We start from the raw sequence: 144,179 nt of genomic DNA, 5'->3' as shown, positions 1-144,179 counted from the left end.
GTCGCTGTCCACTAGTCACATGTCTGACATGGCTATGGTGAAGTGGAGTGACTTTGTTACCTGGATATCATTTGTACACACATGTCCCTGTGCAATTGGACAATTTCAGACTGGCAGCTCCAGGTGAAAAATCGGACCTGTTAGTATTAGAAAAGCAATTACATGCGGGAACTGGACTGAATGAATAGGTGCTGCCCTCCTCTCCATCTTCACTCAATAGCAATGGTACATGCCATCTGTGTGATGGCATGTGTGTTTCACCTGGCAATCACAGGCCAATGTGTGATGCCACTGCCAGGCAGCATGCACAAAATGTGTTCATTTACCATCTTGGTGTCATCAGTGTGTGCCATTTGCCTGCACTTCATACGCAGTGAGGGTGCATGCATGGGAGGGTTTTAGTCATGTGGGACATGTGTCAATCAAGTACTGGTTCTCTTGCTTCTCAGCCCTCATTGTGTGCCATGGTGTTAATGCCTGTTTCCATTTCTTTGTTTTCATGTCTTTGCAGGGGAAGACGCACCTGATACTGCTGGGGTTGTGGAGATGGTGCAGACCCAGGAGGGATCCGAGGGCCGACCAACCACCAGTGAGGGACGTGGTGTGGTGGTGGGGGAGAACCCACAAGTGCTGCAGGTCGTGCTCTCAAGGGGTGTCTCTGGCTGCACCTCCCCCGAGCTGTACTCAGGTGTTGATTCGGATGAGACCTACGTGCCGTCGCAGGTGAGTGTTCCAGGGAGGGATTCTGTTCTGTCTCACCCACCTGCACCAGGGTCAGAACCCTCCATGGGGATGTCAGTGTTGGCAGCTACGCCTTCGGTGGTTACGGATGCAGGGTCACACTCCGCGACATCTGATCCTGTTCCTGGGCCAGCAGATCAGAGGGGGAATGCAGTCCTGCAGCCTCAGGCAGTGCCGGCACAGCAAGGCGCAGTTCGCCTTGCCCCAGACAGGTGTGGTGCCCGCCGACGTGGTGGCCGTACGCCACCTGGCAATACCGCATGGGAGCAATCCATTTACGGTATGGCAACCCAACAGGCTGCATCATCCAAGATGATGGCTCAGGCCATGGATAGGGTGGCCACTTCCATTGTCCCCCCAGAAAGGCTGATGGAGCGACTAGAGCAGGCAACCGACTCCATCTGCCAGTCACACAGGGAGGACATGTTGGGGTCCAACAGGGACAGGCGGGCGGCACTGGCGACTCTGCAGGAGGCCATCTCCATTGAGTCCCAGGGCCACAGGGAAGCCCTGAGGCAGGAGCTCCTTCACCTCAGGACGACTCTTGTTGAGCTTGAGGCTTCAACACACCAAAGGACAGAACAGCAGCTGGAGCGTCTCACGCGTACGCTCTCAGCTGAGATGCAGGCAACGAGGGCAGAGGTCCGGGCATCCCGTGAGTTGTTGCATGGGGACCTCCGCACACTCATCCTCCAGAACCAGACCTACCACACCCGCATGCTTGCAGCCATGGAGGAGCAGACTAGGGCCTTGCGTGGGTTGCCTCCCATAGTGCAACCACCTCCGGATGCAGCTGCACAGGGTGATAATAGCGACAGCAGTGATACTCCCACAACAGGGTAGCCGTGTGGGCCATGAGCCCATGGAGGTGTTTTATTTTCCCAGGATCCACGCAGGTGGGTTCTGGTGTGCATCCTGTCCTCGGACCTCCTGGGTGGCCTCCCCAACCCCCCCGGGCCCATCAATGGCCATTTTTGATTGTTTCTTATTTTTATTTTTATTGTTATTTATTTTATTCCCTATTTTTTTGGGACGATTTGTTGGCTTCCGTGGTTCCTGTGGGCATACGCTGCATTGTGGCTGGGCACATGCAGGCTTGTAATGTATTTGGTTCAGATGCTTGGGTTTGAGTCACACACACCCCTCCTGCTTCCCGTTTCCATGGGCTTGCAAAGGGTGTGCCCAAGTGACAGTGAATTACACAGTGACGTTGGACTCCCATGAGCTGTGTGGGCAGTCTGTAGTCAATACTGTGTATACATTCCTAGTGCATATTGCTGTTGTGTTGTACACTGCATGTTGCATTGATGTGTAACTCATCTTCTGTGTCTACCTCCCAATTTGCAGGTCCCTTCCTCATGTCTACACAAGGACCTCTAGTCTGGAGATGGGGTCCATGTTGGCAGCAGTGCACCTACAACTCTACATGGCGCCAACACTGCACAGTTGGTGGTGGTGGGAGTGCAGGCATTTCCAGGTGGTGAGACTACTAATATGTAAAATTTGTGATGTCATGTTAATGGTAGTACGTGCTCAAGTATGTTGTTGGTCCGGCATTGCTGTGAGCATTTCAGGTGTTGCAGGTTTCTAATAGGGACACTGTACATAGTGACACTAGTGTCATGTTGTGGGGATTACTTTGTTTACCTGCAAATAGCATGACATGGTACGGTGTGTCGTGTGGCGGTGCTGGGGTTGGGTTGGCTGACATGGCACTGTCCTCTTGTTGCATTTTGCAAGTGGGTATTCTTTTTAGCTGCTTGAATGTGTAACTCCACAAAACTGCATTGGTGGTGTCTGTGTGGGTAGGGATGCACACATTGTGACACTTCCAGGTGAACAATCTCAGGCTGATATGGTATTCACGGTTCATTCTCCAGACATTCAGGATCAGTGTCAGGTTGAGTCATCATTGATTGTCAGATGGAATGTGCCAGGGCAGTGTGCACTCCACAGGGGTGTGATTTCTATGTGAAGTAATTAGCCACTAGCTGTGTACGGGCTGCCTCCCCACGTGCCCTTTCCCCTCCCATGCGCAGCGGCTGTGCATGTGGTTGGGGATGTGGGGCCACCACCATGTCCACGGGCAGGCCCCGGCGTGTTGCAACGTTGTGCAGGACACATGCTGCTACTATGATCCTGCACACTACTGGGGGAGCGTATAACAGCTGCCCGCCAGAACGGTCAAGGGAGCGAAAGCGTGACTTTAGCACTCCGAATGTGCGCTCCACTATGCCCCGGGTTGTAATGTGGGCTGTGTTATATCTTACCTCGGGTGGCGTGGTGGGGTTCCGAATTGGCGTCATCATGTGGGGGCTGAGAGGGTAGGCACTGTCCCCTGTGGAGGTGGTGATTGGTATCATTGGTGGGGTTGTGACCTTGCTCAGTATCCAACATGCATGCATGTGCAGTGGCATACATACTCACCAAGCAGCCATGTATCGCCATGCCGCCCAGCATCTAGGTCCCGGCATAGGGTGGACATTCGGTAAATGAAGCTGTCGTGGGTGGAGCCGGGATAGTTGGCATATACTGAGGTGATGATTCCCTTGGCATTACATACTACCTGCACGTTGATGGAATGCCAGTGCTTGCGGTTCCAATAGATGTGCTCAGATGCCCTGGGGGGACGTAGAGCCACATGGGTGCAGTCGATGGCACCTAGCACTTTGGGGAATCGTGCCACACCGTAAAAATCCAGGGCGGCAGCATGCCTTTCTGCAGGTGTTCTGGGCAGGTATATGTGCCTGCGGACTGATGGGCGTGCAGTGATGATGTTCAAGACCTGGTGTAGGCAGCGGGACTGGGTGGCCTGTGACACCCCACCCACTATGGCACTTGTCCGCTGAAATGATCCAGTGGCTAAGAAGTGCAGTACATTGAGGACCTTCTCCAGGGGGCTGAGTGCTTGGGAGCACAGGGTGGGTGATGTGAGGTCATCCTCCCACTCACTCACCAGGTCCAGTATTATGTGTGGTGGAAACCTGTACCTTCCATACACCTGGTCATCAGGCATCCCGAAAAGGCTGGTTCTGGGTGTGAATATTCTGGCCCTGACTATCCTCCTCCTCCTCCTTTGGTAGCCCACTGCCACTGCTGCTAGGAACGGTATGTTCATCCTGGCGTCTGGCTTGTTATTGTTAAAGTGCGCAAAATCATGCTTTGCGCGTGTTCTAGGCGAGCGTGTGACCCGCGCACCCCTGGAATCCAGTTCCCAGTCCAATAGCGTGTGGAAATTCACACGCACCACGGGATACAGGTTCGCTGACGTACTTGCGTGTGTAAGTGCCCGCGCACCCATGAAATACACGTACATAGGCCAATCGCGTGTACGCGCACTTTTGTCCAATTACACGCGATGACACTCTGACGTGCAGTATTTCCACGTGTGCCCCGTCATCACGTGCTGAGTGGGGAACACCCGTGCGGGTCACGTCACAGACGCGCTGAGGGACTCTGGTCCAATAGAATCGCGTATGCGTGCTGACGCGCTTACGCGCTAAGGGCCTTTCCTCGGATTTCACGCTGACGTGCAGGATTTTCACGTGCCAAATCACTCTGTATCAAGCTGGCCACGCGAAAACACACGGAAGACCACGCTCCTGCCCAGAAGGCCGAGTTACTGCCCCCCAGTGCCCCGAGCAGCCTCCCACGTGCCATCTGCTGCTGCCTGCCTGCCTGCTGCCACCGTGCCCTGCCATTTGGTGCCTGCACATCAGCCATCTGCAGGGGTCCAGTTGCTGTGTCCACCCCTGCTGGAACTGAAGACTCCCGACTGGGATTACATCGCTCCACAGCCCAGCCCCAGGACCCAGTTGCCCACCCACACCTGCCTCTGGGGTTGCCATGTCGGGCACTTCCACATCTGGCACCAGTGGCAACCCCAGGCCAGAGGGGCAGAGGGGCACCAGCTTCACTGACACCGAAGTTGGTGTCCTGGTGGAGCATGTCCTGGGGCAGTATGATGCCCTCTTTGGATCGTCCCGCGCCAGCAAGGAAGGACGGCAGAGGATCTGGGCCGACTGTGTGGTTGCCATCAACGCGGAGGGGGTGGCAACCCGCGACGTCCTGAAGATCAAGAAGCGCTGGGAGGACTTGAGGTCCAGGACCCTTGTGAAGGCCCGGCGCCTCGTGGAGGGGGGCCGGGGCCGCATGAGTTCCATCCAGATGAGGGTCCTGGAACGCGTACGCCCAGCGCTCCACGCCCAGATCCTTGAGAGGGAGGCCCGTCTGGAGTTGAGCGGTAAGTGTCCAAGCATTACTGTGTGAGACAGGGCATGTTGCGGTGTGCTGGTTCTATGATACTTGCCTGTATGTGTGCCATAGGCCATGTATGCATGTATGTGTGCAGGGACATCATGGTAATGCATGTGCGACCAGTGATGTGTGACCCACATGTTTGTTGCATGTGTCCAAATGCCGCATGGGGAGCCCTATGCAGATTTTGAACATGAGAGCATGCCAGTCTCTGTACCTGGACATGGGTGGGGGTGAGGGATGGGTGCTGATGCCAGGTACATATATGGTAGCCATGTCTGTGTGCCTGACCTGCGTGTCTGTGACTTGTGCATGCCATGGATGCATGACACATGTGTGTGACAATGCACAGATTCAGTGAAGCAGCCAAATTACCCTTGTATCCGCTGTGTTTGGTGTGTTTGGGGCCAGATGGATGTGACTGAGGTGAAGTGTGTGCATGTGATAGGCATGAGCCATGATGCATGTGAGTTACATATCATTGAATGTTTCAAGAGTCCATTGGACATGCATGGAAATGTCCATGGCATGCACCATGCCTGTTACTGTGTGTGTTTTGCCTGGACTGACCCATGTGTTGTGGAGGGACATGATGGAAGTGTACTTTGACAGTGGTGCTCATCTGCTATTGCTTCCTGTCTAGGGGACCATTGTACAGTGCCCTGATGCTTGTGTTCTTTGTCTCCCTCTACGCAGCGGCTAGTGAAGAAAAGGGCGGAGACGGCGCTGTGGAGCAAGACGGCGGGGATGCCCCCACGGCTGCAGCGGAAGGGGTGGGTGAGCCCCCACAGGGGCCTGCTACGGTGGGGGACGGTGAGGAGCCATCCAGGTTGGTGGTTTGCACAGAGGAGGAGGAGGCCGCCACTGGGGCACACATGGGGCCTGGTGGGGGCATCCCTGCTGGTGCAAGTGGTGCAGTCCAGGGCCAGGGGCAGGAGGCAGCACAGGTCACCGTGGAGGGGCCTGTGCATGTCGCTCTCCCTGACCCTGTGAGTGCACCACCATGCACCAGCAGGGATGCCCCGTCCCAGGCCCGTCCGCAGGTAGAGGGGATGTCCATGTCACCTGACTCCCCTCCACCTGCGGACGTGGGAACCCCTGGCCGTGTGGAGAAGGTCCTGATTGGGGTCGCGATGCGCACGGCTGTGATTCGTGATGCCGTGCGTGCTTCCCGGGTGGACGACGCACGTCATCACGAAGTGCACCGTGCCGACGTGGCCCAATTGGGATCGGCCATGTTCGGGGGTTTTCTGCATGTGTTGTCCAATCTGGCGGCCCTCTCCTCCTCTGTGCAGGCTATACACCAGTCGTTCTCCTTGCCGTCTTCCGGCCCAGATGCCACCAGGGCCCCCTGTGGACCTGCCCCGACCAATGCAGCCAGCTCGGTGGGGATCCCATCCCTGCCACAGTTGGGAGTCGGAGGTCCAGCAGGGGTGGACAACACAGCAACTGGACCCCAGCAGGTGGAAGATGTGACAGCATCATCAGGCAGGGCACGTGCACGACGGCGTCGGTGGTTTCCATCAGCCTGGATGCCGTCGTGCTGGCAGAGGCAGTGGCGTCGGAGGCAGCAGCAGGCTCGACGTGGGAGGCATCATGGCTCGGGGCCTTCAAGATCAGAGGGGCAGGTATCGGCCGGAGGGCAGGGCAACCCTGGGATGGTGGTGTCTTCCGTGTGGGAGCAGTTGGTCCAGCGGATAGGTGCGGAGCGGCAGCGGGCGGAAGAGGAGCGGCTCACCATGGTCAGGGCGGAGTTCTCCTTTTCATTAGGTAGTAGTAGGTTTCATTTATGGTGTTGGGCTCATGGACCCTGGAATTTACGTGTATATAGTTTGCTTTTTGAAGAAACATTTTTTTCATTAATTATTGTGTTCACCATGAGGAAATGGTTTTTCATTATTTTACTTCCACATGATTTTGCTTTGGACAACATTTGTTTTTGGATTTTTTTATTTTTTTATTTTTACATTTTTTCTCGGACATGGACCATTTATTTTGTTATCCCCATTGTTGTATGTTTGATTTTTTTACTTATTTTTCATCTTTAATACATGTTCTTTTTAACTTTCACTTGTGGTATTTTCTCATTGGTTTCATACATGTCATGATATGGGTTTTGACATTGACTTGCACCCATTGTGTATGTGTGTGTGACAGACATGTGTTCATTTACAGACTTGCCATTGGGGTTGTATCATGTTATTGCATTCACTATGTGGGTGGATGCAATCCTTGCCTGGGTGTTTGTGCTGGTTATGCTGCCCATTACTGCCATGATTGAGTATCGTCAGGACCTGGGGGCAGGGGGACATGTGTGGGTGCCTGGTGGAGGGTGCCCCTGCACTGCTGGGGTGTGGGGGTGGTGGGAGACATGAGTGGGGGCCTGGTGGAGGGTGCCCCTGCACTGCTGGGGTGTGGGGGTGGTGGGAGACATGAGTGGGGGCCTGGTGGAGGGTGCCCCTGGTGGCTGGAGGGTGGGGGTGGTGGGAGACATGGGTGGGGGCCTGGTGGAGGGTGCCCCTGGTGGCTGGGGTGTGGGGGTGGTGGTAGACATGAGTGGGGGCCTGGTGGAGGGTGCCCCTGGTGGCTGGGGGGGTGGGGGTGGTGGGAGACATGGGTGGGGGCCTGGTGGAGGCTGCCCCTGGTGGCTGGGGGGGTGGGGGTGGTGGTAGACATGAGTGGGGGCCTGGTGGAGGGTGCCCCTGCACTGCTGGGGTGTGGGGGTGGTGGGAGACATGAGTGGGGGCCTGGTGGAGGGTGCCCCTGGTGGCTGGGGTGTGGGGGTGGTGGTAGACATGAGTGGGGGCCTGGTGGAGGGTGCCCCTGCACTGCTGGGGTGTGGGGGTGGTGGGAGACATGAGTGGGGGCCTGGTGGAGGGTGCCCCTGGTGGCTGGGGTGTGGGGGTGGTGGTAGACATGAGTGGGGGCCTGGTGGAGGGTGCCCCTGGTGGCTGGGGGTGTGGGGGTGGTGGTAGACATGAGTGGGGGCCTGGTGGAGGGTGCCCCTGCACTGCTGGGGTGTGGGGGTGGTGGGAGACATGAGTGGGGGCCTGGTGGAGGGTGCCCCTGGTGGCTGGGGTGTGGGGGTGGTGGGAGACATGGGTGGGGGCCTGGTGGAGGCTGCCCCTGGTGGCTGGGGGGGTGGGGGTGGTGGTAGACATGAGTGGGGGCCTGGTGGAGGGTGCCCCTGCACTGCTGGGGTGTGGGGGTGGTGGGAGACATGAGTGGGGGCCTGGTGGAGGGTGCCCCTGGTGGCTGGGGTGTGGGGGTGGTGGTAGACATGAGTGGGGGCCTGGTGGAGGGTGCCCCTGCACTGCTGGGATGTGGGGGTGGTGGGAGACATGAGTGGGGGCCTGGTGGAGGGTGCCCCTGGTGGCTGGGGTGTGGGGGTGGTGGGACACATGGGTGGGGGCCTGGTGGAGGCTGCCCCTGGTGGCTGGGGGGGTGGGGGTGGTGGTAGACATGAGTGGGGGCCTGGTGGAGGGTGCCCCTGCACTGCTGGGGTGTGGGGGTGGTGGGAGACATGAGTGGGGGCCTGGTGGAGGGTGCCCCTGCACTGCTGGGGTGTGGGGGTGGTGGGAGACATGAGTGGGGGCCTGGTGGAGGGTGCCCCTGCACTGCTGGGGTGTGGGGGTGGTGGGAGACAAGAGTGGTGGCATGGCGGAGGGTGCCCCTGGTGGCTGGGGTGTGGGGGTGGTGGGAGACATGGGTGGGGGCCCGGTGGAGGCTGCCCCTGGTGGCTGGGGGGGTGGGGGTGGTGGTAGACATGAGTGGGGGCCTGGTGGAGGGTGCCCCTGCACTGCTGGGGTGTGGGGGTGGTGGGAGACATGAGTGGGGGCCTGGTGGAGGGTGCCCCTGCACTGCTGGGGTGTGGGGGTGGTGGGAGACATGAGTGGGGGCCTGGTGGAGGGTGCCCCTGCACTGCTGGGGTGTGGGGGTGGTGTGAGACATGAGTGGGGGCCTGGTGGAGGGTGCCCCTGGTGGCTGGGGTGTGGGGGTGGTGGGAGACATGGGTGGGGGCCTGGTGGAGGCTGCCCCTGGTGGCTGGGGGGGTGGGGGTGGTGGTAGACATGAGTGGGGGCCTGGTGGAGGGTGCCCCTGCACTGCTGGGGTGTGGGGGTGGTGGGAGACATGAGTGGGGGCCTGGTGGAGGGTGACCCTGGTGGCTGGGGGGTGGGGGTGGTGGGAGACATGGGTGGGGGCCTGGTGGAGGGTGACCCTGGTGGCTGGGGGGTGGATGTGGTGGGTGACATGAGTGGGGGCCTGGTGGAGGGTGACCCTGGTGGCTGGGGGGTGGGGGTGGTGGGAGACATGAGTTGGACATGGGTGGGGGCCTGCTGGCAGGTGCCCCACAGTGCTGGGGGGTGGGGGTGCAAGGGGACATAAGTTGGTGTTCATTAGTTCAAGGAGACATGTGCCTTTGCTGGGGAGCATGCCCATGTTGGGTGGGCTGCCTGCGGGACATTACCAGGGATGCAGGTTAGTCCCCTGTGGTGTGGGCTGCCTGCAGGGGCCGTGGAGGGTGTACAGGGTACACCTGGGAGGACCCACACTGTCAAATCACATGTGGGACTCCCCGGCACCCCTGAAATACACGTACCGTGTAGAAATCGTGTGTAAAACTTCCCGCGCACCCCTGAAATACACGCGCCCAGGCTATTCGCGTGTGGAACTTCCCGCGCACCCCTGAAATACACGCGCCCAGGCTATTCGCGTGTAAAACTTCCCGCGCACCCCTGTAATACACGCGCCCAGGCTATTCGCGTGTGGAACTTCCCGCGCACCCCTGAAATACACGCACCCAGGCTATTCGCGTGTGGAACTCCCCGCGCACCCCTGAAATACACGCGCCCAGGCTATTCGCGTGTGGAACTTCCCGCGCGCCCCTGAAATACACGCGCCCAGGCTATTCGCGTGTGGAACTTCCCGCGCGCCCCTCAAATACACGCGCCCAGGCTATTCGCGTGTGGAACTTCCCGCGCACCCCTGGAATACACGTAGCCCGCTCCCCCAGGCCCGATCGCGTGAGGAACTTCACGTGAACCCCTGTAATACACGTAGCCCGCTCCCCCAGGCCCGATCGCGTGAGGAACTTCACGCGAACCCCTGTAATACACGTAGCCCGCTCCCCCAGGCCCGATCGCGTGTGAAACTTCACGCGAACCCCTGAAATACACGTAGCACGCTCCCCCAGGCCCGATCGCGTGAGGAACTTCACGCGTACCCCTGTAATACACGTAGCCCGCTCCCCCAGGCCCGATCGCGTGAGAAACTTCACGCGAACCCCTGAAATACACGTAGCCCGCTCCCCAAGGCCCGATCGCGTGAATAACTTCACGCGAACCCCTGTGATGCACGTACCCTGCAAATCGCGTGTGAGACTTCCCGTGCACCCCGGTATACACGCACACGTATTTTTTGTCAGCGGGTGTCCGTGTTTGTGAGTACCCCTTTGCACGTCATTTTTCCTGGAGGGCCACAGTATGGGACATTCATCATGGCAGTATATAGGTGCTATTTGTTGGCGCACCTTTTGGCGCACATTTTTTACAGCCGCAGAGACGCTACCGCCTGCTTTCTTGTGGCGGTCGTGTTTGTGCCTGTGCGCTGGTTTGAGCGTGCGCTTTTTTCCCCTATTCTATTCCATGAATACGTGTTGTAGGCGAGTGTGTGGGCGTTCCGCGCACTTGTGCCCTGTACTTCCCCCGTGACGCCCACGTTTTGGCAAGTTGTTCCCCATTCCGAGTGTTACGCCCGTGTTCCGCCTACTTTTGTTGCGTGCGCCGCGCTATGTGCGAATTTCGCTGTGGCCTGTGCGATTTTCGCTGTGACCTGGTGCACGCTGTTAGATGGCCTGTGCGCCAACGTGCGCCGTGCACTTTTTTATCGCACATCCGCTGGTTTTCTCGCGCACGGCCTTCCATGAATCGACGTGCGCTGCTTTTCGTGCGATTTTCGCACTTGCACTGCGATTTTCGCTATTCCACTGCGATTCGCACGTTTTTGCCCACTTGCGCCGCGCTAATTATTCCATGAATCGGCCTGACAATGTTGTATTAAAAAAAAAAAAGAAAGTGCGCAAAGAAAGCTTTCCGTCCAGACTTTTAAGCACATAGGAGTGGCACTCATGGAAGTCACAAACACAGTTCTGGCCCTCAATTGGCAAAACATAGATTTGCAACACCATCTTGTGAGCTGATTGGCAAAATATTGATTTGTCGAAAAATAGGGGAATGCAGCCAATGTCACCAAATGTTGATGCACTTCTCAAAATGGAGTCGCCAGGGTAGGGTTTGTGAATAGAGCAATGCATTCTGGATGCTGATCGAGCATAAGGTGGGTTTTCATTCCAATGTGGTAATCTAAAAGGCAGTGCTTCACTCAAAGGTGGAGAGCTTTATTCCGAAGTCAGGAAGGCCACCTAACCTAGTATAATGATTATGAACTCTGTGCACTAAACTCTAGGCAAATTCAAATAACATGCATGCATTTTGTAATTTTGATGAAATCCGTGACGCCCACTGCATTTTTAATATAAAAGATTTTAGAGCAATATGCAACACTTCTATGTAAGCCTTCGTATTTGGAGAAATAGTCGTGGCAAACGGCTGTGAACCTCATTTTCAAAATTGTGTCTTTGCACATATGGCAGACAATTGTGTCGTGAACAGATTATGTCAACACATTATTTTAACAATATAAAATATGTATATAACATAGAGTTTAGAAAATTCCAGGGCGTTCAGAGCAGGCATGAAGCCTAGACAAAAAACCTTTTCCATCAACGCAGCATTAAATGACAATAATGTGTTCAAATTGTCTTTTCTTGCTAGGTGTGAACGATTTATTTTGGAAAAGATGTATTTTGACAACTCTACGTTGTCTAAAAATACTACTGAAGGCCCCATGACTTATTTTATGGAAATTGTGAATGCGTCATAACGTTTAATGCCACCTACTGTTTGGGATGTGTGCGATGAGAAAGTGACAGAAAACAAATACTAACGGTTTCTAAACACATTTAACCTGTGACTTTAGAGAATTAGCAGCTGAGCCGTGTACGTTTGTGTTCTCTGTCACGTAATGCGAGTAAAAGCCCTGTCAATCCAGATGCTAAGGACTGGGGAAGGCATTCGTCTCATCCTGAGAACCCTTTGCTGTTCGTTCTCAGCAAAACAATGCATTGGCAGAATGTTCCATGTTTCCGCCGGAGGGCGGGCGGGGGAGCGTAATCTTGCAGCCAACCCACGCAATTCTTACAGATTCATATGAGCAATACGTTTTTGTTTCTAACCTTCACACAGTTTTGAATCATTACCTCGAAATGTTCCCAGCAATGAAGGATACCGCTCACGACCCTGAAAAGTGGCTTTCACAGTAGACATGCTCTAATAGAAATAGGTTTTACCATGCATGCAAATGAATGACATTTATTTTTTTAAGCTAGTTTTCAATAGAATCCGTATTTTAATCGGTTATGGAACATCTATCCGTGCAAAAAATGAACATTGTTGGTTTTAATCGTAGCTGCACTGAAGTCCACTACATGATCTATGGATCTCCCATTGTATGCATTGGTAAGCAGGGCAAACCTGCAGACCTAGCTGGGCAGCACGGGAACACTGCACCAGAAGTGGCGAAAGCAATATGACACTGCAGTATGGTTACAGTTAGTAGGCTAAAATAATAAGGGTACTTTCTGAGGTATCTGGTAATTTGGTCTACATACATATGGTTGCCATGCATAATGTCGCAGGGAAAAGGTCATGGCATGGTGACCATATATATGGGGACAAGAGAAGCAGGGGATTGCAAGGGTGTCTCCCGCTTCCCTTGGAAAAGAAAATGTTCCATGTAATAATTTCTCAGCAAAAACAGCCCATTTTTCTACGACTTTTTTTGCCAGGTGACATTTCCACAGGGACATTATCACATGGAACCGCTCATCTTTGAGAAAATACACATCAAGGCACTTCTTTTGACTTCGCAAATGATGCGTATTGATAACAAATGTGGGAGATTTTCAATAATATAGACCTTCAATTTATGAAAAGCTACCGGTTGAACCTGTTAGCAAAGGGTGAAATCATTACTGTCCACTCGCAGCTAAAAGAAGAACATTTTAAAAGTGTTAGATGACTATTAGAGAATCGTTTGATCATCTACTAATTTCTTTTTATGAATGTGAGGAGTGTGGTATTTGGAAATATCTGCACTGTATTAATTTGATCAATTTAAGATGGTGAATGTGTGAATAAGCGTGTCTATTTTTTATTTTTTTAAATATTGTATGCAATTTTAAATGAACTCTTAGATGTTATAGGTAATGATGGATGAATTTATGACTAATATAAACATGATGTTTTATAATGATATTAGAATGTGCTGTTTGTCTGCAAATATATTTTTATCCTTAGTTTTGTACTTGTGCAAGGTCGTATCTAAATGAATCAATTCACAATAAAAAAAAATACATAATCTATGAGTAGACAAATCCCTCTCTTTCCTGTAGGTTATTTCACATATGTTATGTTATGTTGATTTATACCACACACCTCTACCCTTTGCATGATCTCCAGGCACTTGTGTGGCTATGTAAGAAAGATGGCCGGGTAGGTTAGTGAGGCAAGAGAGATAGGATAGAGGTTGTGCTCTTCTGTTGATGCTTCCAGAACCATGAGAAACTGGCATCTGTGTATGTCGGCTTTCTAAGTGTGCTTTGATTGTGTACATTGGAGTGTGCTGTCCAGAGGGCTATGGCCCAGTGTCTCAGTTGTGTTTTATTTACGGGTGTTTGTTGTGGCAGATGTGTGACTAGTTTGTTTAGTGTTTAGGTTGGCTGATCTTTTAGGTCGTGCGTGGTACTTGGGAGGTATGCGGGAGAGGAGCAGGAGCCGAGGTGGTTAGTACAGTGGCAAACTTCAGAGCATGCAGCATGCTTTCATCACAGAGGCAGGATTCAAAGGGCATCAGTACCCTATTCATTTTGGTGGCTATACTCTGAAATACAGCTGGGGTGGTTAGTACAGTGGCAAACTTCAGAGCATGCAGCACGCTTTCATCACAGAGGCAGGATTCAAAGGGCATCAGTACCCTATTCATTTTGGTGGCTATACTCTGAAATACAGCTGGGTTAAAGCACAGTGGCTACACTCAAAGGTCCACCTATATTCAGCACAGTGGACACACTCAAACATTCTGCTAAATACAATTGAGTGTCTACACTCAAAAATTCGGCTAAGAGCAACACAGTGTCTACACTGAAAAATTCAGCTAAGTGCAATACAGTGGCTAAATTAAAAAATGCAGCTAACTGCAAAACAGAGATTACACTCAAACATTTGGCTAAATGCAATACCGTTTTTACACTAACAAAATAAGTTAAGTGCAATATAGTGTCTACACTCAAAAATACAGCTAAATGTAATACAGTGGCTGGCTTGGGAGCACAGTAAGAATCAACACATTGGCAAGAATACATGATAGTAATAGAGTAATAAAGTATATGACTATATTTTGTAGGGAATGTTCTCAGTAACTTGGTTCCATCTAAACCCTAACCGCTGGATGGACACAGGCAGACACTGTACTACTACTGACCTGTTTGTATGATTTAAACAGACATTCTATAGATACAAAAGATAATTATTCTAAACAATGTGTATACATGTTCAGTAGTGCATAGTGTACTTGTTAGTATAGAATGTGGGTTTTCCATGTGTGTATCTTTGTTTATTATTAAAGCAACTACGCTGCTGTAGCTTGGGCCCTGACCAGTATATCACCGAAAACTAAATTAACTATCTGGTACAGCTCTAAAATAAATGTATTCTTAATTATCAACAAACACAATGATTAAAACAATTGTAAGCCATCCATGCATGTGAACATCTCAGGAAATTCAGGGTGGATGTATTTGATGGTATGGCATCTGAATACGTGGGAGTTGCAGGAGGCACGACTAGGCAAATGGTTTAAAAGTACAAAAAAACGTCCTTCTTTGCAATGTCCTTTAATAAGTGTTGGGAGTGAGGGGCCAGCAGGCCCCCCTATCCACCCTTTCCTTTAGTACAACTTGGACCATGTGCCTCCAATGGTGGGGAATGCCCTCATCGCCCTTATGTAATACCAGCGTCAGCTGGCATTTGCGTATATGGGGCTCTTGGGTAGGACACATGGCATCCAATTTGTGCCCCCTTGACTCCATCTTGGTAACCAGGCCTCACTGCGATAATACGATAAAGCCTCTCTCCTAGCAGCGCCATGCACACCGCAAACATAGCCCCCACCTTTTCTCTCACTGTGTCTGTAAAACATTGCGGCTCCATTCTCACGCTCGAGTCGGAGGTAATTGCAACAAAGAACAAATGTAGCATCTCACTCTTCCTCTGAGATCACTGTCCCGCGTGTGAACCGGCTTGAGCCAGGCCCTGTAGCTCATCTATCTCCACAAATCTGCTCATGCCCCCTCACCCTCACTATTGGAAAATTACTGCCAGTTTAACCCTGTGTCCTTCCATGGTATTCTCTTGATGTACCAGATTTGTGACCTCACCATGATGCCCACCCAGTATGCCCCCAGCTGACATCAGACCTCGGTCGCAGTATATTGTCTCCCACTACTAACAGCCGCCAACCTGCCTCAGCTTCTTTACGAGTCCAGACTCGGCACAGTCAATGTTATCATATTGGTCAAGACCATTAACCTAATACCCCATGCACATCTCAATAAGTAATGATGTAAATACATGAATGAAGTTTATAGGTTTATAATGATTTTCTCAAAGGACTTGTAATGACTATTATTTAGTACATGTTTTATCAGGTTGCATTATGTTAGCTTAGTTAGTGGCCACCCCGCTTCGCAGTGACCTGACCTTGACCTCTCCTGGACGCTGGCAGCCAGACCACGTGATGTTCACAGCCCTGCCAACGGAGCAACCAATCCAGACGAGACAGTGCCTCCATGAACCTATATCTCTATAATGTCTATCCAATCCTGCACTGATCTAGTACCCTAGGTTAGTTGTGTCATCTATGACGATTTTTCACTTTCTAATGTCGTGTAAATGCAATGTTTGCCAGAGCGCTCTCAGGCAGCAAAGTTCTCTGGATGCCAATCATATATAAAATCTTGAACTCTCGCAACCTGTCCTCTTAACCTCATTCCCCATCTGGGGTGTGTCTCATTTATTTGTATTGCACGCGGTAAGACGGGGAGGGCTCTCTTACATTTGGTGACCCCCGCAATGTGATTTGGGACAGGTGCCCCGAGGCCCCGTGCGGTGAGATCTGGGACGCCCCCCAGCAAAACCATCGCCTCTACGGTCGACCAGCCTGTGCGCACAATGAGAAGGGTCCAAGGGTTCCCGGTTAACGAATACCCAACTGAAAAAGCTGCTCGCAGAGGCGGGCCACGGCTTGGTTGGGGTGTGGACAAGATTGTGGATAGACCATGAACGGTGACTCTTGGACCACCCGACTGAACACGTGAGTACCGGTTGGGACAGTTCCCAAGAGGTAAGGGAAGGGGTAAGGAAGAAGGGGATCGGGTAACAGAGTGAGCAAGAAGAAAGTTAGGGTCTGTGTCAATGATACTGAGGCTTTTTCTGATCTATCCTTTATATGGCCATCAGGTTTTGTGGAGATAAAGAGGTAAAAGAAGAATAAGGGATCCTAGCCCAAACAGGGTAGAAGGCGGCGCCGCGTAGCATTGTCTCATCCAGTGCAGGTAAATAAGTGAAGATAAAGAGAAAATAGTAGAAGTCTCGTATATGTAGTAGACTTGGAGTATTAATTTAGAATATTCTTTTTCTGTATGAGCAGAATTCTTGGAGAGGGAGTACGAGGTGGGGAGTGCATGAGAAAGGTACAGCAGGGGGTAGTGAACTAAGCAAATTAAAGGGGGAGTAAAGCACGCAGGTAGTATATGTTATATGTTACATTCTTCATGTTCTCACATTTTCACATACTTTAAAGTGTTACACGTTGGTCTGTTAGTAACTTTTTATGTGTCTGAAAAGTTGAAAACAAAACTAAGGTTGATTAAGAAAACTGACAATGTAATGTGTACGTAAATGAAAATGTTTTGGATAACTGGTAAATGACAAATATTCATAGTTGAAATAATTTACGGTCTCAGCAAAGTGGTGAAAGTGGGAAGGTTGTTGAAAAAGTGTTGGTACCAAAAGGTAAACAAAAGGTTGCATAAAAAGATTGAAATACGAAGAGTGTTAATCAAGGGTTTGTGAGCCTGCACGCAGGAAACTACACTATTATGAGTTGGACAACACCATTATCACATATTTGCCAACATCTCCAATTGTATAGCGAAAAAATGCAGAGTACCACAGTCAGTGGGTGACGGAGATAAAAGGAGACAGCACAGCACCCATATGGCCAGAGGGAGGGTCTTTTGATAAGAGAGTATTGGATCTAGTGTCCACACACCTGCTGGCAAGATACAATGGGAAGCAGTTACAGAACAGTAGGGAAGTGTTGGATTTGTGACGAATGTTCGAGGAAATAATGCCCAAAGGTGAGGTAAGTATGGATAAGACAGCTGAGAAAGCGAATGCGCCGGAAGAGATAGGTGGGACCACAGATGGAGAATGTACAACAACTACAACAGAAAGTGACACTACTAAGATATACACGCTGATGTTGAGGCCTGCAGTAGGATATAGCGAGCCCCAGTATGTGCCCATGTGCCGCACCCCAATTACACCGGCAGCAGCCACTGCACCACCTCTGTATGACATAGGGGGACTCTATGGCCCAACTAGCGCCCCACCAGTAAATCTAGCATGACTAACTGGAGACTTAGACAGGCAACTTGCACATGCACAGCTGAAAATAACACAATTAAGAGTGCTATGTGATAGGGGCCAGATGTTGCCAGTGAGAGGGGAGGTGCCACAACTGGCGGCTGCAGACCTCACGCCCCCACCAAGTGTAGCAGGAGAATCAGCGCCAGCGACGCTAGCACCGTCACAGCCGGCGCCAATACCAAGAGGGCAAGAGCAGGAATGGCAGTCGGGAGAGTTTTTGTCCATTTAAATGGCAAGCCGGTGAGAATAATACGTCCAACAACCCCAGACGGTCAGCGCAGAGAGGGGCAAGAAGAGAGGAAACAAGAAGAGGAAATAGAAGAGGCATGGAGCGATTTGGATGACTATGAAGTAAGGGTAGTGTGGGCGGGGTCTCCACTGCCATTCCCATTTGACGAGGTAGATGAAAGGGCACCACCAAGGTGGCAAGGGAGATTAAGACAATGAGTAGGAAACATGCTGGTGAGTAAGACAAAGAAGGGAACAGTAAGTAAGACAGGAAGAAAACACAAGCTACACATGCTGCTAATACATAAAAGGGCAGGGAGGCTGCACTACATTCCGTGGGCCCAAATGGACAAGAACAACTTGTTGAAACTTCTCCCTCCACTTTCGGGTGGGGTGGGGAAATGAATATATGCTTTCGAAAAGAACACAGCAGGAGTTCAGGTAGCAATAGGGGATGTGAACAGTTTGTTTGTGTCTGCTGTTGGTGATCAAGCAGACTCAGTGTGGGTGAAGGTGGGGTTCCCAGGAGTGACAATGAGTTGTGACAGCCATGATGGATCGCCATTCAATAAAATTAGAGCACAGGTATGGGATGCATTGCAGAGAACGTTTCCAGACATTCCAGATTTACACTTAGTTATGCAGTGCACGATGGGAGAGGAGGAGGAGCCTACGCAGTTCATCCTCCGGGTGCAAGACCTGTAGAGAAGTGAAACAGGTACAGCGTGGGATCAATCCACTGCCTTGTTCTATTTTATAATTAAAAAAGGGCTCCCGAAGGAGGTACAGAAGGCCTTGGATAAAATAGCTGGGATAGAAGCCAAGGGCTGGCCTGAGATTCAAAGCATATTTGTACACCATTGTAGGAGGATCAAAGAAAGAGAAAAGGAGATAGCACAGAAAAGGTTGGCAGACAAAGCAAAATTAGTACAGAACAAGTTAGTGAAGGTCGCAGCGCTGAACGCGCCAACATCAACCGATAGGAGCAGTGAAGGGGATGATGGAGTGGGAAATGCACAAGCAGTTTATCTTCATGGTACACTCAGGAGCGGAAAAATCATGTCTCATGAAAGGGCGGTTTCCGCTTTCGGGAAGAAATTTGGAAATGCAGGGGTTCTCTGGGGCTATTTTAAAAGTTCCTTACACAAAAGACCTTCTGAGCAAATTGTACATGACGATCCCCTTTACTGAATGGGGGATAGTATGCTCAATGCTAGGAGTGTGCCCTGTGCGAGCAATGTTGATGATTAGCACCATGACAAATGAAGTTGCAGTAAGAGGGGTGCCCATTGACATGGACATGTTCATTTACGGCATCAGAGTGTTTGCGCGAGTAGTGCCAGAGATAACAAGAAAGGAATGGAAGGTACCGTCAGAATTTAATTTTCGTTCAATTGTAAATACAGATACTGTACCAGGAACCATTTTCTCTATTGATTTAGAAGGGGTTCAGGTCTCAAGAAAATGTATAGCGGTAATAGGACTGCACACGCATGGATGCGAGTGGAGAACAGTATTATGCATAGATCCAAACATAATGTTGCGCGATTCAAGTGATGAAGAATTGTTCACTGACAGTGTGAGTGATGGGGAGATCATAAAGGAAATAAGTATACCATGCGACATCATGATCCAGCACAGGGAAATACACAAACCTCTTATGGCTAGTCTCAATGCGCCACCCACAATATTCGAGAAAGACATGGAAAAGATCCTACCAGAGATTTGGACCTCAGGCCCCCACAATGTACGATTATTACACAAAGTGACACCAATAAAAATAAAATTGAAGCCAGGTGCCATACCCCTCGGAGTAAAGCAGTACCCACTATCAAAGGAAGCAGAGGAAGGAATTAGAGAGACAATAAACACACTACTAAAACAAGGGATAATAGTAGCTTCCAACTCTCCATGTAATACAGCGATTTTTCCAATCAAAAAAGTGAAGGGTGGGGTGTGGAGAATGATACAAGATTTATGCCCACTCAATGACGTCATCCATAAATAATTCCCATTAATGCCTAATCCGGCATCAATATTGTGCAGCATACCCAAAGAAGCCACATGCTTTACAGTAGTGGATTTGAAAAATGCTTTCTTTCAATCCCACTTGACCCAAGTTCTCAATACCTCACAGTGTTAACGCTAGGGGGGAACAGATACAAACACGGCAGGCTACCACAGGGGTATTGTGAAAGCCCCGGAATTTTCAATAGGATTTAACACGAAGATCTTGGAAACATTGATGTAGAGAGCACAATAATACAGTACATAGATGATTTGCTCGTCTGCAGCAAAAGCGAAGAACACCGTAGAGCAGATTCTGTCACCTTATTGAATTTGTTAGCCACAAAAGGATATAAAGTAGACAAATGAAAATTGCAATACTGCCTAGCAGAAATACTGTACCTAGGGCAACTGATCTCCAAAGACGGCAAAAGGATACTGCGTGACAGAGCAGCTGCCATATGCCATATGATAATACCAAAAACAGTGAAGGACATGCAAAAGTTTCTTGGTTTGGGTAATTACTACTGTGCATGGATACTCGATTACGTGGCATACACCCGCCCACTGCTGCAAGCACTAAAAGAATCCCAAAAGAATAATGCCCCGATAAAATGGACAAATGAGATGATGACACAGTACTTCAAGTTACAATATCTGATTGCAAACACAGCAGTTCTCACAAACCCAGATTATGACAGGTAATTTTATTTATTTTCACACTGCAATGGCACCCTAATGACTGCAGTACTGACACAGAAAACATCACTAGGCCACAAGCAACTGGCCTATTACAGCAGAACGCTGGACGCAGTGATGCAAGGGCACTTCGCATGCGAACAATCTCTCGCTGCAGCTGCCTTCGCCATTGAATAAAGTGCCACCATCGTGATAGGCTGCTCAGTAACACTGTGCGCAGAACATTCACTTTTTGCAATTCTAGAAAGATCAAAATCAACCTTAACAACACAGAGGGAAACAGCCTACAAAATAATAATCTCCATCCCAAATGTCCATGTGGTCAGATTTAAGACAGTAAATCCAGCCACATTCATTACCGAACCATGCACTATGGAAGACATGCAGGAACACGACAGTGCTACATACGAGGGAGAAGGAGATGATATTCCCAAAGCAAGTGAGAATGCCTTACAGGAAGGAGAGATATACTTCATAGATGGGTCAGCATCCATAGATACTGAAACAGGGGAAAAACATGTGGGGATGGCAGTAGTAAGAATGGAAGAAGAAAATTATGAAACAATTGTCCAAAAGCGCCTCCCGTCTCATTACTCCGCTCAATCGGTGCAATTGGTATTGTTAATTGAAGTGCTGCATACCGCTAAAGGATGCGCAGTAACGATATATTCAGATTCAGCATATGCCACAACAACAGTACATTCAGGATTGTCACGATGGCGACGAAGAGGGTTCAGAAAGGCAGATGGGTCACCAGTACAACATGCTGCATTGCTAAATGAACTAATAGAAGCATTAGCAGAACCATCAGTAGTGGCAGTGGTGAAATGCCAAGCCCCTACTAACAACACGGACGCGATCTCATTGGGAAACGCGGCAGCAGACGCGGCAGCGAAAGATGCTGCATATTTCAATGTGCCCCCAACAATTGAATGCATTGTCAAAACAACCAATGCGGAACCATCAGAAGAGGGGTATAGCAATACACCAATAACTCAAAGAATAGAGTTACAGTGAAGAGCACCAATAGAAGAGCAATTGTTGGTCAAATGAGGGTGCAAACAATCACCAAGAGATTTGATATGGCGACAGGAATTAACTGCGAAGGTAGTGATGCCAGTGGAGCTATTAGAGGTAGCGTTCTAGCAGCTGCATTTCCCGACCTATGTAGCAAAACAACATATTGCGGCAGACATACAAGAGCATTGGTTCGTTCCCAACCTGCAGGAACACCTGTTAAAATTCATCCGCGAGTATATCACATGCCAAACATTCAGTTCAGGGATGACCCTAAGAACATTGCGAGGAACACTGCTGCGCCCAGTAGGACCATTTAGAGAACTCCATATTGATTACGCGGACATGGGAGAAAGATATAATGGAGCAAGATACTTGATTGTGGTGGTATGCCCCTTCTCCAGGTGGGTGGAAGCTGGACCATGTCCCCACCTGGACGCGAAGTGTGCTGCAACATTTTTGGTGTGTGAGGTGTTCTCAAGGTGGGGAATTTGTGATGTAATAAGATCAGACAATGGCACACATTTTGTGAATGATCTCTTTAAGGAAGTAACATTGCTTCTAGGGGTTAAGCACAAACTGTGTTCTATTTATCATCCAATGGATAACGGGTAGGTGGAAAAGATCAACGGCCTGCTCAAAAGTAAATTGTCATAATTGTGCAACACACTCAATAAAAATTGGGTGTATTGCCTGCCCCTAGCACTGTTTCAACTCAGAACGCAGCCAAGCCAGGACCATCATTTGAGCCCACACAAAATAGTTATGGGCAGGCATATTCATACGCCACTCTCCCCAATAAGAAAAGCATCAGATGCGCCTAGAGCTGCCACAGTGCTGGAGGAAGAATTTAAAGAATACCTTACACAGCTAACAAGCGCAGTACGTTGCATAGCGTAACAAATTGCACCACCCTTTACCGAGAACGCTACGACTGATACTGCAATGCCCGCCCAAGACAGTCCAGAGGGCCCATTAATGCCAGGTGAAAATGTGTATGTACAGAGATTTGTTCGGAGATGGAACTCTCCATGATCCCATGGCCCGTACGAGGTCATTTATTGCATGCCTACAGCCGTAAAAGTAAAGGGACTGAAATATTGGATGCATCTCTCAGACGTGAGACGAGCATGCGATAGTGCACTCCCTTAATGTGAACAAACAAACAACACTGAAATTGCCAATTGAATGAAAAAGTTATTAGAAAAACAGCATAAAATTACAATGAATATGAATGTGTTTACATCTCTCTCTCTCTCTCCCTCATAATGTTAATTGCTCATTGTAAATAAAATGTAGGGTGAATAAGGAATAGTAATATTAAGATGTGCGTAGCAACTAAAAATAATTTAATAAGGGTGATATGACAAAAAGTAATAAACTAATTGATGAAGTGAATTGATGAATGCTTGTCACTTAACCATTTTATATCGCCCCTCCAGGTATCATAATGGCCAAAAGGAGCGCGCTCACAGATAATGGCCTAGTGTTAGTTAGCAACAGGGCTGTTAATAGAGCAAATAAGTAGTATAATGTCGAATGTGGCCTGAAGTATTCTGCTATCTTGTTTTCTGTAATGTTATTCTTTATGGCCTGGTATTACACTGTGCTATGCATTGTTCAGGATATGAAAAAAGGGGGGAGCGGGTGCAGCTAATACGAGAAGGGTCAGTACTCATATGGACAGGGGTAAAAACAATGTGGAGAGATAATTATTCTGCTAATGATTATACTGCTGATACAAACATCTCTATGGTGCACTTCAATGACACAACAATAGCCCCCCTCTTCCCACTTGCTGCTATAAACCAGAGTAATGATAATGTAACAAATGAGTATGATGGTGACTAATTTTGGGTGAATGAGCCTAATCAAATGAATGTTAATACACAGACAACCAGAGAACCAACCTCACTAGAATCGACAATGCACTTCAATATTGCTGCTACTCGCGAATCAGCAGACCTCTCAGCTAAGCACACTGTGAATGATGTAAATGACAAAGCATGGGCAGGGGTATTCCCTATACATTACCGAAAAGTTAGGAGCTACCAAAAAGGGGGAAGGAGGAGAGGAAAAAGGGGGGCAGGCGGGAAAAAGGTATGATATCTACCATGGCTTGGGATAAGATGAAATAGAAATCCCCCGCCACCCTGACCAGTCAAACAAATGGTACTCAGACATGAGTGCAACAGCAAAACAAGCCACACATGAGAGCTGCTATGCCTGCTCGCTCATACCGCACACCTCACTTAAAATGGTTAAGTGACAAGCATTCATTAATTCACTTCATCAATTAGATTATTACTTTTTGTCATATCACCCTTATTAAGTTATTTTTAGTTGCTAACGCACATCTTAATATTAATATTCCTTATTCACCCGACATTTTATTTAAAATGAGCAATTAACATTATGAGGGAGAGAGAGAGAGATGTAAACACATTCATATTCATTGTCATTTTATGCTGTTTTTGTGATAACTTTTCCATTCAATTGGCAATTTCAGTGTTGTTTGTTTGTTCACATTGAGGGAGTGCACTATCGCATGCTCGTCTCATGTCTGAGAGATGCATCCAATATTTCAGTCCCTTTACTTTTACGGCTGTAGTCATACAATAAATGACCTCGTACGGGCTATAGAATCGTGGAGAGCTCTATCTCCGAACAAAACTCTGTACATACACATTTTCACCTGGCATTAATGGGCCCTCTGCACTGTCTTGGGTGGGCATTGCAGTATCAGTCGTAACGTTCTCGGTAAAGGGTGGTGCAATTTGCTCCCAAGGTACTAGTGCCAAAAGAAATACCCTTGTCAGACGCCCAGTGTTTAATTCATCTTGTATTGTGTAGAATTCGGAGCACCTTCCAGGCACACACAGTTACAATAGAGCTGCTGCAGAATGAGAGAACATGCACAAGCAGGCGCCAAGGAGTAATTTGCATTAAAGAACCATTCTTCGTCATAAAAGGAACAAGATTTGCAGAAAATAAATGGCATGACGGAACGATCGAGTGCAAGGCTGAGGCACTCAGAGGACTCACTGAAGAGAACTTCCAATGGGTCAAAGAAACATGCGCCCCAGTTTAGTCCCAGCACATTGCAAAACTCACTTGGGTCACTGCACTAGAAAAGCCAATCAAGACGCAAAAAGAGATACCACATGAGCTATGCTTTCACGGAGAAGGAAAAGTGCCCATGTGTGCCAACAAGCAGTGTAGCAAGACAATAATAATTCCAGACATGAAGAAAGGCACAGCAGCGCTTATGGATATGTATTGAGTCTGCGGCAAACAAGCATACCCGCACCTCCCGGCGTCATGGAAGGGCACTTGCGCCTTAGCAACTCTACATTCATCTCTGATGATAATCCCAGAAAGCCATATCCAAGGGGGAAGAGGGAAATCGACTGGCATATCGGCAGCAGGGAGATTGGCTAACATATCGGCAGCAGGGCAGTCGGCTGTCACATCGGCAGCGCCCCAAGTAGTAATAACAGAGCCTCCAGCATAAGAACTTTTGTCAGAAAGTGACTTAAAAGAGAGACTCTCAAGCAAAAGTAGATCATCAAACTATATCTCCTCTGAATCATCTGCTCTTCTTGCCGAGATTCCGGCAAAATATAAACTGTTCAATTCCGCAGAGACATTCTTTGCTTCCCTCCTAACGCCAGGGGTCTAGGCTCGAACTAACTCCAAGTGGTTGCAAATCGTCCGCTGGGAGCTGATCCAATTAGCCAATGACACTGAAGAAGGGTTCAATGTGATCAAGGTGGAACTGCAGGCTTTGCGCCTAATGACAATGCAGAACCGGTACGTCCTAGATCTCCTCACAGCGATGGACGGCGGTGTTTGCCGAAAAATCGGGAGCGCATGTTGCATATTCGTGCTGTCTGAAGATGCAGACAATGTGACCCACTCCCACGTGATCTCAGCAGTACACAGCCTGGGAGAGAGAATGTCAAAAGAAGGAGGAATAGAACTGAGCAACTGGTTTGATACATGTTCAGCTGGATACCATCCTGGTTCAACACTGTGATGAAAATTTTCGTTCCTGTCATCGTCTTCATAATGCTATTTTTCTGTGTGTGCCAACTAGGTATCTGATGTTGTGCAAAATCTATGGCTAACTCAGCTGTGATGATGGTAACATTGGGCCGACAGGCAACGGTTACAACTATGATAGATGCACAAATGCAAACTGGGGAACCCAACCCACCAAAATATCACATGACAGCGGTGTAGCGCCAGAATGGGGACAGGGTTGACAACTTATATCACACCACTATAAAAGAACCAAAGGAGCTGCAATGGTACAAGGAAGTGTGGATGGACCTGGATGGGGATGGAGGAATATACATGACATGCACCCCTGATGAATATGCAAGGAGAGGGCACAGCTTGAAAAGTGTATGTAGGGCATGGATGCCCATAAAAGGTACACCTGACTGGGATGAAGCAGTAGCAGAAGCTGAGTATTATCGAAGCGAGAACAAACAAGCTAATAGTTTGTTACTTTAGATGTAACAAAAGGGGGACAACTTTAGTACAACTTGGACCATGTGCCTCCAATGGTGGGGAATGCCCCTATCGCCCTTATGTAATACCAGCATCAGCTGGCATGTGCGTAGATGCGGCTTTTGGGTAGGACACATGGCATCCATTTTGTGCCCCCTTGACTCCATCTTGGTAACCAGGCCTCACTGCGATAATACGAGAAAGCCTCTCTCTCAGCAGAGCCGCACACACCGCACACATGGCCTCCACCTTTTCTCTCACTATGTCTGGAAAACTTTGCGGCTCCATTCTCACGCTCGAGCCGGAGGTAATTGCAACAAAGAATAAATGTAGCATCTCACTCTTCTTCTGAGATCACTGACCTGCGTGTGAACCGGCTTGAGCCAGGCCCTGTAGCTCATCCATCTCCACAAATCTGCTCATGCCCCCTCACCCTCGCTATGGGAAAATGACTGCAAGTCTAACTCTATGTCCTTGCAAGGTATTCTCTTGATGTACCAGATACGTGACCTCGCCATGATGCCCACTCAGTATGCCCCCAGCTGACATCAGACCTCGGTCGCAGTATATTGTCTCCCACTAATAACAACCGCCAACCTGCCTCAGCTTCTTTACGAGTCCAGACCATCTGTGCAATCAATGTTATCATAGTGGTCAATACCCTTAACCTAATACCCCATACACTTCTCAATACATAATGATGTAAATACATGAATGAAGTTTATAGGTTTATAATGATTTGCTCAAAGGACTTGTAATGACTATTATTTAGTGCATGTTTTTATCAGGTTGCATTATGTTAGCGTAGTTAGTGGCCACCCCGCTTTGCAGCGACCTGACCTTCACCTCTCCTGGACGCTGGCAGCCAGACCACGTGATGTTCACCCTCCTGCCAACGGAGTAACCAATCCGGATGAGACAGGGCCTCCATGAATTTATATCTCTATAATGTCTATCCAATCCTGCACTGATCTAGTACCCTATGTTAGTTGCGTCATCTATGACGATTTTTCACTTTATAATGTCGTGTAAATGCAATGTTTGCCAGAGCACTCTCAGGCAGCACAGTTCTCTGGATGCCAATCATATATAAAATCTTGAACTCTCGCAACCTGTCCTCTTAGCCTCATTCCACGTCTGGGGTGTGTCTCATTTATTTGTATTGCACGTGGTAAAACGGGGAGGGTTCTCTTATATAAGGTAGGCAAGTGGGGACCTAACCATTCTTTAGGTAACCAGGCGAGGCCAGAGGGTTAACATGCCAAGGATGACTGGAAATGACACATAGCTCACACATTCACAGAAGTCAGCTTATTTGGAAGGTTCAACATTGCCAAAGATGGCTTCTTGGCTCTTTCTATGGAACTGAGAATTGTCACAGAGGTATTCATCTGGCTCACTGGTATTTAATTATTGTGCAATGTCTCAAGAAAAAAAAAAAAACCTCAATAGCTTCATCGTCTTCAAGAATGCTGGCAATGTCTACGAATACAGCTGATTCAACATTCTTGATGGGCAGCTTAAATGTTGTGATATTAGAGATTGTGCCCAGATCATTAAGTTGTAGGTGCTTGATCACTGGATGGATAGCTTTAAACAGGTGGGCACAAATAACTCTCTCAATGGTCATGAAGTTGGTGCTCGGAGCACGCTCACATCTCAGACCAGGTCTTGAAGTGGTCTTACAGCTCAATACTTGTTCAAATGTATTTATTTATTTATATTTTATTGAGCATTTGTAAGGCGCTGCATACAACAGGATTGTGTTTCAAAGCTCTACAAGACTGAATGGGAAGGGAAGAGGGAAAGTAATAACAATAGTAAAAGCAGTAAATCTACATTTCTGGTCCTACTAGGCCTTGTGACATTCGGATTTGCAAGTGCATTGAGGAGAAGTGCAAGGGATGAGGATAGAAGGAGGATCAGATCAGTGGTGTAGACAAGTCCTGGAGGAGGACCCAGAAGGGAAGTGCTAAGAGGAGCCAAGGAGGAGAACCTAAAGCTAAGTGCTAGTACAGGTGACTCTCAAGGGTGGGATGTGAACCAACCACACAGGGGCCCACGGGCATTGCACTGGGGGAGGAGGGGTCCTTGTATTGACTGGGAGGAAGGGCCTGGGATCCTGTGAGATTCATGAGGATCAGGCCAACATTCGTAGCAGCAGTGAGATGATTAGGAGGGAAGGGAAAGAGGGAACGATGTTGAGAAGAGCAGAGTTTTGAGCAGTTTCCGGTACTTAAGGAGGTTCATTTCAAGTCTGAGTGGGGCAGGGAGGCTGTTCCAAAGGTAGGCACCATCTGAGGAGAAAGACCTACCCCCCACTCTCTGCTTGGAGAAGCATAGGACAGTCAGAGAGTTCGAGTTAGAGGGGTGTAGGACAAATCGAGATAGTGTGGTTCAAGGCCACAGAAGGCATTGTGGATAATGCAGAGGTTCTTGAATTTGATCCTTTCAGCCACCGGGAGCCAATGAAGAGATTTTTGGGCTGGAGAAATAGGGTTCATGGGATTGAGGCCAAGGATAAGTCTTGCAGCCCTATTCTGGATTAGCTGGAGTGGGAGAAGGGATGAAAGAGGGAACTTGAGAAAGATGTTGTTGCAGTAGTCGGGCCTGGAGAGGATAGAACTCTAGAGGCATTGAGCTTCTGCGGGAAGGTTAGGAAAGGTAGAATGCCTCTGAGGAGGTGGATCAGGAAGTGGGACATCTTGGTAAGGTCTGTGATGGGAGGGGTGAAGGAGAGAGCAGAGTCAAAGATGAGCCCAAGATTCATGACCGCACAAGATGGTGGAGTTAGAGGGGCCAAAAAGGGGGGCCAGAGGTAGAAGGAAAAGAGAGTGATTGTGTCCTGTTGAGGAGGATCTCTTTCTTATTAGCATTGAGACAGAGATCATTAGCTTAACAACATGCCTGAATGGCGGGCAGACAGTCGAGATGATAGAAGAGGAAGAGGGGGAAGTAGAGGGAAATATGAAGGAACACTGTGTGTCATCGGCATAACACTGGAAATGAGGAGAGAATGAAGAGACCAGGTGAGCACGAGGAGCGAGATAGATATTGAAGAGACATGACGATAGGATAGAGCCCTAGGGGAACGCCACAGGTAGAGAAAGTGGGGGTGTAGGAGAAAGGACCCAGTTGTAGCTGAGATGGGCGGTTGGTGAGGAAAGAGGTTAGACAATCCACTGACCGGTCAGTGGTGCCGAGTGTGTCACAGAGTAATTTTATGAGTATAGAATGGTAGACCATGTAAAAGGCAGAGAAGAGATCGAGGAGAATGAGAACAGCAGGAGAATTGCAGTTGGGATTTGCAAGCATGGTTTCACAGGTGTTCAGGAGAGCAGTTTCCATGCATCTGGATGCCTGGAATCAAGATTGATGGTCATTAAGGCAACCAACAAGATCAGTGTGTCGGGTCAGTTGAGGGAGGACCAACCTCTCTAAGAGTTTACTCAGGAAGGGGGTAGTAGAGATAGGGCGATAGTTAGCAGGTCAGGAGGAGTCAGCAGATGGCTTTTTCAAGTGATGTGCTTGAGGGATAGAGGGAAAGAGCCAGTGGTGCAGGAGTGGTTTCAGAAGTTATCCAGAGGTGGTGTGAGAGAGTACACATTGTCCTTAATGGTTCTGGAGGAGCATGGGTGCACCTGTTTGGAGGAGGCCTTCATAGAGAAGACCACTTTAGAGACCTCACCCAGTGCAATGGGCAGGAGGGAGGCAATTGAAGAGGGGGCGGGAAGAGTTAGGCCAAGGGAGGCAGGAGTGCAGGTGTGGGAACGGAGATGGAAAAAAATAAACATACTTGTTTGCTCAAAACAGGCTAACATCCTTTTCCTTGTCTGCTAAGCAACAGTGGATACCAGAGTTAATCCATCTGGTCTGCAAGGGCTCACCAAAATAAAAACACACACATAAATTAATCTCTCCCTCCTCTCATCGAACCAATTCAGAACTATGGAAGGAGGCCTTTAAATTGTCCACAACTCCATCAAATAATCTCCAGAGCATGGAAGCAGTTCCATTCAAAGGTAGACCATACAAAGGCGTTAGTTCCTTCATAGCATGCCTGTTAAGGTGACATGGGTACATCTCCTAAAAAGAGTACACAACCTGTTGTGCAGCAATTAACAGAGTACCTTGCTCCCACTGGATCTGCTGCATGACAGAACTAAGCATTCTGGGAAATCTAAGATGAGGGAAAGGAACGTTCCAGTGCCACAGCTACCTTGACGACTAAGCAACACACCTGCACTGCCTCTATGACAACGAAGTACTCTGGCTCTTACCTTCCTCTGATCAATAATACTAGCTAAAGGTGTGCTGTCCATTTGCCCAATTCTTTATAGATCCTCCTCCTGGAATGTGGTTGATATGGGAAACTATAATTTGGGCTCAGAAATGGCTGTTCCACTAGAGGCCTAATAAATCCTGTGCCAGTTCTGATGAGTGCCTGTTTTCTGGGCGAATTCCCTGCTCACCTTTAGAACCAGTTTGTACAAGGCATGTATAGTAAGTTTAATTATGTTAAAACTAATATGGCTATTACTTTGTCTTTAATCATATCACAATATGTGTCTGTTGTAAAATTTTGTTGTATCCTTAGTTTTATTTACTCCTATTTCATTGGTGCTGGTACACTGCCACCAGGTATGATTGGAGTTTGGAAATACCAATATGTTTTGACGTCAGGTCCGATTAATCAGAAGTGAAACGTATTGTTACCAGATGGTTTCAGACCTTAATAGATGTCCCTCATTAATATTACACATTGCATGTCCCTTTTGTTTTAGTACTGATAGGGTCAAACGTGTCATTAGACATATCTCCAATATTAGTCTGTCTTTCTATTGGCAATGGGCTCCAAAAAATAAAGATGGCAGGATGAAGCAGCAGCACAGATTTTCATTTTACACATTTGGAGCTCTGTGCTCCTTTTGTATATGAAATGTAGCTATTTCACCTGTCAGCTATTATAGTGTCTTTGAAGTGTCCAAGCAGAAGTATACATGCACTAAACATATGGATATCTGTAATTAAGTGACTTACTAGCTGAGCAAGAGGACATCTCCGGTGTAACCACTAAAAACATGTTTTAATCAGAGTTCATTTGTTAAAGTATATCTGTTTGGAAGGGAAGACATTCTTGGGGAAAACAACATTTGTTTGTTATTTAACAAATTGGAAAAACTCAGGTTAGTACACCCTCACAGATATAATTCTGTCACAGTTAAACATTGTTATGCATTTATTTCATAGGTCTGGGTTTAAAGTTCACCAGTGAAGTCCTGCAGCAGTCATCAAGGACTGTGCCGATTCTTTGTTCCTATTTATCACCACATGTATTAATGCTTTGCTTTCCACTTGCACCGAACCCACCAACCTCATGGATGCTTGGGCCCTCCCACTACTAAAAAAACCTACCCCTGATCCAACTATCACAACAAACTACAGACCCATAACCAATGCCCCTTCTTGCTAACTTTATGGACTGTGCGGCAAACCTGCAGATCCAGACCTACCAGGAAGCCAACAATATCCTGGGCTCACGACAATCAGGCTTCTGATATGGCCATAGCACATAATCTGCTTTGCTGGATCTTAAGAACTAATTGGATGACATGAAAGACTCAGTTCGTTCAGCCCTCCTCCTCCTACTGGACCTATCCGCGGCATTCAACTTGGTCAATCACCACATTTTATTGCATCACCTTGAATCAACAGCTCACTTCTCACCAGAAACCATCATGTGGATTAACTTCTTCCTTTTAGAGAGAACTATGAGAGTGTTCTCCTCAACCACTGCAGCTCCTCTGGTCCTGTCACATGTGGAGTCCCTCAAGAATCTTGTATCTCCCCAACATTGTACATTATATTCAATAAACCTTTCTTCGACCTGCTTGAATCCAAAGGGACATCCTTAACCAACTATGTGGATGACACACAGATTTTCCTACACCTCACAGGTACCTACGAAAATGGCATTAAGAACCTACACTCACTGTCCCATACAGTTCAGAAATGGATGGTCTCTCAGCACCCCTGCCTTAATGAAGATAAGACAGAGATACTTCTGATTGGCTCACAACATACACTCAACAAGCTGGACTCATCTTACAAATCTTTTATCGTAGAAGGAAATACCACACAAGTTTCCAACAACGTCAAAACCTTGTGCGTTTACCTTGACTCCACCCTTTCCCTCACATGGCAGGTCAATACGATTGACTCTGATGCACGTTACAATCAAAGCCGATCAATGAATGCATACCATTCCTTAACACTGAAAGCTGTATCACCATTGCCAGGTCTATGATCAGCTCGAGACTGAACTACTGTAACACTCTATTCACAGGTGCCACCTCTCGTAATGTTAACAAACTGCAAATTATCAAAAACAATGCCCTCAGGGTGGCCCTTAACATTCCGAAGCATGACTACATTGTTGCTGCAAGGAAAAGTGTTCACTGGCTACCTATCCGAGAGTGCATCATATTCAAATCACTAACCATCATGCACAAATGCCTCTCCAACACTGCCCCTAAATACCTATGGCTAAAATTCAGCAAGTGCCAATCATCAAGACATACCCGTACCACCTACTCTCACCAATTCTCCATACCCGCTTCAGGCGCACCAGAGTAGTGTGGCCCAGCTTCCCAGTTATAGCTGCTAAACACTGGAACAACATACCACTCTCTCTAAGATCTGAACCCTCATATTAGACTTTCCGGAAATAATTTGACTTTGCTGTTTTCGGAGCATGAGCTCCTGGCTTAACCTACAAACTTACCTTACAATGGGCCTCATTATAGGTCAGCCAGTCTGGTGAGAAAGTTACGGTATCAATGGGTACCGTCACTTATACCAGACTGGAAAACTATGTGTGAGGCGGACCACAAGTGCTGGTTTCACCGGCATCAGTAAAAATGTATGTGCAAACAAAGTAGCCGGTAAATATGGACTCAAAATGTACTGGACGATTCCGTAACCTGTGCCGGTATTAATAGCACAACGGCAACACTGATAAATCCTGAGGCAGTCATGTCCGGTATTACTGGCAAAAAAATGTTGGTAACACAGGCAAAAGCTAGGCTGTAAAACCTCCACCTGCAAGCAGGTGGTAAATGGCAGAAAATGCCTGCAGGTGTGGGACTAGAGACCACAGCTACTCCTCACTGATGTGGCCCAACAAGGTCAAAACATTTTTGTGGATGCTAGTAGTCTCCTGCAGAAGGGATGTGACCAAGCAGTTTGGGCTGGACTACCCCTTTTGGTGTGGGGCCAAAGCTGATTTGCATATGGATTTTCCCCTTTTGTAATGGCTTGGCAAGCAAAGAACTGTAGTCTGGAGGGTTGCCCAGAGCAATGCCAGAAGTTAAGATTAATTTGAAACTTTCCAGCCATCACCTCTTTTGTTTTGCATGGGAAATGATGCCACAGATGCACCCAATGCATCCAGGTTCACCCACTGCAGTATGGAGGAGCTGGAAAAGGCCAAACCGTCAACAGACACCCTTCCAAACACCACAATTCTGCCACTGACCGCAGTCAGCAATCAACATGCAGCTGTTCCAGACCAACATAGCAATGCAGAGGCTGGAGGATCAAAATAAGGGTCAAAGAGGCAGTGAACAGGAGGATGAGGATGAGGAATGCGAGGAGGAGGCACCATGCAAGGCATGCACCCATACCCTATGTTCGGGCCACACCATGGACCCTCACTGACATGCACATCCTAACCCTGTACTGCCTAGACATGGAGAACATAGCATCATAGCATATGTCCTCAGCAGGATCCAGGAAGATATTGTGAGCAGGATTGGCATCCGTACAGCCATTCCACCACTGGTAAAGCTGGTGTCAGTCCTGCACTTGCTTGCAATGGGCAAATTCCAACACAATGTAAGCCTGCTGCATGGCCTATTGCAGCCTACATCCTCAAAACCAATGGACGAGGTTCTGGATGCACTCTTGCTGCATGTGGGACAGCATATTGCACTCCCAACAACCATGGCAGAGGTGAACGTCACTAAGGCAAGATTCTATGACATAGCAGGTGTGCCCAATGTGGGAGCTTCCCTGCATTGCATGCGCGTTGAGCTTTTGGCACCCCAGACTCTGGAGGAAATCTGGAGGAAATCTAAAGGAACCGAAGCAGTACCATTCACTCAACATCCAGGTTACCTGTGATGCAGACTTAACGATCACCCACTGCTGTGCCCGGTTCCTTTGCTCAACCCTTGATGTCATGGTCCTGCAGAACAGCATGCTGTCAACGTACATGGAGGGGCATTTGGTGAGTACAAGTCCCAGCACACTAGTCATGATACATGAGGATGGTGTTGGCACAAGACAAGACAGGCTGCAGGCCACTGTAATGGGACAAGACACACCAAGCATCAGTGAATGGCCAAACCATGAAACCCCGAACATGCCAGGCACACACACACTGGACCACAGGTACCCTAATGCAACAGTGAAAAACCCACATAATGCATGGCCTGCAATGGGGGTTGTCATGGTTGCCTAAAGTGTAGTAACTATGTGTATAAGGGCACCAACACCAACGGCCTTCATGGATGTGCAGAGAAGACATACAACATAACCTAGCACCAATGACATTGGCCACAGTAAGCAGAAGCACAGATCAAAGTAATTGTCAAGTCAGTTAAAGGATAGTTCCGGGACTTTTTTTTTATTGTTCCTATGGTTCGGCCATGTATTTTTAAGCATAAATCGGTAGATCGTAGAAAACTTTCCTATGGACCTTACCCGACTTTTCGTCCATTAACGCACTCGAAAACAGCCGCCATTTTCTGATAATCCTATCATTTCCCCCCATCGCCCTGGCTCACCTGCTTTTGCGGCACTAAATCAAATCCCCCGCCCCTGAGCCTGACATCAGCAGACGCGTACCGCCCATTTCCCAACGCCAAAGCACGTTTCGTGTCAACAATCGCTGCGCCTCAGCTAATGAAGTGTCGCCATGGAAATGGCAGGACGCCTCTTTCCTCAATAAGTATAAACACACCGTTTCACAACACACAGCAGCAGATTTTCGATTCCATTCCTCTCTCTGTGTTACTTTGAGTATTCTGTGACTCGTTTCTGTGCTCTGGTCAGCTACCTTCGCCGCTTCTAGGCCTTGTGAACACCTGTACCATCTCTGTAAATTATTTTACTTTCTTTACCACACAATGGCTACAATAATGCCATATATGTACGAGCCCGAGTACACCGAGGAGGAACTACTGGAAAGGCAAGCACGCGGAAACAATGGGGATTCGGACGGCAGTTGGGAGGACCAGTCAACGGATGAAGAGCCTGGACCATGTCGCATGGACGGCGTCTCCACCTGGTGCACGTGCAATCGGTGCGAGCTAATGCCAACTGAGGAGGAGAACTGCTGCTGCCGTGAAAATTCCGGGTGCTTGGCCTACATTTCGGAAGGCGAGCCAAGTCCGCAATGCATCACCGAGCTGCCAGAGTTCAGGGAAGCCTTCCTCTCACGGACCATGTTGAGGATGATGATGGTGCTTATGCACGAACTTCGCGGCACTGTTCGTCCGCGTAATCCGAGTAACGAGTAAGTATACTCTGGTTGTGATGTCAGTGATGCCACTACTATGTCATGGTCGTCTCCCACATATAAAATTACATCTACATATCATTCGAATGCATGTAAATTGGTTCCATATTGTGCATTTTCTAGATAGAATTTTTTTCAAAGCAGAATGACATTTTTTACCTGAATCGACAGTGATAAGAAAGTTTTGTCATTTTAATACAGTTTGCATCTTTCATTTTCACAGGTGGTACAGGCTGGTGGCCTATCGTTGCTTCACTTGGTGGCTTCACGGGAGGCTCGGACACCGCGTTCGGAGAGTAATACCTGCCTGTGCGGTACTTGCCATTAGACAACATTTCCCCAGCGACAGTGGACAATACCGCGGATTTTCCCTGGATGTGCTGCAACCGGAACTTTATAATGTGTAATGTTTATTATTTATGTTCAATTGAAATTAAGATCTAAAATAAAACCCAACATATATTTTAACAATGGTTGTTTTGATTTTTTAAATGAATCTAGTGTGTCTCCATTGAATAGTCTTCCTGTGCCTTGTCTTGTCACACCACATGTCTCCGGCCAGCATCCTCCCTCACGCAGGCCGCCCACCTTCAATCCACATAACCGTTGAACCCATATGCAGCAGACATACATATGTTATTTTGCGGGTTGGCATCAAGCCTCCCGGCCTTGCCTCCTCCCCCAAAAATACTTACCACACCACTTTGTTCAAGCGTTGGCAATAAAAGGAAGGCCGTTGGATTTTATTGACACAAAACATGGTTATAGGTAAATACTCAATATGGTTGATCATAATAAATCATCCTTTTGGGCACCGGGTACAGAGATGACCCCCTCTGGCCCGTGCTGCCTTGCCACCACAGGCCAGCCTGCTGCTGACTAACTGCCTAGGCATCCAGGGTCTCCAGGGTGAACTGCACCCATATATTCTCCTGGGAGGGTGAGGTATTTATAAACTCACCCCCTGCCTTCCATGTACTAGATCCTGCAGCCTGCCTCTTACATGCAGTTAGATGGCCTCTCCTTGGTGAGGCCCTGCGGCAAACGAGTCTTGTCTGCACGACCACCGCCCCAATCCACACCCCCCCCGCCCTATCAAAGGCAGTTCGCACCGGGGTACTTGCGCTGGCAAGTGGAGCTGTCAGGGAGCGATAAAGGCCAAGAGGTGCCAAAGACCATGTACACTTCAAAGTGGTCTATAGAGCATGGGTTGTTGTTCCCATGTCTACCTCCAGACCCCGTGTCTCCTGCCAAGCATCCCCCACACGCTGGACGCCCCCCTGCAATCCACATAAGTGTGTCTCCATTCACGAGTCTTCCTGTGTCTTGTCTGCACGATCACCGCCCCAATCCACCCCCCGCCCTATCAAAGGCAGTTCGCACCGGGGTACTTGTGCTGGCAAGTGGAGCTGTCAGGGAGCGAAAAAGGCCAAGAGGTGCCAAAGACCATGTACACTTCAAAGTGGTCTATAGAGCATGGGTTGTTGTTCCCATGTCTACCTCCAGACCCCGTGTCTCCTGCCAAGCATCCCCCCTCACGCTGGACGCCCCCCTGCAAACCGCATAATGCCACGACATATACACGTCATTCATTCACAAACACACCCCTGTTTCGAATCCTTTATAACCCACTTCATATTTCTAATGAGCACTTCTTTGCGCTTTGCTAGTCAACCCGTGAAGGTGCTGGTTATCTGCTCTTCGTCTCTGTGAACTTCCGTGACCACTTCGAGGAAACTCCTCAGTTTGCAACCTGTGAACTGCTCCCTGTTCTACGACAAGAAACTACTCTGATCCCTGCATCTAACTGTTTGTTCGTCAAGGTAAGGCCATGTACCATAATCATTTTGCGTCCAATTTCTTTTCGTTCAAGACAGTACATGCAAGGAACTAGTCACATGTTCTGAGTTTACATTGGTATTCATAGAGAATTGTTGATCTTTACTTTTCAGAACTTTCCACAATGCCTGCCTGTTCCATTGGCGGTTGCCCTTCGAAGACCCATAATAAATCTGAAGGTACTATAATGCATGTTTTCCCTAAGACAATAGATCAGATAAGAGAATGGGTCCGATATTGCGGATATCCACCGTCTGAGCTTGAAAGTAGAGTCCTAGAAGTCTTTGCGGACAAGAGGGGTGATCGATACCGCATCTGCAGCAGGCACTTTACCTCTGACATGTACTCCACATCATTGCTAATAAAGAAGAACACACCGCGAGCGAGGCGAAAATTGCTCTCAACCGCTATTCCCACTCTATTCGTCCACATCCCTCCACTGGTGAGTCAAGTTTACGTATTTATCTCTCGGCCTTGCGGTAGTGTGTAGCATTAGCTAACAATAATTTCCCCATTTATGTATCCACTCAATATGAAGGCGGAAGATTCTCCATCCGTGTCGTTATTGCAGTCATCAGCCACTTCAAGCGCCTATCGGGTAATCTTACTTGGCTATTCTGCCACTGACTTGTTTTAGGCATGTAAATCAATAGTTTTAATTTATCGTGTAATTATTTTACCTAATGGTACACCCTTGTACTCGTCCTCTAGTCTTTGTTTTCAGTTATAATTATTGTTATCCAAAATAATGCAAGTACTGTCTTTCAGGGAGATGCTGAGGAGTCCAACGTATTGACGACTACCGTTGATGTCACTCAGATGCTCGAGGTACGTTTCCGGACAGTTCCATCGATGGAGATCATCAGATCCTGCATTCTTGTAGCGTGATTGTTACACACAATGTTTCTTTCGTTTTTAGCCATTGATATGTCCTTCTGTCGTCGCCCTCCTATGTGTCTTCTTTTTTCAATATTGTGTTCATTACTAATGAAAGTCCTATGTTTCAGGGAGTCGATGGAGCATTAGTCCAAGAAGAAGGGGGAGCATGCAGTTACGGGTCGGCGCAACAGCTTGCAGAAGTGTGCACCGCAGTTACATCGTCCCTTGATGTTCTTATGCATTTCGAGGTATGGATACTGACAGTTCGATCAAGCGAAATCATATGACGTGATTACATCCGCTATACTTCCTTCTTTATTAACGCAAGTACTATGTTTCAGGGAGATGACGGACCTTCTTCTACAAGAACATCACCCCTAGTAGTTGATGCAGATCTCTGGGTGGTGACACTTCCAACGATCGAGCAAATCGAATCATATTTACATATCCATTATTTATTTTAGACAACTGATCATTTTTGCAGGTCTATTTAGATGAGCCGTTGACGCCTGCACAAAGTTTCTGTTCTTTTTATCAAAATAGAAAACCATACTAATGCAATTACTGTGTTTCAGGGAGTTACTGAAGCATCATCTTCAATAATATCATCAATGGAAGTCTATGAGGAGCCCGAGGTATGGATCGAGACAGTTCCATCTAACTAGATCAACTATGCGTGAATAATTGTCGTTTGAATGTTCTACACAAAGCGTTCATTCGTGTTTTGCTATTGAGATGTACGTGGGTATTGGTCCCCAAGTACATTTTGTGTTTTCGATATTATTATACATACTAATGAAAGTTCTATGTTTCAGGGAGTCGATGGAGCGTCAGTGCGTGATGGATGTGCTTATCATGAAAATATAGTCGTTGCAGCGCAAGAGGAAGTGGAGACATGCACACACGAGTCGGAGCAACAGCGTCCTGATGTTGAAGTTCGAGGCAAGAAAGTTTCAAAGAAAAGAAAGCAAAAGAAGGTTAGTGTCCTGGTCACTATATTATGTTGTTTTTCACTGTTAATAGTTCAATACTGTAAATTGTGTTTAAACTGAACATCCCTTTTCCAATCTGTCCTCTAGTTGCGAGTGGGTGTACGAACTAGATCTACACAGACAGTGAAGCGAACGAGAGATGTTGCTTGTCAAACCTTTTGGCAGGGACTTGAGACTGGAGATGCATCGTGCCAATGGGAAGAATATGAAGTGATTGACAACGGAGCTATACCACCACCAGCCATTGATAGTGAATGTCCTCCTGGTAGTTCGGATGCAGTCGGAGATCAATTCACAGAATCCACACCCGCAAAAACTAAGACCGCGAGAAAGTTGAAGAAATTGTCTTATTCACCCATCGCCGGAGAAGGAACAGATGTTGCAATGGAAGAGAATGAAGTGGACTACAATGAAACACCATCAATATCACTGAACATAGCGGAAGACGATATCAGAGATTCTACCTTTCATGTGAGTGACATGTCCTCAACGTTACAGGCCGAACCAGCTGGGATGCAGAGTGACAGTATAAGGAAAGAGGCCAAATTCATTGTATTCGATAGTTGTTTGATTGATATTATTATTCGGTTGAAATGTGGGCATTCGGTAGGTGGGGAAGTATGTGGGGAGCCATTGATTAATGTGACTCGTGCAATTCGAGGCACTAACCTTAAAATACATGCCACCTGTACAAAATATCATCCTTTCTCATGGTCTGCACAACCCATGCTGGGACAACTGCCAGCAGGCAATCTACTTTGTGCAGCGGCTGCACTTTTTAGTGGTTCAAGTTTTAAAAAGTTAGAGTCTTTCTTTCAGTTTGTGGGAATCCATTTCATTGCGAAAACTCAGTTCTACAAATACCAAACCGATTATCTATTTCCAGCCATTAGCGAAGCTTGGAGAATGGAAAAAATGTCTATTGATAGTACATTCGCGGGCAAACGGTTCAGGCTAGCCGGTGATGGACAGTGCGACAGCCCAGGATTTTCAGCCAAGTACTGCACCTACCACTTTCAGGACATGGAAAGTAAGAAAATTGTGAGTTCGGTGGTCGTGCAGGTGTCACAAAGTACATCCTCAGTGGCCATGGAGAAAGTTGGCTTTGTAGCATCATTGCAAGAACTACAATCGCGGGGAATGGTGATCGACCTGATAGTCACGGACAGACACGTTTCAATTGCCAAGACAATGAGAGAAGAGTACAAAAATATAAATCACCAATTTGACGTTTGGCATCTTGCAAAAACAATCAATAAAAAAATGTCGGCTGCAGGTAAAAAAAAAGAAATGCAAGGTATTTCACAGTGGTCCAAGTCAATCAGCAACCATCTTTGGTGGAGCTCAAAAACATGTGGAGGGTCGTTGGAAATTCTACTGGAAAAATGGCGGTCAGTAATGCTACACTGTACCAACGTTCACCGTTGGAACACAAACCAACATTTCCACAATTGTGAACATGGCCATTTGTCCACAGAGGAGGCACAGAAGAAGAAGTGTTTGATTCCTTCATCACCCACTCACAAAGCCATTGAAAAGATTGTATTTGATAAAACTATAACAAGAGATTTGAGGGGACTCACGGAATTCTGCCACACAGGAGATTTGGAGGTGTTCCACAATATGTGCCTAAAGTACAGGCCAAAACGATTGCATTTTGGCATGGAGGGCATGATAAATCGGACTCTTCTAGCGGTCTTGGCACATAACCATAATGTTGGCCGTCAACAAAGTAGGACGACCGGAACTTTAGGGACGCTTCGCTACAATAAGGCCTTCACTAAAAGAAGTAAACAATGGGTGATCAAACCAGTGTTTGAGGATATGCAATATGAGTTTATTGAGAGACTTATTGTTGACGTCCTAGATAGGCACATAAATGGAGTTGTGAACGAACCTGTGCAGGGGACAACTGCATTGCCACCCAACATTGCCTCTGTTCCATGTCCACCTAAAGAAGAGCTCATTGAGAAATACACATCACGGTTTAAATGATTGTAATTTGATTGTCTGTTCTCTCGAGTCTCCTCATGTCGCAGGCCCATTGAATATGTGTATCTATGTAATGTGTAAATAAAAGTGATTGCTCAGTGTACATGCAATGTGTCTATCCAACCTTGTTCATTTGCGCATTAAATTAAACCAAACAGTAATATAAATCATTTTTCAAAAAATATAGAATGTCTCCGTATTTATGGTTCTCTGGGGCTGCAAAGCACGCAGACAAAATGCAAAGATGGAGTGTAAATTTCAAGTCCTGTGAGATGGCCTTACACTGAATGTAGCTAACTAGGAATGTGTGCTCGTTCAAAGTGAAGGTCAGCTGCTTTGATTTTTTGCTCGGGTGCCGGAATGGCCCACGACTCAGTATAAGGTTCTATTGTTATTTGACCTTGACAGGCCGGGACCATCCCGAAAGACTTCTTTTTGGGGGTGTGGGGCAATAACGTAAGAAACGATAATGAATATAATTTCAGAAACGAAAGCCATTTCATGTTCGTTCATTAGAAGAAATAACGTCGGCATAGAAGGAGTGGTATTTCGGGGCTGCCCTACGCACAGACACAATGGAAAATGCAAATATAATGTAAGTAACTCTTTAGATGAGTTTATACCGCAATTTAATTACTATACAGTAGCTTTAAAGACGGGTTAAGTTGTACTTGTTCGTTCTATGTGGCATATTGTTTTGTACCGCGCACTATCTTGAGGAGAACCATCTCCTTTTACGGAAGCACCTCAAAACCTTCCTCTTTGCTTCTGCTTTCTCTCTCCCTCTCCCCTGCTACAACTGGTCCACTGTCTGCGACCTCGGTCCTGGGCCCTTCCACTCTCCACCTGCACTGCCTCCCTGTCAACCCCTGCACTGGGGGACTGTCTCAGTATCCTACAGCCCCCCCTTGACGTATAATACCCAGTTGCACTGTCCTAGCTATGAAATAATTTCCCGACCTAATATATAAAATGAATAATTTTAATAAAGATCTGATGGTGAGACTAATTTCATTTTTTATGTTTTTCAAACAGGTACATCATCCATTATTGCATGTGTCATGAGTACCAGACACCGGCGGATGGGTTTTTCAACCGCCAGTTGCTTCTCCGCGTGAACAACGTTACCACCCTGACCATTTTATGGGACGATCGCCAAGTACAAGTATGCCCTTACGCGGTACTAACGGCTAGATGCAACATACAGACCGTTGTGGTGGCCTAGTGCCTCGTTGTTGGAACAGCCATGCGATTATCAGTGCGACCGAAGAGCTTATTTTATCGTAAACCAACACCCTGTGTACTGCACACGAACATCGCTTGCCTCAAGACGAACTATTTTGGATCGAGAGCAAATAAAAATGCAAATCGCTGAATATTCTCAAAACATTTGATGTCAAATAAATGTACTTTGCCAAATGTACAATCTTGCCGTTTGCTTTTAAACCACAGTTTCATATTCCGAATTGTGGCGCTGTATTGTGAGATGATCTAAGACCCTGTGTACAGCAAAGGAACATCGCGTGCCTCAAAACGAACTTTTTGGAACGTGAGCAAATAAAAATGCAAATCGCTGAATATTCTCAAAACATTTGATGTCAAATAAATGTACTTTACCAAATTTACAATCTTGCGGTTTAATTTAAAAGTACAGTTTCATATTCCCAATTGTGGCGCGCTGTGTTGTGTGAGCTCATCTGTGTTGATTTCCTGGTTCTGTGTGGAGTCGCGTAGAAGACGCCTGGGCGCGTTTGCCTACGCAGCTCAGTCACGTCACGGATAGAGGCGGGGAATATGAATGTTTTGATCAAGTCTGTTTCAGGGGCGGGGGATTTGATTTAGTGCCGCAAAAGCAGGTGAGCCAGGGCGATGGGGGGAAATGATAGGATTATCAGAAAATGGCGGCTGATTTCGAGTGCGTTAATGGACGAAAAGTCGGGTAAGGTCCATAGGAAAGTTTTCTACGATCTACCGATTTATGCTTAAAAACACATGGCCGAACCATAGGAACAATAAAAAAAAAGTCCCGGAACTATCCTTTAATCTGTGTTATGGCATACTCCATGTCAGCAGGGCCTGCCAAGCCCCAGACAGCCATTGTGTGTGCAGATTTACTGGGGTAAGGTACAGGCCTACATCACACCAACATGAATCAGACACTGTGTCACTGAGTGCATCACACTACCATACATGACATGTTGGCCAGATAAACTGCCACAGAGGGACCCCTCAGTAGCCATGGACATGGCATGTGTACCAGAACAGTCATGTGAGACCACACCCATGGTTGCTATAATTGTTGAGTGTACAAGATTAGGCATGCTTGTAGCACCCCTCCGCCCCTTACATAGTGCACTCCACATGCAAATGCCTAAACATGTATAGGCATAGTGAAGAGACACATGTGACATATCATGAAATGCTGACTATCGTGTAACTGCTGTAATGATGCACCAATCCACTTTACTTAATGTCATGTTCCAATGTCTATTCCCCTTGCAGGTGACTCCGGTTATCTATAACGTCCATGGTTGTTGACTCTTCTGAAGAATTTCGGTCATCTTCAATTCTTTAGGTAGTACATAGGGGAACGTTTGAGAAGAATCATCTGTTTGATTAGTAGCATCTATGTGGTCTGCAATCTGAAACTGCCCTTCCAGATCAGATAAAGTTTTATCCCCACATTCTTCATTTTGTATTTGTTTTTTGCTTTGTTCTAGAGCATTATTACTGTATTAATGTGTTTTAATATATGTACATATATCCTCGTGGTTTTTCCAGCTGTTACTCCCTTTCTTACATATCAACATCATGTGTCTACTCTGTTCGTGGTGTAGTCTATGTCACTGCATTTCCTGTGCTTGTACTTTGTAGGTTCCTTCCTACCCTCGGTAGCAATTACATTGACAGGGGGGTTATAATGGGGAGCCTATGGTCTCAATAACGCCACCCCCTTTGATGATGAGGGAGATTCCAGTCACACTGCCCATACTCTGTTTATCATTAGTTCAAGTACACCCCTGTAGGCACCCTCTTATATGGGGTGTGTCAGTTGTGGTGTGTTCTTCTTGTGGTAGCTCAAACACACTGTCCATCACATTTCCGATGTTTTGTGTGCAGTTTGCCCAACCAAGCGATTAGTCATCTGTATTTTGTTCTTCTTAGTGTTCGAATACACTGCTGCCTGTCTAATCACCTTCTTAGTTTTGCATTTGAAACCAGGTCTCAATTACCTTTGCCTCAGATTCTTGTGTTCTCACAGTCTTCATTGTGGGGTTTCTATCACTATCATCACCTCCCTTATCCAGTTCTCCATTAAATTTTCTCTGTGTACTTGACAGTTCAGTCATGTCAATTTTACCCTTATAGACATACACATACTTGTCAAGCAGACAAGAGTCGTCATTACATTTGTTTTCAATACGTTCGTTCTCAGTGTTGCCCAAGTCCCTTCAGCAGATCAGCTTGCTGTATTAACTTTACAGACATATTATCACACTTTTCCACCAGACTGGTGAGTAGATTTTCAAATATCCCAAAGGTCACCATAGAGGAGCAGATTCCATTACTAAAAGGGCTATCAATGGTGCTAGCTCCAATAAGATCTAGTGGGCCAGCAGCTCCCACCTCCTCCCCCATGATTTCTACAAATCCCTTAGTACGGCTGCTGCGTTCAAACACACAGCCAGTAACAGCAGACAAGTAGGTTTGAGGTGAAGCTCGCTCCGGAGAAGCATGTAGATCAGTAGCATTACCTACCATTCTTCCAGATGAACCTTTCATATGGTCCCCTGGTATTAAATTGGCCATATTACTGGCAGTTTGTACAGCTATTGAGTCTTGTGTGGAAGTCGCCCCCATGTCTTCCCCATCGGCGTCATTCATATCCACCAAGCAATGCTCAGCACAATCAGATGGACAGTAGCCACTTGGGCAAATGCACCGTTCCAATCACCCTCCATGTTACATAGTTGGTTCACAACCTGCTCCGGATGTATTAATGCTTATATGTGTTCAATAGTCTTCGTTCCCAGGCACAGCACAGATGCCTCAAGCTCTGCCATTAGTTCTGCCTGGGCAGCCTCTTCAATTGCAAAAAATGTGGCAATCTTATTGCAACTCTTACTAGCCTCATCCTTGTGTAACGTTTTATAGGTATTTTGTGGACACGATCGTAATCCTTTGTGTGGTATCCAGCTGGGAAGCCTCTGCCATTTCCACCATTTCCACGGTACATACAAGAACCTCGTCCCCAGAATTGGTGTCCATCGTGGCTTCCATTAACTCCCATGTGTTTTTTACATTCATTTCCTTCTCCATCCGCTGATTCGGCCTGTTGCCTGATGAGAGCACAGCGATGCACTTTGCGTGCTTCGCACGTGACTCTGGTGCATCACTTCAGCATCTCGCATGCCTTTTCTAGGATGAGAGGAAGAGGTTAAAGCGGCTTAAATTGCCCCGCCGTTACCTCTGGTCACAGTAGTCCCACTTCAGCAGCAGTTGTAAAGAAAGCAAAATGACAAGTGCGTCACTTCAGCGTCTTGTCTACCTTTTGTAGATTGAGAGGAAGTGGTTGAAAGGGCTTCAATTGCCCTGCAGACACAGCTGGTCACAGTAGTCCCAATTCAGCAGCTTACAGAGAACACCTTGATGTGATGTGTCGGTCACTGCCATATTGAATAAATACTGTAATTGGTGGACATTTGAAAAATATTTTTTTTTAGAAGTGAAAACAATGGAAAGAAGTTCTGAAGAAGAAGCTGACAACTCTTTTAGTGATTTTTTTAGGTGATGAATCTCATTGTTCAGAAGATTGCGGAGGATCACCTAATTTAGAAAATGTAACCTACAGTGATGTGTAAGAAATTGGCAAACTTCGAGAGAAGCATTGGTAAGTACATATTTTGTGTATCACAAAAACGAACTCTGGATGGATTTTTTGAAAGAACAGATGTGTGCATGGATTTCAGAGAACTATTTTTGGTTGGAAGTGAAGGACATTTTATTTTTGGTAAATGAAAATGAATAAAGTATCTAAAGGAACAGCACAGAAACATTGAAGGTTTGTTTGGATCTTCAAAGGGAATGTGTAATGGAACTGGAGAAGTAGACACGTTGTTGAAATAAAAATGCATTTTTGGAGTACAATTTACATATAAAACCACAAAGGCTCTTTTATCAGCTACCCATAGAAGGTATATAATAATATCGAAAATGCGGTGTGTGTTGTGGTTATTTTTGTATTCCCACGTGTATGGTTGTGGCTATAGAAAAAGTTTTTAAAAAAGTATTTGATTTTTAAATGTAGATCTATTTATATTTGCAGAGTAAGTAGTCCTTAAAACGACTGTTTTAGGGTACACTGAGTGTAGTGTTTCATCAAGATTGTATTGGTACTTTAATGTTCTCATGGAAGAGTGCATTTCCTTGATAATTAGGTGCGCTTGTTATGAGTGGTTTAAACTACTGCAACTCGTATTTAGCTCAGCCACGCTATTTGGTTAACCGCCTTCAGCTGCTGCAGAACGCTGCTGCTAAAGCTATTTTACGACACTCTTTCGGCACCCACGTGACTCTATTACTGAGTCAGCTGCACTGGCTCTTGTAGAAAAGCGGTTTCTGTTTAAGTCCTTGTGTATGGTGCACCGTGCCTTTAACGGCATGGGACCTGAATACATTCTGTACAAATTCCCGCATTACACTCCAACTCGGTGTCTCCACTCTCAATCCACATTTCTTGTTGTGGTTCCCCGCTTCAGATTGATGCGCACTGGCAGGAGTGCCTTCTCAGTTGCCCCTGCTAAGGCTTGGAACGCCCTTCCCCTGACGCTGCGCAAGACCAATGATCACCTCGCCTTTGGTTGTTTTTTAAAGAGATCTTTGTTCTAATTCTGGCTTTCTAGGTTTTTCGTTCACATTCTTAGTGCTAGGGTGTCTTCAGGCATTTGTGCGCTCTACAAATTCAATTAACATAACATAACATAACATAACATACTTCATTGTGTCTGTACAGGTTAGACATGTAGCACTGGATGCTGTTGTTGGAAATTCATAAATGGTTGTGGTCTCTGATGAAAGCTGAAACTACTTTATTCACATTTTTCTGAGATTTATCAATCTGAGTATTAAATCAGGTGTTCCACTTCAATTTTTGCTTTTGAGTTAAATTGGAAAAAATGAAGGTAGTGTGAGGAAAAAGTTCCAGGAGTTTTTCTAAATTTTGTTTCATCATCAAAGGCACATACGTGCCTCATACATTCCCCAAATCGTTGTCGTCACACTTAATGAGTATAATATTTGGCTACACTATACTTCTCAGACTTAATCATTTAGGAAACATCTGGGACCACTGCATTCCTCGCAATCCAAACCACTTAACTCTAAAATCATTCAGGTCCGTGTCAATATGCAGGCTCTGACAAAAATGCATTAAGGAAAGTGCCCAGCTGACTCCAACTAACCACACAGTCTTAGCTCCAGTCATGATCTGTGCACTCTCTCACTGTGCTCTTGAAAATGCATGCATGTTTGTAATTGAAGTAAACAAACGCACAAAAATTAGTAGAAGTGGGACATGGATGATGGCAGTATTTCGGTGTTTGCAAATGGTTGCATTCATTGTTTGTTTTGTGTTATTGTATGTTGTCATAATGTAGATGAGAGTTTAGCCAGCTCCGACCACAGCCCTTCCTGTTCCCAATTACTTAACAAAGGTATACAATGAGAATGGATCAGTAAACTGCTAGTAAAACGACCAGTGGCCACACAGCCTCCATTAAGAGCGGAATAGGTCGTGGGACACAAGAAGGGCACAAAGTAGTTTGCAATCACATAAGCAGGAGTGTTGCGGAATACCCAAGCAGAGCTTTACAGGTAGCATAGAGATGAGCAGCTAGTGAGTGGTTGCAGCATACACAGGCAGGGAACAATGAATGCTGACATGCAAGACATGAAGAACACTAACATGGCGGAGAAAGAAACAAAGTACTGCCATTACTCAGAATAAACCCTGCAAGCCCCCATTTCTGAAATATAGCATAGGGACATAAAATTGCTTAACACAAAGTTCTAGGCCTCACAAGGCTTTTGACAGCATCCCCAAGCCTCAAGGTAAGTGTGCAGAGGGCAGTTCAGTTTAGAAGCTGAAATCACACCAGATATTTCCCAGGGCACACAGCATGTAATCATTTAGTTACATAGCTAAAGTTGGTAGCAGTGAGAAATACACAATACACATATCCTTGAATGCCAAATTCAAGTAGATACAGTACCAATCGATCCCATAATGAATGAGTACACAGCGCCCCAAGTGTTGGGCGAAGCAATGCACACACAAGTTAGAACAGCAGAAAATCAAATAAATAGATGAAACTGAGCTCAGAACAGCGGTCCTCTACCAAGTGATCGAAACAATTGTCACTCATTCCAGGCCCAATTATATTATAATTGTTCTTTTATGACACACTTAATACCAGCAAGTGGTTTAGCCGTCATGTAGCAGAGCGAGTAGTGCACTCACCTTGACATCTCCACAGAGCCGGCAGATGCAGGTTCGAATCACAACAGGGCCAAACTCAGCCTTTCATCCTTCCAGGCTCGATAAATGAGCACCACACACCATGGGTAATAATAAGCAGCGCTCAGATGCCTGAGGGTTCGTAGCGCTATATAAATGCAAGTTCTTGAATTATTATAATTATTGAGCACATGATTGTGTTTCAAACCTGTGTTGCGCTGCGTTGTCTTGCTACCAAGACAACCACATGGACCCTGAGCTATCCTTCCTCCCCAGCAGATGGTACACCTGCCATTTCTGTAATACAACCAGACACCGAGCCGATATGCCAAGGCCTCGAACATACAGGCAGATAAGGCCTCAAGCATGAGAATGAGAAGGGAGTAACTTCTTTAACTTGATCATAGCAGATTGCCCATTCCTCCTTCCCCACATACCAGTTGGCCCTGCATAACAGTGTACAATACTGGATGATCAAATGGCCACCCAATCAAACCCTGTTTTTCTTATCGACTAGTGTAGTAGAATACCAACCAATATCATGTTCGATTGAAATGTATAATTTGTAGAAGGATGTATGCAGGAGGAGTTATTAGTTGTAGAAGAACCAATAGTAAAATGATCACTTATAGATAACAATATGTTCTATAATCTACTAACACATCGAGTGCGAGTAGATTTTGTTGATGATTATTAACTATGCCATCAGCTATGATGTTTTCTTTGCTTTAAGACCTGTTGTTTCTAATGCCATTTTGAGATTGTTTTTCGTATGCTCTCGCAGCGGCCGTTTATATCCAAATAAAGCTTGGTTTTCTCATACAACAGGTGTTACTCCGTTATTGAATTTTCTTGTTATTGGTATGCCTGGGCATATCTTAACAATGTGATTGGTTGATGTTAGAATGTGTCGCCCATTTTTTTTGTAGTTCTTGGATATTGTAGTCCTCTTTTTTGTTCATTGCTTTTTTAAAAGTTCAAAAGGAACCATTTTGTGTATAACTGCCACTCTGCTTGTAGAGCTTCTACGGTGCTGATGCTGATTACTTGTCTATTCTGAAAGCTTTGCATTTTTGGGAGAAGTTGCCAGTGAGTATTTGAAAGCACTTATATATGTGCATTATTTTGTAGTTCTTGGATATTGTAGTCCTCTTTTGTGTTCATTGCTTTTTGAAAAGTGCAAAAGGCACAATTTGTGTATAAGTGCCACTCTGCTTGTAGAGCTTCTACAGTACTGATTCTGATTGCTTGTCTATTCTGAAAAGCTTTGCATTTTTGTGAGAAGTTGCCAGTGAGTATTTGAAAGCACTTAGTGGGTAATTCCTGGATTATTTGCGGCGAAAAAAACAGGATTTTTGCGCCATTCTGCCGGCAAATCCCCATTTGTTAAACAGGGATTTGCGGGCAGAATAGCGCACAAATCCTGTTTTTTTCGGTGCTAAGAATCCATGAATCAGAGCATAATATATGTTGGGGGTTACTTTGATTGTGGTGAGTGCAAGGTACATTATTTAAATTTAAATGTTTGGATATTGATATAAAAATCTGATTTCTTAGAAAGGGTATTCTGATCAGTGTGTGTGTTAATAAAAGAGTAAGTAGCAATGTGAATGGTTAGATGTAATGAAAAATAGGATTGAGAAGTATATTTGGGAAGACTACTGATATCTGACAGCAGTTGCTAACAGTAATTATTCTTTTATATTGCTGTTTGTTTACTACCATTAGTTTACTTTATGTATGAAAAAAGGAACTGGTGTTATTAGCCGTTTTTTTCTTCTATATTGTACGATGTAGGGTTCTGAAAGGGTATGTAATAGAATTGCATGATAGGTTTTTTAAGTATACTGATTGGAGATGTATCATTAAACCTTCCTTAAGAAGGTTTGTATGTTTCAGAAGCCATATGATTATATGGTAATATTTGTTATTACGTGAACACATTAAGAACTGTTACATTGTATATGTGGATATGTCATTGTATGTTTGCATGGCATAACTTTAGACGAGTATTAGTTATGACTACTTAACACTGAAATGTGAGCCAATTTATAATATTTCTTTTCACAGTAATTTAGGTATTTAGCAGGGGAAAATCATTTCTGATAGGTAGAGGGTTTAACATTTAATTGTGTTGACTAGGGTAAAAACAGCTGCTGGGTATGAGAGATAGCCAAGTAAGCAGGAGGTACGTTTGGACAACAAGAGCTAGATCATTATGTATGTAGGGTAGGGTTTGAGTTGGAAAGGATCATCCAAAACACTCAATCATGGATTGCTAGGTTTGTATAGGACTAATTGCCACAGGAGTCCAAAGTAGGTTCTGTTGGTTGTTGGCTTTAAAGAATGCAGGTTTCTGTTGAATATAGGTAGGAGCTTCATAGCTAAATGTAATTTTCAGGTGTGTACATATTTTTGGTGTACACTGTTTACCAGCTTCTGTAAGTAAAATAATTGGTGGGGGATTTTAGAAATCATATTGTACATAATATGTGCAACGACAGAGTGTAGTGATGGGAATGTAAGTAGCCTCGCTAGAGCTTCAATTAGCTCTTTCAGAGTTTGGCTTTGACCAACTGATTCATGTGCCTGCACATAGTCTAGGTCACGCCCTAGACTGGGTAGCTTGCCACAAGATTAGGACGACTGATGTGCCTGTATCACCTTGCCCGTGGCCCGATCACTTTTTTGTGGAATTCACCGTATTAGCGGATTTCCCAAAGAAAGTGAAACATAGGAATAGAACAGAGGTCCTGACTCAGAATTTTAAGAATATCAAGGCTGATGAGATAGAACCTTTGCTTACTTCAATGGGGAATGATCCAAATTTGATCTCCCTTTAGGAGATGTCAAGTGTTATATCTTCTAATTTGGACATAGCTGCAAATACCTTAGCCCTCCTAAACAGGAAAATGCTTAAGAAAGGTACTAAATTTAATGCATGGTTCTCCCCTGAATTCAAGTGTTTAAAAACCCTAACCCTTAAACTTTTTTATAATTGGAAATCACATAGAACTCCGTTTTCACTGTCAACGTATAAGACTGCAGCAAAAAACTATAAGGTAGCTATAATTGATGCTAAAAAGGACCTCTTTAATAATAGGATAACAAATTCTCAGTCAGACACTAGATAACTTTTCAAAATCCTGAAGGAGCAAGAATTCACAAATCATATTGACCCTGGACGGAGTACTAAAGATTGTGCCTGGTGTGAAATGATTCAGCAGGCCATGCAAGACAAGCTTAAAACCAATAGGGCTAATATTGTCAAGAAACATATCAATCTAGTGGGTACTGAGGCCGTGAACTCAGACTGGGTTTTCGAGAAATGCCCCTCTATTCCTGTATTCAACTTTACCTCCATCTCTCTAGATGAACTGGCCTCATTCATTGAACAACTAAAGACCACTAAATGTAAAAATTATGCCTCAGCAGCCATGATTATTAAACCCTGCCCTGCCACATTGCTTACTGCAGTCTGCAAATTTGTTATTGTATCACTGGAAACGGTGATTGTTCCTCAGGATATGAAAAATGCTTCAGTTATGCTCATCCTTAAAAAGCCAGGTTTATCGTTTGGCCTGCCCAACAACTTCAGGCCCATCACAAACATCCCCTTTCTTCTCTACATTCTGGATCAAATGGCTTACAAACAAATAGCTGAGCATCTGAAAGACCATCCTATTCTGAATGATCATCAGTCGGGCTTTAGGGTCAGATATGGAACAGAGATAGCTCTTTTAGAGCTTAGATCTAAGTTACTGGCCCGTATGGATAAAAACCAAGCCTCTCTGTTGATGTTGCTTGATCTCTCGGCAGCTTTCGACCTGGTGGACCATCATCTCATGTCTACCAGGTTGAAGGCGGTCGTTAATATTTAACCCTTAGTAGCCCAATGGATCTCTTCTTTTCTCAGTAATCGAGAAAGCAGTTTTTTTTTCAAGGATGCTGAAGCTGTGCCCATTGGCATCAGTTTGGGGGTACCACAAGGAGCATGTACCTCAGCCTGACAACTTATTTGCTGTCCCTCGATTTGCTATGGTAGCTCGTGAGGGCATGATATTTACAAACTATGCCGATGATACGCAGTGTGTCATGCCTTTGTCTGGTAATTACTACTTGGATGAAGCATTGATTGCCAAGATCTATGCCTTGATTGAGACATGGATGGTTCTTAATAAGCTGGCTTTGAATAAACAAAAAAACAGAGTTGCTGGTGGTTGTATCACCCTACATGCTATAGAAATTGGGATCCACATATGGATGCGTTCACTTAGGGTACTTGATAAAAGGATTCCCCAACCCATGCTGAAAAACCACTCACATAAATGTGTGGACAAATTTTGTGGAAACAGAAAAGATTTGGTGAAGAACAGTGTCAACATTTATTGTACTGAGTGGAGATTTTAAACATATAATACGATAATCTCCATTAGGCACTTTGTTCCACACTGACTCAAAAGTGATACTACCCTGCTCTTGTATTGGCACAATATACCAAGAACACCACAATGTTCCTATACAATTGATTTTTCACATTCTAGACAGTAGCTTCCTCAAATTCTGATATTGATGTATAATACCAAAGTGATCCTAGAAAAGGCCCAAATTTCATACAAGTATCTTGTTGCCAAAAACAAAGATGCAAAATTATCTGATGGATTATACCAAAGCAATCATGGAAGATACCAAATTATCATATGAGTGTCTCATACCAAAGACAATCATAAGTAATGCCAACACATGTTTTGACCTGCTATCGGATCCTCCTCAGGGCATGTACTAGTTATTAATTCTCTGGGTGCTATATGTGATTCAACCCACAAACACTATTTGCATATCACACAGCTGCATCATTAATATTGCTTTCACTTAGGAGCTGCATAAATCAATCTGTTTAAGAAAGTTAAAACATGGGGGGTTATTTTTGATCAACACCTCAGCATGAAGCTGCATGTATGTGGTCTGGTGTCTTCCTGTGCCTAGTATATCAAGCTCCTGGTCCACTTAAGACTTCTTATTTCTAAAGCTAATGCAGAGACAATCGTGAGAGAGATTATAGGAGTTAAAATTGATTACTACTCCAGCCTATTAGTGGGCATCAATACATCTTTTTGCAATAGGCTACAGGTTTCCTAGAATGGATCTGTAAGGGTGGTGATGGTTCTTGCTCGCAGAGACCATGTCACTGTGGCAAGGCATGCTCTCCACTGGCTACAGGTTGAGTCGAGAATGCTCTTCCGACTACTGGTCATCACGCAGAAGTGCAGACAAGGAAAGATGGCTGCATATCTCCAAGATCGTCTGGAAAACAAAATGTGTGGTAGAGCCTTGAGATCCAGTAATCAGAATTACTTAACTATCCCTAGGTGTAGGACCGAGAAGTCTTCCAAGGGAACGTTCTATGCAATTGCCCCCAGGGCCTGGAACGACCTGTCACTGGAGCTAAGAGGCATCGATTCAATAGATACATTTAAAAGGAAGCTAAAGACCCTTGTGTTTGCTTAGGATTTCAAGGGCTATGACCTCTTTTGTACCCGTCATTTGTGTATGTTTACGGATTCTCTTTGTTCTTTGATTTGTCCTGTTGCGCCCTCAAGCCCAGGGGTCCATGGCTGCGCATAACACATGTATTAAGGTAAAGTAAAGTCTTGCCACAAAGGACAAAAACGTTTGGCAACAGCTTATGCATATCAGAAAAGTAAAGGAAGCTTTAGAGTTTCTTCTTAAGAACAATGATTTGTATAAAGACAGTGTGAATATGCCAGACGTGACTATACTTGATGTTGAATCAACAAACATGAACCGTGAAGGTCAGTTTCAGCATCTAACTGTTGCACGAGGGAATAATTAGTATGAACATTACACTATTCGTTCTCTACACTCACGAGAAATGACAGTCTAGAATAATATTAGATGAAGCAAAACAAGGGTTCACAAATCAGTGTCTGGGAGAAAAACCTTAGATGTGTTGTTTGCCTATGCTTTTTTTCCACTGGAAATGGAGGCAGTTTGGATGATGAGAAAGTTCCTCTTTCGTCTTCAGTATATCATTTTACACAAATGTATTCTGTAGATTTCAGATTCTGCACCAATATATATTTCACTTACTCTATGAAAGTGAATTTTCAACACTATGCGATTCTGTAGCTTAAACACTTCAGGCAGGAACTAGATTTCCAAAGATTTCTGCAAGTGAGATGCCGCAACAGGTAAAATAAAAAAAAATGAAGTGTTAGAAGGGAAAATTACCAAAATTCTTAACACCATGAGAGGAACTAAAACATATTGGTATAAAAGAAATTATGAGGTTAGATGCATGCTCAGAAACTTGGGTCCTACAACTTGGTTTGGGAATTTTGTTGTGCTGAATAAGGCTGGGATGATCCAGAAGAGTGGATTTGTGAAAGTAATCCAATCAAAGAGGGGATAGTACACATGACTGCAGAATTGTGTGCCATGGACCCTATTAGTGTATATTGATTTTCCCATCACCTGTTTTTAGCAAGATTACATTTATTTTATTTTCTCTTTATTGAACATGTGCATGGTGCCTATACATGTTATGTTATTTGGCATTTTATATGGCGCTATATATATCATTGGTATGACCTCCAGGCGCTGGTAGGTTGAACACCCTTGGGGACCGTAGTCCAGGTCAGTTGAGAGAGTAAGGTGTCATAGGGTGCTTGGGTGCACCAGTTTTGTGTGCAGCTGATGGAATTGCCTGATGGTAGCTGCATACTAGCATTAGGTGTGGTGATATTGTTATCAGTTGTTATCAGTTGAATGTGTGCAGTCTGGCAGGTGGACACCAAGACTGGGTTCTGGCTGCGTTAGGCCTGTGTAGGACGCTTATGTGTGGAGATTGACAGTTTTTTCATGGGATGTAGCTGCATTTATTAGAGTGATGAGGTGTTCATGGGGTAGTGTTCGTATGTGAGCAGCTAGGCCGAAATTGATCGCGGGTTGTAGCTGCACTCTAATTGTGAGTTGGTGTAGAATAGAGAGTAAGCATAGTGATATGGGAGGTGAGTGTTAGGGTGGAGTTATGATCTATTCTGGGTTTGAAGCGTGCGTTTGCTTAATATGATATATGATATGATAGTTTATTTGTATAGTGCCTATACACAATCTGTTCCAAGCACTTCAAGGCAAGGGTGGGCACAAGGGAAAAATACAAACAGTGAACATTCTTACATGGCCTTGAACAATGAGAATGAGAAATTAACTATCATACTCGGCCTGTCGACATTTCAGATAGTGCAAGAGCTAAGATACAGTAAGGAATGGAGGAGGTGGGCGGGAAGGGAATGGGAACAGACAGGCAACGGACTAGGCCAGATGACATTTCTGTTAGAGCCAGAAGATTACAAGAGGAGAGGGTGAGTCAGAGGAGAAGGAAGGAGAGGGACAAAACAAGCAACCATAGTACTAGGCCTTGCAATATTTGAGATAGTGCTGGAAGAGAAACGAGAGGGAGGGGGAGGAGACAAACAATGTAGCTATCATACTATGTCCGAGGACAATTCTGATAGAGTAAGTGCATAGAGTAAGAATGGGAGGAGGGAGAAAGGAGAGAACATGAGTAAGCAGTGAAAAGAATGGAGAAGAAAGGGGGGAGAGACAATAGAGTTGCAGGAGTCGGTAATACACATGGTGTTGCAGGGAAACAGCAGATGCAACACAGGATTCAGGAAGAAGATGGGCACAGCATGATACAGGATCACCATGAGTACTGATGCAGAGAAAGTCCGGCATGAGAATAGAGACGGGAGAAGCACGAAGGTTCAAATGAGTTCATAAAGTCCAAGTCAAGCATTTGCAACAACACAGTGATGTAGAGCAAGTGTATCAAGACAACTCCTGGAGTGCAATGATGAAGGGGGGTAGAAGGAGAGGGCTATGGGGAATGGGAGGTAAGATAGACAGGAACAAGCAAGGCAGGAAACACATGCATACATTGGGGGGTTGGCAGGGTAAGGACATACAACACTACAGGCAACCATGGGGGGGGCAAGGGAACAGAAGACAACACCACAAGTAAACATGTGGTGGGGCAGGGGAACGGCAAACAACACCAGAGACAACCATGGGGGGACAGGGGAACGGCAGACAACACCAGAGGCAACCATGGGGGGCAGGGGAATGGCAGACAATACGAGAGGCAACCATGGCGGGGAGGCAAAGGAAAGGGGTAGCATTTTGGTAGCAGACAGGGAGCAGACAGGGGTCTTAGTCGTGGGACTTAGTCATCAGGGCCGGCTCCCGCCTCCCAGTTGCTGTGATTGGCCTATCTAGGCCAAGGCAACCAATGGGAGGGGGAGTTGGGCCATACAAAGGAAGAAGCAAGCCTGAAACATTGCGATCCGGCCATCTTGAAAGGCCAAACCGCATAGGTGAACAAATATGCAGATATAGAATAAAGTCAAAAAATGGGTTCCATTCGCCAGGTGATTGCTCTAGTTACGATCATCAATGGAACAGCACATTTTTCCAATTTAATTTGAAAGTTTTTCAAAAATGCATGCACCGGCGCGGTAAGCAACAGAATGTCACAGCTTACCCCAACAAACTGCACTGCCCACAGGTGAAGCTTCTAGGATTGACAAGGGCTGCCGGAGCAGGAAAGCAAGGCTCTGGGTCATTTTGAAGAGAAGCAGGAATGAGTGAAGACCTGATGCTCACATGCAATCATTCCCTAAATATTGTAACATACACTTCCAAAGTTGGTTATTTCACTGAACTTCAACCTCAAAAGGGAAGCACTTAACAATATGTAAAACGCAGGTGCCAGCTTTGAAGCTGTATTTCTGTGAGATTCCAATACATCTGAACTTCAAAACTGCAATGTTCAGCCATTCGGTCTGCATCACTGTTCTCATCTGAGGCGGTTCCTGGTATGGGCATTGTGGAAGAAGTGCAAGCCTTTTTATCCCTTGAATGGCCCTCAAGGCACCAAACCCTTAAGTATCTTAATAGTGACGTAATAAGCGTATTCAGTGGCGTCATTTCTCAGGATCACATTGAGCATTTGTCATCGGGTTGCAGGGCTCATTCGCCTCAGATGGTCTTGGTTAGCATTACGGAAAGAGCCACATTTTTAGAGCTTTGCAGAAGATCATATAGTCTTGGGTTTGTCAAATATGTGGGGGGAGTGAGTTCCACAGAGTTGTGGCCAAGGTTGAGAAGGCAGATCGTCCGATCCTGCCAGAGTTAGAGGTTGGAATCACTAGAAGGATGGCAGTGCTTGATCTTAGAGTGTGCGGTGGGAGATAAGGTTTTATATTTCCTTATAGGAACATTGGGCCGGTCTTGTGCACCGCTCGGTGAGTGGTGCATAGGGTCTTGAAGGTGGCCCTTCGTCTGACTGGGAGCCAGTGGAGGGTTCGGAGCGCTGGTGAGATACGGTTTCTTTGACTCAGGGCGAGGAGGTATTTCATCAGAAAGTAGGGGGGGTGCAGAGGAAAACGAATAACAGTAATGGTCCTACTAGGCCTTGTGACATTTGGAACATGCAAGTGCAATAACAGGAAGTGCAGGGAGAGGGGAAGAGGGAGAGGTGCAGCAGAGAGGGGGCCAGGGGCATGAGCAAGTGCTCAGGGAAAAAGGGAAAGGGGTCAACTAGTGTTACGGAGGCATGGACCAGACTTAGTAGTCTAGTCAGGGAAGGTTCCCCAAGGGCAAGTGCTGGTGGGGGGAGAGGAGAAGACTGATTGAAGGAGGGCCTGGTCCCAGTAAGGTTCTTGAGGGACATAGGCAAACAGATATAGATGCAGGTGGAACTATCAGGGGAGGGGGAGGGGAAGGAGGAGGAGATGAGGAAGGTCTTGAGAAGTTTCCGTAATTTAAGGAGACCCGGCTCAAGGAGAGGGTCAGGAAGTCCATTTCAGAGAAAGACTCCTCCTGAAGAAAGAGATCCACCCCCACTCTCTGCTTGGAGAAGCGTCTGACTTGCAGAGAGTTAGAGCTAGAGCACCAAAGAACTCTAGCAGGGAGGTTTTTAGGGAGATAGTGTTGGATGTAGTGAGGTACCAAACACCAGAAAGCCTTGTGGATGGTGTAGAGGGTCTTGAATTTCATCCTTGTAGCCACGGGGAGTCAATGGAGAGATTTAAGGGCTGAAGAGATGTGATCCCTGGGCTTGAGGCCAAGGATAAGTCTTGCAGTCCTATTCTGTATTAGTGGAAGAGGGCAGAGGGAGGAAAGAGGTATATTAAGGACGAGGCTGTTACAGTATTCAAGCCTTGAGAGAACCAGAACTCTGCAGACATTGGGCCTTATTACTTTTCCGGCAGCCAGCTTTGCAGTGCCACCGGGACATTACCAGACCTGGCAGCCTGGGAAGTCAGGCGCCGGAAAATGTAAAATGGGATTGGGGACTCGGAGGCATCAGCACCTTTGCTGATTGTGTCAGTGCTTCCATTGCAACTCTGCCTGCCAGCGCTGCTGTGCCCAGCAGGGTCAGACCTGTCAGGTGCAGCGGCCCTGGCAGGCAGACTCATAGTGTGGCAGTCCGGAAACAAGAGTGCCCATAAAATAACCTGCACCCTTATTTCCAGACCGCCACAATTCTAATGAGGCCCATTGAGTTTCTGGGGGAAAGTGTGGAAAGGAAGAAGGACTCTGAGGAGGTGTAGCTGAAAGTGAGATTTCTTGACAAGGTCAGTAATGTGATGTGAGAAGGAGAGAAAGGAGTCAAAGATGACACCCAGGTTTTAGCATCAAAAGAGGGAGATGGGAGGGTGCCCAAGGATGGTGGCCAGAGAGTGGGAGGAAGGTAGGGGGCAGGAGTCCCGATGAGAAGGATCTCAGTCTTGCTGGCATTAAGGCAGAGGTTGTTAGAAGCACACCATGTCCAAATAGCAGTCAGACAGTCAGGAATGAGAGAGGAAGTGGAGAGAACCTTAGAGGAGAGTTGTGTGTCGTCAGCAAAGAATTGAAAATGAGTAGAGAAAGTAGAGATCAGGTGGACGAGAGGGGTAAGGTAAATGTTGAAGAGCCACGGCAAGAGGATAGAGCCCTGGGGAACGCTGCAGGTGTAGAGTGAGATACAGGAGAGAAACAGACCCAATTGCACTTGGGAGGGCCTGTTCGAGAAGAAGGAGGTCAACCAATCCAGTGCCCACTCCGTGATGCCAACGTTATCACATAGCCAAATTATAAGGGTGTATATGTAGTAAAGACATTGGTCCACTAGGCACTGTGGAACATTACTTTTGGAGGAAAGAGTATGAGGCATGTGGAACTCTGCATATATATAGGCTTTTGTGGATTAAAGATGCTGCTCAGTTTGGTAAAGATACTGATTGCTCCTGATGGAATTTTTGGAAAAGTATGTTACTTGTTCTAATGGGCTGGGAGGATAACAGGGCTGGTAGAATAGCTCAGGGGCAAAGCGCTTGCCTTGGAAACAAGATGACGCAGAGCAACACAGGTTCGATCCCCGGATCCGCACTTAGAAACCTATGGGTACTATGCACGTTATAAATAACCAATTATAATTACAATGCTGATTTATGGAACAAGGTGGAAAAGTTTCAAAGGCACACATGTGGAAAGTAGTGTCAGAAAAAATATGAAAATAAAGACTACATTAAGTGCAGATTTGGATTTCACAGGCCTATTTCAGCAGTTGGTCGAGCAAATAATCTTTTCACATCTGTTCGACACCATGTAGCTGGTAAGGCACCAAGGAATACATATCATTTTTAAAAAAAGATAAGGAATGTCAATTCATCAATTATTACAATCCTGCCATTGCTCACTTTTGGAATACAAATACTGATGAACAATATATTGCAGATAACACAACACCTGCTGTTCGCTATGTTACATCATACTTGACAGAGGCTTAAAAGAGCAATGCAGCTGAGGTGTGGGTTGATTTATCAGTAGACAAAAGTCTTAGTAAGAAACTACTAAGCTTTGTTCTTAAAATGCTCTCACACTGAGACTGTGGAAGCTACAAAGCTGCAGACCAGCTACATGAATGGTTGTAGTATCAATGTAGTGTTGTTAAGTCTTGGTCCAGCTATTACAAGAAAATGGGACTTGAAGTATTTCACTGAAATTGAACAGTTAGCTGAAACAGTTCCTCATAGTACAGAGATTTTGATAACCAACTTAATTGATACCTTTTAGGTTGTCAAAGTTGGAAAATCTTTGCTTGTGTGGAGTAGCACAATGCTATTTAAAACAAAATAGTAAAGCTAGCAGTGACAAAGTGCAGTTTAAAGTACATGGATGTACTGGTTATCTAGTGAGACGTTTAAAGGTAAGTTTCATTAACCATATGAAACTATCTTGCCGAACTGCACAGAAAAAGGATTTTTTTTTTTTTGTTGATATTCACAGTTGTTCTTCCCATGGTGCAGAAAGAGTGGTCTGCTTGGAAGTTTTGCAACTTTTGAGCAATCATTTATTGCAAAACATAAAACATAACATATCAAAGTTTGAACAATACTTTAGAGCTACTGCATAAAGAATTAAACCAAGAAGAACCTTTGGAAGCTGAACTGGCAAAGGCGACTCCAGATCGTAGTCAAGATTCTGCTGAAGGAAGTTTAAGCGTGTTAGGAGAGCCAATTATTCAAACAGATGTGCAACTCGCAATGGAAGAAGTGAGAGCACAATGGTACAATCTAAACTGGCCTATAAAAATATGGAGACATTATTTACTATGATAAATGTAGAGCAAAAAGAAATGTATGCTAAAATGAAAGCTCCATTTTTGCATGGCCTTAAATATGATAAACATGATGTTCCTGTGTCCAATACAAATCTTTATTGATGTTTCTTAGTGGAGAAGCTGGGACAGTAACATCTTTTCTCATTAATGCATAGAACACATGACTGATTACTCCCTATCATGTATTGTTAGTGCCTCCATATGCTTCACAGAATTCAAAATAGGTGGTGTTACTTTACACCAATTGTTGATGCTAGTGGTGCATGGCAGTAGACTGGAATATCAGAGAGTTGCATCAAATGCAGTACAAGAAGTAGCAAGAGTTCTTAGGAAATTAAATGTCCTGATTGTGGATGAAGTAAGCATGGTGTCTAACTTGATGCTTGCTTTCATTCACTTGAGAATGTAAGACGTCTTCAAGATTCTGACTATGACACTTTGTCTGGAGGTAAATATTTCCTTTTTTTTGGAGATTTGTTTGTTGGTGTGATAGGTCAACCAGTTTTCAAAATTCTGCAATCAAAGGACAATCAAACAAGTGTGCTCAATCATCTCCAAGACAACCTTGGTATTACTGTTCAGGCCCTGGCCTGGTGGACCTCCTTTCTCACTGTCCGACCCTCTTAGGTCCAAATGGGGTCTTTTCTCTCTTCTATCTCTCACTCTAGTTGTGGTGTTCCCCATGGGTCTACCCTCTCTCCTTAACTCTTCCACCACTACCTGGCACCTTTTCTACAACAATTTTGTTATCCAGATGACACTGAACTCTCTTTCAGGCTCCCTTCAGCCACCTCTGCTTCTTCTCTCATAACACACTGTCTGGCTGCAATTTGGAATGGTGTGCCACTAATGATCTCTGCTTTAATGCCAGTAAGACTGAGATCCAACTCATTGGGACAACCGCTCCCTGCTTTCCTCTCTCTCGCTGCTGCCCACACTGGGCCCTCTTCATGTTACTTCCTGTGAGGCTAAGAACTTTGTTGTCATCTTCGACTCCACCCTCTCCTTCTTTCCTCACATCTCTGATGTCTCTAAGAAGTCAAACTATCAGCTGCACCTCCTCAGAGGTGTTCTTCCTTTTCTCACTTTCTCCCAGAAGATTACTGTCTCCAGAGCTCTGGTCCTCTCTAGGCTGGACTATTGCAACATCCTCTTTCTAAATCTTCCTGCCTCTAAGGTTTGACCGTTGCAACTTATCTTGCGAGACCTGTCCTTGGCCTCAATCCCAGGGATCACATCCCTCCAGCTCTGAAATCGCTTCACTGGCTCCCCGTGGCTGCAAGGATCATCTTCAAGACCCTCTGCATAATCCACAAGGCTTTCTGGGGCCTGGGACCGCTCTACCTCCAACGTTGTCTTCCAAAACATCTTCCTTCTCGAGCTCTCCGTTCATCCACCACCAACTCTTTGAGGGTCAGACGCTTCTCTAAGAAGATAGTTGGTGACAGATCTATATCCTTGGCTGGGACCTCCCTCTGGAACAGCCTCCCTGCCACTCACAAACTTGAGCAGAACCACCTCCGGTTCCGGAAGTAACTCAAGGACTTTCTTTTTGCTTCTGCTTTCTCTCTTCCTCTCCACTGGTCATGCACCTGACTGCTCTGCACACTGGTCACACTCTGAACTCGGGCCTAGGCTCCTGAACGTCCAGTTGCCCTTGTAATGCCCCTGGGCTATCCAGCACTTAAGGGTCTGTTTCTGTAACCATACAGTCCCTTCTCTCTGCACTTAAGAGCCACGCACTGGCTGCACTTGTGAGTTAACTGCACTTTGCCCTCCACTCCCCTCTGCCACTCCTCCCCTTTCTTTTTCCCCGCACTTGCCTGATCTGAATGACACAAGGCCTAGTAAGATTGTTATTTTGTCCTCCCCTTGTGCCCCCCCTCCTTGTCTTGCCACACCTAGAAAAACATGTGTACAGGCATGTTATAAATACCACATCATATCATATTATATCATAGGCGGCATTGGTGATATGAACCATTGGAATTATTTTGAATTCAAGGAACTTGCCATTAATATGAGGCAGTCTGCTGATTTAGAGTATGCAGAAATTCTAAAAAAATATGTGTATACGTTTGCTTGAACATAATGTAAAAACAGTCTTAAAAGGTAGACTGATTTCTACCATATTTCATGTAGTTTTCACAGGACCTGATGTAATGTTGAATATGCAAGAATTTTTCTTTTTTTATACTTTATTTAACCCGAAGGTTTTTAAAAGATTTTGTGTTGAAGTTCTTCATTTCTGCAATTTTACAGTTTGTTTTATAGTTTGGTCCCTATACCACTGGTTCAGGACAGCGGAACGACCTCCTTCAGCCTCGGTGTATATCGCTTCTAATAGTGTCGGACGTTTCTCCAGCAGTAATTTCCTGAACAGCATCATGGTGTTCCTTTCTACTATCACAACCATTGAGAGTTGACTCATTTCGCTTCTTATTAAGACCAATGGTGTTGAGCTAGGTAGATTTAGGACTCCTCTCCAGTATTGACTTTCTAATGTAGACCAGATTTTTTTTGGTAGCCCCGGCATGGCTTCTGCTCCATAAACGAGTGTCGGGATGACCTTGGCTTTATAAAAGTCCACGACTGGTATGAGGGAGAAGCAACCACATTTTTTGTCTATCGCTTTAGCCTGAGATATTACGCTCTTCATTTTTTCCAGGAGCTGTTTTTGCATGGCATTTTCCTTTGGCGTGTTATCCACCATGATACCCAGATATTTAAATTCGTTGACCTTCTCACTATGCTCTGCTTCCATAGACCATGTAAAGGAGTCACTTTTTTGTCTTCCTTTTCCGAAAAACTGAATTTTAGTCTTTGACTTGTTTATTTCCAGGCCATTTGTGGCGATGTATACAGCAAAATTGGTCAGTTGTCTTTGTAACCATATTGCTGTCAGGTCTGAAATGATGATATCGTCCGCATACAGGATTCTTTGGATTTTAGTGTTTCCAATTTGTGGCTGAAAAGATCGAACCATGTGCTCTGTTTCTTTGCAGTCCCCTATAAAACTCAGAAAGAGCGCAGGGGCCAGCGGGCATCCTTGCTTAACCCCCCGGTTTGTTAGGATCTCCTCAGAAAGTGTACCTTGATGGTCAAGCCTCACTTGAATCCTAGTAGCCGTATGGAGTGCTATGATGGGATGTAGTATGCCAGCTGGACACTTCCAGGCCCTTAGCTTTTCTTAAAGCCTCGATCTATTGACTTGGTCAAAAGCTTGGCTTAGATCAATAAAAGCCATATAAATTCACGGGCCACCGGCAAGGGACTTGCTTTTTAAGATGTTAACCGTGAGGATGTTTGTAGTTGTTCCCACATTCTTTTTGAACCCGGATTGAACGGGTCATTGCATGGCGCGTCCTCCGCCCAGTTTTGGAAATGTTGGAGAAGTAAAGATCCAAAAACCTTGCTGATCACATTTAGCAAGGCAATAGGCCGAAAGTTCCTAGGATCGTCTCTCGTCCCTTTCTTATAGATAGGGACGATCACAGCAATTGTCCAGGATTCCGGTAGGGCTTTTGCTGTAATAACTCATCAAAAACTGTGCTAATAAACTTTGACCAGGCCTCAGGATGTTCTTTTTGATGCATATTGGTCAGGCCATTCACCCCTGGGGCTCTTGAGTATTACCATTTTTTTTAAAGATATACAAAATATCTTCTGAGTCGTGGAGCTCCACCCCGGAAGATGTATTTTGGCCTTGTGTAGTGATGTTTTTAGCCGCAGCATCGAAGAAGAGGTTTTCAAAATGTAGTATCCAGTTAACCTCTGCGATACCATTGATCAGGGCGTCTGAATTAATCCGTTCAGTCACATTAATCAAAGCCCAGAATTCCCGAGAATTCTTGCTGGTCACACATCATAGCATATCTTCAGAGTCTTTTTGATACAAGGTGTGTCGACGCTCCATCAGACAGGACTTGTAGGCCCTTGACTCACTAATCCAGGCTTGTTTGTTGATATTAGAGCTGAATTGTGTGAATCTTCTCTTTAGTTTCCTAAGTTGTCGTATTCTAGTAACCAAAGCTTGATCGTAAGTATGAACTGATTTAGTTGTAGATGTTCGATTTTTCATTCTAGGTTTCTTGAAGACGTTCATCTTAACTGTAATCACTGAAATCACTGTAATCCGTTTGTACAATGGCGCCATCCGCAGTATCTATCTTGGTGTAGTTTACTGTCAGAGAGATGACGTTGTTTAGACTCAAAGTGAGCCGATTTCCTTTCAAATTTGTTTTAAGCTTTGAAGCATGCGATCTTTTTTCAGTTGAAGTGACTGGCCAGGTTAGGCATAACAGATTGTGGTCACTCGCCTTTGTTTTGGCAATATCAAAGGATGCAATGATTGGCAGTAAGGTAGAGGAGGCGTAAATGTAGTCTTTTGTTGCCGATAAACTGCAACCTTCCCATGTTGGAAACTGGTTTATGGCTGGAAATAGTGTAGCCACATTAATCAAGTTTTTAGATTTCATCAGCACTGCCCATTTTACCCCTCTAAGTTCAGCCTTTGTTCTAGGCTTGCCAGTTAATTTCTTGGCACATACAGCATTCAGATCTCCACAGACATACAGATGGACTTCAGAATATTCTATGTATGCTTTGTCAATTTCTTATTCTACCATCTCCAGAAATTCTTGGTCTGAAATGGCATATGGATTCCAGTACACGTTTATGATTATCACTGTTGTTATCACTGATTTAATCGTTGCTACATTCCAGTGGTTCCATTAAACTTGTACTAGAGCAAAAATAGTGATGTATTCAAGATTTTTATCAGTTCCATTCCATTTCCATTTCTGATTGCGGTTAACAACCCAGAGGAAGGTCTCCCTTTACGTCCTTTTTTGGCTGGCGCAAAAGCTATATCGAATCCATCTAAGGTAGGCTTGGTGGTTAGCCACGTCTCCTGAAGGCACAAGATGTCAAAAGAGGTCAGATCAACATCTCCCTGTACTGTAAGATGCATAAACCCGCGGGTATTCCATGAGCCTAGTTTAGCTTGGTTGATGTTTATTCCTCTTGTTGAATCATCGTCAAAGTTCTTAGTGGGCTCGAATTGTTTTTTTTTCTTTTGTGGAATTAAGGCTTTTGGCAGCCATGCCCAGAGATTTTGTAAAGAGTTTAATTTTTCTTTATCTTCGTCAAGTCTTTGCAACATTGTCACATTCTGCGTACATGTTCTTTTAATTTGTATAAGTGGTCCTCGTGGGATTCTTTCATATTTCGTCACCAACTCATCTGATCTTTCTTTGTAGTTGGTAGTAGACAGTCGTGGTGTTTCTGGTTTTCTTATGGTTTCTGGACGAGATCTTCTCTTGTCCACGCTACTCGACCTCTCTATCACTAATTGTCGAGACTTTGTGTTGTTTTGCTGCTCCGAGGTGTGTTTTTGACTCGTCGCATTAAGAAATCCGGGATCCTTGATGAAGTCTACTCTTTTCTTTGGGTTACTATGAGTGGGGCTAGATTTTGGGCATTCCGGCAGTTGTTTGCCTCCTGCGGCTTCAATTTCACTTAGATCGTATCCCAATTTCATGAGATGCTTTAGAGAGTCACGTAACTTCTGTTTAACCGATCTTGAGGAGATAAATAGATATGCAGTTGCTTGTCGACCCTCGTGGATCGGTTCCACTATTAGCAAGTCCCGCAATTCCACAGATCTCAATTTAGGGATGCTATGTAGCAATTCCATCACCGTTCTTCTGTTAAGAATCACATAGTCTCGACAGTTTCCATTTGTTCCAATTTGAAGGCAGGAAAACCCATCTTCATCGAATAGAGTTGTTTTTTTTAGATCTAGCCTCTCTTTCACGAGAATCTCTCTCATGTCCATTTGATCTTCTGCTCTCTTTGCTATCTTCTCACCTTTCATCTTTCTTGTGTTTGTCATTGGTTTGCTTTCTTTTTTCAATTTCTTTGCATGCAGGGTTTTCCCTACTGCCACTGTCTGAATGTGTAACGTTGGTGTGGTAGTGCTTCTGCGATCCTTGAATGGAGTTGTTACGGTCCTTGTCAAGCAGTTTCACAGAGCCCCAATTTGCAATTTGAGATAGCTTCTTACATCGTTCTTCCAATGATAGAAAAGTGAGACAAACTCTGCGTCTGTTGTGCCTTGATCTGGAGTAAATTCGATTTAGTGCTCAAATAGTTTCTCTTTTTCCCTTGGTCGCTCGATAGAATCAGCGACAGTTTCTTTACAAGATTGATTTAAGTTGTCAAGGACCTCTTCCATCAAAAGGTCTTCTGTAGATTTTGAGGTGTTTGAAGCCCTAGATGTTTCCATCAAGTAAATGCAGATTGGAAAAGGTGCTTCCTCTAGATGAATTGGGGTTGAACAATTTGATTTTGAATATGGGCTTGATCCACCCTTCTGAGTCTTCTTTCTGTCGCTAAAACTCTTTTCCTCCAACGGTAGACAGAAAACCTGTTGGCTCTCGATGTTAGTGACCAGTACATTTGTCGGTCGACAGTCCCCAAAAATAGAGAAATCTTTGTTTATCATAGAGTTGGTAGTCTTTGTTTGGTGGTTCACAGAGTCAAGCACCATTGTAGTGCCTTTTTTTCCATGTGTACACTTTTGGACCGTCTTCAGGCCCTGACGGTTGCTAACACTGTCTTTCTTTTCCAAGTCGCTCTGCAGCAACCAGGTAGACTTGGCCTTTTTAGTTGGCAGTCGGGCGGTCGAATTTGGCTTGATTATGGGCCTGTCTGCAATCTTCATTACATTCGATGGTAGTTGAATTTTATTTGGCACAGTGTAAGGAGTTTGAGACCCCCTTTCGACGGTTCCATTTGCACACGTTTTGACTGTTTCGTTTAGCTCGGTTGATTAATGTTGGAATATACATGCCTTTGATTTTTCTTTTTCTGCTGCAGTGACATAACCTTCCAAAAACAGGAACTTTGCCTGCATTGTTGTCAATAAGGAACTATGGTCCTTTAATGAGTCATGTATGGCCTCATATAGTTTGGTGAATGGCGCCATGGCCACCGCAACTGAGCACATCAACGTCACCATATCCGTTTTTTTTCGGGTGTTTCCTCGGGCATAGATTTTTGGCAGGGACTACCACCCTTTTCCTTAATTGGTGTAGTAGTTGTGGGTGTATACATGTCTTTTGCCACTGAAGTGTTAACCTCAGATATCGGACTCAAGACGACAGAGTCTTCGTTTATCATAAGGCTTTTGTTGTTTGCCTCTTCTGTATATTTGTCATTTTGCATTTTGTCTGTTGTTGATTTAGGAATTTCCATATTATCCGTCCCGATCTCCTTTTCTCATGTCGCTGAGGAAGTTTCATCTGGCTGAGGTTCATCTCCAGACTTGTTTGAATGATCGTATTCTTCAATTTCGTCCGTTTGGCTGGTCATTTGATTCTTTTGGGCCTCTAAGCTAAGCCCACTTGTAACTGGGGTTGCACTAGATTTCTCAGCCATCAGATCTTCAGAGCTATGGACAACTTCCAGCATCTCGCTATTGCTTATTTCGCATATATTTTCAAACTTTCTTTTGTGACGCTTCACAAAAAAGTCTGCTAAATTTTGCGAAGAGAAGAAGTTGTTTTCTGGTTTGCACTTATTTGTAATTTTCGAAGTTCACTTTATTGTCCTTTTGGCTCTCTGTTTATCAACGTTGTTTAGATCTGCTCCTTCAAACCTTCGTAGCTTGACTGAGTGTGCAGATTTACTTAGAGAAGTAGTTGATGGTGTATTGTTTTTAATATTATTTTGAACTATTTTCAGTTTTTTCGGCCGTGGGCCTTCTTCAGTTTGTGGGGCCAATGGTCCAGTAAGTGGGGATGCTGTCGAGTGTCTCTGTTGACTTGTGGCCACACTGTCTGTATATTGGTCTTTTTCTTTAAGGCCTGCTGTAGCAAGTGGCATCGCGAGTGGCGGCGGATGGATTTCCACATCCACCCTCACCAGTATACCTCCCAAATCGCCCCCAGAAAAAGAGGCTATATCCAGACTTCCAGACTGTTCACTCGCCGTCCGTGCCTTGGTCGACTCCTGGGTATCGGCCTCTGGTGGATCAGCGATGTCCTCCATGGCTGCCATCCCAGACATCCCCAACAGAGGGCGCACGGATGCAGCGTCCCAAGCACTCGCAGGAAGCATCTCACCCTCGCCAGCTCGCTCCCGCAGGGCAGCCCCTCCCATCTCCTCAGGAGTCAGCGCCGTCCGTCCTCTGATGGGCGGCGGAGAGTCCACGGCCGGTGGGACAAAACCCTGCGCACGGGGATGACCGCCATCACCAACTGACACAGCCGCGGCCCCGGCCGACAGGACGGAAACCAGCACGCAGGGAAAGCCGCTGGCACCATCCAGCACAGACGTGGTCCCGACCGGTAAACTGGGGATTGTAGACTCTGTTTTTCGGTGGGTGGGCGGTGTGTCAGCGTTTGCCTTGCCCCGTGAGTTCTCATTGCTAGAGTTGGTTGTTTTCGACTGGCTGCCCTGGGCAGTTGGCATTTTTTTCGGCACCGCCGCCTGTTCCTTGGCCCACATTGTTTTGGGACACGAGCCTCCATGGCTCCCAGTGCCCATTGTTGTGACATCTTGGTTCGGTGATTCACCTGCTGCACTCTTCTTCGCCAATATATCCTTATTAGGCAGGTTGGTCTGTTTGAGGTGGATTGACGTTTTCTCAGCACTCGGAGACAGTTTTCTCCCCACTTCAGCTCGAGTGCGAGAACGGGAGCTCCTTTGGTGCAGGTCTTTTTCACACTCCAAGAGGTGAAGTGTAGAGCGCAGAGTAGCGTCCACGGCGTCCATGGCTGCCATAGACTGCCTGAGACTGCTACTATGCCGCTACTCCGCGGCCACTCCGCGGAGTCAAGGTGGTTTTAACTGGTCTGGTCAGGAACAAAACTGTAGACACTGTAGACAGACTTGGAAAAGAGTAGCCTGCAGTCACTGCCTGAGACTGCTACTCTGTCACTACTCCGCGGCCGCTCCGCGGAGTCAAGGTGGTTTTAACTGGTCTGGTCAGGAACAAAACTGTAGACACTGTAGTCAGACTTGGAAAAGAGTAGCCTGCTGTCACTGCCTGAGACTGCTACTCTGCCGCTACTCCGCAAATAACATTCCTTGTATTGCTTTGATGTTTACACTCACAAAGTGTGACAAGTTCAACTGTATAATGAAGCTTTCTTTGAAGCAACAAATTATAGACATACAATTGTGTGGTGTTCTAGATTGGCACCTTATGCAAATATCATTAGATAAAAGAGCAAACACACCATTATTCATTTGGAAATATGCATTACACGAAAGCAGGTTTAGATTCAGTTTTAAAACTATTAATAAATGCATGGGTAATGTTCAAGTGGAACTTGAATGTAGAAATTGGTTTAGTGAATGGAGCAATGGGAATAGTGGCATTTGTGACTTTTCCTCACAGTACAAATGTAGAATATATTCTGGTGAAGTTTGATAGTGTACAGGAACTTTAGTTGATTTCCCGTACCTCTGCAAGCTTCATTAATTGAAAAGAGTGACATTTCCATTTTGTTGTGCTTATGCAATTACTGTACATAAATTACGAGGGTTGTCTCTGGAACCTGCCATGATTTACATAGGTCACACCATGTTTAAAGAAGGAATGTGATATGTGACAGTTTCACAAGTACTAAATATAGAAGGTTTGTTTTTAATAAACCTGGATGAAACAAAAGTGAGTATGCGAGGTTACATGTACTGTATTCTCCACATCCTGGCCTATTACCTATTCCTGTAAAGCTCATGCCAACAAAAAATAAGCAACAGGTCAATGTACATGCAACAAATTTGGTTCCTCTGCAAACTATAAAGGAAGAAAATCGACCACTGTTGAAGAGTAAAATATATATGACTTATTCCCACTGTAGATTTAGTAATGAAACAGGAGTTGAAAGCTATTGAAATGCAACTTTATGTATGTTGTTTCAAATGACGCCAATGATGCGAGAAATATCTTTCAACTTTAGAGAAAAGGATATGTGTGAAACTTTCCATTCTTAAAGTGTCAGTAGATGAAAGATAACACAACATACATTCGGCTATGTCAATTCTAAATGTAGTAGCTGTAGAAAGTAGAAGAGATCAGATTTCATAAAATACTCAAGACGATACTCAAAAATGTGTAATGCGTATTTTTGGTTTATCAGTGAAAGAGACAGTAAATGTAGATAATGTTATAGGACTCTGCTATGAGTGAAACCATGAGTGTCCACAATGTCATAATGATATAATTACTTGAGATCCTATGGAAAGGTGTTTTTAACTCTTCCAGTACCAGATAAGAAAAGTGTGAATTTTGATGATTGGGTAAAAAAACGCCTATCATGATATGCAATGCAGTGATTGTGGTTGTAATTTACAATCATCACTGCAAAATCTAGATTATAAGATGCACCTTTTAGTAATGTTGCAAACACATACAATGGATGGGAGGAAAATGAATACCCCCATTTTACACTTTAAAGATGGATAAATATTAATTAGCAAAAAAAAACATTTAAAACATATGAAATTAAATTTCATGACAGTTCATTTCACAACATGGGTGCATACAGAAGTAGATTAGCTTGTGTGCGATGACTCTACAGTATTACAAAAAGCTAGCTTGCATAAGGGTTTAAAGAATTTTTTGTATACACATTGTCAATATAAATATAGAATATGTACATTTAAAAAAGATAAATAGGAAATGGCACATTTGTACAAACTACTTAACACACATTTAGCAATTTACAACATAGTATTACTAGAAAGCAAATTACTTGCGTAGAATGTTCATATCATAGAAATTGTAAATATGAGCATTCTGCAATTTTCAACTTCTTTTTTTATGTAAAACACTATGTATATGTTTGCATGTAAAGGTGTTTCCTACAGGTAATGGGTTGTATAAGTGTTCCATGTTCTTTACTTTGAGTGTTAGGCAGTGTAGTTTGACATACATGTTTACATATGAAAAAAATAATAAACACAGTAGAGAGAGCTAACAAGAACATTAAAGTATTAAAAAAGAAGATACATAACATTTTTAAACTTGAACTCTACACTGTAGGATAATGTCATTAACTTCATATGTGTGTAGGTGGACGAAATAAGGATGCAAACAATTTGTTCACAAAGAGATGATACGTACAGTGTATTCTGGTCCCCCGGTCACCCAGTATTTCAGAAACACATCTGTGGCTGCTGCCGCTAGGTCTGGCCACCAACTGAAGAATCGATACAACTGTTTGCTCAGCTTAGATGCAAATATGTCTGTATTGCATAGCCCCTTAAGTAGTATTAGCTTGAGGAACAGTGCTTGATTTAACCAAAACGTGTTTGAATCCCTGAGGTACTGTGATGGTTCAGCAATGAAAGGCAGATACAACGTTGTAATGTTCTCAACATCATTAATATTTATTAAAAGAAAATGTGGTTGGAAAAAAGGCCTACAATGCCCTAACCAAAAGAAGATTTCCCTACCTATGAAATCAAAGTGACATTGTGTACAAAATACCCTCACAATAACATCGAAAATACAAACGGTACAATCGAATATCTTTCTTCACTTCCACCAAATTGTGCAAAACCATATATATACAATTTCAACAAAGCAATGTGTGTCTCCAGGGTTTAGCTTCTCTTCCCCTGAACTGTTTCAGGAAAATGTATTTTGAAATGCTCTGGTTCATAAAAGTTCCAATAAAGATAATGATAGTCTCTTTCACTGATATTCTACCCAAGATGGAAAAGCAAAATGTTCATTCTCAAACTTCCATTGAAGGAAAAAACAATGGGCCTCATTAGGAGTTACGTGGTAAATCGGTGGTAAATCCCCTGTGGTGGATTTCGTTTTATTGCCATGCATTGCCACAGATTTACTGCCGAATTACAACATGGCGGGTGCGCGCACACACCAATGGCAGTAACGGAAATCCTGCCTAGCGGATTTACTACTAAAAACTCTGTGGTATGAGGAAAATCTGGCAAAAAAATGCAGAATTACCATTACCACCATAGCGGTCTGCAGAATTTCCACCTGCAGTAATGTAGTGGGTGGAAATTTGGCATCGCTATGAAAGGGAGCTCCACGGTGGCCATTTTGAAAAATACAATCCATCCAATATCTTGAGATAGGAGTGCCATCCAGACACCCAGCTAAAGCCAAACATGTTTCATCCCCTGCGGCTGACACATCCTCCAGGTCCAGCCTCAAACACACCTCAGACCACACAGCAAATGAGTTCACTTTCTCATCTTGCTCAGAAGCAGATATCTTACAAATCATAAGCACCTTGACACCCACCACCTGCCAATGAGACATCTGTACTTCAAGGGTGAACAAGGACTGCACAGACATCCTAGTCCCTTGGGTCACCAAGCTTGTGAATTTCTCCTTTGCTGAAGGCTTGCTACCCCTACTTTTAAAGGAGGCCTGGATTACGCCTCTCCTCAAAAAAAGCAGTGCAGACCCCTCTAAAGCAGGGAACTCTCATCCCATTACCAACATCCCCTTTCTGCTGAAAGTGTTGGATTGCGCAGTGGCTCTCCAATTTCAGAGCTACTTCAAGGATTGTAACATTCCTGATATTCACTCATCTGGCTTTCGAGCCAAGCATTGTAAGGAGACAGCTCTCATCGATCTGAAATCCAACCTTGCTCATATAGTGGACAATGGGCATTCCACCCTATTGATGCTGCTTGTCCTCTCCGTGCCCTTTGCCCTTGTGGATCATTCCCTCTTTGTGAACTGGCTGTGGAAGGGAGCAGGCTACTCAGAGGCTGTGGTTCAGTGGGTTGCTTCCTTCCTGGGACCCCGCAATGCTAGAGTTGCTGGGGACAACACACCCTCTATCCCAGAGGCCAGCACCTGCGGGGTACCTAAGGGCTCTTGCATCTCGCCTACCCTTTTTAATATTTACATCCTTCCCTTCCTGACACTTCTCTACGATCTGGATGTGCAGTATGTTACTATGCTAATTAAGTATATAAGGGCTCCTAGTGGGGACCCTATTCTGCCCAGGAGGGCTCTATGATCAATGAACAAGTGAACAGGGTCAGTCTTGCCTATTCGATTGCCCCAAGAGTATCGTATGACATGATAAACAAGCCTTTTTTTCAATTAATGTTTATATTCGAAAAAGGGAGACCTAATGGTCTAATAGCACACAAAATATACAGAACATTTCATTGATGGCTGGACATGGACCAAATACATGATATTCTTGGACATACATACTTGCGATATTTACAACTCAATATTATTGTATAGTGACTTAAAAATAATAAGTTACCTCCTGTTGTACACAAATAAATACAATCAGGGGTCATGTAGATGTCCTAACAAGCTGTAGATAGCCCACCCTCCTCCTTCAATCACTGAACCGTGTAGAGTTAACCTCGAGACGATCCAAGCCAGGGACCTGACAGCAACTAGCAGCCGGACTGAAAAGGTTGCAGCGAAGTGTCAGTAGCAGCTCGCGCTTCTGATTCAAGATCAGGAAACTCTGGTACTCCCCCTCTATGTTTACAATCTACACAAGTCGGGTTGGAGGATGTGCAGAGATCATTTTAGATCGGTTTGGACAACACAATTAGATTATGTTGTGGCCATGAAGAAAGTGGACATAGTTGATGTTGAACCACTGAAACCAGTAGGCCAGTACTGACCCCAAGAAAAAAAAATGGGGCAGCAAGTAGAAGAGATGTTTTTTATGAGCAGCATGTGTCCCTCTATCTGAAAAGTTAGAAAGCATTTTTTAGATTGTTTTGTCGACGCAATACCCACACCCTGAAACTTTCAAATGGGTTGCGGGCGTGTCGAAGTGGACACTAAGAACTAAGGTTCACGGTTTGAGATCTGGAGCATCCAAATAATTACCTGCTCTGGAATAATAAAACAGGTTATTATTATTATTTTTTTAAAATTTTAACAAATTTGCAGCAGCAAAACTGTACAAATGGAGAACAAGGAAAATAAATACAATTAATGTATTTCACCTGCAACACATTTTGTACAGACGAGGAAGAACCCCATGGTCTAATCCAATACAGAGGAATTCACTGAGTAGCCCTGGAGGGCAATTGTAAATAAGGTTGCACAAAAGGCATAAATACCTACAAAATATTGACACAAAATATTGAAAACAATGTTTTGACCTGTGTCTGGTTTCATAGTGTGAAAAAGTCCTTAGGGGAATGCACAGATTGTCCCCCTATCAGACCTCATTGAGTGTTTATTGCAAATTCTACAAGACCATCAGACAAGGGGGATTAGCACACAAGTTATGCAAGTGGTAGTTGTTGTTGGGGATGATGTGGGGGTGTTGTTTGTTATTGGGGATGGGGATGGTGGGTGGTGATAGTTATTGGGGATTGGGTGGGATGGTGGTTGTTATTGGGGATGGGGTGGGGTGATGGTTGCTATTGAGGATGGGGTGGGGGAGGTTATTGTTATTGGGGATGGGCGTGAGGGTGGTAGTTGCTGTATGAGATTTTGTTGCCTTGTTGCCAGTATTCTACGCACTTTGATCTTCTTCATATTGGTAGTATCAAAGTAATGCAATTTAGACAGATGCATTAATTGCACGTATGGGTGTCATGTCTCTGGAATCAAAAATAATTTTCTATGAGCTCCTGGTGGTCCATCTGACCATCCCTTGCTTCCCCACGTAGGGCCTGGTATGCCTAGTCCACTCCTCCATCCTCTTCCTCATCAGAGCTGTGGGGGCCATGATCCTTATCTCCGGGCATAGCTATATTCCTGCTTATGCACATGCGGTTCAGCATAGCGAAAGCCACTATCATTTTCCCTACGTTTTCGGGGCTGTACATCAGTGCAGCGCCTGTGTGATGTAGACACCGGAACCAAGATTTCAGAAGGGCAAATGTCCTCTCCATGCATGATCTTGTTCTCCTCTGTGCATCATTAGAGTCCATCTCCTGTGGTGTAGCAGGGTTTCGCACAGGGTCATTATCTATCGAAACTGTGGGTATCCAGCGTCGCCTGCAAGACATGAATGGACTCTGTGAGACATGGCGGTGTGTTGTCCATGGTACAAGTTAATGGTCCTGACATGCATCCTCCTATCTGCATATCTCAGTGGATGGGCACAGGACAGTCAGGGGGCCTGACCTATTCTGGGTATCATTGTTATTGCATTATAGTACTTGTGGTTAATTCACTTCTCTATTACGTATGTGCTGCAGGTGCATGTGAGTGCTTTTGGTGGGCAGGTCTGAGTGCTGCTTACCCACAAGCCAGGTGTGCTGTCCTCTGTGCCTCTCCATGTACGCAGGCAGGGTGCTGTTGTGCAGGATCAGGATGTGTTGCCCCAGGATATCGGGCACAGCAGTGACTAATGGTGAGATCAGCATCCCACGTCATCTGCACTTCATAGAGTGATATTGTTTCTGGTTGCGGTGTGCCTGTTCAGTTGCCTGGAGTTGTACCAATGCCACATAGGTGCAGTCCAAAGCCACAATTGTGTTGGGCAAATGTGCTATGCTGTAGAACGTTGCCTTTTTTGGCAAGTACTTGTGCCTTGGTGATGGACATGTAGATGTGCAGGTGTGCATGCATCATTAGGGCATCCAGGACATGGTCCAGCACCTTTGAAAATGTGGGTTTAGACATGCCATGCAGTGACCCTACGGTGTGATGGAAGGCACCTGTGTACAAATATGTAGGATGGAAACAAGCGTCAGTGGGGGAGGGGGCTGTTTGGATGGAAATGGCACATTGCATTTGTGCCTGTGTCAGGGTGTGCAGGTTGGCAATGGTTGGACAGTCCATTCTGTATAAGGTAAATCATTGCCTGTCCATGAGTGTCCATGGAGATGGTTAGACACATGGTATTGGTGGCCTCAGCTGCATGCGTCTCCTGCTCCTTGACTGCGCCTGTCTCATTCCCTGCTGTAGCTCAATGTAGAGTAGCATGTTGTGGAGCCCGTAATTAGGTCTGTTTGTGGCTGCATGTTGCTTGGATGTATGTTGGGGGTGGGGTGGGCCTTTTATACTCCACCTGAGTGGATCTGGTACAACTGGGCCTTGATTTGTGACACCTGTATGCATTTACCGCCACCTTTTTGGTGGAGGTAATTGTGATGTGGTTTTTTACCTCTGCTATTTTTAGGTAATTCTGCAGTTTTTTGACTTGCAATATGGCAGAAATGGGTTTTTGTTTTTTGGAGGTAATTCCGCCCACTGATTCTGCCAATTCTTTTCAGAGTTACCATCAGAGGAAATTCTGCCGGAGGTAACTCTGATACTGACCTTAGTGGGTTTTAAGACCTTACAATTAAAGGGTTTTGAAGAATGACAAAAGGCCATTAGAAACTCTGGGATTAGAGTTTCTTCTCTACAGTCAAGGGAAGAATACTGTGACTTTGCTGTTGGAGCCATCACCTCTCCCCAACAGCCATCTCCTCCCATGTGATCCACCCTCAGAATACCACCATGAGGGTCATTATCAGGTAGCATCTGTCTTCCTCTGGCCACATGGGAGGAGACTTTAGGATGGAAATTAGTGATGACTCTGCAAAAATCACCACAGTACCCCGAATTTCAGTTTTCCACTTGGTTGAAATGCCTGGAAACATATTCTGAGGTTACACTCAGACCGCTGTCCAAAGTGAAGTATAAAAAAAGAAGACAGCTTTAAAAAGAAGTTTCAAATTTTAAGTATAGATTGAAGAAAATTGTAATTAATTTATGCGTGTGATGACCAAAATAAGGACACACACACAGATTTTACAAGATGTATTCAGATGACAATTAATAGACAATACGTATGCTTTTAGCTAAATATCTGTGTATTGTAAAAGGGGGATCACGTAGTCCATGTTGTATCACCAGTGTTGCAAAAACATATCTGTGGCTGCTGCCTCTGGGTCTGCCTTCCAGTTGAAGAAATAATCTAACTGGTGGTCCAGCTTGGACGCCAAGTCGTCAGTCTTGCACAGCCCTTTGAGCTGTGTTAGCTTCAGGAACAATGCCCAGTTTAACTACCAGTCAATGACGTTACTGAGGTACCTCAAATTCCAGCCTGCCACTTAAAGCCCAGGAAGGAATCCCACAGTTACACTAAGGCTCCTCTCCAAAGTAAAGTATTAACATAGATTATAGGTGTAAAAAATGTTAAAGTACATATTGTTGAATATTTCCATTCAACTCTTATGTGTGTAATGGCCACAATAAGGATGTACACAGATTTTACAAGACATATTCAAATGACACTTGAGAGATACATAGTATGGTTTGTAGCAAATATCTATGTGTTTAAAGAAATTGTCATTTTTCTGTCTGCCTATTATTTTCAATAATAGTATAACTACACATTAAAAAGTTGACACTCAAAATAATGGTACAATGTTAGTATGGCTATTTATTTGTTAGTACAATTAATGACATAGTTAGGTTATATGTCTGAGTTTCCTTACTAAGGTTACATAAGCTACTCAGCAATAAAATAATACAAACTTTGAACAGACATGAAACATTAGCTATGTGTAAATAGTTTTGTACTGTTACAATCATTGTTACTGTACATATTTGTGTAAATAAAAATATGTTGTTACTAAAGTAAAACATTAACCTAGGGAAAATATTATGAAGTGTTAATATAGATTAGTACTTTCAGTGATTGTGATAGCCAATTATTTTGCTAATGAAAGCCAAGTTTCTGAGCAACCTCACTGCTCACCACAGCCATCCGCCTTCTGCACTGCCATTTTCCCTCCTACTCTGCCTTTTGCCCCCAATACAGTCCTTCGACACCACCCTCCCATCCCAATCCAACACTCATTTCTTTAGGGGCTCTTCCACCTGGACTGCATGTTTACTGGTTCATGGCCAAAAAATGGAAGAGAGCCTCCGAGCAGAGCCCTGTCTCCTATTTTCAAGGAAGCCCTGAGTGTCTCCGGCCTTGATGCAAAAATATTCAGAGCAGTTGAGTTATTTTTATTTTTCTATTATTGCTATTAGCAGCCTGAGGATTTCCCTTGGAATCCTAATAGCATTTTACATGAATTATAGAGACTACACTCAACTGGTAATACCACCTGAACCTGGCATTAAGGTCTTTGCTTCACTGAGATTTGAGGTCCAGGCAGTGGTCGAAATGAGCGGGAGCTGGTGGGAGCGGTGCTCTTCTACTTTTTTTAATTACGTTTTACAGCTCCTATACTTTTATTTTAAAAAAGAAACTGTTCCGGAACGGTTTCGTTTTAAAATAACAGTGTAGGAAGAAGTTGAAACTTGCACTTTCAGTGCACTGCACTGAACAATCCCTTAAACAGCAGGCGAAGGTGTTTTGGGGTTTGTATTGTGTGTGGGAGGGGGCAGGGCAATGGGGTTTGTGAGGAGCGGGGCAGGCTAGCAGGGAACATAGTTCCACTACTTCTTTTCTTACACTTCGACCATTGGGACCAGGCTGTTACTGGCCAATGTAGCATGCAGCATGTGGATTTATTGTAAAATGACCACTCTCGCATAGTGGTGAAGCCAATCACATATTTCCAAACCAAGACAGGATGTAATTTGTATGTGTGTATTTTAGAAAAACAAAGATACAAGTGAATGGGCCAGTGAAGACTGATGCACTCCCTTACTATTCAATCACCTTAAACACAGAAAAAATTAAGTATTCCACCTGGGTATATCGAATTCTTGTTTTTATGTAACAACATATATTTGCATAGTGTTTTTTGTACAATGTTAAACATCAAAAGTTTCAGAGTAAAGTCATACGGAATTTCACAAGACAACAAACATCAAGTCAGAAATCACTTATACAATGAACAGAGTGCAGATCTCTGCTGTCGATATGTAGCGACAGGGGTCAAAAAATAAACATTTGAAGCAAAGATACGAAATTGATTTGTGTATAGGACAGTGTAAAAGCATTGGTAACACTGTGGTTTAAATGTTTGTCTACACCAAGGTGTTTCAGCCATCTATAGGGGCTGGATATGCCTCATATTTGATACGGCCTTCATCAGGACGGGAACTTTACAAGCAGATTTAATCAAAATGTAGGGTATCCCCGCAGGTTCCACATGTAGGGTATTTTCCACAGGGAGGAGTTTTCCCACAAGCAAGGGGTGGCTTTCAGAGAGGAAGGGTGACTGGATTTGGATATGGGGAAGCAAGACCCAGGTTCGGAGGACAGTGGTTTATTTGTAGGAGAATGGGACAATGTACAAGCGTGTTGGAGCAGAAATCAGGCACAATATGGCCCTGGTGGTATCCCTGCATACCAGAACATAGCAAACCTCATACAGCCACAGATGCAACTCTAACAGATGCAATTCCCATTACCCCAAAAGATGCTCCCAGTTGGCCAAAACACTCCCCGGGAGATGCCTCCAACTACCCAGATGCCACCATTTTCCCAAACATGACAGAGTGCAGCCCAATAGCAGCTGTTGCCCCAATACCCACAACCAAATGCCCTCCAAGCACAGGTGCAGACAACTGCTCAGCAACGGGACAAACATTTTTGGTCGATACTGGGGCTACCAAGTCTTGTATTAAGGAAGGAAGGTTTCCTTTGTCAGACAAAATGATGGACATGCAGTGATTTTCTGGGGCTGCTGTAATGGTTCCTTTCACTGAAGATTTGCCCCTTACCATAGGCACACAAGAATTGGTAGCACCCTTATTGTATTCAAAATACATACATGCATCTGCACATCTCCACTACTTGTCGCAGTTAAATCATCGGCATCCATGCCACATCTGCCAATCAGCCTCCTACATGTCAGTGTCACATGCATCCATGGTGTATCACAATGGCACACATGTCAAATACACACACATGCACTTGTACATTGTGCACATACATGATGGTGGAACCAGCATCCATGTGTCACACCACAACCATGCCACAGTACATCCACATGCATTTGGGCACCATGAATTTGAACACATGCACCATTGATGTGCCTCACACATGACTGTACTCACATGTGGCAGGCTCATTTCCCTGTACATACACATCTATACATGGGCCTTCCAAGACATATGTCCAACCTGCACACTCATGTCACACCTTGACATGCACAGCGTCCAATCAGTAGGCATGGTCACTTACCGCTCGACTCCGGACGGGTCTGCCTCTGAAGGATCTGGCAGTGGAGTGCTGGGTTTATTCATTCCAGGTCCCTCATCTGGATGTTGCTAAGGCAGACCCGGCACCCCCCTGCATGCTTTCCCTTCAAGAGGCGCCGGGCATTGCTGAGGGTCCTGGACCTGAAGTCCTCCCAGCTCTTCCGACGTGTTTCATGTCGCGGGCTGCCACCGCCTCCTCATTGTTGGCAGCCACGATGTCCGTCCAGATCCTCTTCCATCCTTCATTGTCGGCGTGTGAACTTCCAAAGAGGGCATCATAATGCCCCAGGTCTTGCTCCACCAGGATACCAACTTCTGCGGCACTGGAGCTGGGATCCCTCTGCCTCTCTGGCTGGGGGTTTCCAGTGGTCTCCGATGGTGTTTCCCCAGACATGGCAACCCCCGAGGCAGGTGTGGGTGGGCAACTGGGTCCTGGGGCTGGGCTGTGGAGCGATGGAATACCAGTCGGGAGTCTTCTGTTCCAGCAGGGGTGGTCAAAGCAACTGGACCCCTGCAGATGGCAGATGTGCAGGCACCAAATAGCAGGGCACGTGGCCAGCAGGTAGGCAGCAGCAGATGGCAGGTGGGAGCGTGCTCGGGGCTCTGGGGGGAAAATAGCCTTCAGGGCAGGAGCGTGGTCTTCGTGCGTTGACGTGTGTTGTCCCGTGGCCAGCTTGATACGGATTGATTCGGCACGTGAAAAAACTGCACGTCAGCGTGTAATTCAAGGAAAGGCCCTTAGCATGTAAGCGCGTCTGTGACGTTACATACGCAGGTGTTTCCCTCCTGATGGGTGCATGGTTATTCAGCATGTGAAAAAACAGCGCGTCTGCGTGTTAATGCGTGTAATCCGAGGAACGGGCCTAAGCGCATGAGTGACATGATGCGCGTGGGCGTTTCCCCGAGCACGGGTTAAAGGTGAGCGGGGCCAGCAGTTTGCTGTGCGTGCCTTTCGTGGAGATCGACGTGTGTGTTGCTACTTCGTGTTGTTTCGCGCGCCATCACACCTTCACAGCGGATTAAGGACATATCTCTTCTTTTGGCGGGGGTATTGGCTACAAGTGTTTCTCATTACCACGCTAGTCTGACGGTGAGTCATGCATGCTATTTTTCCCACTACGGGTGTCCCTGTGTATCGCATACCCATATTTGAGGTCATAGTAGCCTGCGTGCCCCACGCCTACGTGTTTTTCGTGTCCCTGGGTGGCACCGCATACTGCGGGAGGTTAATTCCACGCACGTGGTCTACCGGGGGTTGCGTGCACAGTTTTACTGCAGTTTTGGGGTGCCTGAGCATTGTGTGACCTGTCACTTTATCACCAGGGTCACATACAGCCTTGCAGGTGTAGGGATGCTGTTAACATCTTGTATCTGCTGCCCCGACAAGCCGAATGTTGGGAAGTGCATGGGCAGATGCAGCCGACACCACCCTGGTTGTGAGTCTACCAACCAGGACAGTCCCGGTAAATGACCCTGGCACATCAGATGTTGCTGCGTAGGGTCCATTACAGGGCACCCAGCAGCCACTGACGCAAGTCAGGGCTTCTGTCCATGTTCCACCTGCCACTCCCTCGGCTCATTCCACCAGCGCCACTGCCCATACTGATCAGGCCGGCATTTGCCAGCCAGGGTCCGGACCAGCGTTCAAGAGGAGGAAGGTTGCAACTGCAGTAGAGTCTGGAACCCCAGACACAGCTACGGCCTCCGACACATCAAGGAAGAAGCCTTTCTGCATGCAGGAACTGGACTTCCTTGTGGACTATGTTTGGGAACACAAACGTGACATGCTAGTGGGCCCGAACAGGTGCATCTTGTGAGACATGTACTCAGTGTTAGGACTACCTAGTGGTTGTTTAGATGAGTTTATTGGTCAATGTGAGGCCTGTTCCAACTGGCATAGGGCACTGATTGGATGTAGCCTGCCAATTGGGTTGTGATGTATGTGTACAATTCCACATACATCAAAGCAAGCAGCGTTATAGCTGCTTGCTTTGGTGTATTGGATGCTGGCCATGTTCACTATAAAGGTGTATGGGGAAATGGGTGTTTTTGTACGCTTTCACATTCACATATGCAAGCAGCTTCAACGTTGTGTGGTGCAACATTGCAAGTACTCACTCATGTGTTTGTGAAAGTGTCCATTTACACATGTGTCTTCTGCAGCTTTATTGTTGACAGAGTAATATGTGGTAGATAGACATTTCTGCTGATGAAATTTCTGCATTGCGCATGTTATGTGGAACTGGCATGATCCAAACGTTCACTGTTGTGCAGTATGTGTATGCCGAGACCCACTTAGCTACTATGGTGGTTCCTGGGTGTGTAGATTTCCACAGGGAATGATGTAAGAGGGCAGATTCATAGCCCAATGAGGACAATCAGGACCTGAGGGGTGTTGTGGAGGCCTCATGTCCTGCAGCTCGGACAGTACAGGGCATTATGGTCCCTCATGCCTGGTTGCAGGCCCTTGCTTTGCTTGTGACATTCACTATTTCTACATGGCCCATGCCAGCCGGTACGGGACAAGCTGCAGATGGATGTAGCTATATTGATGATGATGCTTCAGTGATGCATGGCTACATGCATGTTACCTGTGTCATTGTGTGTTTGGATTCACTTGCAGCAGTGGTCAATTTGCTGTTCAGGCATGCTTATGGTGTGTTGCATCTCTTAGTGGCCATCTGTCTTTTCTGCCTGTGACATGTGCCGGACAGAGGTCGTGTCTGATGGAGTTCATATACTACATTTTGTAATAGTGTAGGCTTTGCTATTTACACACATCCATTTCTGCTTTTGGGATGTGTTTGCATATCAAGGCCACTGGATGCATGCCAGGTTCTCATTTGTGTGTGACATGTCTGCTTCATGTGTTGGCTGTGTATGTGATGTCTATGTGTGTGTGTTCATGTGCTTCTGGCATGTGTACTAATGTTCATCTTTTCTCCCCTTTCCAGATGATGACGCAATGGAGCCAGAGGATGGTGCTGTCATGCCAGACACAGGGTTGCTATCACACCAGCAATCCAGCACAAGTGGGGGTCGTGGGGAGGTAGGCCACGAGAACCCACTTGTGTTGCAGACCATCTTGTCTAGGGCTGGCAATGAGTCTAGCTCAGATGATCACTCTGACCACAATGTCAAGTTGGATGTGCATCAGGTCCATTTGTCAGGGGTAAGTGATTCTGATGTGGAAGCTCCTCTGTCCGCGACACCTGCACTGAGGGGCCAGACGGTGGTGGGACCTCCGCCTGTGGTGGATCGGGACGCAGGGTCATCCTCCACTCAAGTTGCTGATGTGCCTGTGGCATAAGGTCGACGGAGGAATGTAGTCCTGCAGCCGCGGGAGGTGCCAACCCAACAAGGACGTCGACTCCTTTGGCCCCGCAGGTGTCAAGCCCAGCAATGCAGTGGCCACGCACCACTGGGGTATACTGAGTGTGAGCAAGCCACGGCTGCCAATTCAGAACACCACGGGGCAGCAATTGATAACATCGCTAAGAGCATGGAGCGTGTGGCCCAATCCGTCCTACCCCCTGCTAGGCAGATGGAATTCCAGCAGTGGGTGGCACAGTCCACGGCCTGCAGGCTCAGGCTGGGCATGGCAGCCTCAGACAGGGCACGCTGGGCTGAAATGGTGTCTTTGCGTCAAGCAATTGCGTCTCACGTGCAGGCACACATGGATGCCATGAGGGTTGAGTATGATTCCCTCAGATCTACTCTGGGTGTGCTCTTGATGTCCCAGAGGAAGCGGTCAGAGGAGAGGTTGGAGCAGCTAGAGAGTACCATCTCGGCTGAGCTATGTGCTTGCTGTGAGGTATACCAGTTGTCCAGCCAGGCCATGCAGGAAGAACTCTGTGTTACATGTGCTACCTTGCAAGAGGAAGCACGCGTATCACACAAGTTTTTACATGCTGACCTACGTGTCATCGCCATACAGAACCAGGCTCACCCGTCCCACAGACTTGCTGCCGACGAGGGGCAAGCTGTGCCTAGGCGTGGTGAGGGTACTGTGCCACGTCAACCTTTTCAGCCAGAGGGTGATTCGGGTGATGAGATATCTCCCACACAGGTCGAGCTGTGCAGGCGTTGAGCCCATGGAGGATTTTTTTTGTCTGAACATCATCGCATGTGGGTGTTGATGTGCACCCTGTACCTCCCCACTCCTGGGTGCCTCCCCCCCTGGGTCGTATGTGGCCATTTTTGATTTCTTCTTAATTTAGTTAGTTAATATGGTTTTTGATAGTTAGTTTAATTAGGTAATGTAGGTTTTTTATAGTTAGTTTAATTAGTTAATATAGTTTAAAATTGCTTGTCAATTGAGCATTCATGTGACGGTGTGGTCTTTGTGGCTTTTGAAAGCATTCACTGTCTGTTCCAGCTAGGCCCTTCAAGCTTGTCTCGTGTATGTGTTTGCAGCTTGGGTCCTGACTCACATAGGCCTTATCCATGGGCTCGCAAGGATAGTTCGGTGTAACAAACATTTACACAAGGGCTTTGGACTGTCATATCTGTGGCCTGTCTGCTGCTGTACTACTTTTGTTAACACCCCTAGTGGAGATTGTGGGGGTTTTATCCACGACATGTCTGTGATCAATTTGGGTATGTTCATGATTGATGTGTCCATTAATTGATCTAGATTGTGATGTATGTTATTTTCTTTCATGTATATGTGCTTGATGCACTTCATGCTGTAGACAGTAGCCTGCACCCTTTCCCTGTCAAAGTCACACTGATGGTGGGAGGAGTTCTGATGTAGGTATCTAACATGGGCTAGTGACAACCAGCATGAAGACACACACACAGGGAATTTTCAAGCATTATTTATACGTTTTATGACCTTTCTGCTGGACAATGAGCCTCCAGACCACCTTTGCCAGCAGACACAGAGCAAAACACTACAGAAACCTGGCTACGTTCGGCGGCGTAGACATGCACATCTGTGCGCAAGCAGTAGCTCAGGGCTTATGCTCAGACGCCCAACAGAACAAAAGAAAAAGAGTAATCCACACTGTAGTTTGGACATAGAAATTAATGTCCTAATTTTACTTAGTTTTACCAAACAATGTCTATGTGCTCATATATAGAGTCACAAGTAGGAAATGACCAGAAGTACAGCTGGAAAAGTATTGACCATTTTTTAATTGAAAAGGATATATACAAAATATACAAAGATTTCAAAAACAATTGAAGTGAATGCAATAAGGCTTGAAAATAAATTATTCAAACACAGAGACAGTGAATTAAACAAAGCTTGAAAAATAAATTATTCGAACACAGAAAGAGATGCATTTCTGAAAGCATGAAAAACGGAGTCAAAGACAATATCACATTCAACAATAAAATATCAGAGACATTTGTGAAAAAGAGTGTAAACAAGAATGGATACAAAAAATTACAGGAAATTAGATACAAAAAATTATCTGTGATAGACTTAATGTTTTTTATTCACAAAATTTACTAAGACTGTCTATTGTCAGAGATTTCTCTCTTTTTTATATGTATCATGATCAATATATGATCATGTTCTGTAAACTGCCTAGACGTCCAACAGAAGCAGACGTGTTTCCAGGAGCTCCAAGCAGGGTGAGCAGCACAAGGGGGCCACACCGCAGCCAACCTTCCACCAGGCCACTTGCATATGCTTGCTAAGTAGTGCCACTGATGGGGAGCTTGGCCAGATATTGTTTTAGAAGAGAACAGTACAGCTAAGATGCGTTGAGGGACAAATGCCAAGTAGCTTTACAAGTTGTCAGGGGCACACGCAGGGGCTGTCACACATATCCTCCAGTCCCCCCGGCTCCATAGAAGGTGAGTTATTAGCACAGTAGCGTTCCGAGCCAGAAACGTATACAGCGCACAGGGACACCCAGCAAGGCACAGACACGTGTGCAGTGCATATCATTTGCATGTGCAAATTGCCACTATTGTAATCCACGGCTGCCAGAACACGACTTGTACTGAAGTTGCACCTTGCTATAGGCGTCTAGCAGGTCACCCAGGGACCATTCTATCATGTGTGATTCTTGACGCATTGGTCTTCCATTTACTGCGCGCCCATGTGCGCCTGCCTTACTGCATTGACAGTGTATGGACCATCACAGGGGCAAGCTAATGTATACGTACATAGCAGCAGACAAGGGTGTTTGTTTGTGGAGAAGTCACTTACTTTGGGGCAGGAATGTTGTTGTGTGAGTGTTGTAAACACACACAGATTAGTAACTCACGCTCTCTTTGCAGCATTGAACTGATCCTGTTACCGGACCTGAGAGTGCGCAGGCAGGAGGCCAGCACTCACCCCAGAGATAAGTCTCTCTTTGTCTTGCATTTCACTAATTTCCTACTATGTGCATGTAGAACATGGTTTCTCTGATTGAGTATGTATTATTGTCAATAGTTGTATTTTGTATTTTGCCTACTTTCCCTTGAAAATCCAACTCCCCTCTCCTGCCCCTCTTTCTGCTTATCCTGAATACCAATGCCTGTCCAACCAACGGATCTCTGACCCTCTTTCCCTGCCGCTGTCTCAGAGGCCTGTGTACGTTTTACCTTGCAGGCGCCCAGACCACGGAGGGGGTGGTTGGTTCCTGCCACTCCTGCGCCTGGAGACCGGAGCTATGAAACTTCCCATCAGTTGTTGCATCCTCATTGTATGTTGTTTCCGGAAAAAGGTACCCTTCCTGTTGAACCTTTGTTGACCTGTGCTACCTTGGTAGTTCGATCATTTTGCTTGTACATGTGGCAGGACTTTTTTTTCACTTCGAGTAATCTACTGGAGACTCTTCCAGGGTTTTTATGTGCCAAGAGGTTTTTTCCCTGGTTCGGGGGTTTGGCTCCTTGGAGTTCTCTGCGATTTGGTATTTTTACCAGTCAAGGAGGCCTCTGAGGGGGCTGGACTTATTTACACGCAAGGTGGAACATGAAGACCAAGGGGTAGGGGGATCCTGTAGCCAGGTAGACTAAAAGGGAGAAGGCTACATACCCCAGACACAGTTTTTCAGAAGGCCATGGTGATGTGTAAATGAGGGAGGGCTTTTTGTTGTTGGACAGTAAGCCTGGGCTACAGTGTTTGGGCACTCTCTGACAATGTGATTGTGGGTACTATGTACATTGTGTGTTCTGCTGGTCAATGGCTGTTTCTGTGTTGTATTTACTTTTCAGGTGTCAGGAGATTTTTGCGGTTAGACATGCTGGGGTGTACACATGGGCATTGTTCACATGTGATGTGTATAGGACGCTGAGGGTAATTTGATTTAACATGCATATATTGAGTTCATGTCCCTACTGACACACACAGTTGCACAATGCTCCACCACACGTACAACCACCCTTCCATGCCCACAGTTGCACACATATTGCCTTCTCGGGCACGCTGTGTCCCTGCAGCGCATGATCAATTACCATTTGGGGATCCTGGACATGTGTCAATGGGAAAATGTGTTATTTTGTCCTTTTGATGTGATGCTCAAGGTGTATCCCCAACACAATGGCTGCTCACTGTGCTGTGGGCTGAGCAGTGTGTAGCAGGAGACACACACAGCACACGGGTTTGGGAGTGGCAATTTTGACTTGCCCAATGTGCATGTGAACAGGCATTCAGTGCTGTGTTGAAGCTACCACTGGTGTACAGCATTTGTGTATGACTTGGTATGTGTGGGAGGTTGTTGTCAGTCATTTCATTTGATTACATGTCAGGCATCATTGTCTCGGGCCGCTTTCCATTCATCACATGTCACTTCGTATATTATTGGTCATGTGTTGTCCTTTTGCTGTTGCATGCCATATCATGGTGTGGCAGACAGGGGTGATGTGGTTTGGGGTTTGGGAGGGTTTGGGTGACATACCAGGGATTGTCATGGCATGTTTTGTGGGGGGGGTGATACACACCTTGCATGTGTTCCTTTTGGCCACACATGATTGGTTATGTTTAAGTAGCTAGGTATGCACACAATGTAGCACTCCCATGGCAACATCCTGAGGGTGGTAAGGTTGTGACAGTTGACTGTCTCTTTGTGTCATCATCGATTGTCACCTGGTATGTACCAGGCCTGTGTGCACTCCGCAGAGGTCGGAGTTTAGGTGAAAAATGTGGCCACAAGCAGGGTCTGGGCTGCCTCGCCACTTGCTCTTTCCCCTCCCATGGGCAGCGCCTGTGCCTGTGGTTGGGGATGTGGGGGCAGCACCATGTCCACCGGTACGCCCTGCTGTGTTGCAACATTGTGCAGGACACATGCTGCCACAATGATCCTGCACACTACTTGGGGTGCATATAGTAGTTGGCCACCATAGTGGTCAATGTGCGTCCACTATCATCCTGGTTGCAATGTGGGCAGCGTTGTATCTTACCTGTTGTGGTGTGGTGGGGTTCCGGATTGGCATCATCATGTGGTTGCTCAGAGGGTAGGCACTGTCCCCTGGGGAGGTCGTAATGGTTGTGATTAGTTGGGTTTGTGTATTTGTCTGTGTGTGACATGCATGCATGTGCACAGGCATTTGTACTCACCTAGGAGCCATGTATCACCATGCTTCCCAGCTTTCAGGGCCCGGCTCAGGGCGGACAGTCTGTATATGAAACCGTCATGGGTTGATCCAGGGTAGTTTGCATCAGTGGAGTAACTTTGCTGAAAATGTTGGGGGGGGACATGACATCCGAAGAAAAGTTTTCCCTAGCCAAATAAATGGGGACAAAATGGTGTTCCATGAAAGTTGGGGGGGACAAACACCCCTGTCACCCCCTAAAATTACGCCCATGGTTTGCATAGACAGAGGTGATAATTTCCTTTGCATGGCATACAACCTGCATGTTGATGGAATGGCAGTGCTTGCGGTTTCGATAGATGTGCTCAGTGGCCCTAGGTGGACGTAGGGCCACATGGGTGCAATCTATGACACTGAGCACTTTAGGGAAGTGTGCCACCCTGTAGAATTCCTGGACCATGGCCTGCCTTTCTGTGAATGTTCTGGGCATGTATATGTGCCTGCGGACTGAGGAGCGTGCAGTCATGATTGCCAATACCTGGTGTAGGCAGCGTGACTGCGTGGCCTTTGAAACCCCCCCACTATGGCAGTTGTCTTCTGAAATGACCCAGTGGCCAAAAAATGCAGGACATTGAGCACCTTCTCCAAGGGGCTCAATGCTTGGGAGCACAGGGTGGGGGATGTAAGGTCATTTTCCCACTCCCTGACCAGGTCTAGGATGATATGAGTTGGAAACCTATACCTGCCATAGACCTGGTCGTCAGGCATCCCAAAAAGGCTGGTCCGGGGCAAAAAAATGCGGAGCCTGGTTATTCTCCTCCTCCTGCGGTGTCCCACGATCAGTGCTGCGACAAATGGGGCATTCATCGTAGCTGTATATACATGTTTATTGTTGCACTTTTATACTGTGCGCAGGGACGCTTCCGCCTGCCTTCGTGTGGCAGACATGTTCACTCCTGTGCACGTGGTTTCCCGTATTCGATTCCATGAATACGTGTTGTACGCGTGCGTGTGGGCGTTCCGTGTATTTCCTTGCAGTACTTCCCCAGTTACGCATTCTTTTTCACGTGTTGTTCCCCAGTCCGCATGTTACTCCATGTGTCCCGCCCCCTTTTTTTTCTGTGCGCCGACATTGTGCGCTATTGCTGTGAACGTCGCGGACAGCGTTCGGGATGTTGGAATGACGTGTGCGCCCGTGTGCGCCACGCAAGGATTTGGAGCACATCCTGCAGTAAACACGCGCAGGCACTTCCATGAATCGCAGGTGTGCGCGTGCGCTTGCTTTTTCACGCTTGCGCCAGCTTGCGCCAAGATTTTCGGCACACATTTGTTCCATGAATCGGCCCCCAAATTTGCCTTAGCATGGACCATTGGCAGCGTTTGTTGATATTTAAAAATATTGCCTTAGTTTGTCAGGAACTTCCTGATGCCATCAGCATCTGTTACAGATGATTTTTCTTTTAAAAAGATATTTATTTTTAGATGCTAATTTATCATGAGGCAATACCCATTTAACCTTGGAGATTTTATTACACATTGTCAATGACTCAACCATACTTACTGAATCTTTTTTGGGCCATAATTTGTGTGGTTGCCTCATTATCTAAGTCAGGGAAAAGATCCTTATGGCTTTTTGGTTGGATTACCCGATTGCTAAGATTTTTAATGCTTGACTTTCCTTGATCTCATTTTTCCATGATTCCTTTTTGTCTTGACATTATTTGTAACTGGAGATTGTATGTCCATCAACTCAAAATTGTGAGCAATCCCTGTAGCTGAATCATTGGTAGCACAGTGGACATGAGTATTAGTAGTCCACATCAAAATTAAGGCCGTCTCCTCCTCCTCCTCTGATATTAATTGTATGTCTGCCTGATCGTCTCTTTTCAGGTATATATGCTAGTTGAAATGAGAAAATCAAGACGTTGTTTCCTAACATATAGCTGTCAACTATCCTATATGAATTGAATTGTTCTGAACTTCAGTTAACAGCACATGATAACGTTTCATAAGAGATTGTAGCACTATGTGTAATGCGCCCAGTGAGGGAGGTGTTGTTGTGGAAAATGAAGATGGGCAACAAACCCTACCTAAAACCATTCTGATCTATGGGTAAATGTGGTACAATATTAGAATCCTCATCAATAATATGCTATCCATCATAGATTTAGAGATGTCCTTATCGTTAAAATCAATTCACCCCTGTTGTTCCAGACTGTGATATGACTTTAAAAAATAAGAGTCCATGGATAAATTAGAGAATTGCAGAAGTGGTGAAAAAGTCTTCAATGCGAAGGAAAGGGATCAACACAGCTGGATTTGGATTCAATAATTGTATCCACATCATAAGAACATTTTTTTGTTTTTTTTTAGATACAAGAAGGTCATTTGAAAGTAATGGCATTAGTAACTTCACATGAATATTTCTCCATTATCATCATCAAATCCATTTCATTTTTTATAATATTCGTACCTTCCGAATCCATCCTGTTTGCAGAGTATATAGATTCTAACACCCAACAGACAACCAAGCAGGGAGAGGGCAAGAGATTACCCCAAATGACAACCTGCCTCCTGCCCTCTTCTACCTAATTGCTGGGCTGCAGAACCACTTTGAAAGCCACTTCATGCGGAAGTATGGAAAGCATCTCTTTTAGAGAGTGGGCAGAGCATCCCTAGCACGGGCTGAAACATTGAAACAAGACTCCTCCCTTGGAGTCCTCTCGGGGGACTGCCACAATTCAGCATCACTTTGAACACCACTTCAACTGTGGTGTTTAATGCATTTCAATTGCTATATTTTTGTTATACTTCTGTGTTGGACATATCCTTGTGAATGCCCTGTTTGTTTACACATTCCGGATTTAATCATGGCCTTATATTGAGCATTTCAGGTGGTGGTGCCAGCACCTGGCTCTGATAATGACCGATCTGTGTTTGCACACTATTTCTATCATCTTTTGGCGTGTATTAATTTGTGTATTTGTCTGTGCCTTAGATCTCAGAGCAGCAGAATGTGCCCTGTTGTTATCGGTATGTGGGTCATGTTATGGTTGTTATTGGAACATGAATCTTGTTTTGCCCTTGTGCAGTATGTTTTGTTAGTATTGTCGTTCCTTCAGCTTTATAGCCCTTTGGCTGGCAGAAGTCATATTGCAACGCCACGTTGATTATAAGTTATTGTGTACAGGGAAGATCATTTTCTGATATATTTGTTGAGGTATACTGTGTAATCACTTCAGTATCACAGATTCACAGGGTGATTTAGTTTTGTCCTTTAAGATCTGTTTTTCTTAATTGCTTTGGTCAATCTTGTAAGGTTTTTGAAATTGTTGATGAAGATGATTATTCATGACACAAGGTCGGTATTTTGGTGATCAATGATTGTATTAATGGTAAAGCAGTGTGGACATTCAGTTTATTGAAAACAATTTATCTTTACATATCAAGCCTGAGGATCATACCAGGAGTTATGGGTTCAAGTTCAAGGCCTTCAAGTTCAAGGCCTGAAAAGGTTGCAGCACCATTTCTCAACTCGAGAAAAATTGCTATTAGTACCCCGGTACGATGTGCCAGGGTATTAATGGAAATAATGCCCTTGGAGGAGGCCTTACTGGTCGGGTAATGCCCTCCAGGCTACGGTAAAACCCTTGCTTCACTTGTGGTTCTAACTATGGCCCCTGGGACATTACCCGGCCGGTAATGCCCCCTCCTGGGGCTATAAAGCCTCATTAATGAATTGGTGTGACACTGCAATAAACAGGGGTACAGAGATGGGACATGGGTTATGAGTGTGGAAAGAAGGTGGGTCTTTAGACAGAGAGGGAAAATGTTAAGAGAAGGAGAGAAATGGACACATTAAGAGGAAGAGAGTTCCAGAGCTTAGGTGCAAACAAAATAAATAATGAATGAAAGCGAGAAGGTGTAAAGGGGGTTTGGGTGTGAAGTTAAGAGAAACGGATGTTGAGAGAGGATAGGTCGAGAAAGGGAAAAAGGGGAGCTCACGGCAGAGAGATGAAGATGGACCAGGCCATGATCCGATTTAAAAACAATACAAAGTGGAAAAGAAGGTGGTAATCATAAAGGAGAAGGAGGAGAGAGAACTGAGAAGTTTCACAGAACGTAAAGACAAAAATAGGTGGATGCAATGAATGTTATGGAGGATGAAGTGACAGGTCTGAGTAGTTAGGACATGTGAGAGACAAAAGAAAGTGAGGGATTAAAGACAGCACAGAGATTACCAGCAGAAGTTGAAAAAGGTGTCAGAGTTGGTGGGAAATAAAGGACCGGAGGGGTAGTAGAATGGGAAGGAGAGTTAGGGGGGAAGAAGAGAACCTCGGTTTAGAAGGATTTGGGGATAGAAGAGAAGGATAGTGTACATGGAGCCAAACAAGGGATCTATGGATGAGGTACCCACTGTACATATTTTGCAGTGTGCAGGATTCCAAATCAAATCTTGGCTGTGTATCAGCATTATGAAAGGACAGGGAGAGATGGCACTCATAGTATTACAGCTACGGAATGATCTCTAGTGCAACACTCCCTTTTGCACTAGGGAGGTCCGTATATCACTTAGCACAGGGAACACATTTGATATTTGTCTCATGGATGCTCTTAGTGTAAACGTGTTTATTCTGGGAATCAAAAAATCAACTGCCTCTGTCAAACCAGAAAGTTAGTAAGTGATGTGCACTATATTTGAGATGGCGTGCAGCAGCAATGTGGCATCATAAAAAAGCACACGCAATCACACAATAGATTTGTGATTTATCTCTACTGCCAGAGAGAGAGACAGAGAGAGAGCGGGAGAGAAACAGGGAGAGAAAGAGAGAGAACGACAGAGAGAGAGAGAAGGCGGTAGGAGAAAGAGGGAACGGAAGTGAGTGAGGTGCAAAGAGAGAGAAAGAGAATTAATGCATTCTGTTTACCATTTGACGTATCCGCAATAAGGAGAAACGTTAGATAGGATGCTTGCTGAGATGCAGACTGTACAATTATTGCAAACGGCACATTGCATGTCACCAGTTCCTCATCCCCGGGGCAGGTAATGCACACTTCAAACGGGGCGCATAGTGTAATCTAGGAGTGGAGAACTGTCCATCTGGCAAAGCAGTACTCAGAGGAGACCAATCCATACTCTTCCTAATCCTTGTAAGATTAGAGAAGGCTTCCTTGCTCCATCTCTTTTGCACTTCTCGTCTTCAGAAAGGGGAGAAAAAAAGTAGGATGCATTTGTGAGGGAGCTTATTAAAGAAAGATTTAAACATATGTCTGTTTATTTAATAGTTGTTTTCTCCAGATTACTCATTCTGTGTATTGAATTTCTGTTTCCAACAGATTCATATTTAATCAGTGGAAATTCTACAGTCTAGCTTATTCACATAGACTGGATACAGAGCAACTCTTTGTCAGCTATCATAGAATGTAACTTATAACAACAATAACAAACCCATTAATTTTACTCAAAATCCTAACAAACATTACAAAAAAAATAATATTATCTGCATTACACAAGAAAAACAAATGTACCTCTATGACGCAAATGGACTGATTTCTACCATGCATTGGAAGTATTCAATAAGGAAGCTCCTTAAAAGCAGTGATAATGAAGGGAAAGCACATACTTTCTTGAGCAGTGATTGGTGGTTTAAAAACCATGAGTTTGTCGCTGAAGTCTGGAACAGGAGGACTCTGGTAAATATAGAGGTGATTGCAAAGTCCCCTGCCCACAGTAGGTGCCACCAATGCCATCAGTCAGTGCTTTCCTCAGATCGTGAACTTCCAAAAAAGGTTATCTTACTCTAGTCATCCTAGCCCAGAAGTCTCATGCTACTCTACTAAGCTCTGAAAGGGGCTCTGGAAGTCAAGTCATTGGTGCCGAAGGTCAGAACAGGAAACCTCTGGTGAATGCAGAGGTGGGCAGGGCATCCCCTGTGTACTGAGCAGTGCAGCAATGCCATAAGGCTCTGTTCTCCCTGAATCCTGGGATTAAAAAAATGCAGATTTGCCTAGCCATCCAGGCCCCCGAAGCCCCTCACTACACTTATGAACCCTGATTGAGGCTTCAAAGTCCACATATCTGGCAACTAAGACTACATAGTCACTTGCATTATGGCCGGCATTGCATAGGTATCCAAGCAAAGAGAGGTTGGCAAAGGTATTACCATCCTTGTTTTTGCACCATTCTCTACCCAATCTCCGGTCATTCTTTTGGGCTAGGCCGTCTTCTTATTTAAACCAAGTCCTGCTTGAGTACCTACTGTCCTAAATGTTTCCCTCCTCATCTGATCAGATATTACCCGATCCTCTCCATTGTTAAGGATTTTAAAGAGGTGTCACACTCCAGACCAGGACTCTTTCTACTGGTAAGGGATGTAAGGGATGTGGCGCACAATAAAGCACTTTAAATTAATGAATTTGGATTTAACTTTGAGAAGGCAGCCAACCCGTCTCACACCCCACTTAAAGTATAACCTGGGTCGCTATGGACCATGAACCAGGCCGGTGTGTAATAATGACATATTTATTTATTTTTAATTATGAAGAAAAATCAAACACATTCAATATAGTGCAGCAATCTCCAAGGGGTGATAATTACACAGTAAAATGATAGAATACACTTAATTTAACCTTCTAATATAAAATATACAATGCACAATTGAAAGAAAGCCAGATTACTTTTGAGTAGTGGTTTTAAATGGCACCACAGTTAAAAATTCCCCCTGCAACACCCCCTCATACCCCTGTTAACCAGTGAAGTTGCAAAGAGTCAGGTATACAATGCAAAAATCGGATAGAAAATCCGACCTATCATCCTTGAATGGGAGGAAAAATCGGATTAAGCTCCCTTGAAAAATGAGCAAAATGGCCCTCGGAATTACTGAATGGTGATTTTACATGTGCGGTTCAATGAATAAGGCAAGAATGTGTATTGCTGTATTAATGAAGCAAGAACACTCACAAGCTACACAGCAATTTACTAAACAATGGGCATACAGTGTAGAAAATCGAGTATGGAAGAAAACACAGTGCAGCAAGAAACACGTTTACAATTGCTACGTTTCACAGGTTCAAAATAGCAAAATATTATGGAAAATGAGCTAAACAGACAAAATCGGAATGTGGTGTTAATGCTAAGATACAAAGGCACATAGCAGGTATGATATGAAAGTAGAAGGGTAATTCTGGATGGATGACAGTATGGGAATCTTAATGGGAAAGGAAAAATCGGCTTTTCAAAATGAAAGCAGTTGCATGGAAAAAAATCGGTTTAATTAGAAAAAGGATTTATCCTACTGCTAATATATTTTTAATGGCTAGATTGTTAAAGAAAGACATGGTATGCGAGGAGGTTACTGACAAGGTCAACCTAATCACGCCGCGTTCATCTCCATATGGAAATTAATTAAATTATTCAAAATAGTACTAAGGATTTACACAAGGACTGAAAAGGTTTGGAAAGAATTGCGTTAACAAATGGAGATTAACAAATATTTTCCTAAAGACAGGATACAGAGAGGAGTCTAGCAATTTTAAGGATTTTACCAGGGTATTTATAGGATTTCTATGGGATTGGACAGGATACCAGGTAACAAAGCACGGGATGCAGTCTTTGGTTACTGGGAAGGGAAATACTTACAACAAGCACTTGAATGGAATAGTTTGGACAGCCAGCCAGGTCTTTGGACAACGGAACAGGGGTCTGGTCTTTGCTGCAGCAGCTGGGCTCTCCTCAAGGGACACAGAGAGGCAACCAGGGTCTTGTCTCTTGGACAGCAGGGTGCATCAGCTGGGCAAAGCAGGTAGAGGGTCATGCCGGACTGGTGACAGGATAATCCCAAAAAGGGTTCCACAGCCTTTCCCCCTTTTCCCCTGAATTATAGGGATTTTTGTAGGGTTTAATTCTGATTTAGAGGTTAAGCCTAGGTAAGAGGTTCTGCCTGGATCTGCTATCAACTACCACTGGCCTGGCACTGGAATCTGGAATCTTGCAGGGTGAATGTGGAATGTCTGGATCTATGGATGTTGATTGATAAATGCTGGATTTGCTTGAACCTTGGATTTTTGAATGTCCTGTTTGTATGTCTCCACCTTATATAGACCGGATGAAATCAGATGATTTTTACTATGTGGGCAGAACTAAGCTAGACATACCTCTAAATTGGATAGGTCAGCCTGTAACTGTTGCCACCTCCCTGTAAGAAGATTAAGAAGATTGGACTGAAGGAAGTGACTCAGTTTTAGTGTGTGTGTTTTTATGAGGTGCATTGTGCCATAGTTACTTTTACCAAAATAAGTTATGACACAAAACCCCTATACTTAAAAGTGTTATCCTCCTGAAAATCAGATAGCAGACTCCATAATTTACGAGTAATATGCTGTTTTAAATCCCAAATTGGTGCAATACTGTTTAGTAATTCTGGCAATCTTTCACCATTTCCAAGGAAAACATTTCACCTAAAATTCTACAATTGTCTACATAAATACATATATACATATTATCACTGGGCATAATTTCATTAAGTTACAAAACTGCACATGTACGCTTTCCCCAGAAATTACATATTCCTGGCATCTGCGTCCACCACATGTCAGAAACATCTACAATGTCTTATTTTAATGGCACAAAAAAGACATTTAGCACAGTCATAATTTCACATGTCATGATATGAGCAGTCTTTGAAATCACATGGGCTGGCATTGTTTTCAAAAGTAGGCAGTCCTTTCAATCCCCCAGCCAAATGTCATGCTCTGGTCAGCTTTGCCCAGGGTTGCTATAACTCCCTTTTGATCCTAGGGAGTTTGAAGCTGAGGGGAGGTGTCAGAGGATTTCAGACCTCTGTGCCAGGGCAGTCTATTGTCTCATGCTGCAGCAATGCCGCTCCGTCTGACGCGGTCGCTAGATTCTCTACCTTGGCCCCTTTTATGTGCCCAGGGGGCTGGTCCACTTGGGGAAGGTAATTCTGTCCCCTTGGGAGGCAGGGCACCTTTGAAGACAGTGCCTGCCAAACCTGTTCTGCTGGACTCGAAATTATTCTTTCTTTCTTTCTTTCTTTCTTTCTTTCTTTCTTTCTTTCTTTCTTTCTTTCTTTCTTTCTTTCTTTCTTTCTTTCTTTCTTTCTTTCTTTCTTTCTTTCTTTCTTTCTTTCACAAAAGCCAGTCTTTTTGTAAATAAATATGTTATACATTTAAATCTAACCCCATCCCCACCAAAACTACTATTTTTGTGCAAGCATTTGGGATGATTTCACATTTTATCTTTCAAAGTGTTATTTCACTGCTGTTGCAAAAATGAATTTACACATACTTAATTTACATGGGGATTTCCCCAGATGCAGTTTCTTTAACACACATTTACAGAACAGCCTGGACATATCAGATCAGTTTTATGGCAGTAAAGGTGCTAGAAATAGTTTTCTTTTTTTAGTAAGTCAGGGAGAAACGCTTTATTTTTTAAGTCCTCTGCACAGGTTAATTTGTTGCAAAAGTAAACGCAGGTCATACGGCCTGAAACCAATTTCTCTGCTGTTCATAGATTTTGCTTGACACACAATGCCTTTCAGGGAGCAATGGCCCTCATTAGATGGGGTTCATTTCTGAAGATAGATGGGCATGGCTGTGTCTTATCAGCAACCAACTTGTGTAATATTGAAGCATGAAAAATGGCACCAGTGCAAAGCCATTTTAAATACAGCACATTTCCTTTTTCAGTTGGAAGTTTTAAGCTGACAGCATAGCAGCACTGAGCCAGGTTGCATTTGAATTATTTTCTTTGGTGTACATGAAGAAAATAAATGCAGCCATTCTCAGGGTATTTCAGGTTCCATCTAACCCCATATGTGCTCGACAGAGCCAGCACAGCCATTATTTTTAGTAACTGCTAAAGATGTAGTTTTTTATGCAAGGGAATAAATGCTCAGCAGAGCCAGCGCAGACATTCTGTTTGATAATTGCTAAAAATGCAGTTTTGATCCAAGGGAATAAGTGCTCAACAGAGCCAGCACAGCCATTCTTCTTGTAACTTCTGAAAATGCAATTTGGTGCTGCAGGGGAGTCCTGCTGGGCTGGTAAATGTACCCCACACCATACTGTTGCAATGTAATGATCCTGCTCTAATCACTGAGCATATTCCTATTGGCAATCTCTATCCTGACATTATCAATATAACACGTGTGGGCACGCTGGCTGTGTCACATTGCTGTTACTCAATAAGACTGCTATCAGGTCCTCAGGATCTCCTCTCTTGCTACCTAAGTTTACATAGCAGTCGTCTATGAATAGTTATTTTCCTATTGTTGTTGGATGAGCATACAAAAATGTATCACCTGCTTGTTCCCATTCTTCCAGAACAAACCATTAGGTGCTTCTTTTTGGCATCCTGTTGTGAACTGCTTCTCTGTAACAGTCGTTATTGGTCTCCTTCCTATTGCTCCTCCTCTGGCCTTCCATCTGTTCTCTCAATCCCACCCTTGAATGGTCAATTATGTATCTTGACTTTCTGAATCTGCGATTTTTTGGATTCTTGCATTTGTGACCCTCACTGATCTTATTCTTCTCTTACCTCTCCCTGCTTGGTGACAATACAACCACGTCTCGTGCCTTCTCTGCTCAGAAAATGACCTGCTGTATCCTTCTCAAATGGCCCTCATTCTCCCATCTCTGTTCCACCCCTCTGATCATTCCTTCCCCCCCCTCAAGCATGCAACCTAAATCATGTGATTCCTGTTAAACTGAGATATTATCCAACATTACTAGAAAGTAACATGCATGTTTCCTACTTGAAATACTTACGATTAATGACTGGAATGACCTTCTGCTACATATACCTCACCCAAATAAGTGACGTTTCTAATCTAAATTCTGTTTCTTAAAGTTGTTTAATGATTATATCCAACTAGCTACCCCTTATCTATCCTGCATTTTTTTAAATCCTGCATGTGTCATATTTAATTGATAAAGCTTGACCTAATTAGTAATGAACCTGTAAGCTCCTCTATCATTTTGCCATCTCCATTCCAAATTGCCAATAGCTTTGTTAAAGTGTCCTTATGTATCTTAGACTTAAAACTGACCGATGTATGTCCCATCTGCTACCGTTATGGCCTCATTTACAGTTAGACAATAATGGGAAAGCAGGTAGTATTTCTGAATATGGCCTGTGAGACCGATCTACCTGATTATGATGTATGTGATATTTACTGGATTGGGAATTTGTAGGAATACCACTTGTGCTAAATACCACCTGATTTGGAATTTGAAATAACACAAAAAATCATCTACAACTTTTAGCTCCATTCAAGAGGTAAACAATCTAAAAACTCCCCATAGTTGTTTAGCTTTTTTTCTTCCTCATGTAAAGTGAAGTGCAACTACGTATGCCCCCTTTTCAACTCTTCTGCCATACAATGCACAAAAAGTTCAGGAATATGGCAATCACTCCTGCATCGGGGGGCAGGCCTGAGCAAAGTGAGTGCCTTGGAGAAGGCTGTGGGCCGTTACCAGCCATGGCTGTCCCCTGACAAGGGAGTGATAGCCACTCGCACCCCGTGGTTCATCTTGGGTGTAAACGGTTTCATTCGTTTTTTCAGGAGATGGGTTTGGTGCGTATTGCACAAGGCCATTCTCCCACCAAAAAAATAAAAGATACCTGCTGCATAGGAAAAGAGACATGTGGGCCTTATTATGACATCAGCTTTAGCAGTGCCTGTAATACAGGCACGGCTGCCGCAGGTCTCATTTGTTTTCTGGTGCCCGCGAATGGGAAATTACCAGGTCATTACGGCCCTGCCGGACCCTGTAATTGCCCATTTGTGGGCACTGTAAAAAAGATGCTCCCCATTCCCATTTGGCCCCATGGGGCTCAATGGGAATGGGGAGGTTGGATGCACCAGTAATGTTTATAACTGTGCCGGTGCATCTGACATGCTGTGCTCGTGGGTGCCGCTCTGCCCGCCAGGTCCAAACTGGTGGGCAGAAAGGCAACCGTGAGCACAACTCGTAGTTTGCCCGTCCAGGAACTACAGTACCGGCAAGCTTACCAGAACCATAGTTCCCGGACCGGCAAACTTATAATGAGGCCATAGTACACTTTTCGAGTTCTATGGTGGCCACATGCAGTAGGAGTGCTTGGACTGGAGCACAAAGCTCTGGTCAAGCAGGTAAGTGGGGAAATAGGGATGGGATGGGGAAAGGATAAGGTTTATTTTTGGTAGTGGGGGATGGTTGGGACATAGGAAGAAAACAGGGAGATGTTCCCTGATGCCTTCTCGTGATATATATGATATAATATATGATATGCATTCATAATGCTCCTGTACACAAGTGTTTCTAGGTGTGACAAGACAAAGAGGGGGAAACAGAGGGAGGACAAAATAACAATCTTACTAGGCCTTGTGTCATTCAGATCATGCAAGTGCAGGGAAGAGGAAGGGAAGAAGTGCCAAGCAGGGGGCTTGGAGAGGTGAAGGTAATAAGTGCAGCCTGCGGGTGGCTCAGTGCAGGTAAAAAGAAAGTGAAGCCAACTGGTGGATCACAAGTGCAGAGAGAAGGGACTGTGAGGTTACAGATACAGACTACAAGTGCTGGGGGAGCCAAGAGGCAGTGTGAGGTGCAACTGGAAAGGCAGGGCCAGAGCCAAAATTTAGAGGGTGGGCGGGTGACCAGTGCGTGGATCAGATGGGTCATCAGCAGGGGAGAGGAAGAGAGAAAGTAGAAGTGAAGAGGAAGGTCTTGAGTTGCTTCCGGAACCGGGGGTGGTCTTGCTCAAGTTTCAGAGAGGCATAGAGGCTGTTCTAGAGGGATGCCGAAGAAAGAGATCTGTCCCCAGCTCTCTGCTTGGAAAAGCGACTGCCGCTCAGAGAGTAGGCGGTGGATGAGTGGAGAGCTTGAGAAGGGAGATGTTCAGGAAGAGAGAGTTGGAGGTAGTGCCATCCCGTGCCCCAGAAAGCCATGTGGACAATGCAGAGGGTCTTGAACTTGATCCTTGCCACCACAAGGAGCCGATGAGGAGATTTCAGAGCTTGAGAGATACGATCCCTGGCTTGAGGCCAAGGACAAGTCTTGCAGTCCTGTTCTGGATATGTTGTAAAGAACAGAGAGTAGAGGCAGGAAGATTTAGAAAGAGGCTGTTTCAGTAGTCCTACCTATAGAGGACCAGAGCTCTGGAAACAGTGAGCTTCTGGGGGAAAGTGAGTAACAGAACAATAACTCCAAGGAGGTGCAGCTGATAGTTTAACTTCTTAAAGACATCAGAGATGTGAGGGGAGAAGGAGAGGGGGAATCTGTGTGAATCCATTGCTATGTACAACAAATCCTGTGGTATTTAAATCTGATAGTCTCCAAAATCAGATCTCTTTATCTGTGTTTTTCATTCAGTCACTGAAAAAGATATTTGTCAACTTATTACCACTCTTAAACCTACAATCGACTCCCTCTCTCCCCTACCAGCCTATGTAGCCAAAAATGGGGTGCATGAACTGTGTCCATTTATCACCACCTTCGTTAACAAGTCTTTGTTAACAGGGACTGTTCCGGAGTGCTTAAAGTTATCTATAGTTTCACCTCTATTGAAAAAAACATCACTGGACGTAGAGGTTCTGCAAAATTATCGTCCCATTGCAGGACTGTGCTGGCCAGCTATAATTCTTGAGAAGGTGGTTACCAACCAGCTCCAGGAGTTTGCTGAATATGAATTATTGCTAGATAAACTCCAATCAGGATTCCGACCAAAATTCGGATCGGAGACACCCCTCCTAGTAGTACAGGATGAACTATTGAAGGACGCAGATCAGGGGGAGTTTACACTTTTGGTGATGTTGGACCTGTCTGCGGCCTTTGATACAGTGAATCACGAAATCCTCCTAGAACGACTACAGGAGGTAGGAAGAGTCTTGGACTCAGCATTGAAATGGTTTAAGTCTTTTTTGACTAATCGTCAGCAGCGTGTGAGACTGGGAGAGTTTTTGTCGAACCTCATCTGTCTAAGTTGTGGAGTCCCACAGGGATCCTCCCTGTCACCATTACAGTTTAATCTATATATTTGACCCCTCTTGGAAATCCTAAGACGGTATGGGTTGGAATTCTATTCATATGCCGATGATACCCAGATTTTTCTACGAATTTCTAACTTCCAGGAAGCATTTAGCAAACTGGAGCAATGTTTGACAGAGGTAAGCAGCTGGATGTCAAAGAACTATTTACAGCTTAACGCTGCTAAAACCAAACATATACTATTTGGTCCTAAGCATTTTCTGACAGCTGCTAAAAAACTGCCTGTTCCAACACTGCTGAGTAAAAACTTACAATTTGTTTCAAAAATTAAAAATCTGGGATGTATGTGGCAAGAAGACCTGGGGAGTGAAACACAGGTGGGAGCAAAGACCAAAGCAGTCTATTTTGTTCTGAGAATGCTACGCCAGGCACTTCCTTACATTCCCAGAGAAGCCAATGCCGCTGTGGTAGGGGCGCTAACTAGTGCCCACCTTGACTATTGTAACAGTCAATTGATGGGCATCTCTTCCAAACAACTTCAGCGACTTCAGAGAGCCCAGAACGCGGCCATCAGAATGATATTTAAATTAGGTAAATCTACCCATGTATCATCTTATCGGAGAGAGCTACACTGGCTCTCAATTGCTGACCACATTAAATTTAAGATAGCCTGCATTATTTTTAAATGCATAAATGGCATTGCCCCTCTGTATCTGAGAGAGCTAATTCAGCCATACAACCCAGTAAGACAATTACGCTCTAGTGACAGTCATCTTCTGATCATTTCCCACTCAACTCATACCTCCAGAGGTGACAGAAGATTTTCTGTCTTTGGTCCTAGGTTGTGGAACTCTCTACCTTTTCAATTTAGGACCATGAGCTCTCTTCTGCAATTCCGCCGAGCATAGAAAACCTTCCTCTTTAGATAGACAGCCCTGTTTTTCAGGGGATCTGGTTGATTTATACACTCTACCTTTGTTTTTGTCATCTGCGCCTAAATATGATTAAGTTCGTCATGTGCGCGCTATAAATACAAAAAATAAAAAAATAAAAAAAATAAAATCAGAGGGTGGAGTTGAAGATTACCCTAAGGTTTTAGGCTCACAGGTAAGAGCAGGAAGAGAGCCCAGAGTGGGCAGCCAGAGAGAGAGAGAGGAAAAGAGGTAGCTGGTGTTCCGATGAGGAGGATCTCCATCTTACTTGCAATAAGGCTGAGATCATTGGTGGCACACCACTCCTGAATTGTTTGCAGACAGTCTGGAATGAGAGAAGGAATAGAGGCGGCCAAGTGGAGCCTGAAAGAGATCTGGGTGTCATCCGCATAACACTGAAAGTTGGAGCAGAGAGCAGCGATGCAGTGGGCAAGAGGTGCTAGGTATTGTTTGAACAGCCAGGGAGAAAGGTTTGACCCCCGGTGAACACCACAGCTAGGGAGAGAGATAGAAGAGAGGAAGGACCTCAGGTGGCTGGAAACAGCAGGCGGTACATAGTGTAGTCTTGTCTGCTGTTCCAGCCACCTGATTGGCTGAGAACCCTTCCCCGGTTGAGAAAGCACATTAACATTGTTGCATACAGTAGAAGTGGCAGTGCTATTTAAATCCTCAAAATGAGGAGGGGAGAATTGTTTTATTTTAATAAAGTAAAACAATGTATGGGGATTTCCTGAAATACCAAATGCAGTATTTCAGATGATCTCCAAGTATTACTGCCAACCCAGCAGTATACTCATATTTAGGTGTTAAATAAAAAGAACACAGCATGTGGTAACTGTAAATACTGCATGCAGTAATTCATTACATAAATCTGCCTAACTCTAAAGGTCCTGAGGCTGATGGACCTAATCATTGTTAGGAGTTGCTTGTTAGTATCCATCATCATGCCAACTAATGTGCTCTCTGTAAACTGCTCTTTGTGTTGATCTTCTTCACATATGCCGGTTTATCTGCCTCACCCATGAGGTATATGTATCAGTCACTATTACAACTGAAGGTCTCCTTTGGGCATCACCTACTGTAAATCTATGTGATTTCCCTATTCCTATTACACTGCGTGAAAGCCACCATCTACACCTATCAGGTCTCACTCATCTGAGTAAACTAATTGCACCCAATTGAATTCCCTCCTCACATCAGTAATAAGATAGACAGAAATTATATTCAGAGAACTACCCTCTCCAATAACACTGACTGCTCTCAAGCTGACATTTACAGAATGGGTCAGAAAAATGATCTCTTCACTGACATCCATGTCTACTCCCAGAAAACAATAATCTGAGTCTCAATCTTATGCTAACCGAATTAACTCATGCATAAACTTGTCTACCTACACCCCTCACTCCATATGTTGCAAGCTAACAATAAATATACATGTTACTGTCACAATTATGGTCCGGAAAAATAACTAAAATCTCCACAAATATGACTAGCACTCATCATGCATTCTGCACTTTTTCATAGAATGTGCTTCACCCACCATTCTTCAGCCGTTAACACCCAGTTCACACTTTCCCTTCCTCCTTCAGCTACCTCTCAGGCTCTCACTCCTTTCGTGATCACCAAAATCTTTATCTCACTCAGAAAAGTACTATCCCTATTTGATTAATCCTCCTCCTCTAGTCTCCACACACCCCCTGTCCTGACTCTGATCCATCTCTCAAGAACTCGAGCTGCATGCAATTCATCTATCTAAATTGACATTCTGTCAAAAGGCATGCTGCCAATCTCCCATGCCCTCACTGAATTTGACATGAATATTTTTGCCCTGTAAGAATCCCGATTAATGGAAATTACAGCCATCTCCACCTTTTTTCCTCAAAACATTTACATTATGGCCAAGAGACTCCTGGCCAACAAAGATGATTTAATTTACCATACCCACCATACATACCACGTCGATATGCTCTTTTGAGAAACAGGTTGCCACATTGCTAATGAACACCAATACATCCCTCAGCATTGTCATCTTAAATTGTCCTATATGTACTTTCCTTATGGAATGTTCTGGTCTACTCTTCACATTCTGAAACGTGGCAAACCGGGCAATCGTCCTTGTCGACTTCAATATATCATTAGACCACCAGATACTGCCACATCTGAAGCCTTCTTTCACTTATGCTCAATGTCGGCATCACACCATGGTCTTTCAAACGATTTGTCAGAGGTGTTATTTACCAGATTTGGTGTTCTCATTCAATTTAAATATGGGATCCACTCATCATGGGGCCCCTCTCCTGAAAGGCCCATTACTTACTACTCAATGGCCCCTATCACAAGGTTGGCAGAATGGGTTTACCGGCACCGGTAAAGGTGCCGGTAAACCCATTCCGCCCTACCACGAGGTCTCTTCACGGGACCCGCAATGGGCGCCTGGAAAACCCAGGCTTCCATTCCGGGGCCCACGAGGACACCAGGGAGCTAACAACGGGCCCCTCATTAACGGGCCCGTTGTTAGCTCCATCCCCATTCCCATTGAGCCCTATGGGGGCTCGAATGGGAATGGGGATGGACCGGGTCCGGGTTCCTCGGACGGGGAATTACCGGGTCCGCCAAGGTTGCGATGGCCCGGTAAATCCTCATTTGAGGAGCCCGGGCCCGGAATGCGCTAAGGAGGCAACCATGCCGCTAAAAGCGGCATGGTTACCTCCAACCTCCTGATGAGGGCCAATGTGTGAATTAGGCTTCCTAACCTGTGTCTGACACACAACACTCTACTTTCCCGGACTATGTCCCATTCAACAGCCCTGGATTGTGAGGATATCCTGCTCTTACTTCCTATTACCATCTTCCTCCCTGCAACATTTCTAAATATTCCTTTACACTTAATTATCCACTGATATTTACACACACTTTACTCTTCTAGATGAATGTAAATCCTGTAACCATGTCCACTGTTACTTTCTACCATGCATGAGAGTTATATGTATACATCTGTATATGGCCACATTTTTCCATCACATCTTTGAAAGCGCTTTAGCACTGTGATCTGATGTATGTTTCGTACATGTTCCCAAACTTTGAAATGGGTAACTGCAATCTGGTTCTTTATTTAATGGCAGTTATTGTATAACAAATAACACTGAATGCAAAATATGAAGGATGGGGAAGAGTGCAGATAGTTGGGAATGTGTAAAACTATGGTTAACATTATCAACTCCAATATTTGAAAAGAAAATGACAGCATTGCATGCCTAGGCAATTGAACATGTCTTACAATTGGAGACGTGTTATCATTAGAACACCTGTTGCCTTCATGTCCTATGAGTGTACCCTGGGTTGGTGTAGATGTCTCTACCACATTCTGGGAACATGCACCCCCAAGAGGAAAATGTACACTGCAAAAATAGTTGAATTACATAATACCCATGACCACAATATTAGTATGCATGCTGTACACACAATGGGACTTTCACCCACAACAAGTAAATGAAAGGTCGACACACAATGGGACTATCAAAAGCTTTACCACAGTAGATTCATGCACACGTTGCATATGTTGGGATTTACACCTAATAGTAGCAAATACGCGCATATACATTGCACTGAATAACAGAGACCAATCAACACAATGTTCTAACATGGTGTGCACGCAGAATGGGACAATGACCCTCACAATGGTATGAAGTATGTTGTTCATACACAATTGGACTGGCAGAGATGCATCATCACAATAATGTAATCAGTTGCAAGCACAATGAACTTCAACTTGCAAAAAGGAAGCATGTGCTGCACACGTATTGGGACCAGACGGGACTGCTAAGCACAATTGTGTAACATATTTTGCATGAAAATGTGAATGTTCACCTACAGACCACAATGCAATGTGCCCAGAAAGTATGACTAACAGAGACTGATCACCATAACATTATAACACATTCTGTCTGTACAATGGGGATTTCACCCTCAAGAGTTAATTGTACAGTGTATGCATAACTGAACTGACAGACTCATCACCACAATAATATAACTTATGTTATACATATAATGGAATGAACAGAACACTGGAGTAGATAGCACATAATTAACATATGTAATTAGGTAAAAGAATGTTGCATCTTGCATTCTTAAAATCCCCTGTTGCTTATTAAATGCGAGTATGGCTAGATCCAACGCCTGGATTAACTAGCATATACACATATCATTAAGTAAAAGCAATCAAGTGAAAGAAACAAATATAATGACGCATAACATTCAGTTAAGTATGTTAATAATGGCCATATACACAAGGAAATTAATTGGCACCACATGAAGGCTGATGTCTGAACTACTGAATGTTTGTCCTAAAATACACTTGCATCAACGCAAAGACATCTGTTAAAAACACATCATATTAATTGTAAGCCACACATTTTCTAGCTTTGTATCCAAGGAAAGGTGAATTGTAAATCACTTCTGCAGATGAAATCAAGAAAAATGTATGTGAAAGTGAATAGTGCTTCAGCAGCTATGTGGATGAATATGGTATGCCTCCATAACCTAGGACCTCAGAACAACTGTCACCCAGATCAAAATAGCATACTTCTGAGAAATATTACTTAGAGTTGAACAAGCTACTTTTCAGTGTTAGGAAAGATTATCTTTACTGCACCTTTCCTTCCATTTTTATGGAACCCCCTAACTTTTCGCTTTTATTTTTCAATCTGACCTGTACTTGTTACAGTGTGGTGAATCCTTAAGCTTCACTGTACTGGTCTTTGCTCACATGTTATGGGGAAACTGATATGTCCTTAAGACTATCAGTACTGGGAAACAGTGTTTCCGTTAGTCTTGTGACTATGTTGCTACTTGTGGTTACTTTTGTATCACATGTGGTAACTTTTTATCATTGCCCAGAGCAGCTTACTCTGCAGTGCAATTGGGTTCATTTTTGTTTTGCCCTAGACTAACACTCAAGGGATGTTTTGGTTATTCTGACTTTTCCCCACTTTTTGGGGAATTTCATTTTAGCTTAACCGTGTTTACCACGTTTGGCTACTTACTATGGCTACTGGCCAAACATGGCCGTGCCACGAGGTTTTTCGCCCATTCTTTTTGCATCTTATTGTTTCGCCTTCTTCCTGGCCTCAGAGGTCAGAAAGAGCCTTATAAGGTCTTTCTTTGCCTGGGAAAGCAGGAGCTTTTGGCGGGCTACTAGAGGGCTTTGTGTGTTTGCAGGCAGGATGTGGGCTGGGTCAGTCTGACCCTAATACACATCCTGGTTTCTGTGTGCCTGAGTGGTATGCATGAGTGTTTCTGCCAGTGGACCTGATTGGACCACTGTGGTGTGTGTGTGTGGGCTAGTTCTGCACTTGGCTAGTGGGAGTTTTGACTCCTACCTGGCTTTTAGGATAATAAGAGGGCCTCTGCATGCAATTCTCAGAGATCCTGGAAGAACCTGAAGGAGCCAAGAATCCCTCCAGCTGAGAAGACCCGCAAAGAAACCTGTAACCTGTCTGAAGGTGGCCTGGCAACCAACTTCTACTGCAGTCGTGGTGGAGCCCTGTCTGTCTCTTGATCTCCAGTAGGCCTGTGAAGGTGCAACGACCCCAGGAGTGGAGGGCCATCCATTACCGAAGCCTACTCGGTGCCCAGCACAAAGATCGCCTTCGGAAGTGCCCAGAATTCGTCCTGTGGCTGACCAGCTTTGTTTTTGGGCTACCAGGTTATCTTCGTTGCCGTTCCGAGTTTCCACCTGAATGTTGGCACACCCTCAGCTGCCACTGCAACAACACGCTTTTCTGAATTTTCGGCATCCTTGCACCAAGGGGACCCGAGAAACACCGGAAGGTCCGACCGCGGCTACTGAGTCCTGCTGCATCGCTGTGCGTGGCATGCACAGTCCAAAACCTGCTTTTCTGACCCGCCTCCAGTCCTGAGAAGGGTGCTGCTTCGTTTGTTTCTGCATTTCTTCATCAAGAGTCCTTGCACAAGCAAAATATCCTAACCGGAGAATCACTCGAAACTGCAACCCGTGAAAATCGAGGACCGCAGAATTTGGTGGGAAAAGCAAGCCAGGACACCCTTCCTTTGTTCTGGAAAGTCTTGGGAAGATTCGGAGTGAGGGGGGTAAGTTATTGAGCTTTTAACATACCCCTACACTCCCATTGTAAATCAATGAACTTATAATATTCTTTATCTAAACCCTATTGGCTTTGCCTATACTTGCCTTGGCATGACTTATAACTGTTGGGGGTGATTTTGGACATTGTCTATCTTGAACCTTGGCTCTAAGAATCCATCACTGGACCCCAGAGACCCTACCTACATTTTCTCCTGCCTCCTGAGTGCTGTATCTTTGTATCCTGAACAATAGGGCACAAGGCCCCAGGCAACATAGGGTTGGACAATATTAGTTAGGGGTTACCTCTCTGTGGACCTTTTTGTGTGTAATACTCACCTGTTCATTCCCTTGCAGGAGTATCTTGAGTTGCATTATGCACTTGAACCTGTGACTGTATATATGCATTTTAGTTTGATGGTATTGTTTGATAAGTCTACATGCTTGATATGATATGATATGATATGGCATTTGTAACGCGCCTATACACAAGTGTTTCAAGGCGCGATGAGGCAGGGCGGGGGGAACAAGGGGAAGACAGACAACGATCCTACTAGGCCAGGTGTCATTCAGACCGCGCAAGTGCAGGGGGAGGGGGAAGGGAAAAGTGCAAGGGGAAGGGGAGGGGGGAAGTGCAGTACAAGTAAGTAGAATAAAGTAAATAAATAGGGCCAGCCGGTGGCAAGTGCAAGGTAAGTGCAGACAAGTGCTGGGAAAGGGGGGGCTGTAGGGATACAGAAACAGTCCCTCAGTGCAGGGGTTGCCAGGGAGGCAGTGCAAGAGGAGAGTGCCTGGGCCCAGTACCGAGGTCGGTGAGAGTGGCCCAGTTGCAGATTAGGTGCAGATTCAGTCGAGAATTTAGCAGGGGAGAGGGAGAGAGAAAGCAGAAGCAAAGAGGAAGGTTTTGAGGTGCTTCCTGAACCAGAGATGGTTCTCCTCAAATTTCAGGGAGGCAGGAAGGCTGTTCCAGAGGGAGGCCCCTGCCACAGCGACAGATCTACCCCCAGCTCGTTGCTTCGAGAAGCGGCTGACCCTGAGGGAGTTGGAGATGAATGAGCGAAGGGCTCGGGAGGGAAGATATTTAGGAAGAGAGAGTTGAAGGTATTTAGGCCCCAGGCCCCAGAAGGCCTTGTGGACAATGCAGAGGGTTTTGAACTTAATCCTCGCAGCCACTGGGAGCCAGTGTAGAGATTTCAGTCCTGGGGAGATACGGTCCCTGGGCTTGAGGCCAAGGACAAGTCTCGCAGTTCTGTTCGGGATGAGTTACAGGGGGCGGAGAGTGGAGGCAGGCAGATTAAGATAGAGGCTGTTACAGCAGTCCAGCTTTGAGAGAACCAGGGCTCGGGAGACAGTGAGCTTCTGGGGGAAGGAGAGGAAGGGAATAATACCTCTTAGGAGGTGCAGCTGGTAGTGTGACTTCTTAGAGACGTCAGAAATATGAGGAGAGAAGGAGAGTGTGGAGTCGAAGATGACCCCGAGGTTTTTTGCCTTGCAGGTAGGAGCAGGAGGAGGGCCAAGCGAGGCTGGCCAGAGTGCTACAGGGAAGGAGGGAGTGGGTGTGCCGATGAGTAGAATCTCAGTCTTACTAGCATTAAGGCAGAGGTCATTGGCGGCACACTATTCCTGGATGGCAGACAGACAGTCAGAGATGAGGGAAGGAGAGGAGGAGGCCGAGGGTAGCCTGAAAATGAGTTGGGTGGGCGGTGGGCAAGGAGTGCCAGATACTGGTTGAAACGCCAGGGAGAGAGATTAGATCCCTGGGGAACACCACAGGTGGAGAAAAAGATGTCAGAGAGGAAGGACCCAAGTTGGACCTGGGAGGGTCGATTGGAAAGGAAAGAGGTCAGCCACGCCAGAGCCTGACCAGTGATACCCAGGTTATCACGGAGACGGTTGAGCAGGATGGCATGGTTGACAGTGTCAAAGGCAGAAGAGAGATCGAGCAGAATGAGAACACACGGAGTGTTGGAGTCGAGGTTCAAGAGCAGGTCCTCATGGATGTTCAGAAAAGCAGTTTCCGTGCTTCTGGCCGCTCTGAAGCCAGATTGATGGTTATGGAGACTACCAACAGTTTCAGCATGGAGGTTAAGCTGGGAGATGGCCAGTTTCTCCAGGAGCTTGCCCAGGAAGGGAGTGATGGAGATTGGGCGATAGTTAGCCGGGCAGGAAGGGTCGGAAGAGGGTTTCTTGAGAAGAGGGTGCACAAGGGAGTGTTTGAGGGGGGATGGGAAGACTCCAGAGGCGAAGGAGTGGTTGCAGAAGTCAGCCAGGGCAGGAGCCAGGGAGTCGATGTGGTCCTTGATAGTTTTGGAGGAACAGGGGTGAACCTGTTTAGACGAGACTTTCATAGATCGGAATTGTCTGGAAACCTCGTCAGCAGAAAAAAGTGGAAAGGCAGAGAATGAGGGAGGAGAGGTGGCTGCAGAAGGGCCAGAGGAAGAGCCGGGAAGAGAGGGAGCGAGGTGATAGGAGGAGAGTGAGGACAGGATGTCCTGAGTTTTTGAGATGAAGTGAGAGGCAAGTGCAGTGCAGAGGGCCTGGGAGGGGACTGGAGAGGTAGAGACTGCAGCATGGTTGGCAAGCTCCTTGCAGATTTTAAAGAGTTCAGCCGAGTTGTTGGATGCCGCAGAGATGCGGGCTTGGATAAGGGCTCTCTTTTTGGTGAGAACGGAGAGACGGTATTGCCTTTGGAGCAGGCGGCAGGCCAGTTTATCAGAGGATGAACATGAAGCACGCCATTTCCTCTCAGCCACCCTGCACTTGCGTTTTAGGGTGACGAGATCCGAGTCATACCAGGAGTTACATTTGGCTTTGGGCTTCAGGCGGATTCTCATGACAGGGGCAAGTATATCAAGAGTATCAGATATAGCAGAGTGGAGCATGGAGAGGGCTGTGTCAGGGTGGGAGTCAGCTGAAGGGGAGGGGGGGCGAAAAGGTGGCAGCGAAAGCCTCAACTGACACGTGCTTCATGGGTCGGATGACCGAGAAGGTGGGTGGCAATGATGAGGGTGGCTTTGCCTGTGGGGTAGGGAGGGTGAGGTGGGAGGTTAGGAGAAAGTGATCACTCCAGGAGTGAGGAATGGAGAGAGGGACAGAGAGGGGAAGGTCAGAAGAGATCAGAGCATCAAGAGTGTGCGCTGCAGAGTGAGTAGGCCCAGACGGGAGAATAGAGAGTGAGAGAGAGTCACAGAGGTCACGAAAGAGTCCAGTGGGGGAACAGGAGGCATCAAGGTGGATGTTGAAGTCACCAAGAAAGAGGAGTTGAGTGGTTGAGGACAGGAGTGAGGAGGAGAGGTCAGCCCACTCAGAGAGGAAGGAGGAAATTTGACCAGGTGGCCGATAGATAGTAGCCACGATAAGGGAATGGCTAGGAGAGAAAGAGAGTCGGCAGACAAGACATTCAAAAGAGGAGTAGGTCTGCGTAGGAGTGACAGTGGCAGGAATCCACTCAGGGAAGATAAGGGCAACACCCCCACCTACGCGGTTGGGCCTGGGCACGGAGAAGATCTTGTAACCGTCAGGTAGGAGTGTGTCAAAGCTGGTGACAGAGCTGGCTGTGAACCATGTCTCATTGAGACCGAGGACGTCAAGGTCCAGTTCCTCAAGAAGGCGACAGATATCAGAGGAATGCTTGATGGCAGAGCGAGAGTTAAGAGTGGCAATGTGGAGAAGGTTGCCAGCCTTGAAGGACTTCCGGGGAGGGGTACAGATCAGAGGTACGCCCTGCGGAGGTGTAGAAGAAGGAGGTGAAGAAGGAGCATGAAAGGGGCAGGGAGGGAGGGTAGAGGCAAGGTAGCCGGGGACAGCGGAGGGGGGACAGCGGGAGAGGAAAGGAAGTTGATGAGGCGAGGGAAGCGTCTATCAAAGAGGTGAAGGTTGGCCTGAGGACCTTGGACCAAGACGGTCCCATTAGCGTAGACATTAATGATGGCCTTAGAGGAGCGGAAGGGGGCCAAGAGGACATCCCAACGGGTGCCACCATTAATGGGAGCAGAAGAAAAAGGAGAGAGCACAGAGACCATATGAAGGGTCCATAGGTCAGGTGAAGGCACGAAAAAGAGGATGTCAGTGAGAGTTTCCTTAGAGCAGGCACTAGTGTAGGTGTCAGCAATAGGGAGGCCTGGGTTGGAGACCAGGATGTCCTTTTTAAACTTTTTCCTACCAGATTTAGTGAGGAGAGCAGGATAGTCAATGGAGAAGCAGTTAGAGAAGATAGGCGAGATAGAGAGCACCATGGAGTAGGAGGGAGTGGGGGGGGAAGACAGACGATGCAAGTGCCCGCAGACAAGGAATAGCACGGCAAGCACAGGTTGCGCAACAACAGTAATGCGTATTAGGTACACAGAGGAGAGCCCACCTAAGTTTGAGAATTCTGCGAGGGGAGAAAAGCCCTAGTTTACCACATTTCAGAACAACAACAGTAATGCGTATTAGGTACACAAAGGAGAGCCCACCTAAGTTTGAGAATCCTGCGAGGGGAGAAAAACCCTAGTTTACCGCATTTCAGAACAACAACAGTAATGCGTATTAGGTACACAGAGGAGAGCCCACCTAAGTTTGAGAATCCTGCGAGGGGAGAAAAACCTTAGTTTACCGCATTTCAGAACAACAACAGTAATGCGTATTAGGTACACAGAGGAGAGCCCACCTAAGTTTGAGAATCCTGCGAGGGGAGAAAAACCCTAGTTTACCACATTTCAGAACAACAACAGTAATGAGTATTAGGTACACAGAGGAGAGCCCACCTAAGTTTGAGAATCCTGCGAGGGGAGAAAAACCCTAGTTTACCACATTTCAGAACAACAACAGTAATGCGTATTAGGTACACAGAGGAGAGCCCACCTAAGTTTGAGAATCCTGCGAGGGGAGAAAAACCCTAGTTTACCACATTTCAGAAGAACAACAGTAATGCGTATTAGGTACACAGAGGAGAGCCCACCTAAGTTTGAGAATCCTGCGAGGGGAGAAAAACCCTAGTTTACCACATTTCAGAAGAACAACAGTAATGCGTATTAGGTACACAGAGGAGAGCCCACCTAAGTTTGAGAATCCTGCGAGGGGAGAAAAACCCTAGTTTACCACATTTCAGAACAACAACAGTAATGAGTATTAGGTACACAGAGGAGAGCCCACCTAAGTTTGAGAATCCTGCGAGGGGAGAAAAACCCTAGTTTACCACATTTCAGAACAACAACAGTAATGCGTATTAGGTACACAGAGGAGAGCCCACCTAAGTTTGAGAATCCTGCGAGGGGAGAAAAACCCTAGTTTACCACATTTCAGAAGAACAACAGTAATGCGTATTAGGTACACAGAGGAGAGCCCACCTAAGTTTGAGAATCCTGCGAGGGGAGAAAAACCCTAGTTTACCACATTTCAGAAGAACAACAGTAATGCGTATTAGGTACACAGAGGAGAGCCCACCTAAGTTTGAGAATCCTGCGAGGGGAGAAAAAAAACCCTAGTTTACCACAACTGTTGAACACAGTGAGGTGAAGACACCAATGCGAATGTAGTGACCCGGTGTAGGTGGGGTGGGCCGGGAGAAGGTGGAGATAGCAAGTGATGCTGACGCCTGGCGTCCCCTGCGGACACCTGCAGACACACAGGGAGCCGCAGCTGTAGGAGTCGCCCTTGGCCTAGGGGCCCTGAGCTGCAGGGGGCTGCCGGGCAGAGGGCTGCCCAGGAGGGAATGGTTATAGGAAGAGGAGGGGGGTGTGGGCGGGCAGGGAGGCGCGGGGAGAGGAGGACCAGGAAGTGGGAGGGGAGGGGAGAGCAGACACAACAACGCGCTCAGAGCGCGGATGCAAAAAGCATCAATGGAAAAAGAAAACACTTGTTCAAACTCACGGAGGCCCGCTAGGGCCGGGCAGGGCTTCCAAGGCCTGTACTTCCAGCAGGGCTACCGGCGACCGCTCTCCCACGCTCAGCTCAACAAAGAAGCGAGCAGGGGGAGCGGGCGTCGAGTAGCCCAGAAGGGAGGCAGCCGGACAGCCAATTAGAGAGGGGGGTGGGTGGTCAGGGAGGCGGGAGGGAAAGGAGGACCAGGAAGTGGGAGGGGAGGGGAGAGCAGGCACAACAACGCACTTAGAGCGCGGATGCAAAAAGCATCAATGGAAAAAGAAAACACTTGTTCAAACTCACGGACGCCCACTAGGGCCGGGCAGGGCTTCCAAGGCCTGTACTTCCAGCAGGGCTACCGGCGACCGCTCTCCCACGCTCAGCTCAACAAAGAAGCGAGCAGGGGGAGCGGGCGTCGAGTAGCCAAGAAGGGAGGCAGCCGGACAGCCAATCAGAGGGGGGGTGGGCGGGCTGGGAGGCGGGAGGGAGAGGAGGAACAGGAAGTGGGAGGGGAGGGGAGAGCAGGCACAACAACGCGCTCAGAGCGCGGATGCAATAAGCATCAATGGAAAAAGAAAACACTTGTTCAAACTCACGGAGGCCCGCTAGGGCCGGGCAGGGCTTCCAAGGCCTGTACTTCCAGCAGGGCTACGGGCGACCGCTCTCCCACGCTCAGCTCAACAAAGAAGCGAGCAGGGGGAGCGGGCGTCGAGTAGCCCAGAAGGGAGGCAGCCGGACAGCCAATCAGAGTGGGGGGTGGGCGGGCAGGGAGGCGGGAGGGAGAGGAGGACCAGGAAGTGGGAGGGGAGGGGAGAGCAGGCACAACAATGCACTCAGAGCGTGGATGCAAAAAGCATCAATGGAAAAAGAAAACACTTGTTCAAACTCACGGAGGCCCGCTAGGGCCGGGCAGGGCTTCCAAGGCCTGTACTTCCAGCAGGGCTACCGGCGACCGCTCTCCCACGCTCAGCTCAACAAAGAAGCGAGCAGGGGGAACGGGCGTCGAGTAGCCCAGAAGGGAGGCAGCCGGACAGCCAATTAGAGAGGGGGGTGGGTGGTCAGGGAGGCGGGAGGGAGAGGAGGACCAGGAAGTGGGAGGGGAGAGCAGGCACAACAACGCGCTCAGAGCGCGGATGCAAAAAGCATCAATGGAAAAAGAAAACACTTGTTCAAACTCACGGAGGCCCGCTAGGGCCGGGCAGGGCTTCCAAGGCCTGTACTTCCAGCAGGGCTACCGGCGACCGCTCTCCCACGCTCAGCTCAACAAAGAAGCGAGCAGGGGGAGCGGGCGTCGAGTAGCCAAGAAGGGAGGCAGCCGGACAGCCAATCAGAGGGGGGGTGGGCGGGCAGGGAGGCGGGAGGGAGAGGAGGAACAGGAAGTGGGAGGGGAGGGGAGAGCAGGCACAACAACGCGCTCAGAGCGCGGATGCAAAAAGCATCAATGGAAAAAGAAAACACTTGTTCAAACTCACGGAGGCCCGCTAGGGCCGGGCAGGGCTTCCAAGGCCTGTACTTCCAGCAGGGCTACCGGCGACCGCTCTCCCACGCTCAGCTCAACAAAGAAGCGAGCAGGGGGAGCGGGCGTCGAGTAGCCCAGAAGGGAGGCAGCCGGACAGCCAATCAGAGTGGGGGGTGGGCGGGCAGGGAGGCGGGAGGGAGAGGAGGACCAGGAAGTGGGAGGGGAGGGGAGAGCAGGCACAACAACGCGCTCAGAGCGCGGATGCAAAAAGCATCAATGGAAAAAGAAAACATTTGTTCAAACTCACACCTTGTGTTCATTGTTCTTATAGTGTATTTGGCCATAATTAAATAACTGTATTTTTATACATCCTATCTAAGGGTAATTTGTGACTCCCATTGTATGACCTCATTGTGAACCCTTCACAATCTCACCCCTCTAAAGATCTTAGCCTAGACCGGCTTTCACTGCTACCTTACACTGGTTTGGCTACAGCTTCCCAGAGTTTCCCCTGTCACAATACAGATTGGCCTTCTATACATCTGTCCACCAGGCCAGAGAATAGGAAATCAGTCTTAACAAATTGGGGTACAGCGGTGGGATGACCCTCTCCACATAACATCTGGGTGTTTTGTGAACAGGATCAGTATTGGGTGCCACAGTGTAGATCACTGGTGGTGTGTCCAGATTATATTTACACAAGACACTACAATATTTGATTGCCTTGTGGATATAAGTCACCTACTAAACTAAGTATCATGGAAACAATCACTTTCACCACTTTGAGTGCCTTAAAAGTCGAGAAACTGAGAAAGTTATGTGTTGATAGAGGCTTGACAGTCTCTGGTTTAAAAGCTGAGTTAATTGTAAAAATTCTGGATTTTGAAAAAAATAAAGTTGCGCCAGTAATGTCATTACTGTCACTCCAGTGACTGGTGTTGTAGATGAGGAGGGAGAAACTGCATCCTCTGAACCTCTGGTTGAGGCCTTTTCTAAAGTTGAGGCATTGTTCAATTTGAAGAAAGACACCCTCAGGTTCAAGGAAAAAGAACTTGAGTTTGCCATGGCCAAATTGGAACTGGAGAGGGTTCAGAAGCAGAACGATAGGGATCACCAGGTGGAGCTTGCCAGAATTCAGGCTTCACAAGGTTCTTCCAGAGGATCTGGAGATGGTTCTGGGTCCTCTTCACATCCTAAGTTTCCCAAAGATCTCCTTAGTATGTATGAGGAAATGAATGATATAATTGACCGGCTTGTAACTTTGAATATGCTTGTGAGGTACAAGGAGTGAGTGATGCTGACAGAATTGCATGGTTGATCAGCAGACTGCCCCATTCTGGCTGTGGTGCCATTATGGAAATGTCAAAGGCTGATAGGTTAGACTTTGTAAAACTTAAGCAATCTCTTATCCTCAAGTTTGGGAAGACTCCTGCCCAATACTTGAGGAGGTTTAGAGAATATAGAAAGAAATAATGTATGACCTATGTAAGTTTTGTTGCAGATTCTCTGAAAAACTTGAGTGGCTGGATAGAAGGCTATCAGGTAACCACCTTTGAGGGCATGATTAATTTGGTCATGCTTGAACATATTTTTGCCTCTTGTTCCCCAGAGCTTAAGCAGCATTTGGCTGACTCAAAGGAGTTAAATCCAAAGAGGCTAGCCATTGCTGCTGACTTATGGGTTTCACATAGAGTGTCCCATAAGGACAATCCTGCTTTAGGTAAGCAGAAGGAAGGAAAGAAGCAGAAAGAGAAAGAGGGTGGGGATACTGATAAAACTATGTCCAAGAAGGCCCACAAACAGTTTAATAAGGGAAGTCATCAGAACCAGGTCTGGGTAGTGGGACTAACCCTCCCAAGCAAGTAAGTGGCTACTCTAAGCCTCCCTATGTGTCAAGTGCCAGTTGGGATTGTTACACTTGTGGAGCAAGTGAGCACAGGAAGGGGGACCCCAAATGTAAGGGTAAGACCGTGGGGGTCATCTCTGCTAGTCTGGCCTTCTCTCAGTATGAGGAAGAAGGGATAGAAGGGGTGTCCTTCCCTTTAGACTCCATTCCCTCAGAGGAAGAGTCTGAAGTTTGTCTAGATTCCTTGGAAACTAGAGGTTCTGGAGCCTTGGCTCCCATTCCTGTCCTATTGCATAGTAATAATTCTGTTGAGAATAGTGTGCAGGTAGTAGGTATAAGTACCTCTACTGTTAGGAACACTGGGCCCAGCCCTACTGGAGTAGCTTCCTTCATGGTAAACCCACAGGTTATTGCCAGAGTTCCTGTGGGGGATACTCAGTTGGCTGGTAAGCCCTCTCTTAGGGTTCCAGTAGCACCTGTCATTCAAGCTGTGAATAGAGAATTGGTCAGGGCATCTGTCAATGTCAGGAGAGTGGTTCCTAGAAGAGTGCTGGGTGAGTTGAGTCTTCAAGACTTAGGTGCTGTTAGGCACTCACCAGACCCTTCAAGCACTATGTCTCAAAATCAGGCTGTCTTAGCCAAGCCTAAGAGCAAGCCTAAGCCTAAGGGGAAAACCATGGCCAGTGGAGTCAGAACAACAGGCAGAGGAAAGGAGAATATTCCTCCTGCCTTACCTACAACTGATGTTGAGGTAGTTGGAAGTGTCCCCACTCCTAGTTTGAAAGAGGGATCCCCAGAAAACCTTGAATCCTATGGGCCTCCTCAGATGCCTAGTATACAGGTAGAGGAGAGTCCTAGGAGAACAAGAAGTATGGGCCAACAGAAAAGGAAACCATGATGGTTAGGCCTATGGAGAAAATCCTGCTTCTAATTAGAGGATTCTCCTCCAGTGAAGCGAAGAATTTACCAGGAAGGTGGGTTACTGTAAAGTAAGTCCACAGAGCCCACCAGAGCAAACCTTGAGAAGTTGGAGGTTACTCAGGTTGTGAGGTCCTTCCTCCTACAGTTGGTGTGTGATATTCCCCTTCTGATGCATCCTAGTGTCAGGATATCACCTGTGTGGTCTAACACACATTCCTGCTGGCCCATGATAGGGGTCCCAGAGGAAAACAAATGTAGAGGTCTCACCCTCTGTCACCAGATTGACAGAAGTGAGGCAGGAATTCAGTTACTCCAGAGTTCATTTTAGAAGTGAACTCATTGATACCAGAAACAAGCCCTTTGACTATGGAGTCCTCAGGCAATACGTTGCAATCAGGGATTACTGATCATAGTCCCATATGCCCTTATGCCAACCCACAGGGAATGACTGCCAAGTTAGTCATTGACACCATGCTGAATGACAGCTACAGAGGTAGCTCCTCTGCTGTCATCAGTAGTGGTCAGACCCAGTGGAGGGATGGTGAAGTGACCTGTCAAGTGTCACTGAGCTGTCATCCACAGGATGGTCTGAGGGAGAGATCTGTCAGATCTCTCAGGAGTTTGATTGGAGCTCTGTGTGAGCCCCAGAGAAGGAGGTGGGACCTTCTCCTGTCAAATCTGTTCTACAAATCCCTGACTACCTGTCAGTGGTCTGGGCCTTGTCATGTTTCACAGCTTGGCAAGGTAAAATATTCTCAAGGCTTTGGTGAACCTGGACAGGTTGCCATACAGTTTCCTGTGAATAGTATGGCGAATTTTATCTTGAGAGATGCAATTGGAGCCCTGCTTATGGCTATAGAGTGGAAGCCAGAGAAATCTGTGTGTCTCCCTACCCTGTGACAAAGCAGCCTTTCAAATGGCTTCAGTGAGGATGGCCTAGTGTCTCCTCACCTGACCCCACATCAGCAAGGTAAGCTGGAGATTTTGCTGAGGCAATCTCCCCTCTTGTTGTCACTGACACCCTTTATAACAGGATGGTGGGAACCAGACTGTATACTGGGAATAAGTGAACCCACTAAGATTGGGTGTTGTGGTGGTTCAGAACCAAGACAAGGTTCTGACAGTTGGTGTGAGATCCACCCTGTGTTGGAACAAAGAGAGTCTGAGGATTCTAGCTGTCGAGAGTTCAGTTCTGAGGAACTGGAGGGATATACATGTAAAGCCAGTTTTGGATTATGTATGGACACTAGAGTTCTGGGTTCTGTCCCCAAGACAGAAGCACACTCTTCACTAAAGGGTAACACCTTAGTGGTTTATCTCTGTATTGCAAAGTACAGAGGCTGTTATGATCTCTCTGCAGGGTATGGCAACATATCCCTGTCAGTTTGAGCTGAGGAGGAGACAGCAGTTTCAGCCTTTTCAGAGCCCTACTTCAGTGTAAGGTCTTCTGGATTGGTGGCTGCAACTGACACCTCTCAACTGAGCTTAGCTCCTGTTCTGAAACGGGAAAATGGATCTCAGCAATACATGTCTGGATGACATGGCAGATTCAACCCCCACTTGGGAGGAACTGGGTCTGACTCAAGAGACTGAGTGTCCAGACCGTCATCAGGCCAACTTGTTCAGAAAGACAGCAAAGTGTCAAAATGAACAGGAGCCATTGGCCTTCCTCATGCATGAAGTTGGTGTATGTGGGGACAAGATGCAACCTCTTGACAGTCAAGTACTTCATGTACAGAACTGGGCAACCCCCATAACTCAAACCCAAGTGAGGACTTTCCTGGGCCTCACTGGGAAATACAGGAGTAAAGTGGCAGCCTATAGAAATATAGCTGTCCCTCTGACTGCCATCACTACTCATAGGGGACCTAAAGAGTTCTTATGGACTCCTGAGTGTGAGAAGGCCGTCACTGGCCTGAAAGAATCCCTAGGTCAGGCCCCTGGTCCAAGGGCACCTGATTGGAAGAGACCTTTCATAGTGCAGACAGATGCCTATGACACTGGGATAGTTGGAAGACTTTCACAGCTAAATGACAAAGGTGAGGCACACCTTATATGTCTAGTCAGCTACCAGTTTAGGAGTGGAGAATCAGTTGGCTCCAGGTGGAAAAGAGTTGCTTTTCCATTGTATGGTGCCTTAGGAAGTTGAGGTCCTACCTCTATGGGACTCACTTCACCGTGTATGCTCCCCCTCAAACCTTGAAGTGGTTGATGGGTGTTAAGGGAGAGAATCCAAAGTGGCTCAGGTGGTTCATGAGTCTTCAGGCCTTGAACCTCACTGTTGGGCATAGGCCAGATCCCAAATGTAGCAATGTTGATGGGCTGTCCAACAGGGTTAACCAACTAGGAACAGAGGACCCATCCAGGGGTGGATTAGTTCCCCCTGTCCCTTAGTCTGGGGGGCGTGTGTTAGGAAAGATTCTCTTTACTGCACCTTTCCTTCCATCTTTATGGAACCCCCAAACTTTTTGCTTTTATTTTTCATTCTGACCTGTACTTTTTGCAGTGTGGTGAAGCCTTAAGCTTCACTGTACTGGCCTTTGCTCACATGTTATGGGGAAACGTATATGTCCGTAAGGCTATCAGTACTGGGAAACAGTGTCTCCCTTAGTCTTGTGACTATGTTGCTACTTGTGGTTACTTTTGTATCACATGTGATAACTTTTTATCATTGCCCACAGCAGTTTACACTGCAGTGCAATGGGGTTCATTTTTGTTTTGCCCTTGACTAACACTCAAAGCATTTCTTGGTTATTCTGAGGTACTTAAAAGATGGGTTGGTGGCAGCAGTGACTTTTCCCTACTTTTTGGGGAATTTCTTTTTAGCTTAACCACTTTTACCGTGCTTGGCTACTTACTGTGGATACTGGCCAAACATGGCCGTGCCACAAGGTTTTTCGCCCATTCTTTTTGCATCTTGTTGTTTAGCCTTCTTCCTGGCATCAGAGGTCAGCAAGATCTTTATAAGGACTTCCAGTGCCTGGGAAAACAGGAGCTTTTGGCGGGCTACTGGAGGGCTTTGCGTGTTTGCAGGCAGGATGTGGGCTGGGTCAGTCTGACCTTAATACACACCCTGGTTTCTGTGTGTCTGAGTGGTATGCATGAGTGTTCCCACAAGTGGACCTGATTGGACCACTGTGGGGTGTGTGTGGGCTAGTTCTGCCATTGGCTAGTGGGAGTTTCAACTCCTACCTGGCTTTTAGGATAAGAAGAGGGCTCCTGCATGCAATTCTCAGAGATCCTGGAAGAACCTGAAGGAGCCAAGAATCCATCCAGCTGAGAAGACCCGCAAAGAAACCTGTAACCTGTCTGAAGGAGGCCTGGCAACCAACTTCTGCTGCAGTCCTGGTGGAGCCCTGTCTGTCTCTTGATCTCCATTAGGCCTGCGAAGGTGCTACGACCACAGGAGTGGAGGGACCATGCATTCCTGAAGCCTACTCGGTGCCCAGCGCAAAAACCACCTTCGGAATTGCCCAAGAATCGTCCTGTGGCTGACCAGCTTCATTTTTGAGCTATCAGGTTATCTTCGTTGTCGTTTGGAGTTTCCGCCTGAAACTTGGCATACCCTCGGCTACCACTACAACGACACCCTCTGCGAAATCGCAGCGTCCTAGCACTAAGGGGACCCGAGAAAAACTGGAAAGTCCAACCACAGCTACTGAGTCCTGCTGCATCGCTGTGCACGGCATGCACGGTTCGAAACCTGCTTTTCTGACCCGCCTCCATTCCCAAGAAGTCTGCTGTATCATTTGTTTCTGCATTACTTCATCAAGAGTCCTTGCACCAGCAAAAGATCCTAACCAGAGAATCACTCGAACCTGCAACCCGTGAAAATCGAGGACCGCGGAATTCGGCGGGAAAAGAAAACCAGGACACCCTTCCTTTGTTCTGGAAAGTCTTGGGTTGATTCAGAGTGAGGGGGTAAGTTATTGAGCTTTTAACATACCCCTGCACTCCCATTGTAAATCAATGGACTTATAATATCCTTTATCTAAACCTTATTGGCTTTGCCAATACTTGCCTTGGCAAGACTTCTAACTGTTGGGGGGAATTTTGGACATTGTCTATCTTGAACCCTGGCTCTAAGAATCCATCACTGGACCCCAGAGACTCTACCTACATTTTCTCCTGCCTCCTGAGTGCTGTATCTTTGTATCCTGAACAATAGGGCACAAGGCCCCAGTCAACATAGGGTTGGACAATATTAGTTAGGGGTTACCTCTCTGTGGACCTTTTTGTGTGTAATACTCACCTGTTCATTCCCTTGCAGGAATATCTTGAGTTGTATTATGCACTTGAACCTGCGACTGTATATATGTATTTTAGTATGATGGTATTGGTTGATAAGTCTACATGCTTGTGTTAATTTTTCTTATAGTGTATTTGGCCATAATTAAATAACTGTATTTTTATACATACTGTCTAAGGGTAATTTGTGACTCCCATTGTGTGACCGCATTGTGGACCCTTTACAATCTCACCCCTCTGAAGATCTTAGCCTAGATCGCCTGTCACTGCTACCTTAAACTGGTTTGGCTACAGTATACAATATAGGTTGGCCTTCTATACATCTGTCCACCAGGCCAAAGTATAGGAAATCAGTCTTAATATTCAGTAATAGAGTGGTCTCAGCAGCAGTCAGAAATCAATCCAATGCCCTTCTAAAAAGTGTTGCCATGTGTTTTTCTGACTCAACCCATCCACCATTCAGAGGCACTGACCTGTTGTTAAATGTAAAGCTTTCATTTTGAGTCTGTAAATTATGGACAAAGTGACTGAGCAGCCTGAGGGCATTTGTTCAACAACAGTAGCTGAGCTATTCATAAAACATATGCACATGAACATGCTCCAGCACTATCTGCCTCTTGAGAGATACTTGCCCATAAATGCATTTCTCAGTTTTAATTTACACATTGGTGCTTATTTTATCAGCATCAGATGGATTTAAGGCTGAGCACTCCAGCATAACTTTAAACCTTTCAAGTGTATTAAATTTAAATGATCCATGTCGCATATGTATCCACCTAGAAGGTGCATGTTTCTTCTTAATACATCTCAGAATGTTGAACAACGGATTCTACTATGTCTCCAATGTCAACACCCAGCTCAGTAAGGACCTCTACAAAAGGATATGCACCCACGTCAACAGCCTTTTTTATTACACCCAATCATATGAAAGATTGATTAATCACTGTGTAGCTTAGAAAACGTGCCTGCAGGTTGTAAACATATCTCTTGAACAAGAACACTAAACGAATGAACGTTGTGGGTGCACAATATAATTAAATGTGCTGATTTCTAGAATAAGTGTCCATGCTTCTCTAAAGCCATCCACGTGCCTTATGGGAGTGGATTGTCATACTGAATCCATCCTAAACCCTCAGGTGAAGGGCACAAACAGATCTGTACAGCACACAACACATATCCCAAGGAGCATTTAAGAGGTAGCACATGTAACAAATTCAATGCTGGCTATGTTAGATGCCACCTCAATGATGATGGAATATCTGCATGCAAGAGATGTCTACAAAACACAACCTGCTAGACAGACATTTTGACTGAGCAATAACGGATCTCATAAGGTTTATACAACATTTCCTCCAAAAGACTGGAATGGCCATGGGTACAAAATGACACCTCAGTATGCAAACCTTTTCATGGCAGGCATTGAGCACCATTTTTTACATCAGTAATCCCAGAAAACAGTAACATACACGCAGTAGATCAATGACATTTTCTTGAGTTGGACAGCAGGTGAAGATTCCATAAAACAATTCCACAAATCTATATGTGGCTCCAACCACTTCAATAAGTTCAACACGGACAACTCCAAGTTGAGACAACTTCCTGGACATCACAATTTTTGTTGGACATCATGGACACCTAGCAACTGGTGTATATAGGAAACCAACATAAAGGAAGACATACCCCCAAAGCACAGGTTTCCATCCAAGCCAGCCAAATCAGTCTAGTTGAATTCAGGCCATTCAATACTAACGTAAATGTACCAACTGAAAGACAGTCGATAATGAACTTGCCACACTCCAGATATTATTCTTACAAAAGGGCCACTCAGCCAGACACAATCACAGGGAACATGATTGGGCATTGAGAATACCCAAAATGCTTTCATTCAATACTGAGACAGTGAAACCATAAAAAGAACACCGTTGGTGGTCACATATCACACAGAACTAACACAACTGAATAGATCTGCTAAGGACCTACAATAAATATTTAACAGGGATGCAGAACTGAGGTACATTGTCAACAAAACCCGCTTAATTGCATACAATCTTGCGTGGTCCCTCACCAGAAGCACATTTTTACCAGATCAAGAACACATAAGACAGGGAATATCTCCATGGAATGTTATGTGATTCAAAACCTTCCAACATATCTGCAGTGAATCAGCCATATCAACTACACAGAACACATTACAGATAAAAGGGATATAACATTGCAAATAATCCTGTGCATGGTACCCCAATTTCCTTCAATTAACTTGTCACTAAATTGCGTGTTCCTACCTCGAATTTGCAGCAATATCTATCCATTAATGATGTAATAATGGAAAATTATGATTCCCTCATATGTAGTAAAACTGCTGCTAATGCTGATAGACCACAATCAGTCCATATCTCCATCACAACTGCCTCACTATTTTATAAAAGCCCTTTTAGGAACCCATTCTGCGGACACCATGCAAAACTGTTTTCAGGCTTGGCAGCAAGATTGTGCTCTACAAGATGATCAACTACAATGGCTCCAGTTTGGAAACATATATCAAGAGTTACTACATCAACAAGCCTATTGCAAACTCTATTTTTCTTTCATCATAGAACTTGTATCCCTCTGTCTTTACTCCTTAAGTGTAGTGCTTCACAAGATGACAACTGTTGGCTTTGTATCTCATACTATTCTTCCCTTCTTTGATGGTCCCACCGCTCCATTTGTATATATTTGTTTTTCTCCTGTCTTGTCTGTGATGTACGTCTACATCCCACACACAAATCAATTTTTCTTTGGGGCTTTCTTATCTCCTTTAGTCTTGTATCCATGCAAATCTATCACATATCTCAACTGATCATTTTAGACTCCTCTTTGTTAATTTATAAGTTCTAATTAGTTGTTGTTCTTTATTACAGTCCTGTTATGCTTTGTATGGTTATTATTAACTATAAAAAAAATAAACAAAAAGAAACATTGCAAATAATCCAGTGTAGGAAAAGTCCACAAGCTAATTAGTTCAGTGAGACTTGCTATGAACTATATGAAAGAATGAACGTGATTTGATATGATATGATATTGTGCATAAACATACCATCTTAAACCACAATACATAAGCACCAGTTGGTCAACACTTTACACAGAATGGGCACACACTGCAGGAACTCTCAGTGACAGTACAGAAAGGTGGGCTCTCGATTACCACACAAAGAAGAATATGGTTTTAGGATATGTTATGCAATAAGGAATGGTCAGTGATGTCATCAAATAATACAGAAGGAAGGATGTGGACAGAAGGAACAATGGTTAGGAGCAACATAGTAGTAAAAGGATAATTGGGCTTGTTGTTTTTTACACTGACAATACAAACAAGGATCAAAAAAGAGTTGCTGATAATTCATAAGGCTTACTGTGTGGTGTCAGTTCAGTAGGCCTGGGTCGATAACAACATAACACCTGATGATGAGTGATCACCATGGCAATGACCAGCATTCACGTGTGCTGATTGATCTGGCAAGATTGATGGTGGCTGCACACCCTTGACAGGAGTTGAGGTAGCATAGCTAAGCAAGGTTAGGTTACTGGTCACTTACGGAAGGCATCCTCTTGCAACCTCAAGCAAATTGTTTTCATTTTCGGCACACGCCGTTGCATGCACTGTCTACATCCAGCGAGTGATGCTCAAGGATGGGCATCCCTGTGCTCTCTGTCTAAGAACTATGTTATAAGCTCTGACGTGAGCATGGTTGTGTTGCCCGGCAATTATCGAACACCAATGCACAAGTGAAGATCTGAGAGGTCCCACACTGCACGGCATTTGTATGACAATCTCGTTAAGGTACTGATAAAACCATTACAATAAAGGTTTTGAGGATTTCTGAGGACATTGTAAGCAATAGCAAACATTCCCGGGGATCTGCCATTCCTACCTTTGCAAGGTGAGCCCACTGTCAAATGGATGGAATGGAAGTAAGGCTGTGTCAAGTATATTTTAGCAGTGTTTGGCCGCACACAGACTAATGACTGGAAGGGAGCACTGCTCTTCCACTGTCTGGTCCTGGCTGGACAGGAGACTCTTAAAAGGTTGCTTGAACCCTCAGGTGTGGGTGACCAAGTAAGTCTTGGCTAAACTAGATAAACACTATTGAGGGCACCATAACCAAAAAAAAAAAGGAAAATCCATTGAGGAGTTTGTCACAGCCCTTAGGAGTTGGCCATCAAGTGCCGTTTTGGACATTGCTAGGAGCAGTATATTCATGATCAGCAGATCATCAGGTGCATCAACAATTAGGAGTGAGAAGAAATCTTTTTTTTTTTATTTATAGTGTATTTGGCTAGATAAAACAAGCCTTAGACACAGACAAAAATTAATATCTAAGAAAAGAATTTAACAACAATGGATAGGGTATTATAAAACATTATTAAACACACAATTTAAAATAAGATTGCAGACATCGCAGCACCAACTAACCATCATAAAATAATGTCACGTCAATTTAAGAAATCCGAATTCATTTTCTTAAAAAATCTTTCCAAACATAATATGCAGCAGTCAAAATTACTTTAGGGGACCCTGAATATATCATGCTTTAAAATTGATTAGAGCCAATATCAAGTAATCTATGAACAAACGTATCGCTCTTCACATAACACAGTAATCATTTTTGGCAGTAAGTTTGAACATGGAAAATCATCCAAATTTCCCTCTTACAGAGACGACAAACTCTTAGTTCAAAAGGAATGCTCTACCAAGCTCCTATGATTGACCTGGTTTGCAATTGATTTAATCGTAACTGTAGTAAGAAATCTAAGAACCTTTTATTTGTACTCATGTTTGGGTAGGTACATGGCTCTGGAAAGCAAAAGCCTTCGAGCTCGTAAGTAGCACATTTCTTCTTGCAAGTTTAGATATTAATTGGGATCTATCCCAAAGGTTGGCTTTATATTTCAATTTAACAACTGCTAGAGTTTGAATAAAAGGATTGTCCAATTCAAAGTCAATCACCGAAAATAAACTGAAAATCACAGAAAAAACAAAGAAAAAACAAAGAACTTAATTTTCTTGATAAGCAACCCCTTGCCCATGTTTGACAAACTCCTTAATAATTAATCTAACTAATTATTCATAACTAAAGGTTTTAAATGAAATACCCCAAATCAAATAGACCACCCGTTTAAGAGTGAGCAAAAGCCTGATTCACAACATATAGCTTCCATGGGGACACAATCAGGTAGGCCCAAAGAAAATCTCCAAATGTTCCCTTCCAGATTGGCTAGCCATACCATTTTGTGATTGTAAAAGGCTTCCGAGCCATAGACAATACTATGATTGATGCACTTATTATACAATTTTATTAATCAGGCTATTGAATAACCACCTTTGCTAGAAATAAACATTTTTATGTCCCTTACATTTTTAAAGATTTTTGATTCAACATGTCTGTGTAAAGTGGTCATCTTTAATCTTTAATTAATTGGAACTCCCAAATAGATATAGTCCTGAACTACCTCAACAGGAGAACCATTGATCCTCTCAGTAAAATTACTATGGTTTTGACCTCTATAGCAAATGTCCATAATGTGTGTTTTGGACACATTGATGACAAGATCATTTGTTCTTGAATAACTATTTAAAGCATCAATACTTCACTGTAGACCAATGTGTGTCCTATCAATCAGTAGTGTGTCATCCATGTAGGCAAGCCAATGACTTATGATTGAGCCTCGGAGGAACATTTCTGCAGTCCTTAAATGACTTTGACATATCAGAATCAAATAAATTGTACGGAAGGGTAGCCAATATGCATCCCTGCTTTACCCTTACATTAGTTTTAATATCCTTCAACATTTTTCCTTCCATATCTAGCCCTATACATACCGATGTCCCAGAATATAAGTGCATAATCAAGCTCATTAAAAACATATTAAACCTTTTGGCTTGCAGTTTATGCCAAAGGTGCACTCGAGAAATAGTGTTGAATGTTTTAGAAAAGTTGACATAACACTTAAACAGTCTGTTATTTTTAATGTTCAACGAGGTAAATAAATCAAGGTGTAGATATTAAACATTGGGAGCATCGTTCATTGATAGTTGATGATCTTATTAGTCTGTACCCAAACATTTAGCTTTTTGAGTATACAACAGGAGTACATTTTTTACATCAAATCTGTAAGTGTTAGTAGTCGGCAATCATTCGGATCCGATTGAGATACTTTTTTTAAAAAATAAGTACAATATTGTATTTTTTACAGGAGGGTGGAATTACCTCAATAAATCAAGTATGATTAAATAATCTATATAGAATATCAGCCCATACAAGCAGCTGGGCATTCATTGCAACATTAGAAATGCAGTCAGGCCCAGGTGTTCTGGTCTACTTAAGTTTATCTATTATTTCACATTTATCATCCAACTCAAAGCAAGGCCTATTCCAATTTCCAAAATCACTGGTTGAGATGGTGAGAAGGGAATAACCCTGATCAACCATCATATCATCTTGCCTATAATAGAGTTTTTAAATCTATTGCAACCAGCTAGAATCAGGCACAACGTTTATCGTGCTTTCTCTCTAGATGTAGTGCGCATGTCCACGTAAAGCCAGAATTTACAGCTATCATTGCCATGCAGCTGCAATTGCATTTCAGAGCCTCAAACATAATTGCCCAATTTCTATTATATTGTGTGAGAAACCTGAATGTGTCTCACTTACTAGTCCCCGGGGATCCGTCATCCAGGTGGCCAGGACACGGCCATCACTATTAGATCCAGTTCCTGGGGATGGAACAGTGGGGGAGGATCACCTGGATGAGGGGTCTTCGGGCAGTGGAAGTGGGTTGCTGAGGGGCAAGACATGGTACCCCCTTCTGGGTAATGCCTTTCCCCCATCCTATCCCTTAGGATATCTAGAAACTCTAACCCCCCGCTTTTCCAACACTAACAACTTTCCTACACTGTGACAAACAACGGACTAACACAAGAGCCTTTTACTTGACATGTCCCAACACGAGGGTCATGCAAAGTCAGGCAATTGACAAAAACTGCACACACCTGACTGCCCTTTCTCTTCCGCACAGGGATAAAAGGCAAAGAACAAAAGCAAACTTCGAGCAAGGCCAACTGCATGAGGCAGCAGCTATTGTGAACCAGCAGTTCAAACGGAGAAGAAAGGCTGCGAGACCAGAAAGGATGACAAGGAGGGAAGTGCCCTTGCCCTTTTCAGCCCAGACCCACATTGCCTCCACAAAAGGAATCATAAGACCGGGATATACAGCTGGTGTGTGGCATGGCAGATGTCAATGGTGCACAGGGGCCTCCCACACTGACAGCCCAGGGGGAGAGGCATTCTGGCTACCGTGGTGATGTCCTTGACTCCAGAGACAAGAAATGCCAAAGGGTCCAGCACAGCCGGTGAGTCCGAGAGAGCTGATAGTAAGCCAGACTGTGTTGAGCTGAAGGATGCAATCAGCAACATATTGTGAACGCAAGGACTAGTGAACAAAGGACTTCTGTGTGTTGTGAACTTTAAAGAAAGCCTAGATACGGTCCAGGTGCAGAGTGGTCTGACGCCATGTGGGCATTCATTCGAAAAACTCTGACCGCGGCCTGTTTCTTGAAACTCCCGAAACCAGAGGGACATACAAGAGCCACAAGGGAAAGGTCAAAGTGGTCATACCGGGGTCTAGCAAAATCCTCTGTATAGTCAAACGTATTTGACCAACAAACCATTGAAAAACTAAGGGAGCAAATCCCACATAGCGAGAAAATAGAAGGAACTGTGAGATTGGCAACAGTGACCCCAATGGAGGAATGCCTGCAGAACGGGGCTAAGCATGATGCACAATGAACATTCTGTTGACAAAGAGTGAACCCAACAAAGGGATGTCCATAGTGGATTGTTTAAAAAGACATTAAGACTTGTGAAAGCGAAAGGTGAAAACATCTTTGAATACAAGTCATAGTGAAACCGACGGAGGGAGGCTGACATTCGAGAGGGGTCGGAGCCCAGAAGAGGGGGACCCAAGGGTGAAGGATCATTACTTCACCATGCAGGAAAACAGTCGAGAAGGGTCTGAGCCTGCAAGAGAGGCATCCACGGGTGAAAAGCCATCACCCACCGACATGTGAATTTACAGAATAAAGTTGTTATAGATACAAGCCATAGTGAACCCGACAGAGGGATGCTGAGATTCAAGAGTGGTCTGAGCCCGGAAGAGGGGAACCCAGGGATGAAGACTTGACACCCAAATGCAATCAAAAAACAACTTTTGTTTATGATTTTGAACTTACCATGCCCTCGGAAGCAAGATACTGAACCACCCAAGTTCCTGATACCGCTAGACACTTTTTGTTGATCTGAGCCCATTTGTGGGGGACCCTGGGGTGAAACGTCATCACCCAAAATATTATAATAATATTGTTATTTTGACCACATCAGGTCCTCTCAGGCAAGAGACTTTTTATAGAAAAGAAACTTTACCAACAGAGGTCCTAATACCTGAGAACGGAACTGTAGTCTCGTGCTGGGAAAGCTCGAGTTTGTGCTGTGCTCCATAGTCCTGCCTTGTCCTGTGTTCAAAATGTGGGGAAGGGGGATGCCCGGCCACCACATCCTGACTTATCCTTGATGAACACTTTTCTTTCTTGTGAACCCTATCCCACACTCTTTTTTTGTTTAGTTGTAAGGATTGGCAATAGTTTTATTTTATTTTTTAAATAGGCCCTTTTTATTTGACAAGACGCCACTAGGACTGCCTTCTTATTATTTGGTGGTCGTAGCTTCCTCGCATCATAGATTTAGGTTTAGATTATGCGTTTTTCCAACCTACCTATACAATTCAATAAACACCCTTGAACTGTGATCACTTGTGTCTGTTTATTCTTGATACCATGTCTTCCTTACAATTGCGGCTGCTTATGTTGTTTGATCCAGGTTTTTTTTTGCATTTAATATTTGCCAATATTCTAGACTTGGTAAAAACTTTATTATTACATTGTTTATTTCTCCTTACAACAATTTGTTCGTCATATGCATTATTATGTCCACTTCTATGTCCACATTTTTTCCTGACCAACATAGCCGGGTCTTATGGGAATTATACTCTACTGCTTTCAAACAATACGTTGTGTATAGGACAATTCATTAATTTTATTTCACAAAGCAATCCAATATGATCACTCAAATTAGTAATAACAGTAATATATCCTTCGACAATCATCTTCAAAATGCGAGAAATGCACATATAATCAATACGAGAGGATTGCACATTTCTAAACCAGGCATAGGTTGACCATATCTTATCCTCAGACTTATTTTTTATTGTACCCAGCAATGTGGAATTCCAACTTTCCAACAAGGTTGACCAGAAACCTGAACCTTTGTTTGTATGCTCGGGATGAGCCAGAAAAGAATTATCAAGAGTTTGGCAACTCGTATTGAAGTTGCCAACAATCATAAAAGGCTGTCCCATCTGGTATTGCACAAAATAACGAAATCAAAATGCTGAATATGCTTTTCCTGTGCATTTGGCATAGTAGAAAAAGTTGAATCCCAAAATGCCAAACTTGGTGAGGGGGGGTGTCTCCCGCTCCCCTAGTTCCTGATTATAGGCTTCAGGTGTTGCAGGGTTCTCCCGCATACATTAAATACAAACCGGGGGACAAATGAACAAGATACCAAAAGCTAACGTTACAAAATGCAAACAAGTTGGGTTCGCAATTTTGGAACTCGAGATTTTGGGATTCCTGTGTTTAACGTAGATCTGTCCCATCTTCATCTGTGACCAGGAATTTAAGATTGTATTAATATATTTTGGAGTTCAATTAAAAAGGCCACCGGGAGGGTCATATAAATTAATAAGTGGTAATTTAGAGAAATCAGAATTCTTAAAACCGGAGATGGGAATCGCCAAAGCATTCACATTTTGTAGCTGAGGTACACATTCAACCATACAGAACTCAGAGTTAACACCAATTAGAAGGCCACCCATGGGTCTGCCCATTTTCTTTGTAATAGCTGGTTGAAAAATAAGAGAGTAGCCGTCTAAATAGCAAGGCCAAGTGAGCCATGTTTCTTGTAAACAAAATATATTAGCTCTAAATAAGATTGTGTGGCCCTCTTGACAACTTAAAAATGAATAAAAGCCCAAAGAGTTCCAGGAAAGTAGCAACATAGATCTATCCAGTGCTGAGCAATTACTGCAATACAAATGTATTTTTTTTTTTTATATGAAGTTGCAGGTAGCCAACTCCAATCATTTGTTCTTGTATGAATCTTAAAGTTCTCAACATTTGACTGGAGATGTTGCACATTTCTTCTAGGGCCAGTAGTGCCTATCTTAAGTACTGGTCAGCTTCCAACTACGGCTCCATTGTTTGAATGGGCAGTATCTCAAAGCCCATATTTTCTAAACTAGGGCCATAAATAGCAGGGAATCAATAAACAAATGGGAGGTAAAATGTACAATCACCCAGTTAGTGGAGCGATCTACTTTAGGTAGTTCAATGGCAGAAATGTCTCTCAAAGTGATGACTTGCAAAGACGGTATACCATGTAATATTTGCAACACGTAGCTCATATTTAAAAATAGGCTGTCATGTGTAGCCAAGTGTTCCAATATCTTAATTTTAAAAACTTTGTTTTTGTTTAAAAGCGCTGATTGGCCGGGTCTAGATACATTAGTAAGGCTTGCAGCTAAGCCATGCGCTTCAGTCACTGGACTGTCGTGGTTTGTATCTATATAGACCCTAATTGGAGTTGAGGCCTTTCACACGCGTGTCTAAACAGTTTCGATGATACACTGCCGACCTTGGCCTTTAATTTTGCAGTAGAATTTGCTTTGTTCAGCCACTGGCCCGTGGGGGATTTTACTCAAGGCTAGAGTTTTGACTGGAATGTGGCCGTTCTAGCTCATGCCCACTTCAGCAGTTTCCACTCCACTTTTAATCCTGGATTCACTCCTATTAACTTACCTAACAGCTCCATTGTTATTCCAAGGGCATTGGGCGAAGTGTACGAACAGAAGTAGTGGAACTATGTTCCCTACTGGCCTACCCCTGCTCCCCACAAGCCCCATTGCCACGCCCCCTCTTATGCACAATACAAACCCCAAAACACAACTGCCTGGTGTTTAAGGGAACGTCCAGTGCAGTGCACTGAAAGTGCAAGTTTCAACTTCTTCCTACACTTTTATTTTAAAACGAAACCATTCAGGTTTCTTTTTAAAATAAAAGTATAGGAACGGTAAAACTTATTTAAAAGAGGTATAGGAGAACCACTCCTGGCCGCTCCCGCCCACTTCGACCACTGTCGACAGGCCCACGTTATTTGCGCATCAAACTTCCTATTCAAAGGATCGATTCTTCCACATCCTTTTCCTTTCTCATTGTGATCGTTTCTTTAATCTCTCACGTCTATAAGATACTGTTTCCATTCTTTCAGGCGAGGCAATAATCAAAGAACAGGAATCATCAATTGGGTTAGCAGTCTGAGGCGCACACAGTTTCCCACAGGCTCTAAAACTATTCAGTCTTCTTCCTGTATAGACAAAGATTGTAGAGCTTGAGGGATGGTTGTATATGAAATGCTAATAAGCTCCCTGTGAGAGTCCATACCACTATTTAAAAGAACCACATCAACTAAGCGACTTAAATCAAACATTTGCTCTTTTTATGAATCTGCTATACTAATACATGGATCAAAATTCCGTTTAACCAGAGCAGAAATGTCGATTATTTCCATTAGACAAGTAGATGGAATTTTGGAAATAGGTTCCAAAGCAGTAGACAAAGAACTAACACTGCTCATTGCCAAGTCAGGGTTTTCTATAATCTTGGCCTCAGTGAGCTAAAGCCACTCACATTAAGCCTTTGGACAGGGTGGACAAGAGGTAAAAGACCAGCCTCTACGGCACCAAGCAAGTAACGTACAGAATAACACATATTCAACAATGAATGATTATTCTCAATGAGAGAGGCCAAAGGAGAACTCGATACATTCAGATTGCGAGGGGACAATGCCACAAATGGATTAATGGACACAGGGTCGATAGCCTTAGCAATCACTTGTTTTTGTGCAGAAAAAAAACGAGGTAATTTTATCTGCGTCAGTCCGACCTGCCACAGAAGGGTCTGTTGCAAGTTGGGTGTCCAAAACAATAGGTATGTTAATTTCAATAGTAGAAAGATTGGTCTCGTTCGTTTTTGCATAAGGTTTTGCAGCTTCTTTTTGGTTTAATACTATGATGGGTATTTTTACATGTGCGTACTGGCATCTTTGCTGATACTAATCTAATAAACTCTAGTATACAGACCTAGTTAGACAACTTAATGGTGTGTAAAGACTAACCAGCTGGCGATAGCAATTCGATGGCACCCCTTGTCTTGAGCTTGGAACCAATAAAAGTAGCATTAAGGAACTACATGAAGAGGGGTCTAGCAATGCAACGGCAGAGGATGGTTCCCTCAATAACTTGGATGCACAAATGAAGGGGGGCTATGGTAGGAGATATGGTGAGCAAAAAGATCAAGAGCAACAGAGTGGACCTCGACCCGGGCAGAGCTGGCAGAGGGGACACACAAGGCTGGACCTGGACACCCGAAGGAGATGGAATGGGTGCATATGTGAAAAGGCAGCATGGGTCTTTTGGCAAATGACAAAGAATGTGTTGCTTTAAACATAGTCTGTCGAGACTGTGGGAGCATGGGTCACCAAGCAAGTTGCTTCAGAAGTTTTTAGGGAATGTCTAACACAATGTGCAAACTGACTGATTTTGGTATTATGGAGGAGAACAATGATGGTATGGAGCTGGTTTCTTCCTTAAGTGTCCAATCAGATGGCCCTTCGGAAGAAGCCGCATGCAAGCATTTGCATACATGGATCGGTGGAGCCCATGTTGGTCGATATGGGTGCGGACTACACAACAATCAGTACACCAAAATGGAGATAGAAGTTCAAGTTGTGCACTTTGAAAGCATCAAGAATTAGAGCAAATGTTTATGGAAATGTGCCCATTGATATTGTGATGCTGTGTTTAAGTTTAAAGAGGGTAGCGCCTCAGGTAGCGTGTATGTGGCCAGGAAAGTTGGGGAATTAATTTCATGGGATGACCAAGTGGAATAAGTCATTAGGTTGGACCCACTTCACCCAGAGGAAGTCCTGTCCATATGTGACGCACATGTGGATGGTGATGGTGTGTCTGCATCTCAGAAGGGAATTGTGGTGTGGTGTCCTGAGGTGTTCAGGGGTGAGGTTGGACAACTCAATTGTTTTGCTCACAGAACAATATTAAAGACAATGGCTGTCATGTAGCATGCAAGGTGAGGCATGTTTGTTTGGCCCTGAGAGAGGAACTTGAAGCAGAATTGGGGAAAATGGAGGCTGGAGGGTTCATTGAATCAATGCAAGCCTCTGAATGTGTCATCTCAATAGTTGTGGTGAGAAAGTCAAGTGGGGCAATTAGAGTGTGCATTGACTTTCAGGTTCTGAATAAGAATATATTTGCAGAGAGGTTTCCACTCCTTCATTTTCTAATGAGAATGTGGAGAGCATGTAGGTTCTCGCTTTTAGACCTGAAGTCTGCCTACCATCAATTGAATTGAATTGATATTTTATGTTTATCGCGCTCGTACACAAGTGTTTCAGAGCACGACAAGGCAAGGGAGGGGAAACAGAGGAGAACAAAAACAATGATCTTACTAGGCCCAGTGACATTGCGAATGTGCAAGTGCATGGGAGAGGGGGAGGGAAAAAGTGCATGAGACAGGGGAGAAGTTGAAAGTGCTGAGCAAAGGAGAAACAGATATATAATAATAAATAAATGAATAATGAAGGCAACAAACAGTGGTAGTGCAGCCCACAAGTGGCAAGTGCTGGGTTTAAGGCAGCAGACAGGGTAGGTCTGATAAGTGCAAGAGGACAATAGTGCAAGTAGAAATACATCAGGAAACAACAGATTTGACTGCTTTTATCACTCCTTTTGTTTGTTTCCGGTGCAAGTGCATTCCTTTTGGTTTGATGTTGGCTGCAAGCGTGTCTCGGAAGGTAATGCAGTGGCTGCTTGGAAGCGAGAGAGGGGTGATGTTCTTTCAGGATGATGTGCCGATCTGGGCAGCAAGCAAGAAGGAGCACCATGACAGGTTGAGGGGAGTTTTAAGGATATTGAAGGACACTGGCCAAACTATTGCATTGGAGAAGTGTACATTCAGGAAAGAACAAGGTGACATTTTTGGGTCACTAAATCTCACGTGATGGGGCTCGCCCCAAGAGTGATGCTGTGGTGGCCATGTGAGAAATGCCAAAACTTTTGAATAAGGGAAAAGTATCAGCATGTTTATGTGTGGTGGGGTTTTATGGAAAATTCATAACAAATGTGTTAGTAAGACCAACAAATTAAGACAGCTCACAAAACAGGGAGTACTCCTAAGGTGGTCTGAAGAATGCATTAAATCGTTTTTGGAGCTCAGGAAGGATGTGTTAGAAGTCACTTTGTTGTCAGGTTTCAAGAAAGATTGCTGAACAGTGGTTTAAACGGATGCCAATGAGTCTGGTTTGGGGGCTGTATTGATGCAAGAGGAAGGTCATCCAGTTAATACAAGTGCATTTTCATCAAGAACACTCCAGAATGCAGAGGCTAGATATTCAGTTATAGAGAGGGAGGTTCTCTCCTGCATTTGGGTGATAAACATATTCCAGGTAAATCTTTGGGGGAGGTCTTTTGTGTCGAGGACTGATCATAGACCACTGGTTAACATCTTTAACTAAGGAGGGTGGGATGGAGTATACAGAAGAATAATTAAATGGTTGAGCACTGTACAGGGATTTTGGTCAGACAAAACATTATATGTCAGTTTAGGGAAGGAAAGCCTTCAAAGTTGGGAAAGTTTCACAAACTTTCACCATGCCCGAAAGGATTTCCTGACCACACTTGCACAGTACCTTTTGAATGAAGAAGAGCTGTAGCTGAGGCATTTGCTCCTGGCAGTTCCTGCAGATCTCGCTGTTCTTGAGCTTCAGTCATGGGGACAAGAAGGAGGAGGTCGGGACGTTCCTACACTGCCCAGGGAAGAGGCCACAAGCTTGGCAAATTGTCGGTTTAAGGTGTGAGTGCCTTAAAGACCACAAACTGGTATCCTTCTCACTGTCTATCTGGTTTTCAACAGCACTCTGAAGAAAATTCGACCAGTATAGAGACGCTGTCCAGGTGACTTGCAAGTTGGTTGTTGCCACCAAACTCAAGGGAAGAAGTCGTCCTTGAAGGGCTTCTCTGTCGAGGGAGTTTCAGGCAATTCGGACCTGCAGCAGGGCTTCACCGGTGGACCAGGAGTTGCAGCAGTCATCTTCCTTCAGCTCATCTTCAGTTCTCTCATTCCAGTGGCTGACTCTGCTTTCCAAGTCCCAGAGGCCTGCTTTTAAACAGTTGTCCCCCATTCATTCGAGCCTGGCTGGCACTCACACAGTAGGGCGGCTGTCCTTGCTGGACAGCCAGCCAACTAATCATGGCAGAGTGCATTCAAGTCTCCTATAAGACTAAGCACAGGGAGTTTCGGGCACCTCCCTCACATCCTGTCCACCCCAGACACTCAGGCACCAGATGAGGGCTTCAGCACTGAAACCCGCCAAAGGACAACAAACAAAGGGACCAAGCCTGGTTTGGTGCGCAGAGTTAAACACTAGTAGGACCTTTCCTAAAAGAAACAGCGATAAAAGATGACCAGAGTCTGTTTTTACAGATAGGTCTTGGGCGCCATATTGAAAAACATGGCTGACTCGGTTTTTAGATACTGGTGTTCACGGTTGGGAAAAACCATGGTAGTTAGTTATAAACCACTGCCACCAGCCATTTCAAGAGGGAAAGGGTAACATTTGACAGTTACATGAGTGTTTAGACTCAGGTGATGCTAAGCAAACCCTCCAACACTCTATATGAAGATAGTGTGTGCTGGGTCTGTAAATTTAAAAAGACTAGTAAAGTCAATCTAACTTTACATGCCCTGGGAGACAGTAGTCAGTCCCGGAGAAGGTATTTAAACATTGGGAAGTCTGAAAGGCATCCCTGTGCCACTGTACTGAAGGTTCTGTTTGACACACAAGAAAAAAGATTATGCCTATGGAGTTGTTTTAAGACTCCATATCCAAAGAACACAAAAGTAAAACACACATCAAAATTCATGAAAGAGTAGTGAAAAAAAGTTCACACTCTTTGCAGGTAAAAATTAAAATCCTAGAAATCCAGCAAAGTTGCTGGGGGTCTCAAAAGGTAGGGAAATTAGCACATTCTTAAGAATTGTCTCTAACCCTCGTCCCCCCGAGACTAAGGGACAGGAGGATTTAATCCACTCCTGGATGAATCTCCTTACTCCAGTCGGTCAAACAACCTGCAGAGACCATCAGCATTTTGGTGTTGACACCCAGACCTGTGTCAATGGTAAAATCAAACCCTTTTGCCGGCTGATTGACCATCGCAATAGTTTAGGGTTTTCCCCGTTCATTTGCATCAACCATCTCAAGGGTTGGTGGTCTGTCTGAATCAGAAAAGTAGATCTATACAAGTATGATCTAAACTTCTTCAGTCACCACACAGTAGCAAAACATTCTCTTTTAATGGTTGCTCACCTTGTCTCAGCTTCCTGCTGATGAAGCAAATGGGGTGCTCCTTACCTTTCTCATCCAGCTGACTCTGTATTTGAAGCATCTCTCTGCAAAATGAAGGTTTTGGTTATAGTCAGGAGCTCTTAGGGCTGGAGCTTGGCAAAGGGCTTTCTTAAGGCCTTCAAATGCTTGATTGTACTCCTCATAACACCTGACCTTTTAGGAATTCTGGGTGAGGAGATAACATTCAAGGGAGAAGCTATGGTCCCATAGATCTCTATGAAGTTCCTATAGTAATCAGTGAGGCATAAGAAGGCTCTCACCTGGGTTTGAGTAGTAGGGGTGTCCCAGTTATGTACAGATTGTACTTTGCTAGGCAATGACCCAATTTCACCTCCTCCTACCTCATGTCCAAGGTAGACCACTTTACTCTGACCAATTTCACACTTACTCGCGTTTATGGTCAGATGGGCCTGCTGAAGGGCGTGCAAAACATATCCTAAGTGATCAAGATGTTCTTTCCATGTAAAGCTGAACACTGCAATGTCATTCATGTATGCCATGCAGAGGTCCTCCATCCCATTCCAAACCTGGTTAACCATCCTTTAGAATGTTGCAGGTGCATTGCTTAGTCCAAGAAGCATTACCTTAAACTAGTAGAGGCCTTCTGGGGTTGAGAATGCAAATTTCTCCTTGACATGGTCTGTCAGGGCTATTTGCCAATAGCCTGAAGTGAGATCAAATGTACTGATGTACTTGGCTGAACCAAGCTTGTCCACCAGTTCATCTGTCTTTGGTAAAGTTTGGGCATCAGTCTTAGTGAATGCATTAAGAGCTATACAGTCCACACAGAATCTCAACTCCTTGGATCCTGCCTTTGGCACTAGCACAACTGGACTAGACCATGGACTGGTAAAGGGCGCTATTACCCCAAGATCAAGCATCTTGTTGACCTCTTCTTTTATGCGGTTTCTTACATGATCTGACATCCTGTAACCTCTGCTTTTGCCAGGTAAACAGTCACTAGTGAGAATATCATACTGGCCCCAAGGGGTCAAGCCTGGTAATAGTGAAAACAGGGAGGCAAACTGATTTAACAGAAAGTTGCACTCCTCCTGTTTTTCAGGTATCAAATTAGAAGAGAGATTGACTCCTTCTATCTTCTCATTTAAAGTCTGTCCTCTGAGTAGGTGGGGTAGAGGTTTACTCTCCTCCTCCTCGTGAGCTGAAGCTTCAAGCTCCTACTTCTGCTCTTGCGACATAAGCTTTTAGACGGTTGGTGTGAAAGACTCTAGGAGCCTCCTTAGGATTGCCTAAGTCCACCAGATAGTTGACCTCTCCATGTTTGCCCACAACCTTGAAGGGTCCTATCCACTTGTCCTGTAAGGCCCTCTGCCTTGTAGGAACCATAACTACCTTGTAGGAACCATAACTAGAACTTGCTGGTCTTGAGTAAACTCAACCATGTTGGCCTTCTGATCATGCCAATGCTTCACCAGAGCCTGACCAGCTTTCAAGTTATCTGATGCCTCTGCCATAATGTGTGACATTCTATTCTCCTCTGGAGACCTATCACATAGGCAGTGACTCTCACTGGCTTGGGGGAAGGAGCACTCTCCAACCCCTCCTTAATCAGGGCCAAGGGGCCTCTAACTGGATGGCCATAGAGAAGTTCAAAGGGACTAAATCCAACTCCATCCTGAGGGACTTCGCTATAAGCAAACAGAAGGCATGGCAGTAGACGGTCCCTCTTTCTTCTAAGGGCTTCCTCTAAAGCACCTATCATGCTCATCATTGTACTGTTAAACCTCTCCACCATTCCATTTGTCTGTGGATGGTAGGCAGTTGAGAAATTGTAAATTACTCCACAGTCCTTCAACATGGCCTGCACGTAGTGGGACATAAAATTG

Source organism: Ambystoma mexicanum, chromosome 7q (assembly GCF_040938575.1).
Source record: "Ambystoma mexicanum isolate Mex_15411 chromosome 7q, UKY_AmexF1_1, whole genome shotgun sequence".
Taxonomy (NCBI): Eukaryota; Metazoa; Chordata; class Amphibia; order Caudata; family Ambystomatidae; genus Ambystoma; species Ambystoma mexicanum.
Note: the sequence above shows the minus strand (reverse complement) of the source record.